Source organism: Puma concolor, chromosome D2 (assembly GCF_028749965.1).
Source record: "Puma concolor isolate L17-30 chromosome D2, mPumCon1.1.hap2, whole genome shotgun sequence".
NCBI classification, from domain to species: Eukaryota; Metazoa; Chordata; class Mammalia; order Carnivora; family Felidae; genus Puma; species Puma concolor.
This window is the reverse complement of record NC_141677.1, coordinates 31,292,785-31,424,060: the sequence shown is the minus strand read 5'-3', so window position 1 is coordinate 31,424,060 and position 131,276 is coordinate 31,292,785. Positions and strand designations below refer to the sequence as shown.

Here is a 131,276-nt window from a genome sequence, read left to right as displayed (position 1 = left end):
GTCACAGATCCCCGACCAGCCTTTTTCCAGCAAACCTCCGGGAATCACCTTCTCTGAGGCCGGTGGAGTTCCCAACCTTGCCCCGAGGGCCCCCCTCCTCTGAGAAGCGCTCCCCCATCCATCCTCAGGCCAGGTCCGAGACCCCTAGCGCACGCTTGGCCCCGATCTGACCCAGCCTCTTCCCTCCCTGCGTTTCCTCTGCCTGGGGTCAGAATCTGTCTCCCATGGCCCCATCTTGTCTCATCGCTGTTTCATTGCCAAGCTCAGCCTGGGGCTCGGGAGTCAGACAACCGTTTGTGGCATTCGGTAATTAAATGCGTGGCCCAGAGGTCAGGAGCTCAAGGCAGTGCTGGATGGGGTCCCTGGTGGTGACTGAAGGAATGGCACCCTAGTCCAGGTCCCTTTTTTACACCCCACCCAGAGAGAGACACCAAGCCAGAGCCAGCCCCAGCCCCAGCCCCCCAGGCTCTGCCCTAGAAGGAAGAAAGTAAGATTGGGGTGCAGAAGTGTTGGGGAGCAGGAAGGTCCTGTCCCCTTCAAGGTCCTGCTAGCCAGACTAAGAATCAAACTGACATGACACAGATGAACAGGTGAAAATCACATTCGTGTAGAGAACCCACATAGACATGAAAATTCCAAAGACAGGCAAAATGAGATATAGGTGTCGTTCTGAACTAAGGGGAAGGGGGCAGGGGTCTGGGACTTCAAAGAGAAGAAATGCAATTCACAGGAAGATGAAAAAGAGTAAATGTTTGATAAATGTTTTCAGGGTGCCTCAGGGACAAAGAGGACTTGGATCAAACAGGCCTTGCTAGGTTCCTCCCTGTCTGCCATACCTAGTTTATGTCATAATGTAGTTAGTTACCTGTGTCTTCCTGGAGCCGATTCTCCATCCACATTCTTTTTAGGCAGTTGAGGGGGAGGTAAAGAGCCTTTCCTGAACCTGCTGGGCTGCAATGCTTTTTAATTCGAAATAATTTTCATGCCAAAGTGGCCTATCTTGGGGCAACCAGCCCTTGGCCCCTACAGGTGGAAGGCACTGCCTTGCCCAGAGAAGTAAAAGCAATTCAGTTTCCTGGTACAATGGGAGCGAGTCAGTCAAGGGTGTTTGTGATGGGTAGGGACGTGGAACCAGGAAGGAATAGCCAGGGGCTACAAAGACCTCTTTTAAAAAGTTGTCTTTTAAGGAAGAGGAAACTAACTCTTTACCCTTCTTTGGGGGAACCAGCCTCCCCCACCCAGCCCTGGAGAGCTAGCCTTATACCCTCTCTTTCAGGTCCTGGTCTCATCCCCTACCCCCCTGAGGGATTGTCTGTCTCTCTCTCCCAGAGGGTTAGCCTCCCCACTGGGGTGTTCTTTCCGGTTGCCCCTGGCCTCTGTTCTGGCATCTAGCTAGCTGCACTTTGTCTCCTATTTTAAGTCTTCCTTCGGGACATGCATGTCTGCAGCCCCTCTGGGCTCTCCCTGAGCCCCTATAAGTAGCGCCCTCAGTGATGAGACTATGACAACACCACCCAGGGAGCCTGGAGCTCTTTGGGACTAACACACCCTTTCCTGGGCTCCTAAGCTCTTTCGTTGTCCTTCCCCACCCCTAACCTGCCCCAAGTACTGTGGGCTGCCCGCAGCCACATTTGCAAACACTGAGACCCCCGAAGAAGTGACCCCTTATTTTTTAACTTTTCCATCCTTTTGCCAGGAGCTCTGGGCTGGGGGGTCAGCAGACCTAGGGCTCATCCTGGTTTTGCCGTGAACTTTTTGCAAAACTGTTAGAATGTGGGGCATAGATTGTGTAACGTACAAGTGTGAGTGTGGCCCTGGCTGCAGTTTACAACCCCCTGGTGAGGTTTAAATGTATGCTTATATCCAGGCCTCACCCTGGTTCAGTTAAGTCAGAATCTCCACCAACAGCAACCCAGGAATCGGTACTATCTTTAAAGTCCCAAATGATTTCTAAAGTGCAGCCGGGATGGAGAATCGCCGGCCTAGCGGTAATCATGCGGGCGAGGTGGTCATTTCATCAGATAGGCCACACTCCAGAGGTCACTCGGCTTTCCAGGGAGGTGCTGGTAAAGGTCTAATAAGTGTCAATTGCTGGGGGGTGGATGGGAGGACTCCTCGTGCCGGTTTCCAGAGCGTAAATACTTCCACCCGTGGACCTGGGCCGTTAAGAAGGACGAGATCACACAAATAGCTCCTAACACCTCTGTAGCTGTCCACCCCTCGGTGCACTCCTGAAGCTTTACGGATTAGCGCAGAGAACCCCTCCCATAATGACAGAATGCATCCGTGAAATTCACGGCTCATCAGTTAACATGACAGGTATTAGAAACGAGCTCTCCTTGGGTGAAATTAGCAGCCTGTAAGATGCGTAGATTATCTAAAGTGAGACCCCACCCGTTTCTTGTTCAGAGCGAAGGAATTTCACTTAGGGATGATGCACAGGGCTCAGTCCTTGAGGAGCCCATATCCCAAGATATCTGGTTGCCTGATGGGACCATCAGTCTAGGTGATCCTGTCCCTAGAATGTTTTGTCTTCCTTGAGTGGACCCTTCATCAAGGTGATAGAGCACAGAGAGCCGGGCCTTCACTGAGTTTACAGACGCACCGTACGAACCAATTTTGCGGCTACTTGCTAATAAATGTTTGTTTTATTGATATTCGTGTGGATGTCACAATTTGTTCTGAGATCTGTTGTCATGATAACCTGGCAGGGAGAGCGTAGGAGGAAACAACTAACCCTCACCTTTTGTGGCTCCTACCGTTTACGAAAAAGAACCTAAGGATATGCATGACCAACCTGGCCTGAACAAGGTTACATTCATGCCACTGGCCAAATGATTGTCTGTGCCTCTGGTTCCCCATCTGTGAAACCATAGGTTTCTCTTCTAGCTCTAACAACCTTCGCTATAGTCCTCAGAGTCAAATTGGCGAGCAAATGTAAACTGAGCCTCTCCCGTGAGTCAAGTCCTGCCCCAGGCTCTGAGGATACATCTGGAAACAAGACAGATAAGAATCTCTGTTCTCTTATCTTGGGGAGGGAGTCATGGGGACATATCTCACAGATGAACAAACACACGAAAGGGAAATTTCAGGCACTGGTATGTGCTAAAGATCTGGAAGAAGAGCTTCCTAATGGAAAAGACAGCAAGTGTGAGGACTGTCAGAGAGGGTCTTGGCTTGGAGAGCTCCCTGGGGCTCGAGCAAGAAACCTCAGGAGGCTAGACGGGGTGACGTCAGATATAGGAAGGGACCTTGCAGCTTTGGTAAGGAGTTTAGACTCATTTCCAGTTTCACTGAGGACCACTGGGAGGTTTTCAACAGGGATGTGATACAAAATACATGCGATTTATGCTTTAGAAGGCTGCTGCACGGAGCGAGGACAGGAGGGTGTCGGCATTGGGAGGGAGGAAGGCTGGTGAGGAAGTCATTGTCGCAATCTCGGAGCAAAAAGGTTGCGGCTGGGCTGGGGCACAGCAGTGGAGCCGGTGACCAGTGTCGGCAACGGGGATGCATCTTGGACGTAGAGCCAACAGGACTTGGCTGTGGAATGTGAAGAAAAGAGGAATCAAGGGTGATCCCAAGGGTTTTTGCTTTGAGCAGCTAGGCAAATGCTGCTGTCCTTTACAAAGGCGAGGAAGCTCAGGGGGAGTAGGGGTAGGAGGAGGTTGGGTTGGAAATCCATTACTTTGTTTGGCCATTTAATTTTTTGAGATATCTTTTTGAAATCCAGGTGGGGTTGTCCAGGGAACTCAGAGGGGAGGTTTGGGTTGATTAATAGAAATTTGAGAGTCATCAGATCAATTAATACCATGGGCCTCTGTGAGATCATCTAGGGAGAAGACATAGCAAGAGAAGAGAGACAAAGACAGACCCTGGGGCCCTCCAACATTGAGAGGAAGAGGGGCTGGCAAAGGAAACAGAGAAGGTACAGCCACTGAGACAGAAAATGAGGCCAGTAAGGTGACAGTGATGCCTGGAGAAGAAAGAGCTTCAAGAGGTTAGAAAAAGTATACAACAGGAGTTAGTGTCCTGGGAACTTTCCTTAATACCCTGAGGATTCATCTATGCCTGAGAGGTCAAGTGGGGACAGAACAGAGAACTGACCACCAGCTTTGCAAGATGTGGGTCATTGGTGACTTTGATAAGAGCTCTTTCAATGGAGCGATGGGACCTAATGCCTAAGAGAAGAAGGGAAGAAATGGAGGAGGCCAGTACAGACGACACCGAGAAGTGTAAACTCCCAGGCAGGTGTAAGAAATCATTGGCCCAAGACTGCATACTTGGAACTCTTCCCAGCCCACTACACAGCCTCCTAGGCCTCCTCCTAGGCCAAGGACACAAGAGTTGGCCTCTATGTGGGAGAATATATATGGCCATGAATTCCTTACAGCTTCTCCGCCAACAGGTAGAATCTATTTCCCTACCTCTGAATCTACGCCAGCCTTCTGACTTGTTTTCACCAATAGAATGTGACAGCAGTAAGGTTGCTTGAATAGTAAGTCTTGGAATCAAGAGGCCTTGCACCTCCTGCCTGGGCCCCTCTTGCAATGCCACTGTCATGAGAACAAGGCTGAGCTAGTCTGCTGGCGAGACCACAGGAGATAGAACCCAGGCTTCCGGCTGACAGCCACCAGCTATCGGACACGTGGGAGATAGCATCTTAGACCATGCAGATCATCACCCTAACAGCTGACTACATGAATGAGTCCAGCCCAAATGTGCCAATGTAGAGAATCATGAACTGATATGTGACAGTTGTTTTAAGGTACTAAATTCTGGGCCAGTTTGTTATACAGCAAAAGCTAACCAATACATCCTTAGAGCCGAAAATTTTTAAAAACACAAACTCAAATACCCATGTCTTTCTTTCTCTCTCTTCCTTCCATTTTCATTCCAAAGTATTGCACTTCTGAGTCTATATTTTTATTCTCAAGAGGGAACTTCAGTTGTCCTTTGGGCTTTCCTTGACAGCCTTCAGTGCCACCCCCAACTCAGACTTTAGGCCACTTCTCCTCCTCTCAACCCATTTAAATCTAGGTTTCCCATTTATTCTCAATGAGTTGTTTGTTTAGCATCAGGCACTGAGCTGTGGACTCTCACATACTTACCACTGAAGTCGTCAAAATCCATGGGATTTGATGTGATGGATCCCACTTTACAAAGGAGGAAACAAGTTCAGAGAAGTAAACTGATTTTCTCCATTAGGAAGTTCAAGTGTTTCATGACAACAAGCAATGTGCCTTCTACTCTAACGCAGTTAGACCCCACCTACGCTGGAATGAACACTCAGCTCAGATATTGAGAGGTCAATACCGGTTAGAGTTTAAACTTTATTATACAGTTAGTATAGGTTTCTGCAAAATGGTAGTTTCGTGAGATTTTAAGCATTTTGTGAAAAAGGATCTATCAGGGCGCCTGGGTGGCTCAGTTGGTTAAACGTCCAACTCTTGATTTTGGCTCAGGTCATGATCTCATGGTTTCTGGGATCGAGCCCCATGTGGGGTTCTGTGCTGACAACGCAGAGCCTACTTGGGATTTCTTTCTCTCTCTCTCTCTCTCTCTCAAAATAAACATTAAAAAAAAAAGGATCTATCAAGTAAGGCTGGGAATGCTGCAGGACTTCAGAGCCTTTATCATGGGAACGGAGGCTTGGCATCTCTAGGAGGAAGGACGGTTTTGCAGCCTCACTCGGCTGCACCTGACTGCACAAGTCGAGTTTCCCCAGACACCAGCTATCACGTCTCAAAGAACCAGGATCCTTCAGAATGTCCTTTGGGAAATGCTGTCCCGTGGGACTGGTTCCTAATTCTTTTAAAGTTGGAAGTGACCTCCTCAAAGTTATATTCTCTATATTTAAGAGGGAAATCAAAACCAGATTATTTTTGTTTTGTGCTTGACCTTGCAAAATAATACAACTTCCGGGGCACCTGGGTGGCTCAGCTGGTTAAGCATCCGACTTCGGCTCAGGTCATGATCCCGCGGTCTGTGGGTTCGAGCCCCGCCTCGGGCTCTGTGCTGACAGCACGGAGCCTGGAGCCCGCTTCGGATTCTGTGTCTCCCCCAGGCTCTCTCTTCAACTTCCTTTGCCATGATTGTCAGACCACGAGATCCATTTGTGATCACCCCTCTTAGGGCCCTGCACAGGGTGAGGGACACACACTTGGGGGCCTTGGGGACCAAGAGAATTCCAGACAAGAGCCTCCAGGGAAAGCCAAACGCTCATGCTCAGAGGGGCCTGGGTCACTCTAGCAGTTTGCCATTTTGTAAATCCCCTGAAGAGTTGCCTGTTAAGGCTCCCTTCTTCCGGCCCCCTCTCCCCACTCCCCTAGCTGTCCCCCCGAAGGCTGACTGCCCCAGACCCCCCCGCTCCTTTGCATTCCATGGCCTCTCTCCTACCCCTGGCTGCCAGACACCCCTCCTTCCAGCCCCACCCCAGACTGCTTCTAAGACCTTCAAAAGCCTCAGCGGACTTTCCACCTCCTTCTGGACAAATGGAACCAAATCACGGGTCCTAGAGGCCCACTCCGGTCCTGGAGGCCCACTGTGCTCTGCCCCTCCCCACCCCTCTTTCTGGAGACACAATCCTGGACCAGCTATGCAAATGTTTCCTCCCACAGAGGCCAGCCCAGGCCCTCCCTCCCGCTGTCCCCTCTCGTCCCCTCCTCAAGGAGGCTGTTCCTGACCGGCCAGCTAGAGCAGACATCCTTGGGAGCAGCTGTGAGTGTGGGTATGAGTAGTACGGGGCTGGGGGAGAGAGAAGTTAACCTAACTGGTGGATCATAAGGAACTATTGCTGAGTGATGGCACAGCCACGCCACGGACCCCTGCGCGGACTTGGAAAGTGATGTGGGAACCGTTCTTCGTACTCTGAGGTCCCGTCTATTTGGGGGTGGGAGTGGGGCCTGATCAGGTTCCTCAGCACAGCTTTCTGGGCCTCTCTTCCTGGTGATGGGTGGGGAAACAGAGCAGTGGTATCACAAGAGGTTTGGGCCTATGGGGAAACTGTTGTCGGCCTTCAAAAGGGGCATCTTGGGAGTCCTGAGGAGAGGGGCCCCAGCCAGAACCCAGAGAACCGAGCTAGAGGGTCCAGATCTGGCAGGTGAGCGGGTCCTACAGGGAACGGTCAATCCAGGCTGGCTACCGTGGCTCGTGAGCCTTTTGGGAGGAGGGGACAGGCTCTGAATGCACACTGCTTCTGGCCGATGGATGGATGAACGAGGTAAGGGCAGTGTCAGGGTGCTGGGCTCCAAGTTGGGTAGGGCCCGTGTGAAGCAGAAGGCCTATTTCCTGACATGATTTGCAAGGGGAGGTGGGGGTGGGGCAGGTAGAGGAAGCAAGATACCCAAAGGTAAGTTCAAGATCATCATAGCTTTTCCCCCAAATGTACTGCCCCTCAGCGTGCAGCATGTGAGGTCTCACCTGCACGAAAAGGGGGCTCTGTTTTAAGAAGAAGGTGGGAGCGGTTCACCTGAATTGAGAGGCCAGCAGGTGTCCAGTCCTGTCCCATATAACTTGGTTTCTCGGCCTGGGCCCCAAGCGTGTCTGCCCAGCCTTTGGGACTCCTTCATTCCTCAGCAAGTGACAGGCTACACGTTCCTGAGGACGGTGTGAGGCTTGGCCTGTCCAGCTCATCACCTGCAGCTCTCCCAGCAGCCCTGACCGGGGGCAAGTGTGAGCCTCAGCCCCAGATGCCGACGCAGCCAGGCCCTGGCCTCGCACTTGGCTCCCCGGGGAACTGGGAGAGAATCTTCACTGTGGTCCTACCCCAGACACGGAGCGTGTGTGGCCTTCCTTCTTTCCTGATCTCTCGCCCTCTGGAGCCCTCAGGGGGAAAATGGATGCCCCGGCAAGATCTGTTTCCTTTCTGTTTCCCTTCTTCCTGGAATCATCAGCCATCCTGAGAGCGGTTCGTGGCATGTGGTGCGTTTAGTCTGAAAACTGGGACAGTCCCTAGAAACCATAACGGTGTGCCTGGGACTGAGGGGCCTCCAGGGGTACAGGACTTTGGCGCTAAAACCAGAAAAGCCCTGTGCAAATGAGGCCATGTCGGTCCCTTACTTCTTTCCAGCCTTTCCACCACCGTGTACATGTTCAGAGGGGAATAGCCAGGGATGAGAAGGACCTCGACCTGAGCCCTCTGAGGAAAAGTCCTAAGAGTGGGAGGGAAGACCCAAGGCTGGGACCAGTGTCTTCAGCTCGCTCCAGACTGCCCTGGGGGAGAGGGAGAGACTCCTTCAAGGGACCCCTGGAGTGGGCGTGAGGCCTATAGGTTATGCGGTGAGCTGGGCGCCGGGAGTGGCACAGGATGGCAGAAAACATTTGATTCAGAGTCAGAAGCAAATGGGGTGGGTCATATGCCAGCCCCGCCACGTGCAAGCCAACTCTGAATGAAGACCTGGGAATGTTAGGACGACATTGCCATCTGTGAAATGGGACCTTTCAAGGCAAGCAAATGAAATTATCAAGCACCGGGCCTAGGACAAAGCAGGCACTGAATAACTGTGCGTTCAATCTTCCCGCAGCTGGCACACCTCTGCCAGTCCAGCCAGTGAGGGCCTCCGAGGGCCACTGGGCATGGAGGGGGCAAGGCGGTGGAGACCACAAGAGCCACTTCCCTTGTCACAGCCCAGGCGTCGGCCCTGTGCTTCGCATCCACCTTCCTCGGGCTGGCTTTCTCCGTCGAAATTTTTTAGAGCCACCAGTCGGTGCTGGGAGGTGGTGGGTGAGCGTGTGTATGCCTGATTAGGACTGAGAAGAAAGAGAGGTTAGGACAGTTTCCCCAGGAAAATATATTCCCCTAGGGGAGTTAGCAATAAACCAGAACTGACAGGGAGTGCCAGAACTGTGAGGCTCTTTGGACGTCATTATGAACAGACAGAAATTAGGCGGACAGAACGCTAGCAGCCTGCTCACGGTGGTTGTAATTACACCTTGTGCCCTTTCCTACATGGGTCCTATTTTGCACGATAAAGCGTTTTTTAAAAAGAAAAATGTTGTCTTATTTTAATTTGCATTTCCCTGATAATTAGGAAGGTCCGAGTGTCTTTTTATATGTTGATTAGCCATTTGTAGCTCTATAAATTTCCTGTTCTTACCCTTTGCACATTTTCCAGTTAAGTAATAGCTTCTTTGAAGTGGGCGGTGCCAACGGCTGGCAGGCTAAGAAAATGCCATCCCCACCCCCTTCTTCCCACAGTAAGGGCCCTTCCAGCTGAGGAGAGACTCCAGGCTGGTCTCAAGGAAATTTGAAAGGGGAAGGGTCTTCGAGCCGGCTGCCAGCAGGGGCTGGCCTTGTTGGGGCTGAGCCAGGCATTCTGGGAAGGCAGCCTGGGAACACTGGTTGGCGGGGTGTGGGGCCAGGCCTGTATGACTCACGAGGAGTGGCAGGGTGCCCAGGCATCACAGCCGCATAGTAGCCCCACCTGTCACTTGGCGGGGGCAGGGCAGCTGCTCCCAGAAGCCTGGCCGCTGCCGGGGGAGGGGAGCCCCAGAGGAACCAGGCTCTCGGGCCGGTCTCAGGATGCCAAGAATGGAGTCTGGGGGACACAGGAGTGGGGTCTAGACTTAATCGTGTAGCTATTGAAGAAGAGACGGAAGGCTTTTACACTCCGAAAACATCTGTGCGTCTGCTGGAGTGGGCCGGGAAAGGGCACAAACCACAGCACGTCCTGCCATGTGCTGCCTGCTGTGGGATCCCCAGCAGCCCTCGAGGGTGGACTTCACAGTTTATAGTTTACAGAGTGCTTTCCACCCACATGTGAGAGAACTCACCCCTCCCACGCTTACTTGGATGCTATCCTCCTTCCCCACTGGACTGTCAGCACCATGAAGCAAGAACTGTCTTTTTTTTTTTTTTTAAAGTTTATTTATTTTTGAGAGAGAGAGAGAAAACGCGAGTGGGGGAGGGGGAGAGAGAGGGGGGACAGAGGATCCGCAGCAGGTTCTGTGCTGACAATGCAGAGCCGAAAGCAAGGCTGGAACTCGCAAACCATGAGATCATGACCTAAGCCAAAGTCAGACGCTTAACCACCTGAGCCACCCAGGCGCCCCGAGGCAGGGGCCATCTTACCATGGCATCCGGGTGCCTGGAGGAATGCCAGGCATAGGTAGTACAAACGTGGAAGCCACGAGGCAGTTTGTCCCCTTGGCCACGTGGGCTGACCCCGCTTATAGCCCCACTTCAGACTGCGGAGTTCTGTCCATCCCCAGGAAATCCAATAACTCAGGCATTTGATGACAAACCCGTGGGGTCACCAGGAGGGGTCAATCTTCTTCTCTCTGACTTTTTTTTTTCAATGTTTATTTATTTTGAGAGAGAGAGCACACGCGGGGAAGGGCAGAGAGAGAGAGAGAGGAGAGAGAATCCCAAGCAGGTTCCTTGCTGTCAGTGCAGAGCCTGACTCAAGGCTCCATCCCACGAACCATGCGATCATGACCTGAGTGGATAACAAGTGGCTGACCCTGAACTGACTAAGCCACCCAGGCGCCCCTCTCCCAGACTTTCTGGCCCCTTTCTCCTACTTCCTATATTTTCCCTCAGGTCATTTCAACTTCCTCTTCCTGTTTTTGGAGCAATTCAACTCAGCTGCCTCGCCTACTGTCTGTCTTGCCTGCCCACATCGCTCTCTGTCCCGCTCAGAGGAAACAAAAGGCCTTCCATTAGCAAAATACTGCTCTCTGTCACAGACGTGTGTTGACTGCACTGTTGTTTTCTTCTCTCCCGTGGGTCGTCAGAATAGCTTTGTGTGGGACACGAGACTGGAAGGGTTCTTCTTATCTGACTCATGAGAAGACAGCCTCAGAGAGTGTGCCCAGAGTCGCACACAGTCACAGCCCTTTAGGACCCACGCAGGGACTAGAACCCGGCTGCTTTCCGCCTCCTTCTTCACCCCCTCAGGCTTCCCTCTCACACAGAGCTCTCTGCCTGAGCCCTCCTGCCCGGAGCATTTCATGACGACCACAGAGAAACCAGGTCTGTACAACATCCGTCTGTACAGAAAGTACCCAGGCATTAAGCGAAAGCAAAACTTTTATAAACCGGCTCAAATGAATCCCGAAGTTTCCTCGATTGAGCATTGACTGGCATCCCTTAGTGCCCCCGCCAGCTCACTCACTCTCTGGGGAACAACCAGGAAGCCTGGAGGGGGCACTTGAAGGAGCACCTGAGGCCACGGAGAGCCCCTGTATCTCCAAGGGCAAGGGCAAGTTTGGGGCCTCCACTCTCAAGAATACCAATGTGACATACCGGACCAAAAGCATGAAATAAGACAAAGTATTTTATTATGTTACGTCGGAGTCAGTGTAAAAGCTGCAAGTGATGTACTAAAGAATATATACATTCAGAGTATATCCAGTACAGAATATAAATACAAATATTAAGGTAAAAATTCCTGGGCCTACAGACAAGTTTAATAAAAAGTTATAGTTGGACATATTAATACACTTTTTAAACAACTTGATGGATCGAGCAAGCAAATAACTATCTCATATACAGAGGATTAAGTAATACAATCAACACGCTCAGTTTAATAGGTGTGTCCAGAATTTTTAACATCAGATTTTTAACATCGGAAATAAAGAATATAACACCCTTTTCATATGTCCCTGGAAAGTTTACCAAAATAAGTCATATATTTAGCCACAGTGGAAACTAATAAATCATAAAAGGCAAAGATTTCACAAACAACGTATGCAGATCATAGGCCAATGAAACTAGAAATCAACAAGGAAAAACTTGACCCCCAAATTCCCTCAACTGTCTGAAAAGTGTGAAACATTCTTCTAACATAACTCCTAGACATTCAGAAAGTTGCAACTCAAGTAACAGATTTTCTAGAAAAGAATGAAAACCTATGCAGTATAGTAAACCTGTACTCAAAGGAAAACATTATGACCTCAAGTTCTTTTTTTTATATAGAATGGGAGACTAAAAATGTATGACTTCCTTCAATTCGAAAAATTAGAAACAAAAAACAAAACCCAAAACCATAACATACGTAAGAAGAAACCTAACAAAGAGGTAAAAGATCTGTACTCTGAAAACTATAGAACACTTACGAAGGAAATTGAACAGGACACAAAGAAATGGAAAAACACTCCATGCTCGTGGGTTGGAAGAATAAACATGTTAAAATGTCTACACTACCCAAAGCAATCCACACATTTAATGTAATCCCTATCAAAACGCCCACCAACATTTTTCGCAGAGCTAGAACAAATAATCATTTGGAGTCACAAAAGACCCTGAATAGCCAAAGCAATCCTGAAAAAGAAAAGTTCGAGGCATCACGATTCCAGACTTCAAGCTGTATTGCACAGCTTGATGTGGTACTGGCACAAAAAACAGACACATAGATCAATGGAACAGGATAGAAAACCCAGAAATGGATCCACAACTATATGACCAACTAATCTTCGACAAAACAGGAAAGAATATTCAACGGAAGAAAGTCTTTTCAACAAACGATGTTGGGAAAACCGGACAGCAACATGCAGAAAGATCGAAACTGGACCACTCTCTCATACCGCACACAAAAATAAATTCAAAATGCATGAAAGACCTTGATATGAAAGATATGAGACAGGAAATCATCAAAATCCTAGAGGAGAACACAGGCAGCAACTTCTTTGACCTTAGCCTCAGCAACTTCTTACTAGACATCTCCAGAGTCAAGGGAAACAAAAGCAAAAACGAACTATTGGGACATTATCAAGATAACAAGCTTCTCTGCAGCAAAGGAAACAATACGGAGGTTCCTCAAAAAGTTAAAAATAGACTCCCCAACGATCCAGCAATTGCTCTACTAGGTATTTACCCAAAGGATACAAAAATTCAGATTTCAAGTGGCACATGGACCCCCATGTTTATAACAGCATTATCAACAATAGCCAAACTATGGAAAGAGCCCACATGTCCATCGACCAATGCATGGATAAAGACGATGTAGTAGAGGGGGCACCTGGGTGGCTCAGCCAGTTAAGCATCTGACTTCAGCTCAGGTCATGATCTCATGGTTCGTGGGTTCGAGCCCTGCATTGATCTCTGTGCTGACAGCTCAGAGCCTAGAGCCTGCTTTGGATCCTGCGTCTCCCTCTCTCTCTGCCCTTCCTCTTTCTCTCTCTCTCTCTCTCTCTCGCTCTCTCACAAAAATAAACATTTAAAATGTAAAAAAAAGAAGGTATGGTATATATAATTATATATAATGGAATATTACTCAGCCATCAAAAAGAATGAAATCTTGACATTTGCAACAACGTGGATGGAACTAGTGTGTTTTATGCTAAGCGAAAGGTCAGTCAGAGAAAGACAATACCATATGATTTCACTCATAGGTAGAATTTAAGAAGCAAAACAGATGGACGTAGGGGAAGGGGGAAAGAGAAAAAAGAAAAAAGAAAGGGAAACAAATTACAAGAGATTCTTACAGATAGAGAGCAAACAGGGTTGATGGAGGGAGGTGGGAAAGGGATGGGCTAGATGGGTGATGGGTATTAAATTAAGGAGGGCACTTGTGATGAGCACCGGGTGTTGTATATAAGTAACTGATGAATCGTTGAATTCTACTCCTGAAACTAATATTGTACTGTATGTTAAATAGAATGTAAATAAAAATTTGAAAAGAAAAAAAAAATAAAAATAAATTAAAACTTAGAAAAAAAAGGTCAGATTCCCTCACTCAAAACAAAACAAAACAAAACAAAACAAAACAACAAAAACCAAGAGGATAGGGGCACCTGGCTGGTTCAGTCAGTGAAATACATGACTCTTGATCTCAAGGTTGTGAGTTCGAGCCCCACACTGGATGTAGAGATGACCAAAAAAAAAAAAAAAAGGAAGAGTTTAATACCTTAAACTTTTTACAGATCAATAAATAGTGTTATTATGTTATGAACACAAGGACATAAATTCCAGAAAAATAGCTCAAAGAATTGAAATCAGCCGCCTCTGGGGGACCAGAGTTAGGTTAGGGAAGTACTACAGGGAACCACTTTTCGTTGTCTTAAGCTTTATGGCATTGACTGCTTAAACTATATAAATATATTACTTGGATAAAAATGAAATTTAAAAAATACTTCAAGAGTGAAGGGAAGGGGCGCCTGGGTGGCGCAGTCGGTTAAGCGTCCGACTTCAGCCAGGTCACGATCTCGCGGTCCGGGAGTTCGAGCCCCACGTCAGGCTCTGGGCTGATGGCTCGGAGCCTGGAGCCTGTTTCCGATTCTGTGTCTCCCTCTCTCTCTGCCCCTCCCCCGTTCATGCTCTGTCTCTCTCTGTCCCAAAAATAAATAAACTTTGAAAAAAAAAAAAAAAAAGAGTGAAGGGAAAGTGAGCTTGGGAACCTTGGCCCATCCCGACGCGGTGGAAAGAACATGGAGAGTCAGAGAAGGCTGAGTTTGATTCTTGCCTCTGCGGCTTCTCTGGAATAGGGTCCTGGCAATGCATTTTGTCTTTAGGCCAGGATTTCTGCCTTTGTAAAATGGGCCCTGACATGTACATCACTAGAGGAGGGGACAGGAGTGGGTCCCAGCCCCCCCACCCCCCCGCCCCGGGAGAGACCAGGCGTGCCCTCCCTGCCCCTTCCGTGGCACAGGCAGGACCCCCCGGCTGCAGACCCTTGCAGATGAACTCAGCCCATCAGGTCCCTGGTTTCACTTCTCGGTTAAAATTGTTGTTTTGGTTTCAGTCTTCCACAGCATTTTGGATGTTTTCCATAGTCTCAAGGCCCCTGGCAGGTATCGGCCACAGTTTCTATTTTCAAACAGAACACAGGTAAAAATTGGCTTTAAGGGTATGAGGAACAGATGTCTTTAATTTACATCCACTTTTGAACGGAAAACGTCTCTCTTTACGCTTCACACACCGTACGTAGACTAACTGCAAAAATTAAAACCTGGGGCAAACTTCAAAATCGTAAGAATCATAGCACTTAAGTACCTCTTGTGTTGTTGCAGAGATTCATTCCATGCCTGGTTCCACACACCGTGGAGCACCGACCTTTCACTCTGTGCTGAAGGAGGTGGTGGTAACAGAGGGAGGCAGACATTTGGAAAAGCAGTAACTACACAGGATGTTAAGCGTCTGGATGCGGGGGGAGCAGTTGTGGGGATCTGAGTGTGTTCTGGGAAGGCTTCCAGGAGGCAGCGATGTTAAATGAGGCCTGCCGGGTGAAATGGAAGGTGCCCCGGCGAAAGCACGCGGAGGAAGTTCTCCACCCAAGGGAAGAGTTGTTCCTAAATTTGGTGCAAACTGGAACCACCTGGAGATCTTTCACAAGCACTGGTGCCTGGCTCCCAACCCCATACATCCTGACTTAATTGGGCTGCGTTGTAACGAGGCGTCAGTGTTCCAAGCTGCCCAGGGGATTCTAATGTGCAGCAAGGCTGGGAGCTGGTGGCCTGCACCAGAGCCGTGGCTCTCGGTAAACTGAATGCGGAAGCGGAGGAAGCCAGACAGTGGAAATGGAAAGAGCAGATGGGTTAAGATCTGGGGTGTAGAATGGACAGGAGGAGTCAGCCATAGTGGGGAGACAGTGAGGGTGGAAAAGCTGATCATGGGGCGCCTGGGGCTCCGCCGGTTAAGCAGCCGACTCTTGACTTTGGCTCAGGTCATGATCTCAGGATTTGTGGGATCAAGCCCCGCTTGATCAGGCTCTGAGCTGATGGCGCGGGATTCTCTCTCTCTCCCTCTCCCTCTGCCCCTCCCCTGCTCACATGCACGCGCATGCTTTCACTCTCTCTCTCTCAAAATAAATAAAATAGCCTTAAAAAAAAAAAAAAAAAAAAAGCTGGTCATGCCCAGGTGTCAGACTTGGGTAACAAGGTAAATGTGGTCCATTTTCTATAATGCAGAACAGAAGAAGAAAGGGCGATGCACAGAATGACCTACCGATTAGAGGTGATGCATGCTTATCACAGGGAAGTTTGGCTCAATAAATAGTAACCCTGGCCGTGATCAAGATCACCATCACCATCATCACCATCATCTTCGTCTGATTCAGACGCTTAAAGCCCTTGTCACAAGGATTAAAGCAGTGATGTTGCCCTCTAGTGTCGCCATCTGTGTACTACAGGTTCTCGGGCAGCAGTCCCCACACCTGCAGGGGGACAGCTCCAGGGCAGGACTCCTCTCCAGGGTGGGCCAGTGTCAAGGAGGGAATTTCAAGGGATGGAAAGTGACATGGGCCTCGCTAGGAGGAGAGGGTAGAGGTAGGAGGTCAGAGACGGGTAAGACTCGGTCTGCTCTTACTGCTCGGGCCAGGATTTCCCAAGTGAGACCCATTCTTAGCCCGACTCTGAGTAAGGGTCTCCATTCTCAGCCCGACTCTGAGTAAGGGTCTCCTTTGGATGAGCTGCTGTCTTTTCGAAGCGCTCACGTCGTGGAGGAAGCCCTGAAAGAGGAAAGGGCACTGGGCAGGGCGTCTGGAGGCCCGAGCTCCGAGGGAGCGCTCTCTGAGGCTGCCTGACCTCAGGCGAGTGCCCTGCTTGGGTATCAGCATCCCTATCAGGAGTAGGTGTCTCCGGAGGGTCCAGATTGTGTCTGTACTGATGACCACAACCGTGGGCAAGACTGACACTCTCTGCCCTCCAGAGAAGAGACAGGGGGCCTGCCAAGTGCCAGTGAGGAACAGAGAGCAAGTGCCCTGGGAGGCTTCAAGGAGGAGGTGGCATTCCATCCAGACCCGAAAGGAATTAATAGATAACGTCTGTGGCAAGACACCCACCCTTGGGACAGTCAGGAGAAACTTACCACAGAGAAACCCTGTGGTAAGAGAAAAAAGGGCGTGGGCTCTGGAGTCAGATCGGGCTTTCACTGTTGGCTCCCCTAACTACATGACCTTGGACAAGTTATTTAATCTTTAGGAGCATGTATTCTCATCTGTGGAATGGGGATATAATAAAATAACCACAGCGAACGCTGATTTAGTCCCGTGTGCCGAGTACTATCCTACGTATTTGCATGTATTAACTAATTTAATCCCCACAATCATCCTATGAGGTAGTACAATTAGCCCCATTTTACAGATGAGGAAGATGAGGCGCGAAGAGGTTGTATAACTGATTCGGTCGCTGGGCACATGGTTGGTGCACATCTCTGCTGTGATCACAGAGAGGACAGTCAAGGCACTGAACTGAAACGGGTGAGCTCGTTGGCAGAACTCAGTCTCCAGGGTGGGCCAGTGTCAAGGAGGGAATTTCAAGGGATGGAAAGTGACATTCTCCAGCAAGCATCAAGAACAACGCATGATATTTGTTTGTGGCCACGTCATGATACCCCACTTTCCACCTGGGACCATATGGGCAAGGAAGGGCAAGAGCTCTTAGAACTAGCTTCATCCCACCATCCACACAGTGAGTGCCAGTGTCAAAACCGAGTTGGGCCCTGAATTACGAAGATGTGCTCTCTCCCAACTTCCCATACAGCTAAGGGTGTGATGCGACCTTGTTCTGGCCAATAAATATAAGGGGTATCTGCTGAGAGGGTCCTGGGAAAGATTTTCCTTCTGAACAACAACAACAACAAAAAAAAAAAAAACAGAGAGAGAGATATGGAAGAAGAGTTCTCTTTCTTCCTGGGACGGGAAAGCTGTTATGTAGGGATGTGATACTTGGAGCTATTGCAGCCACTTTGCAGGCATGAGGCAAAGGCCAAGAAAAATAAAAATTCCCAAAGAGCTTTGAAATCATTGAGCTGTTTAGTATGGAAACACCTACCTCTAGACTTGTGGTCATGTGAGAAAAATAAGTCCCAATTTGTTTCAGTCACTATTACTTACAGCAAAAAGCACTCCTAATACTATATCCAAGTTGTTTCAATATGTTCATTCACCTGACCAATCATTTATTTATTTAATCAGCGAATACCACTGAACATACGCTATGTGCTAATTACAATGGAGGGTAGGGAACCATGGCCATAATCAAGACAGACATAATTCTTGGCCTCGTGGATTTCTTAGCCTGGCGGGGAAAACACATTCTCAACAAGTGTGATGGGTCAGGATGTTAACAAAAAGGAAAGCATAGAAACACTAGTAGAGTATAGGACGGGGCCCCTGGGTGGCTCAGTCGCTTAAGCGTCTGACTTGGACTCAGGTCATGATCTCACGGTTCGTGAGTTCACGCCCCACCTAGGGCTCTCTGCTGTCAGCAGAAGCCTGCTTTGGATCTTCTGTCCCCTTTTCTCTCTGTCCCTCCCCCGCTCATGCACATTCTCTAAATAAATAAATAGACTTTAAAACGAGAAAAAGAGGATCAGATGACTGGAGAAAGCTAGCCAGGAGCTAATTCCCACCAAGAACGTATTACACCTGTGAGACTCTTGGCTCGAGCGAGACGGGAGCCTCCCTCTGGGGAGAGCGAGCGAGGAGCTCTGCTCCTGAAGAAGTGGTCCCTGCACCGGCATCAAGAGCGTGAGATGGCGAGGGATGCCATCAGGGCCAAGCCTGGGGCCCAGCAGAAGGCTCTACAGCAGCTGCAGCTCATGTCCCCAGAGCTATAGACAGAGGCCACCGAGTGGGACTCCAGTTTGTGCCCCTTTGGGAGAGAAGGGCCGGCTTACACGCCACCAGCCGCCTGAAAGCAGGTGCCATGATGGCGTCACCAAGGTGTGCACACAGGTGGAGTTTAAGAGGCAGGCCTGGGGCGCCTGGGTGGCGCAGTCGGTTAAGCGTCCGACTTCAGCCAGGTCACGATCTCGCGGTCCGTGAGTTCGAGCCCCGCGTCGGGCTCTGGGCTGATGGCTCGGAGCCTGGAGCCTGTTTCCGATTCTGTGTCTCCCTCTCTCTCTGCCCCTCCCCCGTTCATGCTCTGTCTCTCTCTGTCCCAAAAATAAATATAAAAAAAAAAAAAAAAAAAAAAAAAAAAAGAAGACCTGAAGATTACAGGTGTCCCTGCCCTTAGGGAAAGCAGAAAGGTTTCTTTGGTGGCTGGTGCTCCGGGCCTTGCCAAAGGTACCGTGAACGAGCGAGAAGGGTGGTGAGGTTTGGAAGAGGCTGTGTTTACAGAAGCAGAACTTCCTTAAGAGGGTGGGGAGGAGGGGGCGCCTGGGTGGCTCAGTGGGTTGAGCGTCTGACTTCGGCTCAGGTCATGATCTCCGGGGTCGTGAGTCTGAGCTCCGCGTCGGGCTAGCTGCTGTCAGCACAGAGCCACTTTGGATCCTCTGTCTCCCTCTCTCTGCCCCAAACCCTGCTCACGCCCTCTCAAAAATAAAAATAAAAATAAAAATAAAAATAAAAATAAAAATAAAAAGAAGTAACAGCCCCCGGACCTCAAGGACCCTGCAGAAACAGTGTATGCATTAATGACAATAAGGGCCCCACCCCAGATGCCTTTGGTACTATAGACAGCCTGGGGCGGGACAGTGGGGACCCAGAAGAAATAAGGTTGGATATCCCTGCCAGCTCAACAAGGTGGGGACTCAGAATAAAGATTAAGGTGGTTTTTAGAGAAGTTTTAGAGAATGAGAGAATAAGGAAATGGACATTTCTGGCACCCCTGGGTGTGGGAACTAACATTTACGTTTGCTGTATCTCCTGTTCCTTACGTCCAGCCAGGCTGGTCTGGCCTTTCTGTCCGGATCGGGGTTCGTTCCGTGTCCCCTCCTCCATTACTTCCAAGGGCCACTCAGGTGAGGCACCGCGTCACTTCCTGTCCCCCAAAGGCATCTCCCTCCCTCCTCGGAAGCTTGAAGCTCATGGTGTCACCCATTTACCGGACGGGTATGGTGAGTTCTCTGGCTATGCTGGCACTTGGCTCCCCAACTGGGCCAGGAGCTCCGTGAAGGTAGAGACAGGACCTTTTCTCCCAACTCTGGGCTGATCGTTGGAGCCCCTGCCCCGTCGAGCGACCCACGGGCCCAGGGCTTGGACCCTTCCGTGGAGGCGCCCTTCCTTTGTCAGCCTTTCCTCGCCACATCCACGCTAGAGCACTTGGCTGCCACATTTGCCGACACCCTGTGTGGACACCAAGTCCCCTCTGTCTGTAATACCCAGGCCGCCTCTGGGGGGACCCTGTTACCCAACCAGCAAGTGGGTGTCGTGGTGTCCCCTCCCAGGACAAGCCTTGCCTACCTACCTCCTACTCCACCCGCCATAGATGGGCAGATTTTGCTAGAGCCTGCTCTTGACGAATGACCCCATCCTGTGTTAGGAGCCTCTGAGCTCCGCGAATACCAGGAGCACAGCAGATGTAAACACTGGCGGCCTCTCTTCCCCCCGCTACATAAACTTCGGGCTTTCAGGACGAGGCACTACCCCAGCACACTCAAGGTGTTTAAAAAAAGTGTCAGCTCCAGCCCTGACTCGTGGCGGAGGCCAGCTCTCCCCCTCCCAGATTCTGGGCCACTGATGCAGCGGCCAGGGCGGCAGAGCTCATCTCCTAAAGCGAGGTGGCTTTAGCGGACCCTCCGGCTCATGGACAAAGGGCGGCTCTCTGTGAGGAATACATCGTTGAAGCCTTTGAAGACCCCAATGTCCTCCAAAAGTCCTGCCTCACCTACGAGGACACGTCGTTTTCGTTTAAAATTTAGATCCTGTGAAAATAAGAACATTACTCCCTTCCCGCCTGACACGGTGCTATTTTAAACTTCTTTTCAGGATTAGTCATTCATCAATCCCCCCGACATTTGTGGAGCATCCACTCGGTACTGACTGCCAGGCGTTATACGGCCCCCTCCACTCAAAGCTGCCTCCAATCCCACATTGGCCTTCGTCCCGTTGGTTTCAGGCTTTCATACCTGTCTGTATGTGCTAGATATCGATAGATAGATGATATGATTCCTCATCCCTCACTCCTGAGTCATGTTTTAAATCTTACCCATCGTTTTCATCCGACTAACATTCATAGGGTCTCTGTGACGTGCTGGCCACTCTCCTAGACACTGGCATCAGGCACAATCCAGGCCGTGAGGACCTCGCCACCCATGTGACGGGGAGGTGACCAGGGAGGTGGCTGCGATAGGCCTTGAGAGAAAGGAGGCAGGCGGGTCAGTAAAGGCTGTGCCAGACCGAGGCAATCAGGGATGGGGACCCACCTCACGGGCAATGGGGCCTGGGGCAAGTCTTCCCCTCTTGGGGCTCCCAGCCTCGTCGCCCAATGAGGAACTAGATCGGGGATCCTCTTTGAGTTTCATGGACCAAGAAGAATATCAAAAACCTGACTGATGGAACCATAGAGGTCACCAACATTTTATCCCACCGAGTAAGGAATTTTAGAGAAAAAGGGAAGCCAGCCTCACAACGGCCACCTGCCGTCACGTTATTTCATAAAAGAAAAGACACGTTAGCCCCCAGAGAGGAACGGTTAGTCTCGGAATGAAGGCTGGGCTTGCACACCAGATTCACTTGGTTGAATAAAAAGCTCACCGTGTTGTCATTGCTGCCTCACCCTGTCCTGTCCAGGCGAACTGCCTAGATGACCCATGGCACTAATATCCCGGGATGCTGCGTGTGACCTGCTGAAGCCATGACCAAATGGCCGAAGCCCAGCACAGTTTCCAGACCTGTGGTCAGAAGACGTCTAACGGCGTCTCTCAAACACTGTCGAAGCTGTGTCCAACCCACATCGCTTCCTGAAACCCCCTTTTCTCTCCCACCCACTTCCCTCACCCCCGAAGCTGTCCCACCTCCTTCTCCTCCAGATCGTCTAGAAAGCATTTCCTTTCCCACCTCTAGCCTTCAAGCCTCCAGCCTGGGGCCAGGTAGAACAAATCCTGAGGAGCACCCGTGAGCACACCCCCCACCCCCATGTCACGGGAGAGGCTGCTGTTCTGCCACGGTGCTTCCCAGACCCCCTTCAAGCCCCTGGCAGGCTCTCATCAGCCGTCACCCACTTCGGCCGTTGTCTCAGCTGCAGAGAGCTGCCTTGTCCAAGGTCACGCCCCTTCTTGGGGCAGCCCACAGGCAGCCATGGATGGATGGCCACCTCTGCCCAACACAAGGCAATGCCAAAGGACCACTCCAGTTCAGAGCGACCTGCCCTTCGGGGCTGTCCTAGGCTGTCATCTAATACATCTCAGCTCAACTCCTCCTCCTCCCGCTCCTGCTCCCCTCCCCTCCGTCCCCCAGGCATCGATCCCAAAGAGCTTCTTGATAAACACCCTGCCCTCTAAAGTCAGAAGTGGAGTCGCTCACCAGGGTCCCCGACCTGTGCCATCAGCTCAGCCCATCGTCCAGAACCAATGGGCAGCCTTTCCCCCTCCACTTCTGGGTGGAGAGAACTTCCCGCACACAAACGTCCGTGAGCAAACTGGAGTCTCCCTGTGTCCACAGGAGCCAAAGAACCTTGGGTCTCTCTTCCTCTTTTAACAAAGCCTAGCCTTCCAGACCTTTGTCTGGCGATGGGCTGGTCAGGCCGCTCTGAGCAGCAAGCACACATTGCAAAGCTCCCTCCCTCTGTCCCTCTCCCCGGCTCATGAGTGTTTTCTCTCTGTCTGTCTGTCTGTCTCTCTCTCTGTCTCTCTCTCTCTCTCTCCCTAAAATTCAAAAAAAATTTAAGCCCCAAAGTTGAGTGAATTCTGCTGCTACTGCTGCTAAGAGGGATCAAAGGCAGAGGCCCGTCAGCAAGGGACAGACGTCCAGAGGTGGTGGCCCGCTCCAGAGAGGGAACAGACCTCTGCCCCATGGCCTGGCTATGGCTGGAGCCACTTGGGTCTGGAGCGGAGGCTGGGAGTGTCCCCAAGTGCAAGGCTGGATAGTCTGGAGACCATACACACACGCACACACATGCACACACACGCACACACACACAGCAGGGCCACCACGGCTGGCGATCGAGAGCCCTCCTCTGCTTTAATGTGGGACGCGCCCTGCCCTGCTGAGCCTAACCCACCTTCAGGGGCCACACACCTACAGGTGCCCACAGATGCACCAGTGTGGGTGCACTTACACACATCAGCCCCACACACGGTTGCTCGGAAACGGCATCCCGGCTTCACACAGTGCGCGACACGCATACGCATGGTGGATGACCAAGAGCGGGTTCCTTGGACAGACCCAGAGCAGCCCCCCAGCGCTCACCATGGGGGCCTCTCTGGGGTTCACAGAAGGGACGGTGAGCCCCATCCTCGTCCTTAGGGAGTGGGGTCTCTGGACCAGCAGCAGCAGCATCACCTGAGAACCTGTCAGAAGTGCTCCGAGTCCTGCCTCTGGGGCCTCCTGCGGGGCTACAACTCCCTGACGCGCTTTTTTTTTTTTTTTTTAATTTTTTTTTTTTCAACGTTTATTTATTTTTGAGACAGAGAGAGACAGAGCATGAATGGGGGAGGGGCAGAGAGAGAGGGAGACACAGAATCGGAAACCGGCTCCAGGCTCCGAGCCATCAGCCCAGAGCCTGACGCGGGGCTCGAACTCACGGACCGCGAGATCGTGACCTGGCTGAAGTCGGACGCTTAACCGACTGCGCCACCCAGGCGCCCCCCTGACGCGCTTTTGACGTGCCAGCCCCTGTGCCCTGGGAACCGTCTGTGCATCATCTCATTTAAAACTCACAAACACGCCACCGGCCGTCACCTTATTTCTCCCATATTTTTCAGATGAGGAAGCCAAAGTCCAGTGACCTTAAGAGACTTGCCTGGAGTAACCCAGGCGGACCCCAACCCCGCCCAGCATGCCAGGCGTGTAGCTCCTGGCCTGGGCTAAGTGTGAACAAGCCCCCCGCCCCAGGACCGCGCCTGCGTGCCAGCCCCCAGCCCTGCCGCCCCTGGTTCCCTCCCTGTCCCCCCCCCCCCCCCACCGCAGCCGGTCCTGAATCTTTTCTCAAGAGACAAAGCTGGGCCATCCCAGCAGGGGGTGGGACGAGGGGCGGGAGCCAAAGTCACACCTCGTGAGCAAGCCGCACCTCTGCCAAGGCCCTCGCCCGCCCTGCCTGGGGGAGCGGCAGGGAGGACAGAGGCTCCGGGGCTGGCAGATGGCAGCATGGTGAGCATGTCCCGGACCCCAGCCCAGCCCGCACCCCACAGCCTGGAGCAAAGCCTGCTGGGCAGCTGACCTGCGGAATGCCAAGGCCGCCGCTCTGTGCTCACCTCATCCGACCCAGATGATTTACAAGGATGTTTCCTGCTCTGAAACTGTGTCTTAGATTCTAGATTTGCATGGGACATGTGAGAAGTCTGGCCAGGACATGGGAGTCTGAAATGCGAATGGCTGTGGACCCGGCTCTCTGCTCAGCCTAACCTCATCTCCGCTCGAGGCTTGGGAGTGACCCCCTGTCCCCCCTGACGTGCCTGACTTTGCACCTACGCCTCTGTCCCCCACATACGCACGCACCCAAGAGGACTCTTCTTCTCTAGCATATCTGGGCGGGGCGTCAGGGCTCAGGAGGAGCGAGGAGTCAGGGCCCTCATCCCAGACCCAGAGGCCGCCATGGCGGCCTGTGATTTTGTGACTGATGCCAACATCTCGCCCGGCCTTGAGAGCAACGCCACGGGCATCACGGCCTTCTCCATGCCCGGCTGGCAGCTGGCGCTGTGGGCCACCGCCTACCTGGCCCTGGTGTTGGTGGCCGTGACGGGCAATGCCACGGTCATCTGGATCATCCTGGCCCACCAGAGGATGCGCACAGTCACCAATTATTTCATTGTCAACCTGGCCCTGGCTGACCTCTGCATGGCCGCCTTCAATGCCGCCTTCAATTTCGTCTACGCCAGCCACAACATCTGGTACTTCGGCCGTGCCTTCTGCCACTTCCAGAACCTCTTCCCCATCGCGGCCATGTTCGTCAGCATCTACTCCATGACCGCCATCGCCACTGACAGGCAAGAGGGGGCTGGCGGGGAGGCCAGGGGAAGCTGTCTCACTTTGTCGGGGCTCAGACAGGGCCAGTGACTTGTCCGTAGTCACACAGCAAGTTAGCAGTAGAACTCAGGGAATTGCCTCCCAACTCAATCACGATCTTAAAGTGTGCATCTGGGGCGCCTGGGTGGCTCAGTCAGTTAAGCATCCGACTTCGGCTCAGGTCACGATCTCGCGGTTCATGGGTTCGAGCCCCGAGTCAGGGCTCTGTGCTGACAGCTCGGAGCCTGGAACCTGCTTTGGATTCTGTGTGTGTGTCTCTCTCTCTCTGCCCCTCCCCTGCTCACACTCTGTCTCTCTCTGGGTCTAAAAGATGAATAAACCTTAAAAAAATTTTTTTTTTTAGTAAAAATGAATAAATAAAATAAATAAAAGCATGCATGTGGGAGACAAAAGAACATGGAACCAAAGCAGGCAAAGTTAAGGTTAGACCCAAGGAAGAACTTGGCACTGGATGGTTGTTCAAGGCTGTCGGGAGAGAAGGGCCGTGTTTAGGGAACTTCTAGAGTATTCTTCTCTGGAGTTGATCTCTTTTGGCGTCTTTCTTTTACTACACGGACATGGCTTTTCCTGTTTTCCTATTCCTAGATAGATTATACTGGGGAGGATTTAATATTGCATGCAGTTACCATACAATTACAATGGGTCCAATTACTTTCCCAATCCTGTTCTCGGGGGGCCGCAGGCTGTGGCCTTCTGCTGAAGGCCGGGAGGGTGGAGGAGTGATCAGTGGAGCCAAACGCAGTCCTTCTGAAGCTGGTTGGGGCAGGCAGGGCACAGTTTGGCCTCAGAAGGGGACTGTGTGACCCTGGGGAAGAATGGTTGGGACAGACAGCAAACAAAAAGGGACACAGAAAGACAGCAGGTGTATGTCCAGGAGGGGCAGGCCTGGGACCCTCAGAGACACAGATCCCTTGTCAGGATGGTTTGAAGGGGCATGAGCCCCGCTGTCCCCCACCACTGCCCCACCCCCCCCCCCCCCCCCCCCAGTCTCCATCTCCAGGCGTCTGCCCAGTGACACACAGCAGCTGGCTCTTGTCTGCTCTGGGCTGTTTTTCTATGGAGTTTCCCTAAAGATGTCATTTGAGGAATGTATTTCTACTAATTAAAAATGAAAAGAAGAGTTCGAAAACCATTCGTCTAGGCCACGCTTCTGATTTTTGTACCCAGGCCAACAGAGGCCAGAGACAAGCAGGATCGCCAGCAAGTCAGGGTCAGGGCCAGCGGCCCAGAACCCAGCCGGCTAAGCTCTCAGGAAGGGGCGTGTCCCTCCTCATCTGACCACACCCCCTGCCCCCGCCAAAAGCACCTCAGTACCCCTGGATGTCTCTGCAAGTCCACTAACATGTTCTTCTCCTTCACTCAACAAATACTCAAGTGCTCCCTCTGTTTCAGGCATTGGGGAATATACACCAGAAGGAAAAATAGTCCTTGAAATCAGGCCTCATGGAACTTGCATTTCAAGGTGGGGGGAGGGGGGGAGTCTGGAGACCAGGCAAGAGGCTGGTGAATAATAATCCAGGTGAGAGAGGATGGTAACTCAGGCCGGGGTGTTAACAACGAAGCCCCGTCCATTCGTTTCTTCATTCATTCATATGTTCAAGGCCGACTACGTACAGATACTGTTCTGGCCATTGGGGCAAAAAACAGATAAACCTGGCTGCCCTGGTGAGAATTTAAATAATACACACATGAATAAATTGTACGTTGTATTTTGAGGTCATGAGGGCTGTGGAAAAATACCATGGAGAGGCGAGGGGACCCCAGGTGCCGGGCTGTGTGTCGGGGTGGGGGCAGGCTGGAGCGCTATACAGGGTGTGGGGTCGGCCCCACTGTGGGGTGGGTTTGGAGCCAGGATGGAAGGAGGTGAGAGAGAGAGCCCTGTGAGCGCTGGGGAAAGATCAATCCAGGGAGAGGGCACAGCGGCAGCAAAGGCCCGTGGCAGGGTGGTGCCTGGTGTGCGTGAGGGGCCCCAGGAAAGACCGTCCTCACCGAGACAGGGTAGAAAAGCTCAGGGGGCACGGAGTCAGCACTCCCCGGGTGCCTAGAACACGCGGATGTCAACTTCCCTGCTTAGGGCAAGGTCATCCTATGGTCCAGACCTTGTCTCCAGGTTCAGATTAACCCCAGAGAGGAAGGCCCAGGGGTCATCCAGGACCAAAGTCACCTCTGATGCATTTAAAGGACACAAATACATAGGAATAATGGCCCTTTCAAGTCCTAAACCCCTGCTGCCTGCAAGCGCTTCTCAAGCATCTCATTCCCTTCCCAAGACAACCACAGGGGCTCAAATGACTGTCAGCTCACTTTACAGAAGAGGGTGGTTTGAGTCCCTACGGCTGGAAGGTGATGAAGTCAGGGTCCACATTTAGATCAAAGCCCCAGAGCTGCCCCTCAACTAACAGGGAAAGAGAAAAAGCTCTCCTCTTTCCCACCCCACTTGCCACAACAGCAAGGGAACCCCAGCCCCCCAGTTGGCCCGCTGGTCACCTGCCTCATCTGTGGGGAGGAGGCCCCTGACGAAATGCCACTCCTCTCGTCCTGCTGAGGCACTCAGCCCAGATCCAGGCCATCTTGGGGTAGAGCTGGCCCAGGGCCCGGCCACAGTAAAGGGGGAAGGTCAGTGTCTCAGACAGAGGAAGGAGGGGTCGACAATCATCCAATCCAGATGTGCGTAACTTGTGACCACAGACCGTCACAGAAGTCCCAGGGGTCATCAGCTTCTGTGGGGGTGAAAAATCACTGTTCCAAATGGAGGCAACAAACCACATTTTGCTGGGATTCCAGCAGTGCCTGGGGCCATGTCACCGATAGAAATCACAGATACCTCTGTTGTGCAGAAATCTCCAAGCATCGACTGCAGTCGTCACTACTTAAAAATTACCACGGGGGCGCCTGGGTGGCTCCGTCAGTTAAGCGTCCTACTTCAACTCAGGTCATGATCTCGCGGTTTGTGAGTTCGAGCCCCGCGTCGGGCTCCATGCTGACAGCTCAGAGCCTGGAGCCTGCTTCGGATTCTGTGTCTCCCTCTCTCTCTGTCCCTCCCCCACTCATGCTCTGTCTCTCTCTGTCTCTCAATAATAAATAAATGTTTAAAAAAATTTTAAAAATAGTTACCATGACAGCAGGGGTGGGGGTGGTGCACCTGGGTGGCTCAGTCAGTCGAGCGTCTGACTTTGGCTCAGGTCATGATCTCATAGTTCATGAGTTCTAGTCCTGTGTAAGGACTTGCTGCTGTCAGCTCAGAGCTGGTTTCAGGACCTCTGTCCCCACCACTCTCTGCCCCTCCCCTACTCGTGCTCTCAAAAATAAATATTAAAAACAAATCTATCATCGGTTCCAGACCTGCTGCTAGATCTTGTTTAGTGGGTTGATAAAGAAGCGTGCATATTGCTGTGCCCCAAATCTATTTTATATTTTGCTAACTGTATTCCAGTATAACTGATTGTCTTTGTAATCCTGTGTAATTTATTCACGTAAAAACTGTATTCCGAGGAGGGCCCCCCCCCATCTCACCCCACGCCCTCCCTCTTGTGAGGTGGCAACCAAAGCCCCCGGTCACAGGGCACAGCATAAGAGAAGCAGTGTGGGGTCCCGTGTCTTTGGTGCATGGTGCTCTTTGGATCCTTTGGCCTTGGAAGCCGGCGGCTACCCCAGCTCTCCCTTCCTTGGTCAGGGCCGTGACCCATGAGGCCTCAGCCCCACCAGGCTCCAGGACATTCCCACAGCGGCTTCAGAGGTCCCGGGAGCAGAGGGGAACTGCACGACTTGGTTCAGGGCCAGTGCTGCCTCTTCCAGCTGGTTCTTCCCCTTCTGCAAGCCTCAGTCTCCTGGTGCAGAAAATGGAGAGAACAACCCCTGCCTGAGATACTCAGGCCAAACAGCAGCTCAAATCCTCAGAGGTTCCCCAGAGAGAGAGGCAGGAGCTGAGAAGACAAGCCTGTTTCTGGCCGACTTCTTGGAAGAGGTGACCTTTCACTTGGACTTTAGTGAATCCAGAGTGGAAGGAGAAATTTCAGGCTGAGGGGGAAGAAATGCCCCCTACAGAGGGTCACACAGGCAGGGCTGTTCCTTGACCAGAATGAGCCAGGGAAGGTGCGGGAAGCAGTGGCACAGGAGGTGAGAAAGTAAGTGCGTTGGCCATGTGCAGAGGGCCTTGAATGCCGAGTTTAAAGGTTTGGGCCTGCTGTGTCTGGTAACCTAACCATGTGCCTATTTACATTTGAATTAGTTAAAACTTAAAACTCTGTTCCTCAGTCATATTAGCCACACTTCCAGTGTTCACGGCCATGTGTGGTTATGGCTACTGAACGGGACAGTTTATACATAGGGCATTTCCACCCCTGCAGAAAGCCGACAGGCAGGGCTGGTTTGGGCTGTGTCTGGGAGACTGTCGGGTTCCGCTAAGGTTTCTGACCAGAAGAGGGACAGCATAGGGCCAAGGGGCCCGGCGGCTTTTGGCAAATGTTTTGAGTGGACTTCCAGTGTGGCCACACCGCTCTCTGGTGGCCGTTTGAGAGTAAGTCCGCCCCCAGGGAGGCGATGAGGTGAGGCCTGGCCTGGGGTTTTAGGGCACTGGCGTGCTGTGTGGCTGTGGGAGAGTCACCAGCCCAGGTGGCTCTCTGCAGGGGCCCAGCACGGCGTGGGAAATGGGGCTCTGGAGGCGGGGAGGGGTGCCCGCCACTCACACAGCACTCTGCTCACAGGTACGTGGCCATCGTCCACCCCTTCCAGCCGCGGCTCTCAGCCCGCGGCACCAGAGCGGTTATTGCAGGCATCTGGCTGCTGGCCCTGGCCCTCGCCTTCCCCCAGTGCTTCTACTCCACCATCACCACGGACCAGGGCGCCACCAAGTGTGCGGTGGTCTGGCCCGAAGACAATGGCGGCAAGATGCTCCTTTTGTAAGGCCTGGGCCGTGGGGACCATAGCGTGTGTGTGTGTGTGTGTGTGTGCACATGCGGGTGCAGGTGTCTGTGAGCGCTTGGGATTACGTGAGTACCTGTCCGTGCTAACAGTTTCATTTAGCACGTACCACGTGTTGGGCTTGACATACGTGAAGCCACTTCACTCCCCTAACACTACCTGGGACGCATGTAGTATTATTCCCAGGTTTCAAATGAGGACGCTGAAGCCCTAAAAACTAAGTAATAGGCCCAAGGTCCCACAGCCAGCAGGTGGTGAAGCGAGGGTTTAAACCCAGGCGGTCCTGCCTGAGAGCTCACCACTGCCTCCCCACACGGCTACTTAGACAAGGACACATGTATCCTCAAATGAGGACATGCCCGTGAGCACATGTGCGTGGGACACCGGGTGTGTGGGCACGCGGCTCCCACTGACGTCCGCGCGTGTGTGCGGAAGTGTGTGCGCGCACAGGTGTGTGTTTGGGGGAGGCCACCGCGAATGCTCAGGGTACTGAGGCAGAAAGAAAGGGCAGGTGACCGAGCCGGGGATGTTTTCCGGGGGATGTCTGGTGCCTGCCTCACGCTGAGTGGGCACCACGGGTGGGGGGGACTAGGAAGAAGAACGCAGGCACGGGCCAGCCATTGTGTGACCCTGGGTAAGTCTTTTCCCTTGCTGGGCCTCAGTGTGCCCAGTTCTCAACGCGTGGACCCCCCCCCACCCCCATGCGTGGCCTGGCGGCTTAGCAGAGGATAGAGAATTTGCTGAGGTTTTGCAAGTCAGTAGTTGGGGCAGAGTCCTGCCCTGTCGCTCATAGTCACTTGACCTTTCTGACCCTTTGGCTCCTCTCGTAGGCGGTAACTCGTTGGAAAGTTGCTGTGAGCATGCGCGAGAAAATGTATATGACGCCGTTAGCGCCGCACGTGGCACGGAACTGGCACCCGCTATATAGTAGTTGAAACAGGGGACACATGAAAACAAACGTGGAGGTGGCAGATTTAGTCCAACAGAGGCCCAGCTGCCCCAAGCAGGAGGATGCGGAGGCTTTGGCGGAGGGCTGCCAGGTCACCATGGCAACACAGCCCCCACCCTCCGCCTCCTTTAACACCCCTCCCCCATCGCCCGCCCCTGCACGGTTTCCATCTGCCCCAAGCACCAGCCAGAAGCGGGCCTCGCTGTGGCCGTCAGTGCTAGGCAAGAAGCCTGAGAAGCCTGTTCCCGGGGACTGACGAGTTTTGAGGGCGGCCTCTGCCCTTACTCTATTCCGCTCCCCGACCCCTGCCCTGCCCCCAAGGGCAAGGTCCCCGTACCGAAGGCTCGGGGAAGGGTGGAGAGCAGAATATTTTGTGACTGACCACTGGGGGGCAGTGTTTCTCCGCCTTAACACACGCCTTTCTGCCTAAGAGGGGGCCCGGAGAGGCGACCAGGAATAATAACTCAGGGCACCCAGCACCAGCTCTCTGGGGATGGTGAGTTCCGACCCTGATTCAGGCGCCAAGAAAAAACAGGAAGGCTACTTCGGTGTTACTTAGAATTCCGTGAGGATTTGGGCAAAGCCTGGTCTTCTGTGTGAGAATGTAGTCTTTGTTCTTGGGTGGGGACACTTGAGGGCTCCACCCTCACAGGCGCCCATCCTGGGTCTATCGGAATCTGGTGAAATTACAGATGCCCCCTCCAGGAAAATGCGCATAGATCCCTAAAATCAAAACACACAAATCGAGGCAATGAAAGGACACATTCCTGATCTGGGGCAGGCCCCAGATGACCCCCACATCCCCTTGGTGCTCCCCTCTGTGTAGGAACCTAGCCCAGGGTGAATTCCTATCCTGAACCCTGTCCCAAGGAAAGGCAACAGAGTGATATCCCTCATACTTGGGAAGGACCTTAGGCATTACAAATGGGGAAACTGAGACTAAGGGAGAGAGCAGAATTGCCTGAGGTCACCCTTAAAGTTAGAGGCTGACCAAGAACTCAGTTCTGGCTTCACAGAGCTGACCTTCAGTGATAGGGAAATCGTTTTTTGGTAGTGATTAAATCTGTAGAGCTGTTTCATGTGTCACAGACTTTCTGCGCCTCTCTGGGGCTCCATTTCCCTCCAGACACCGAGGCAGGTGGCCCTGCTGATCCCCAAGGTCTGTCTAGCTCAAACACTCTGTGACCTCACTGCTCCTCCCTGCCCTTACTTGCTCCACAGCAGGACTAGCTGAGGAGTCCGGGGTCTAGCAGTCCCCAAGAGCAAGCAAGCAGAATTCTAAAAGGCTTTAGGGAAGACATTTGCTGGAGCCACCCGCTCCCCTCCCTCTCGGTGGCAGCACCTCTCGAAACCGGCCGGCGCACAGGTCACGGGGGGTGGGGGCCTTGGGAACACTTCAGCCCTCGAAGAAAAAGGTCACGTGGCAAGGCCATGGGTCTCAGGCCCTTTCACGAGGTGCCCCCACCCAGGCCCTGTTGGAGACGACCTGCAGCGTCACTCAGACACTGGCGTGGCCAGCACACGTCTCCTTTACACCGTCTTTCCAGAAGGAAGAAGAGACACGGCTCAACACAGCCCGGCTTGCTCTCCACGGGGGCTAGATGAGGAAACGTCAGTGGCATTCGGGGCCACTTGCTCGAAGGTGGTGCGAGAGAAGGTCTGCTGGCATGAGCCATGTTCCCAACCCAATTCTGATGGGCAGGGAGAGATGACCAATGTCGTGTAGTGACTCTGTTGTCGCTGCCCTGTTCCCTGATAAGGATTCCGGTGCAGGGTGGAAGCATGTCAACTCCAGAAAATCTACGTCTCCAGACAGACAGATGCAGATACAGACTATATATATAATCTATCTAATTCAGGTGCACATACACATGTCATATATACACAGGATTCTGGAAGAAAATTGTCCCAAATTATTACCGTGGTGAGGATGCAATGAGTGATTTTACTTCCTCCTTTGTGCTTAATGGCATTTTAAATGTTAAACAAATGTATTATTTGGTTAACTTTTTCATTCCTATTTCCTTTTTTCGTAGTATTCATCTGTCACCTGGAGGGATGAAGGCGAGAAAACGCTGGTGTCTCTTTTGCAGCAAGGGAAGCCCTCTTTGGGCATAAATGCTAGCCCGTGTTGCCTTTAAAAAATTTTTTTAAGTTAAATCAAGGCTTGGGAGGGGGTCCAGGGTGGCTAGCCCGGAGTTGGTTTAGGGACGCTCGCGGGTTCGGGGGGACTGAGCGCTGACGGATGCCGAAGTCGCCCCCGGGCCGTCCCGTGCCCAGGCCTTTGGCTCTCCCTCCAGGTACCACCTCATGGTGATCGCCCTCATCTACGTGCTGCCTCTCGTGGTGATGCTCTTCGCCTACAGTGTCATCGGCCTCACGCTCTGGAGACGCGAGGTCCCCAGGCACCAGACGCACGGCGCCAGCCTGCGCCACCTGCAGGCCAAGAAGAAGGTGGGCGCCGGGGGCGGTGCTCGGCGGGGGGCGGTGCCTCTGCCCTCACTCTGTTCCGCTCCCCCGCCCCCCCATGTCCGGCCCCCAGAAGGTCTCAAAGCTCCTGTCTGGGCCCCGCCTCGGGGCCTCACCCTTCCGGGCTCGCAGCCCGCCCGTGGGGAGGGGTGCGGGTGAGAACAGGATCCACCCTAACTTGCCCGGTCCCCAGTCCCTGAACAGAGCCTGAGTTAGTTCTTCCCGGGAGGACAGCTTGCCTTTGGCCTTTGGCCAAATACGAAGTTAAAGGAACTTCCCAGACTGTGTCACGAGAATCGGAGAATCCTAAAACCCCAGGGAATTTCAGATACTCCCAAGAATCTTAGAATAATAGATTCTCAGAAATCTCAGACGTTTCGAGAAATCGTAATGTTGAATATAAGAAGCCCCGCAAAAGCACAGGAGGCTCCCGTAGAGAATCACAGGAGAATTCTCAAATGTTGGAACTGGAGACCTCGGAGCTCTTGGAGACGGAGTTGGAGTCCAGCTGTATCCAGTCTGCATTCCATTTCCGACCGAAGTGCCGGCGTGCCCCCTCCTCCTGCCATTCAGGGCCCCCCAAGGAGTCTGTGATTCAGTCTGTGATCCTCCCGTCTTTCCCAAAGCTGATCTTTGCCGTGGCCCCTTCCTGTTAGGCATCCAGGGGGAGGTAGTGGTTAATCCCATCATGTATCAGGTCAAAATCTCATGTGTTTGAGGTTTCATGTCTGCTACTAGGCATTTTTCACAGGGCAATTCAGGGAGGTGATGGGATATGGGACACCATCTGAATGTCCCTCCTCATGAAGAGCTGGCCTTCACTTGCCCTCCACTCCCCCAGGGTACTGGCCCACACTCAGGAGGGCCTGCAGAGACCAGGCCGGGAAGGGAGAAAGGTCAGGGAGCAGGCCCCCGGGCAGAGGCTGGGGTCCCCGACTAGAGTCTCACTACCTACGGATAGAAGGGCTGTGGCAGACACAGATCCCAGGGAGAGGGGCACCTGGGAACCCCTAGCTGGCAGAGGGGAGCCCCCAAGGATGGGGTTAGGAGCTAGAGCTCACCCACTGTCCAGGGAGGGGAGCTGCTCTGAGTCAGGGGTCGGGACACCTGCTAGAGGAGGTGGCCACTGAGCTGGCCCTCAAGGACTTGAGGACAGCAGTGTGGGCAGAGGGGCGGGCCTGAACAAGAGCCCCGAGGTGCAGGGCCCGGGAGTCAAGGCGGCGTGTGCTCCAGGGGACTCGAGGGCTTCCCAAACTGGCCTGAGGGGTGCCCTGCCGCCACCCTTGGGGGGTTGGGGGGGCAGGGGGCTTCCAGGCTGAGGAGTGACCTGAGCCTCTCCCGGCCCAGTTTGTGAAGACCATGGTGCTGGTGGTGGTGACCTTTGCCGTCTGCTGGCTGCCCTACCACTTCTACTTCATCCTGGGCAGCTTCCAGGAGGACATCTACTACCACAAGTTCATCCAGCAGGTCTACCTGGCGCTCTTCTGGCTGGCCATGAGCTCCACCATGTACAATCCCATCATCTACTGCTGCCTCAACCACAGGTGAGCCCTTGGCCCTCTCCTCGGCCCTCAGGGACCCACGGCCTGGCCTGGTCGCCTCTGGGCATCCCTGCACGGCTTGAGCCTGCACCCCTCGCCCCCACAGGAGGTTGCCATCCCCGCAGTGAGCCCACCGCTCAGTCCTCGCTCGGGTCTGGGCCTGGCTTGAGCCCCACCTCCTCGCCAAAGCCTCGCCCCATTGCCCAGGCCCTAGTTCTTACCGTTGGTCTGCTCCTGCTCTCTCTTCTGAGCCTACATTTGGGACGAGGAGAAGAGAGAAGGGACAGAGAGGGAGGGAGTAGGGTCAGAGAGAGGCCAAAAGGCAGAGAGGGAGGAAGGAGCCGGGTAAAGGAGGTGGGGACTTATTCTGCCCTGACATTTTTAAGAGCTTTCTGCAATGAGGAAGAACCAAGAACTTTCCTTGGGCCAGGTGAGCAGCACCAACCCCACAGTAGGAAGAGCTCAGTCGGGGCCCCAGGGCCAGGACTGGAGAGAGAGCAGGCTGCTCCCTGGGAAGGTTACAGTGCATTGCCTGCCTTCAAGGGGCAGGAGGAGTGACCTTGGCAGTCAGCCGGGGAGGAAGGCACCAAGTTCTTACTCCTCCCTCAGACACACCTGGTGCTCCCAGCCCTGTACGTCTGGGGAATTGGAGGCCCACGGAGGGGCTGGTGTTTGCTCTGGGGCCCTAGGGGAGGTGGAAGGCGGTGGCCCAGGTAGGAACCCAGCACCCAGGAGCCCTGCTGCAGAGTGGGCTCGTCAGGCTCAGGAAACCCTGAGGGAGGGTCAGGTAAGAGGAGATGAGAGGTGGACAGGGAGGCCTGGTCTCAACCAGACAGTGACGTCGGGCAAGGTTGGGCCTCTGTGTTCATGCCTTTTACCACCCGCTGCCCATGTGTCCAGGTCACTCGTGATGCCATCAGGGTCTTTGTTGCTCAGATATCCCACGTGCCTGGGGCGGGCCGGAAGGAAGTGAGAAAATTCTGGGTTTTTAGTGTTTAATGGGTGACAAAACCCTCCACTGTCCACGGAGAGGTAAAAAGTAGATAATAGGAGGAAGGGAGGTGTTATCCGCATTTTACAGATGAGGAAATGGAGCCTCAGAAAGGAAGACTCCTGAACTGTATACACAAAGCAACAGAGCCAGGATTGCATGTATCTCCAAGGCCTGTAACCTTAACACCACACCACACATTTCCCTTGAGGCAGCTTATAGAAGAGCTTGGAGACAGGGACTGTCACATCAGGGAGGTGCCCCCAGCACCGCGTGTCTGTGCACTGGTCACTCCCCTGCTACCCAGTGACAGTCCCTGAGAGTCTGAACAACTCCCCAGGCTCTACGCATTTCTGAAGTAACCTCAGAATCTTCAGTAGTTGGCGACACTAGCTCCAGAGCGGGACCAGCGCTCCTGGCAGCAGCCTTCGTTCATTCACAATACGCTCACGAGTGGCCACATGTGCCCGCACTGTTCCAGGCACCTGGGACACACCGGTGAGCGAAAGCAGATGATTCCTTCCCTCGAGACGCTGACATGCTAGTGGGGAGACAGACAATAAGCAAGAGTAATGAGTCCATGAGTCACACAGTGTATCAGGTGGGAAGTTCTAGGGGAAAGAGGAAAACCAGAGCTGGGGAAGGGACGGCAGGAGCTGCTGTCTGGGGAAGGACTCCGAACGGAGGGAACAGCCAAGGCAAGGTCCTGCGGTCGAGATAAGGACTTGGGCCGCCACTCTGCCGAGAGGAGCCCAGCGGAGCTGAGTTGGAGAGACGCGTACTCTGGCTTGCCTTTTAAAAGAATCGGCCTGGCAGCGCGTTGGAACGGGACGGCTGCGGGGCGGGCAGAGCAGCAGGGGATGGGGAGGCTGTTGCAGGGATCCAGGTGAGAGATGGGGGTTTCAGACTGGGGTGACAAGTAGTCAGAGTCTGGATGTTACTAAGGTAGAGCCAACAGAACGATGGAGGGGAGGCGGCATGTAAGAGAAGGCAAGGACGGACGGCTCCGGGTTCTGGGCACGAGCAGCCGGAAGGATGGCCACGGGGGCAGGGGTGGGAGGGGAGGAGGGGGAGCCCCGGGTGGGACATGCTGGGTGTGGGCGGAAGGGGCAGAGGCCGAGAAGCTCCCACAATAGAGACATTTATTGGGCCCGCCGCCCCATGGAATCTTATAGAGCTACAAGGTGAGGAACCAAAGTCAGGCCTGCTCTTCTGGAACATGGAACCCTGTGTCTCCTGGGCCGTCCTGCCAGCCCATTTCCTCCATTGTCTGCTCCCCCTTCTTTTTCTTTTTTTTTATGTTTTTATTATTTTTGAGTGATATAGAGACAGAGCACGAGCCGGGGAGGGGCAGAGAGAGAGGGAGACACAGAATCGGAAGCAGGCTCCGGGCTCCGAGCTGTCAGCCCAGAGCCCGACGCGGGGCTCGAACTCACGGACCGCGAGATCGTGACCTGGCTGAAGTCGGACGCTTAACCGACTGCGCCACCCAGGCGCCCCTGTCTGCTTCCCCTTCTAATTTAGATTTTAGTGTGGTCATGGGGAGAATTCTTTTTTAAGCAAATATACCCAAACTGGGATTTTCTTTCAAAGCAGCCCCCTTGGGAGAGCGTCTTTACTTCACTCAACACTGCCAAAGCCCAGATTTCTTAAGGCTCCTCTAGAAAACTCCTTTAGGGGCCAATTAACAAATCAAACAAAAAAACTCTGTTGTTTCTTTAAATCGTATCTGGTTTTTTTTTTTTTTTGTCTGTAATAACAAATGGTCTGATTTGGCTTCGTCACCCACTTCGGTCACTAGACTTAGCTCCAGATTACTTCTGGATGTTTCCAAAAATCAAATCCGCTGAGGAGTGTGTCTCCCAAGAGACAGTGAACCATGATGGGCAATTAGGAGAGCACAAAATTCCCGCGGGGGACAGCCGCAGGGCAGTTCCTGTAACTGTCCCCTCACCCCTCTGCTCCACGTGACCCTCTGTCTCTCAGGTTTCGCTCTGGATTCCGGCTTGCTTTCCGTTGCTGCCCATGGGTCACGGCGACGGAGGAGGATAAGATTGAGCTGACTCACACTCCATCCCTCTCTGTGAAGGTCAACAGGTGTCACACTAAAGAGACTTTTTTCATGGCTGGGGACACAGCCCCCTCCGAGGCTACCAACGGGCCGGCCGGGGGCCCCCAAGACGGGCTGCCTACTGAACCCTGAAGCCTTGTGCCTGGCTGCTGGGTCAGGCTTCGCACCCTTTGAGAAGCAGCCAGTTGAGAGGTCCAGATCTGAAAGTCTGACCCACGCCCCAGCCTTCAGCACATCCGTGGAAAGACAAGATGGGGCCAGGAACTCTGCAGTGGGTGCTAACTCTTGAGAGGGCCCAGTCGCCCCTGACCGTGCTTCACGGCAGCCAGGAAGAGTCAAAGAAGACCGTGTGAGCTAACGCTGGTCTGATCCAGGTGCCACACGCCCCGAAGTCTTCCTGGAACACACAACTTAATGAGTGAACTGGATCCGGTATAAAAGAAACACGGCAACTGTGATAAAAGGCAACCGACTTCCAGCGTTGGGGTAACAGGGAGTTCCGGGTACCGTGGCAGCTGGAGGGCCAAGGGGACAGCTGCCGATCAGCTCCGGACAAATGTCGCCGTGTGGTAATGGGGGCCCACGGTTGCCAGACCTTCTAAATCTCTCGAGACACGCCAGAAATCCAAACTTGTGGGGCTTCCAGACTTGTATGTACAGTTTGGCTCACGTTTTTATAAATATTGGTTAAACCAAACTGAACACCCGTGGGCAGCACCCACTGATTTATGATCAGGCTACGGACACAGGGAGGAAGCTTCTTATTTCGCAAAGGCTGTGAGTGGATCCGACCGGGGGCTTCTCCGCTTCAGCATCTGAACGCAGATCCAGCTCAGTGGAGGTGGTGGTTGAGTCAAAAGGAGCCTCAGCTGCGTTGCCTCAGACCAGTCACCGTGAACTAGCATGCCAAACGCATGTTAAGTGCTTCATAAACAGTCACCGTGATTTTTATCAACACCAAGCCGGTGATTTCACACGAATGCCTCCAGGAAGTGGGCACCAGCCTTCACCCTCGCTCCAGCAACAAGAAGGTGACGGGCAGAGAACGCCGACCGTCTCGACTCCCAGAGAGCTCCAGGCCCGGCCCAGTCCACCCCAAGGACATCCTTCTCCCCGCTTGCCGACTCACCCTGCACGCCCCCCGCCCCTCCGGAAGAACCACATAACGCTGTAAATGCAAGAGAGTTTAATGCTGTGTCGCCCACAAAGATCACTGTGCCATAGGGACTGGCAGCACCAAATAAAGGGACTCCGCTCTTGACATGCCAAGGGAACATGCAGTTGGTCCTGGAGGAAGCCACGTAGGGCTGGAGTCGTGGCTTGGGAGAATCACGTGGCACCTCGATCACCAGGTGCGGACCGATGTGGGATCCGCTGATGAGCCGTGGGGGTAGAACAGCAACCTCAAGGTTGAGGTCGGGTAGGGATGGAAGGGTCAGAGGAGGATCAGCTTCCTGGAGAAGGGATTCGTTAAAAGTGGGAGAGGAGGACAACGCGGGCGACCTGCTAGCCCGGGCCTGCCGCGAGACTTCATCTGCGCTGGAACAGGGGGCCTACGTCGTCTGTTCTCTTGGCAGAGGGTGACCAAGGGCGGGGTCTCCCTGGGGATGGCAGTAGGGAGACCAGAGTTGCACTGTCCTCTCCTTAAAGCCAAACAGCCTCTGGAAGGCCCTGGGGGACAGAGGCTTTCCATCGCTCTACCTTCTTCAAGGTGCGGGCGGGGGTGGGACCCTGGGCTGGGGCAGGAGGTGGCCAGGCAGGTGCTGGAAAACAAGGGGAGAGGCTAGTTCTGTCACCCTTGCAGAGAGTAGAGGTGGTTGTCCCAGAAGAAGGCTGGGGGCTGAAGAACATGATCTTCACGTCACTGTTCCCCCGACCCAGAATCCCCAGGGCTCGGTGTTCACCACCTCCCCCACCCCGTGTCCTCCCCGCTCTCCAGCCATCAAGCATCACTCGGGTCTTTGAATCGGTACAAAGTTTACTAGGTCATACAACATGGCTCACAAAAGCAATGGGAAATTCCAATGGGGGCACTGTTTGTCGGTTCGGTTCCTTTTGCCCAAATGGAGACGAGACATTTTCCCGCAGAACTGCCCACGTCCCCCCCCCCCCCCCCCCCCCGCCCCGCAACAAGACAGACAGAATGCAAGACTGTCACGGCATGGCTCTGACCAGTTCCACGGACACACGATTCAGTGGCACTGACACGTCTTGAGGGCAACCTCGGGACGCCAGACAGCAGTGGGCGCTGGGACGGGAGGAAGCAGCTAAGGTTCCCCCGGGGAGGGAGTCCCGGCAGTGTCTGCTGGTGATAATACGTTTCACACAGGGGATGTGTCCCCAAGGACGGGCTGCGGAGGCCCAGGAGGCCTGCCAGATGGTGCGACTTTTCACCTTGGGCCAATAAATAACTCTGTAGGACGAATGCAGAAACTGGAAACGGACGCCACTAAACTTCACACACGGGGAGCGTACGACCGGGTAGAAATCGGATCATGCAGAGTGGCGGGGGCAGACGAGGAGGGGCCGGAGTGGGGAGAGATTATCGACAGCACGCGCTCTATTTTGTACCCTACGCTATGCGCCATTAGTTGGCTTGGGTCTCCCTCCCCGCTGCGGCGAGGCCGGCCCTGGCGCCGGGGTCTCCCGGCACAGCTCGCTGGGAGGGACAGGGGGTCGCCGCCTGAAGAGAGGAGCGTTGGAAGGACAGCAGGCCGGGGGCCGGTACTCTTAGCTGCTCGATTCTTCCCGGAGCCGGACGCCCACGGCCGTGATGAGGGCAGCCCCCTTGCCACTGCCGTCTTCGGACAGGAGGAAGGACACGTTGCAGTTCGGTGACAGTTCCTGCACGGTTTGGTGCATGATTCTCGAGAAGCTGGAAGAGACAACACACAGAGGAGAAGGGTAGGTGGAGAAGAGGAGAAGGGACGCCGGACCCGCGCGGAGACGCTACGGGACCCTAGCGAGAAGGGGACACGCGAGGTGGCGGGGCTGCCTGGAAGCGGCTGCGGCTCCTTGACAACGGTCGGGACGACCGTGGATTTGCAGCCAATCCCACCACCGCAGTGTTCGGCTGGGAGGAACTTCCGAGAGTCCCAAAATAAGCGACCGTACGTCTCGCCAGGGCCACGGCGTGAATAGCACACTCACACACGCCCCTCCCCAAAGCTTGAGGCGTCTGGGGGACCGGGCACCAAGAAGGCTGTTGGGCCTGGGTGCGGCCCGGCGCCGGGTCAGGAGGCGACATGGAAACAGCCCCCTGAGGTCCCCAGCCCACACCGTCCGGGGCCCCACACTGGCATCTGAGGCCGAGAGCGGCAGGGCACCCCCCCCCCCCGGTGAAAGACGATCTCTAAGTGACAGGCGACTGTGGGTTCGTTCCTACGTTTTCATGCTGACAACGAGACAGTGCCAGGCTGAAGTAGCTCAGGGCAGCGGAGCGCCCAGAGGGGATCCCACTGCCCTCTCTGGAACACCGCCAGGGCCCGTCCGGCACCTTAGCCTCGTGATTTTCAGTCCCGCCGATGGCTGTCACCCCCTGAGGAAGGTGAGACTTGGCAGAGCGAAGCACTGAAGCACAGCTTCCCGATGACGGGGCCAGGATGACATGCAGGTGTGTGCGGCTCCAAACCCCAGCTCTAAGGCACACCAGTGTGCTGCCCCAGGGGATGACGGTGGACAGACACAGGTGCAGATGGAGCAAGTCCCAGGCCGCGGCCACAACGTGAGTGGCTCACGCCTGCCCTGACTCGGGCGAGGTTGCTTCTAAGTAGAGTGACAGCTTACCCGGGACAGCTTACCCAGCTTACCCGGGACGGTCCCAGTGTGATTATCAGCGGCACCCTCTTCGCCGGCGAAAGCACCCCGGTTTAGACAATAAGTAATACGGTCGCTCTGTTCGTAAGAGCCAAGCTTTGGGAAGTGAGGTAGATCGAAGGGCAGGTGGGGCCAAACATCCTCCTTGACCCGTGACTGTAACGAGGCCGCTCCGCACCCCTCTCTTCCCTACAAAGCCCAGAGCCGACACGAACACCTTCCAAGCCTCTCGAGAAGCTGATCGGGCAGGGGACCGTGACAGTGGGCCCTCCTCCCTCTGTCCTTCACACCCTCTCCCCACTTCCCAAACACGGCCTCCTGGCCAGGCGGCGGCTACCCAGGCTGAGGGGTGAGCCCACCCCGACCCTTACCTCACACTCTGCCTGACTGAGGAGGGGCCCCGGAAGAGTGGGGAGAGGGATATGCCATGCCGCTGGCGACAGACCGAGCGAAGCCACTCCTCTCCAAGGATCTCAGTTAAACTTCAAAGCAGCTCGTTACCTGGCCCCAGACAAAGCCCGGGTCCCTGGATGCACAGCCCTCAGGTCGGCTGTGTCCTGGCGAGGAACTTTCCCGATGGGACTCACTCACATCCCGGTGTCCCATAACCATCGGGACCACTCACCAGCCCAGGAACCTCTGCCCACCCAACCGGAAGGAAGCCCCACTCACTGCGGATGAAGCTTGTAGAGTGTTCCATCCACCCCCACAGTCACACTGAGATGGTCCAGCCCTCTGTTCTCGCGGATCTTGTCCACCACGGCGGCCATGCCCGCACCGCACAGCTGCGCGGCCCGTTTGGACACCACCCCGCACACGGTCTTGACGAGGATACTGTCGTCACAGGTGCTATTCAGGCCCAGCTGCTGGAGGATGGCCCGGACCTGGAGCAGTGCTAACCGGTCACTGTGGTGGACAAAAGCCAGGGGGGCTGGATGAAGTGGGACCCCCAGAGCAGCCGGGGAGCCCACTCCAGAGGACCGGCCCCGAGTCACTGTGCTTACCACGAATAGGGTCATGGGGGCTTTCTTCCTCCAAAATAACTTTTGTTTATTTTTAAATAACAAAAGTATCACACGTGAAACTATAGAATATTTGGCAAATAGAGAAAAATAAAACTTGGAAAATTAAAACTATCCACCACACAGGGGCAATTCTATTAACATCTGAACGTATTTCCTTCCTTCCAATCTACTTTTTTTTTTTTTAATGTTTATTTACTTTTGAGAGAGACAGACACAGAGTGCGAGTCGTGGGGGGGCGGGCAGGGGCACAGAGAGAGGGAGACACAGAATGGGAAGCAGTCTCCAGGCTCCGAGCTGTCAGCACAGAGCCCAACGAGGGGCTCGAACTCACAGACCGGGAGATCATGACCTGAGCCGAAGTCAGACGCTTAACCGACCGAGCCACCCAGGTGCCCCCCAATCTACTTTTCCTAAATATCACTATCTTTGTTCTTACAATATGCAGAATGGGCTCATCTTTTATATGTGATTTTCTTGCCGACTTTTTTTCCTACTTCACACATGTGAGCAACTTCCCACATCCTTATCTGAGAACAGGACTGGAAACAGTGCCGTGGCCTTCCACTCTGGGGACGCACCCTCATTTATTTAGTCAGGTTAGAGAAACTTGACGTTGATTGCAATTCTCCGCTATCGTGAAGTAACACTCTGACAAAGTTTCCCATTTACAAATCTTTGTGTGCAACTCTGATTTCTCCCTTAGGACACGTTTTTGGGTCAAAGGGATTTTGACGCATATTGCCAAGTGCCTTTCAGGAGGTTGCATCAATTTCGTTTTTTTTCTCTCCCTCCAGCTGAGTTTTGGCTGTACTTGTCCCCAGTGGAAGGGATCATTTTTAAAAACATGGTAATGGGGGCGTCTGGCCGGCTCAGTCGGAAGAACACGTGACTCTTGATCTCTGGGTTGTGAATTTGAGCCCCGTGGTGGGTGTAGAGACTACTATAAATAAATAAGCTTTAAAAAAGGTGGTAATGGCGTGATACTGTAGTTTGATCTGAGCTCTTCTATTAGAAAGAATGACCGTTTTTTTTTTTTTTTTTTTTAACGTTTATTTATTTTTGAGACAGAGAGAGACAGAACATGAACAGGGGAGGGGCAGAGAGAGAAGGAGACACAGAATCTGAAACAGGCTCCAGGCTCCGAGCTGTCAGCACAGAGCCCGACACGGGGCTCGAACTCACGGACCGTGAGATCATGACCTGAGCCGAAGTCGGACGCTTAACCGACCAAGCCACCCAGGCGCCCCATGACCGTTTTTTAAAAATGTGTTTCTTGGTCACATGAACTACCTGTTAGGTCAAGGATAGTTGGGATATTTGTCTTGTTATTATTAAATTGAAAGAGATGGCAGTGACCAACAATGATGACAAGGGTGGTAAGAGCAGCCAGCCTTTTTTGAGGACGTAGCACACAACAAATGCTTTACATACATCACCTCGTTTTCTCTTAACAACCCACTGACACATGTAGCCTTATTCCTATTTTAAATATGAGGAGGGGCGCCTGGGTGGCTCAGTCGGCTGGGCGTCCGACTTTGGCTCAGATCATGATCTCGCGGTTTGTGAGTTCGAGCCCCACATTGGGCTCTGTGCTGACAGCCTAGAGCCTGGAGCCTGCTTCAGATTCTGTGTCTCCCTCTCTCTCTGTCCCTCCCCCACTCATGCTTTCTCTCTCTCTCTCTCTCTCCCTATCAAAAATAAACATTAAAAAAAAATTAAAGATGAGGCAACTGAGGCTGGGTGAAACTGAGTAACTCACTCAAAGCACATATAGCCAGTGCAACACAGCGGGTCTCAAGACCGGTTCTGCCGAAGCTCCCCCCACCACACCCCCACTCTGCATCTTGTCATTCGTGGTGCAAATGCGTTCCTTAGTTTGCTCTTTGCCTTTTAGGTTTGGTTGCCATTTGTCTCTTTTTTTGGAGGGGGGTGGGTGCAAGTGAGCAAAGAGCAGAGAGAGAGGGAGAGAGAGAGAATCCCACGCAGGCTCCACACCGTCAGCATGGAGCCCGAACCGGGACTCGGGCTCACAAACTGTGAGATCATGACCTGAGCTGAAGTCAGATGCTTAATCGACTGAACCACCCAGGTGCTCCCAATTTTTTTTTTTTTTAACTTACAGAAGCTATGTAGCTAAATTCTGCAATTTTTTCTTTACAATTTCTTTCTTTGCTATTGTTCTTTTTTAAATTCTAGTATCATTCATGTTGATATTATTCTTCGAAAGACCTTCCCCACCACTTCCTACCCATTAGGGTGGCTATAATTTAAAAACCGGAAAAAAAGAACACGTGTTGACGAAGACGTGGAGAAAGTGGAACCCTTGTGTGTACCGTGGGTGGGAATGTAAAATGGCTCAGCAACTGGAAACTGGAAAACAGTATGGCGGTTCCTCAAGAGTTAAAAATACAATGATTACATGAAATGTTGCTCACAACAGCCAAAAGTCCAAGCGTCCGCGGACAGATGAATGGATAAACAAAATGTGGTCTAAATGTACAATAGAGTATTTTTATCCTTAAAAAAGGAAAGAAGTTGTGACAAGGGCTACCACATGAATGAACCTTGAGGACGTTATGCTAAGTAAAATAAGCCAGTCCCAAGAAGACAAACACTGTAGGATTCCACTTTCATGAGGGACCTAGAGCAGTCAGATTCAGAGACACAAAGTAGAAGGGTGAGCGCCGGGGGCTGGGGGCGGGACGAAGGGGGAGTTACTGTTTCATGGGTAGGGAGTTTCAGTTCAGGGTGATGAGAAGGTTCTGGGGATGGACAAGGGTGGTGGCCCAACACTGCAAAGGAACTTAATGCCACTGCACTGTGCGCTTCGAAATGGCTGCAATGGTAAATTGCATGTATATTTTACAATTAAAAAATAGTAACAAGGGGCGCCTGGGTGGCTCAGTCGGTTGAGCATCTGGCTCTTGATTTCAGCTCAGGTTGTGATCTCATGGTGGGGAGATGCAGCCCATCGGGCTCGGCGCTGACAGCGCGGAGCCTGCTTGGGATTCTCTCTCTTTCCTTGTCTCTCTGCCCCTCCCCCGTGCTCTCGTGCGCTCTCTCTCTCTCTCAAAATAAATAAGTATCTTTTAAAAAATAAAATACAGTAAAAAATGTTAACAAAAGTATTCACAGAGATATTGTTCTGGTTCTTCTAGACTCCTATCTTCCCCACTTAGCTCTTGGCTGCGCTCGGAATGAGAGAGAGGTGAGAACGGTTTCCCCATCTGTAATGAGCACATGGCACCGGCTGCTGCCTCTCCCTCCCCCACTGCTGTGAAACGCCGCCAATCGGTGCGCTGCAGCCCGCCGGCGTCCAGGTTCCAGGGCCTTCCGTCTGCTGCTAGCGCTTCACCGCTTTGGTTCTGGTGGCCAGTGAGTTTGACATGCAGGTTACAGATGCAGGCACCGGGGAAAGCAAGGAGCAGGCTCCAGCGCAGCCAACGTTAATGTCACTTTTGTGGCCATTCTACAAATAAGGTGGCTCTGGCATAATCACCTTTGCAGAGCACCCCGCACCCTGTCTCACGGCTCACCACGGGAGAGGGCAAAGGCAGGGACAGAGCGATCACTGCACACGAGAAAACGGGAGGAAGGCAGAGCAACTTGGTGGGGGCCGTGCCTACTGGGGGACCAAACTGTGCGATCCCAAGCTGCCTTTCAGATGAATGTGGTGGGACTAGAGCCCTGGTTCCTGGCTCTACTGGACCCCGTGCCCTTCAGCACGGGCTCTAGAATGCACCTTTACTGTCCTGAAATGGAGTCTGTACAACCTCAGACACATGACCTCGGACAAATATATATAAAGCTCCCACATAATGAATTAAAAGGAAAATCATGGATAATAAAACTTTATGATTTCAATATGTAGCTGCTCAGGGGCTACTGCTCCGGAGCGGGGCGAGAGGGGGACCCCCTCACAAATGACAAAATGTCCCCTGAGGTGCCTCCATGCCACACGGACCTCTAGCAGGCCTGCGGGGAAGCCCCTCATCACTCTTACCTCTCAATCTGGGAGAGATATTTGGTCTGAAAAATGCCACGAGTCTTCAGCGGCTCAGAGATCTGCCCTCGGAAGAGGAACCCCTTCTTGGTGAAGTCGATCAAGATGTTGCGGACGATCTCACCCAGGTACATACCACTGATCATCTTCTCAAACCTGAAACAGGAGCCGAGGCGGGTGTCCCTGTGAAGCCTTTGGTCTCCCAGTAGCCCCGGGCATCTTCCTGCCCTTCGGGGGCATCACCAGCCTGTGCACCAGGCCCTGTGCTCCTCAGCAGAGGCAGAGAGAGGCCAGGAAGTGCTGAAAGATCCTCAACCCTCCCCAGGATCAGAAACGTAACCACCAAGGGCGCCTGGGTGGCTCAGTCAGTTGAGCGTCTGACTTCGGCTCAGGTGATGATCTCACAGTTGGTGGGTTCGAGCCCCACGTCGGGCTCTGTGCTGACAGCTCAGGGCCTGGAGCCTGCTTCGGATTCTGTGTCTCTCTGTCTCTCTCTCTGCCCCTCCCCAACTCATGCTGTTTCTGTCTCAAAAAAAAATAAACATAAAAGCAAAATTTTTTTTTTAAAGAAACGAAACCACCAGCGTTCGCATCTAGCTGCTGGACGGTCTCCCTCCTCTCCTGCCCTCCTACCTTTGCCTGGCAGAAGCCGCTCCAGCTGTCGGCTCAAAACTCTCCTCCCCGAGGCCTGTCCTCCTCCCCCCACCGGGTTCTATCTGCCTCTCTCAGGCTTCCACTTCCGTACACCCTCCCTTCTTCACAAGGTACACGGGCACACTGCACTCATGGTCTGCAGCGAAAGCCTGGAGAGGCTGGAGCATGTGTCCTGCTCAACTTTGAGGCCCAGGGCCTAGCACAGCCCAGTGCTATGCTCTCAGTCGAGTGCTCAATAAATATCTGCAGAATAAGCAACCAACTGGTCTGAGTCTTTTTTTTTTTTTTTTTAATTTTTTTTTTTTTCAACGTTTATTTATTTTTGGGACAGAGAGAGACAGAGCATGAACAGGGGAGGGGCAGAGAGAGAGGGAGACACAGAACCGGAAACAGGCTCCAGGCTCTGAGCCATCAGCCCAGAGCCCGACGCGGGGCTCGAACTCACGGACCGCGAGATCGTGACCTGGCTGAAGTCGGACGCTTAACCGACTGCGCCACCCAGGCGCCCCCCAACTGGTCTGAGTCTTAAAGGGACAAGAAGACAATGAAGGGAAAATTCCTACTAGATTTTTGGAAGGTTTTGAAAAAGCCCAGAGTACCAGTCAAGCCCCCAGCACAGGGATGAAGCCACACACGGGCTGGAGGGCTCAAACAGCTACCGTACTCCTGAGGGCAACCTGTTCCCGGGGCTTTTAACTCCAGCTCTCACCATGCTCAAGAGCCTCAGAAATGACAAGGGATTTATTTATTTATTTGTTTGTTTATTTATTTATTTATTTATTTATTTATTATTTATTTGTTTATTTATTAACTTTGGGGTGGGCAGAGAGAGAGGGAGAGACAATCCCAAGCAGGCTCTGTGCTGACATGTAGCGCCCAAAGTGGGGCTCAAACTCATGAACCGTGAGATCATGACCTGAGTTGAAATCAAGAGTCAGACGCTTCACCAACTGAGCCACCCAGGTGCCCCGAAATGACAAGGGATTTAAATGCTTCCATGGCACATGCCCGGTCCCAGTGTCCCCAGACTGGGAAGAGTCCACTGGGTCCTCCAAAAGATTTCAGGTGGTTCGCAGAAAAATCATGATTGCACTATTATGATCAATTTCCATCCAGTCCTTCTCACACCATCCAGAATGTCATCTCAGTACAGGCTGACGAGGCTTTAACCCCTTTCATCACCTGCTACTTCCCAGCCACCAAAGGGGGGGTCTTCGTTTAGACTCTTTGGTAGGAAACGGGAGCTAGAGTCGAATGATGCTGACCTTCCCTAGATTCACTTTATGATTATCATCTATGATAACGCTCGTGTTCCCTTCTTTCTCTGGTTAAACTTACATTAAAAATATAAGCTGACTTAAAGAAAAACATTAAGTAAATAACAACACAGGTGGTATTTGGAAAAAGCAAGAATCTTGAGGGTAGCTGGAGAACAGCTCCTATTTGGGAGGTGATGCCCCCCCCCTCCCCCCCACCAGCCGCCATTCCTTCTGTCTGCTCCTGGGGACACGGCTCGGACCAAGTCAATCCTGGTGACAGCAGAGGATGGCCTGAGTCCTGGGAGCCTGAGACAAGGAGTCATCTGTGTCTACGCAGGGAGGACAGATACTGCCATCTCAGGGACAGTCTCTGGGACCCAAGCTCCAAACAGCCACGAGGCAGTGCAGGAGGCTGGGGGAGGATGAACAGAGCCGAAGCCCCTCAACCCCACTGGCCACATCCTAATTTACCTTGACCTTTGACAACTGCAGGTCAAGTGTGTTTTACTTCCACTAAATAAAACAAAACCCTGCTGACCAAGAGGTTTCTATTAGTCTGCTGGGGAAGAAACACAGAGCAACGGGAAGGCCAGAATGTTCCAGGATGAACATGATCGCTGAGGGAAGCGGTGTGGCCGCTGCCACCTCGTCCTCTGGGCGTACTCGGGCAGAGGCGGCACGACACCAGGACGTCAACTTGGGCCCACTCGTATCAAGGCGGCAGCCCGTCCTCCTGGTTCTCTGCTCTCCTTGAACCAAAAGCAAAGGTCAGGAGGGAATCTGAGGGACTAGTCTCCACGCCTCTGTCCCAGACTCCTCTCCTACTAGAAACTTCTTCCACTGTAACAGACCAAATGCAGCCTCAGGCCCTCACCGTCCCTTCTTCCTCTACCAAGCACCATTACCTTTGTTTTCCAGCGTTTAGAGAATATTCATCCACCAGTCTGTCATAGAGAGTTCTGATGTCATCGAGACACCCGTTGTCCCCAAAGGCACCCCACTCCATGTTGATGCACATTCGCCCCTCGTCCCCCTCCAGCATCTCGACATTCTTCATTTCTTCCATGTAGCAGGCGTTGCTGCCAGTCCCTGCAACACACAAGGAGGGGGATGAATGGCTGTGCCACCGTGCCCGGGGAGGCGGGGAGGCTCCGGGGCCTGGGGCTCCCCAGGTACGGGATACATTTTTGAGACGAATAAAGCAACAGCTTCGCTTTCCTCAGGTTTTTCAGGGAAACCTCAAAATACAAAAGGAGAGTCAGAGAGCATCCGATTAGACGTCAACATCAAGAGCCTCGTGTGTTTACCTGCCCAGGCAGGGCCATATATACCTTAATGGAAGACGGTGTTCCAACAGGGCCCTGTGTCTTCAACGGCAAAAGTTTAGGCAGTATTCAAGTTGGAGGGACACTGCCTTCTCTCTCCTCTCCACACACACAACTGTGTACACACGTGCATGTATGTAAAATATTACACTGGAGGTTGTCTACTATCATCCATGAAAGTCTGCTTATCTTTACTGATCAACCATGGTCACGGGCTATGCCTGCCCAGTCCACCCTCCCGTGCGTACCAGAATGAAGCCCACAGTTGGTTCAGGGAAGGCCAGCGTCCTCAGCATGTCAGTGGCACCTTTCTAAAGGTGACACCATTTCAGTGTCACGGCCCTCTCTGAAAATCAGAGGGTTCTTCTGAGAAAAGGAACACTTCTCCAGACGCACACATTCTGCATGCACACAATCTGACGGACATACAGTTTCCAGAGGCTCTGAGCCTCTGGTCTCCATCCCTGAACTCCCCACAACAGGGCTACTGAGGCTGTGGCCCCGCAAAGACCGGGGTGACACCACAAAGGGTTTGCGGGTCTCGCCCATGAGGAGTTAAGTGTAGAAACAGAGAGGAAGACTTCTAAAATTTTCACAGCAGGGGTGCCCGGGTGGCTCAGTCAGTTAAGCGTCCGACTTTAGCTCAGGTCATGATCTCGCAGTTTGTGGGTTCGAGCCCCACATCGGGCTCTGTGCTAACAGCTCAGTGCCTGGAACCTGCTTCAGATTCTGTGTCTCTCTCTCTCTGCCCACCCCTGCTCACGCTCTCTCTCTCACTCAAAACTAAGCATTTTTTAAAAATTCCTTAAAATTTTCACAGCAATTTCAAGTGCCATGACATCCAAGCCTGTGGTCATTGGCCTTGTCTCAGTGAACGGACTAGAAATTTTATTTTATTTACTTTATTTTTTAATGTTTTTATTTATTTTTCAAAGAGAGAGAGGGGCAGAGTGCGAGTGGGGGAAGGGCAGAGAGAGGGAAACACAGAATCCGAAGCAGGTTCCAGGCTCTGAGCTGTCAGCATACAGCACGACGCAGGTCTCGAACTCATGAACCCTGACATCATGACCTGAGCCAAAGTCGCTGAGCCACCCAGGTCCACCCCGCCCGCACTAGAAATTTTAAAACCAACCAACTAACTAAGGAATACTTCCCACAGACACTTTCATATGCACCTCTGATCACCTGGGGAGCCTGTTAAGATGCAGATTCTGATTCAGAAGGTGGGGCTGAGACTCTGCATTTCTAACACGCCCCGCCCACAGGCGACGCTGCTGCTGCTGCTGCTGCTGCTGCTGCTGCTGCTGCTGCTGGCTTGAGGTCCACACTTTCCGTCACAAGTGCCACCAGAGTGCCACCAACCCATCCTAGGTGGGATGCAGACAGACCTTCGACACCCTTGGGGGACACAAGGCCATTCCCACTGGCTAGATCAAAAGGGCTTTGATTGTTTTCATTCCCCTTTAAAGAAACGAGTAGAATTCGCAGATGCTTCTCCCTGGGTAACTGGATTATTCTTAGGTTTTGTTTTCTCTGTGCCCCTTCACCGCAAAGTAGGAAGAAACTGAGAGAAGAGAAGCCCCAGAAATGGCAAGGGGTGCGCAGAAAGCCAAAACACATAAATCATACTTCTCGCCAGTGGGTGTCGGAAGACATCGATGGATGAAGAGAGAAAAAAGCAGGTGTGAATGAATGCAGCTGGAGCCGTGGAGAACCTCCACCAGCTCGCTCTGGTGCCAGAAACGGCTAATCGGCGGCCCTGAACTGGGCAGGAAGGCCAGGCCCGGCCGGACAGTGGGAATGTGCTGTGTCACTCTGGATTTACAAGGCACACCTAAGCCCATTCGTAAGCAGAAGAGCAGGGCTGCGTGGGGAAAGAGAGGTCTGCGAAAGAAAGGAAGAAGCAACAGAGCTCCGGAGCCGGGCCCCCACAACCTTTCACCTGCAGCTCCTCCCTGGTTTTCTGAATTTCCTCTGGAGCTGAAAATGGCTTCACAAGTGAAAAGGTCTTCGGGCACCAGGAAGGCAGCCTGTGGGGGCCTTATCCCAATCTCCCAGACACTTGGCACCCAGTCTGCCACGGGGCTGCCTGCCACCCCTCCTTGTCCGGGTGGGGCCCGCATCAGTTGGCCAAGAAGCAGGGCCTTCCAGCATCCTGACGCCAGGAGCAGGCTCAAGTGGACAACTGGTCTTCTCTCTCGCAGCGCAAATCAACATGCTTCAGGAACGATGTGCTCTCAAGCCCAGGCCCCTGACGTGTTTGGACTATAAGGGAACAGCAACCTCTCTGCCGCCCACTGAAGTGGCTGGCATTGCTCACAGACAGTGGCTGCCAAAGGCAAAAGGGTGCCCGAGGCTCCTCTCTGGCCCTTTCCCACAGTCAGGGGAGAAGGAGGGCTCTGCTGCCTTCCCAATGGCGGGCCCCGACCCCACAACACCCACCTGCTGGCCCTCTGTACATGCCCGGCATTGCCCTGATGGCCGGGCCAGCCCCGGTGTTCCCACCCTGTCCACCCAAGCCATGTGAGCCATTCAGAGCCTCGTTCCCAGAGAGCTCCGTTTCTGAGCTGAGTCTGGTCATAGCCTTGGGGTGAGTGTTGGGGAGCAGAAAGTCCCCTGGAGAGCTCTGTGACATTGGTCCAAACTCTGAAGGTGGCACGGAGACAACAGTGACAGATAGTGTCCCACGCAGGGACTGAGCTGCTGGCTCAAGGTCCCACAGAACAGGAAAACCCAGCCGTCCCTGCCCCAGAGACAGACTTTCTGGGACACCCACCTACGATGAGTCCAACCTCGCAGGTAGGCTCTTCATAAGCACAGGTCATCATGGTGCCCACCGTGTCATTGACCACAGCCACCACGTCCAGGTCAAATTCCTTCGGAAAGAAAGGGACACAGCTTTAGGGGAGGGACAGCGCCGCCTGATGCATCCTCCAGAATAGTTTCCTTACCAGCCTTTAAAAAGCTAATTAAATGTTCCACTGACTAAACACCTACTATTAGTGCTGTATCTGAAATCTGAGATCTAAAGAAAGTATTCTCCCCATTTCACAGATGATGCTGAGTACTGGCGAGGCAGCCTGGAGGGAACTGCCGTGTGGAGAAAAGCCAAGCGACGGTGGCAAAATAGCTCTCTCTGTCCTAGGAGTGTAGAGTGTGACAGTCTTTCAGAAGGCAAAACAGAAACACCAAATCCATTTCTCAGAATCTGTCCTTCAGCTAGAGCCATGCAGGTACCCAAAGATACTACATGACTTACACGGGCCCAAAAGAGAAACCATCTAAATACAGAATCGAAAGGGGCGACATAAAACACGGGTTCTAGCAAACACCGGCATCCTGTGCGGCCAAGGAAAAGAATGGGGTTGGTCTCTAGGTAGTGACAGGAAAAGATGCCTGTTTCCTATCAGAGGAAATACGCAGGTTGTATATACAGCAGGATTCCCATTACCAAATGTGTGTGTGGTGACATACGCACAGAAAGTAAACTGGAAGAATGCCTACATTCGGGGCTGTGAAATGGGCCCAAGTAGGCCATCAGGTTTCTCTCCAAAGGGATATAGGCTGTCTAGCATATTCTGCCAGGTGTGACCAATCCCTCTTTCAAAAAGCCATTCACGCCAGCCTTCCCCACCACCTGGTCATTTGTCTGCTCTTTTGAACTAAAGTAAGCAAGCCAGGGGGCGCCTGTGTGGCTCAGTCGGTTAAGCGTCTGACTTTAGCTCAGGTCATGATCTCGAGGTTTGTGACTTCGAGCCCCGCGTCCGGCTCTGTGCTTGATGTCTCAGAGCCTGGAGCCCGCTTTTCGGATTCTGCGTCTCCCTCTCTCTCTGCCCCTCCCCTACTCGTGCTCTCTTTCTCTCTCTCTCTCAAAAAATAAACATAAAAAAAAAAAATTTAAAGTTAGTTATTTGACTAATCCCTTCGTTAATGAGTTCATCTCTAGAATTCTTCATTTTGTTTTGCCAATGTCCTCCCGCCAAAGAGCAGAGACACGCCTACAGGCAAACAAAGCTGGGTACATCGACTGCTTGCAACACGGGCGGCACATCTTGTGGAGCATCTCAGAACGAGCTAGAAAGCATTCACGGCGGACAGGACTCAAGCCCAGGTTGGGGGCTTTCGGGAGGGTTCAGAGTGGGGCTGGCTCTGGATTGGATGCTGTCTGGAAGCAGGGCGATTCTGGGTGTGTGCGGAGTTCTGACATGGTATAGACTCGTCTTATTCTTGTGTAATTCTGTCACAGTCATGGAGTGAAACCTCGTGTCCAACAGGAGGGCGCCAAGGCTGACTGACAGCACCAGGCTGGGCCCAGCTGCTTTTCTCTTTTCCAAGCTGTAGGAGGATCGTGATTTCACCTTTCTTGGACTACCCTTCAACAACACAAAACCGTTCACCTCCGCTTTACTGCTGACAGTGTGGGGAATTTCTAACCCAGGTCACACGCTTCTGCATTGTTTGAATTCTTTACGACAAGCAAGTACAATTTTTATAACCCCCAAAAAACAGTGAAGATTTTTTTTTTAAACATCCTTTTAATAGTTACCTCTCTCCTTTTGATCGCATCCCTTAGTAAGGTTGCTACATCGTGCCCCACGCAGTCGGTTGCCTTAAAACCCTTCGTCCAGGTGATCAAGATTCCCTGAAACAGGAGAGGCACCAGGAGAATCCTGTGTAATTAGCCCGTCTGAGTAGGATATAAAATTTCACTCCCTCCCTCCCGACTAAGTATCTCCTGAGTATAGTGACACTATGCTAGGACATCTGAGGCACAAAGCAGTAAAAGACAGGCAGTCCTCCACAGGCCCGCCCTCTCCTAACCATCCCCACGGCGGTCTGGTTTATAATCCTCATTTCACAGATGGAGAAACTGAGGCATAGAAGGATAACGGTGCAGCCTCTGGTATAACCAACTAGTTCCCTTAAAGAACAGTTTGCCGACAACATAAATGGAGAAATGCAAATTTTCAGTGACCCTGTTACTGCCTAAAGTAAACTTCAGGTTTGAATGAAGCTATACTTCTGCTGGGTGTGTGCTCGCTACGATGAATACGGGTGACGGTGGAAGTGAATTCCTTAAAAACACATCAGACCTTTAAAAGCTGCAAAGCACAAGTTTATATGGATCTAACTGCTGAGATCTAAACAAGTTCAAGAGGAAAAAGCCCAAGTCAGCACAGGGACTTGATTAACTGGCTTCCAGAGGCAGGTGGCCTTCCCTGGCTTCCCTCGTGTTGCCAACCGCCAATCGTAGGCCGTAAACCCTGGCCTAAGGCTCTGTGTGATCTGATGCTCCCTCTAGGGCCTCCTCCCTGGCCATACCCGCACCTGTGACTCTAGCAGGCCCCCGTGGCTCCTCCAGCATGACTGGCTGGGTCCTGCCTCTGTGACTGCACACTCAGTTCCCTCTGCACCAGGTACCCCCTCCCCACCCAGCCCAGTGCTAAGAGGCAGGTGGAAGGCTGGGGTTCCGTTAGACTGTTGGCCCCCTGAGGATGGGAACTGTCACCTTCTGCTCTGTACCCAGCGTTTAGTAAGTACTCAGCAGGTGCTCAAGCCCTGACCCTGGACCCTGTTTCATCCCATTTACTGAACAAACATTTATTAAGTATTTCCTCCAATAGAACTCTGTGCCAGGGCACGGGGGTCCTTGCTTAAGGAGCACCCGACATAGAAAAGAAAGATGCAATCCGTAATAATTATGAGAAAAGTACTATCATCGAGGCAACATTCAAAGGATGAGGGAACACTGAGGAGGGTGAGACATTTTTGCCTGGAGGACCAGGAGGCTTTCACGGGGGGGGGACTCGCTCCACATGATAAAAGATGAGTAGAGTCTCAAGATGAACTAGAGGGCGTGATGTAAAGCCTGGGCCAACCCGCTGTGACATGTGAGCCGTTCCCAACATCGAGGGGACAGTGAGCCTGGAGAAAGCCTCAAGAGCCAGCCCACACTGGCTACAGGGTGGTCAGCGCCTCCCTGCTCCTACAGGGAAGAGACTTACCGCATCCAAGCTCGTCTGCTTGCAGGGGAATGAGAACGTGAAGCCGAGAGGCATTCTGGGGCCTTTGATCCCCATGTAGTCCAGGAAGTCGGAGATGCAGGAGACGATGTGGTCAAACAGCTTTAGAAGAAAAGAAGGGATTACCCGAGCTCTCTGGTTTCACGCTTTCAGTGCACACGTACAAGTGCACGTTTGCACACATACACACGCACGCACGCACACACCCTCCCGACACATGCAGAGCAAGTACCCCTCCGGGAACTTCGCAGTCCCCTGAACAGCATAAGCCCAGCATTGCCGAAAGTGCCTGATGCTTCCAGGCTACCAGGATACAACTGGAGAGCTGCACGAGCCACGTGGCAGGTTCTGGGGACCGCCAATGCCACTGGCCGGGTGACACGCGGGTGCCACCGTGGTAGAAAAGCAAAACCGTCTCACCTCTTCCCCAGTGCCCTGCATGATTTCAATGGGAATGGCATAGATCTTGTTGTGCATTTCCACCGTTCTCTTTTTCCCACTGCGGATTTTCACCAGTAAGACACGGAAATTCGTTCCTCCAAGATCAAGGGCCAAGAAGTCACCATGCTCTATTGCGGCCAAGAACATAAAGAACATCAAAAACAGCTAAGTGCCTCTTGGCAGCCAGTAACCCAAAGACTCGAGACTTTCGGGGTGGGGGGAGGGCTACATTAAATACGGGGGAGAAACTGTAAATCCTCCCTCTGGCACATCGCTCAGGCTCAGGGAGGGGGGGGCACTAACTCACTGCCCACCACAACCTTGGAGCCGCGCTAGAAGGACGAGAGACCCATGGATGAACCACCTGTCACAATAAACAAACAGAATTCTCCAGGGTTACTGAAAAGCTTGGCAACGATGACGCGATTTGAGGAAAGCTCATACAAAAACTAGCAATTTACATCGGTGTGTAGAGGGTTTGCAAAAATGTGCACAGTCATTCTCTTCCCTGTGCTTTTCCTCTGCAAAGTGACTTTGCAGCCCTTCCCATCAAAAGATGGGAGTCTATTTCTGCTCCCCTGGGCTCTGGCCCAGCCTTATGACTGGCTTTGGCCGACAGAGTGTGGCAGAGGCGAAACTGAGCCAGTCCCAGCCTCGGCCTCCAAGAGGCTTTGAAGTCGGTCCTCTCTTTCACAGCCCCTGCTGCTACCACTCGAACAAGCCCGGTGGCCTGCCGGAGGATGAGACACGTGGCCAGGTACGGCTGCGCTCCAGCTGACTGCCAACGGTCGGACGCGGGAGGGAGGCCTCTGAGCTGACCCACCAGTGACTACAGACTCATGAATGAGTCCAGCAGAGACCAGCTGAGCCTGGCCCAGAGGAGCAACAATCGGTGGTTGGTATTTTAGCCTCTAGGTTTGAGGGTGGTTTATAAAGCAATACTATAATGCCATAACAAGGAACTTGTACGTAGGACCTAATTCCTATCACAAATACTCATTATTTCCAGGACGCACCCGAGAAGCCCCTCAGAGTCTCCACAGGGCTCAGCCCCAACTCAGGACCGGCAAGGTCGGGTCAAGGGTTAGATTCTGTTCTCCAACCTGCCTGGGTGTGCAAAGCCCCAGGCCTCTGCCTGCCCCCAGCACACCGTGTCAGGACTTAGGAAGGGAGCGCCGGGTACCTTTCCTTCCGCGGCTTAACCTGTGTGTGCGAGAGAACCCACAGCAATCTCGGTGCTGTGGGAGAGGCCCGGTTTTGTTCTTTAAAGAACACTTTCTAATTGTGAGCCGGACTGTGGTTTTCGAGATGGTGCCTGCCTGGGAGGCCAGATCCAGGGAGAGTTAACTGCCCTGAGTCACACACGGGGCAAGTCGGTGGTAAAAATGGAAGACAGAGGTTCTGAGTGAGTTTTCCAGCTCTTGCCAAAATAAACACAACCACTGGAGAGGCCAACCTCCCTCCGCCCCACTCGGTCACTGGTAGGAGAAGCAGGAGGGGTATGCTGGTCCCCAGAAGAGGCCCTCACCGGTCCCGTCTGGAGTGCTCCGGACGAAGGAGGGCAGCATCTTGACTACGGCCTTTTCGTGCGTCTGTTTCCTCAGGCCCATGTCCATCTCGGCCCGCATTCTCTTCTTCACCTCCAGCAGCATATCCTTGGTGAGGCGGAAGTGGGCCAGGGTCTCCTCGATCTGCCGGTGCTGCTCGGCCAGGCGGTAGGCCACCGCGGTGACCATGGCGGCCCCCTTCCCGCTGCCGCTCTCCGAGAGGAGGAAGCGCACATCGGAGTCGGGCACCAAGCGCCTCAGAGTCTTGTGGAAACGTCGTGAATACCTGGGGGGGGGGGGGGGGAGGGGGGCGTGCCACAATAGTTAGACTGCGCCATCTGTCAGGGACCTCTGCTTCCCCTTCCTTTCCCACACCTTAATTCCGTTTTCTAGAACTGATTTGCTCATGCCCCAAGTCATACACATGCACTGTAGAAAAGCTCTGGCAAATGCAGAGGAGTAAGAAGGAAAAATGAAATAGTCACACGCAGAAACAAGGACTCTCATTATCAGCCCGGTGTTTGGGAATCAGATGCATCAGGAGACAAAGGTGAGCTCTCCAACTTCCACCTCAGGTGACCTTGGGCCTGTGACTTCACCCTGGAGTCCAGGAGGACTGACACTATCTCCAGACAGTGGTGGGGTAGGCACTGACTGACTTCGTCAACAGCTCAGACTGGTTACTGGCGCTGGGGACAGGCTCCACAATCACTCATAATCACTCTTTTTTTTTTTTATTTTCACCTGCCCTTTCCCTCTGCCCCCAAGGGTCTGGACATTCTCTATTGGCTAGAGGAGGACTTTAGGACAGGACTCAATGAGACACAGCCTCCGCAAAATTTATGGTCGGTCATCAGGATGGAAGGCTGCCTGCCAAGGGAAACAGGGAAACCAGAACCCCAAATATTAGCAGTGATCAATGCCAAGGGGCAGGACTAAACGTAACTTCTACTCTCTTTGTCATTTTATGAACTATCTAACGTTTCTGTGTACCAAATAGACGATACTCCTAAAACAAAACGCATTTAATCAACATTATCGTTTAAAAGGTGACCCTGGGGGCACCTGGGTGGCTCAGTCGGTTAAGCGTCTGACTTCAACTCAGGTCATGATCTCACAGTCGTGAGTTCGAGCCCTGCGTCGGGCTCTGTGCTGACCGCTCAGAGCCTGGAGCCTGTTTCGGATTCTGTGTCTCCCTCTTTCTCTCTGACCCTCCCCCCGTTCATGCTCTGTCTCTCTCTGTCTCAAAAAATAAATAAACGTTAAAAGAAAAAAAATTAAAAGGTGACCCTGTCAGTGACGAGTTCTGGGGGTGGCTGGTGGGGCTGGTCGTCCAATAGTGGGAATGTACTTAACACTTCTGAACTGTATGCTCAAAAGCGGTTAAGATAGTAAATTCTAGATTGTGTATTTTCCCACGATTAAAAACAAATTTTTTTTAATGTGATGTTACAAATCCCTAAGCTTTCTTGTCCATACATTTGCCGAGAAACCACCCACCCCCCCCAAAAAAATGATAGCTAGCTCCATTATCGAAAATTTTACAAATACTTTAAAAATACGAAGGAATAAAACTACGAACCTAACGGACAATAGCATCTGACTAGCTCAAACCCTGCCCCCTCGTGACAATGATTTCCATTTAAGTCAACGTTTATTATTCAGCGCCCGCTAGAACTGGAGTGAGGGCGTCACAAGGCCACTCTATGTACGCTTCGTATATATGGTGGCCAAGTACCTGAGGTCCTGCGCGAAACTCACGTCAAAGGGAGCTGTTGTTAAAAGCTAGTCTATAATTATAGACGCAGAATTTCACCTTTAGCCTTTAAAAAATGTGCAAGCCGTGTTCGTGGTACCACAAAAGGCTTCTGCAGCTAAGGCGTTCACTACACCAGGAGGCAGCACGGTGACTGCCCCTCATCGTCAACAGGGGCCATTTACAACTTCTAGCTCCCTCCGGCTCTCCGCTCTCAGATGCAAAATGTCAACAAGCTGCCCGTTTAAAAAAGGCACGTCTGAGGGGTGGGGGGGGGGCCTTTCACAGGAGCCTCTAAAACAAGAATGTGGGCATTGCACCCTTGACCCGAGCTACAGTGAGGATGAAGGTTGTTGACGAAATATGAGTAAGCAAGAGGATTTAAGATACAGACATGTTCCACCCAGCGCTGCTGGCAGCTACAGAAATCCCCAAAAAGACTTATGAAATGAGACTTGACAGTCCAGAAGCAACACCAGGAGAACGGGCTGAGGGCCAGATACTTCTCAAGTGGGCAATTCTGACCTTCCTGCCCAGAACTAGATACACTCTTGTATGCCAAAAACCTTCACTGGGTGCAAAAGTCTGACCTTTGGAGGAGGTCCTTAGCCCAGGTGGGCACTGAGCACCAATGATAGCAAAGGGCAGACTCACTGTGGGTGCGTCTTGTAAAGAGACCCGTCGACACCAACCGTGGTCCGCAGCCTGGGTGTGCCCTTGTTATCTCGAAGGCGGTTCAAGATGGCGCCCAGCGTTGCAGCCACCAGGTTGGCAGAGCGAAATGAGACAATGGTACACACGTGCTGGACTGAAATACAGTCGTCATCAGATGGCTCCACTCCCAGGCGGGTCAGGATTTCTTTGGCATTGTGGAGGCCTTCCTTATTCCTGTGAGGTCAGAGGCCAATTAACCGTGGGTTAAGGACCACATCAGGCAGTGCAAAGCACTGAGGTTCGAAAGTGCTGGAAAGGTGAGGGGCGCCTGGGGGGCTCAGTCAGTTAAGCGTCTGACATTGGCTCAGGTCATGATCTCACAGCTCGTGAGTCTGGGCCCCGCTCTGTCAGCACAGAGCCAGGAGCCTGCTTTGGATTCTGGGTCTTCCTCTCTCTCTGCCCCTCCCCCACTCGTGCCCACTCTCTCTCTCTCTTCAGATTCTGTGTCTCCCTCTCTCTCTGTACCCACCCCCACCTCGTGCGTGTGCCCGCTCTCTCTCTCTCTCTCTCTCAAAAATAAGCATTAAAAAAAATTTAAAGAAAAAAAAAGTTGTATGGTATGGAATTAAGACATCAAATGCCTGAGAACACGAGGAGGAGTCTACTCTGTAAGAAATACCAGGTAATAGGAGAAAAAATAGCAGTAGGCCGGGTTATGACACGCCGGGCACACGGAGAGAGGTGGAGAGGCGAGACATAGCTGCCCACCCCGGAGCTCAGTGCTTAGGAGACCCAGGGAGACCGCTGGCGCTTGGGGTCTGCGAGTTGCCCTGGGAGGCTTACACTCCCTTGAGGTTTTCCAGTCAAGTTTTAATTTTCTACGTTTTGTTATCTTTTGTTAGATTCGTTCTGAGGTACTTTGTAATTTTTTTACTATTACAGACGACATGGCGTAGATGGCATAAATTCACGTGTATATATCTTTTGTTCACTTTAACGTAACATAGTAACGTAAGATGTTAATATGGGGGAAACTCAGGCGGCGATATGGGCAAACACTCAGCACCGTCTCTGCAATATTTCTGTAAGTCTAAAACTATTCTAAAATAAAAGGGTTATTTAACATTTTAATTATTGCCAATATATAGAAATATAATTGACTTTGGCATCTCCTCTCCAGACGATTCCCTTACCTCTCATTATTCTATTCACTCCTCTAGATATTGTTGGTGTTCCATACACACAATTAACATCTGCAAATAATGATACTTTTACTTCCTCTTTTTTTTAATTCTCAAGCCTTTAATTTTTCTTTCTTTCTTTTTTTTTTTTTTTCTTTTTCAACACTGGCTACGACTCCAGACAATGCTAAATAAAAACGGGGGATCCTCTCTTACTCCCGATTTTAAAGAGAATGCTTTGAACGTCTGTCTGCCCTGGTAGGATGCTTAGGTTTTGTTGAGAAAGCCTTTATTCCAATACACACGCTTTCCTGAGCTAGCTCAAGTGGGCTTTTGTTTCGTGGTAACCAGTGGGCCAACACCAGAAGCAGGCCAAAAGGAAGGCATTTCCTGACTCTGTCGATGACTTTGAGGGCATGCCATGAGCCTCCTGCCCTTCTCAGTAGCCAGCGCGGAGGCTGGAGGAGAGAGGTGGCTGGGAACTCAGTATCATGGCGCCCCGCTGACACCAGCTCTCCCCTGGTAGTTCCCGAAGGAGAGCGATCCTCAGGTAAATGCCCGTACGTGGATGTGGCAGAGGAGTACGTCCACATAAACCCCGTCCCATCTCCTCAGCCTCCTTCTCTACCTGCAGACAGCTCATAGGCATCTCCTCCCAGGAGCCAGAGCTAGGAAGCCACTGGTTCGATCGGAGTCTCCAGGACCACCGCAGGGCGGTGGCAATGACAGCTTCGTACAGAGATGAAAGGACTTCTCCAGCACCAAGCTAGCCCTATCTTTCGGCAGGTGGCCTCACCTGGCTACATGTCTCCGAACCAGGAATAGAGCCTGGTGGCACACGGGGGCCGGCCACAAGAAAGGAGTCCTTCAGACTTGGAGGTGCCCAACCACATCAAACGGCTGTGGGATCAAGTTTACCCTCTTCCCTCTCAGGGTGAAGGCCCGCAAGTAACAGTCAAGGCAGAGAAATCCGGGTTTCTCAAGTTGAGGCCGAAAGGGAGCAGTCAGGTCTCTGGCTAGACTCCTTCCTCCCATGTCGATCTGCCCTGTCTCAGCTGTTAATCGATGTTTCCCAAACTTGTGCCAGGGAACATGTCTGGCGGTTAACAGGTGAGAGAATTGGGGGGAGTAGTGGGAGGGGCATTTCAGGCATCAAAGAAGTTTGGGAAATTATAAGTTAGCCAAAGTGAACTGGGCTCTCTTTACCATGCTAATGAGTACTGTAAGTCTCTAAATGGAGGATTTAGTAATTCCTGATTCTTCATGGAATACCTTATCTTGAGATCCCCAGGGTTCCCTGGAACACAGTCTACAGAAGGTCCTACTATGTGCAGGGAGGCTCCCAAGCCCAGGCCCCGGGCTCAGTGAGCGTCTCGTTCACCACTGGAGTCATCTACTCCCTGGGCTCTAATCTCCCCTGTGTGTGCAGGTGGGGATGGGGAGGGGCTGGAGCGAAGGGAAAGAGAAAGCCTTGAGGGGCGGCACCTACTTTTCAATGGCTGACACATCACTGGTCTTGAACTTCCCCCTGGTGAGCAGCTCCGGGGTGATCCGTCCTTCAAATAAGAGGCCCTCCTTGGCCATCTTGACCAGGATCAGTCGAACCAGCTCCCCCAAGTACATGCCACTCACCATCTTCTCAAACCTGCAGGAGAAAAGTGTGTGGCACCTGTCAGGTCCTTCCTACGTGGGTACCCCAGGGGCAGCTCGTGAGGAATAGGACAGACAGAGGGGAGGGAGACAGAGCCACCGCCTCGGGCTTCTGAGCTCATGGTCCCGCCGGCAGGCAAAACCACACACAACCGTGTGACTAAATGGTGACTGATGGGACAGCAGTGGGGGAGGGGTGACTCCTCTAGACCCCACACCTATCCCTAGGTGGACAGAGGAGGTAAGCAGGGACAGGCGGGGAAGGCTGCCTGGAGGTGAGACTGGGGATGACGAGGAGGCCCCCAGACAGAAATGAGAATATGATCATTTCTTATAAAACTCTATGCTCTGCCTTTTATTTTTTATTTTTATTTATTTGTTTTTCTTTTTTAAAGTACGCTCCACGCCCAGCACAGAACCCAACATGGGGCTCAAACCCACGACTCTGAGATCAAGACCCGAGCTGAGATCAAGAGTCAGACGCTTAACCGACGGAGCCACCCAGGCGCCCCTTTGCTATACTTTTTATTTTTATTTTTTATTTAAAAAATGTGTTTAATGTTTATTTATTTTTGACACAGAGAGAGAGAGAGACACAGTGTCAGCAGGGGAGGGGCCGAGAGAGAGGGAGACACAGAATCCAACGCAGGCTCCAGGCTCTGAGCTGTCAGCACAGAGCCTGACGCGGGGCTCAAACTCATGAACCGTGAGATCATGACCTGAGCCGAGGTCGGACGCTCAACCGACAGAGCCACCCAGGTGCCCCTTTGCTATGCTTTTTAAAGGGTGTTTGTCTCCATCACTCCACTAGGGAGGCTCCAAGCCCTGAGAGAAGGGAGGTGGCTGGGGAGCATTCTCTCCATTTCCCAGCTCAGTCAGAACAGGTAAATGCCTTCTCTGAGGGAAGGCTGAGTAGACGATGGGGCTGAAACACAGCCATTTCCCATGGGACTCCTGTCACCGGCCACCTCCCTGGCATCCATGTTCCCCTTCCCTAGCCAAAAGGAGCAAAAATTTGCTTTGGGGTGCCCATTCCTCTCCCACTGACCTCACCCTAAATGCCAGGGGAGGGCTCTGAGTAGCTTAAAGCCAATCAGCTCATCCCGCTGCTCGGGCGGCGCACAGCCACGGGCCAGTCACAGAGTGAATCGCCTCTCTTGTGTCCCTGGGCAGGGGTGGCACGAGGCGTGGGCTCTGTAACTGCAGCGGCCACCTTGAGCCCGACGCTGCAGAGGAGAGGCTACCACGGATCAGGGCTCCGCGCCACACCTGAGCCAGACTCAGGCCCCGAATGCTGGCTGGGCAGGGCCCAGGAGGAAGCCCTGAGCCGGACAGATCAGAGAGGCAGGTCCACGTCCAGGTGGCCTGCCTCTCCTCCGAGGGAGGCCAGCTGGCACACCCAGAGCTGGCTGTGACACAGCAAAACAATCTGTTCCGTTCAGAGCCAGGCCCGGGAGCCAGGGATGTTGCTGGGACCTGAGCGCCTGGCCCTCCCTCGCCCCGACGCGGGCGCAGAGAAACACCGCTCCCATTGTTCCTGCTCCTGACAGGACCAGACAGGACCGCCCCAGCCACAGCTGTGTCGAGGATCCCTGGCAGGACTCAGGCCTTTCTGAGGCCCGGCTGCCCAGCTGCCGCCCCAGGTACCTGTGGGAACGGCCTCTGCACAGCCCCGAGCCGGAATCTCGAAGCAGGCAGGAGCCAGACTGCCCAGGGCTCAATCCCGGCTCAGCGGCTTTCTGTGCTACTTACTTCTTGATCCCCTCACCCAGCATATGGGGATAACGGCAGGGCCTACCGCTAAGGCCGCTGGGCAGAGGATAGGAGTTAATATGGGCAAAGTGCTAGAATGTCTGCCCTTGCTACGCATCCCACTTTACTAAGCACTTCCCATGTAGTAACTTATTTGATCCTCACTAAAACCCTATGAGGTAGACAATATCACTATCCCCACTTTGCAGATGAGGAAGCTGAGGCATAGAGAGGTTATAAAACGTGCCCATGGTCACCGTCCCAGTTAAACACCAGAGGCTATGCTCTAACCGCTGTGCTGTTCTGCCTCTCTCATGGGCAATGTCATTTAATGTCAGCTATTACTGTCATGCTAGCAGCCCCCCCCAGCCCCACCCCCAACCCTGTCTCTCTGTCTGCCTTCATCAGCTCACTCCTTCCTGAGGCAGCCTGCCCCCACTGGGCAGCGTGACAACAGAAAAGGTTCCTGCCCTTAGGATGAGCCAAAATCAGCCTCCTGGCACCTTCTGCCCCTTGCTTTTCACTTCGCCCTCTGGAGACACTCACAACGATCTCCCTTTTCTACACGACGTCTCTTCCATACATGGACCCCATCATCCCCTTTTCCTAGAACCCCTGTCAGAGCAGCAAAACCAGGAAAAAGCACCTCTGATGAGCCTCGCTCAGCTCAAGCCAAAGGCTCACGGACACAGCAGGGCTCCTCAACCAACATGCTCAACATGCTCTGCTCAAGTGAAGCCAAGTAACCAGGCAAGCCGTGATTCACCTCCTAGCACTCAGTGCCCACAAACACCAAGGAGCCGCAGCCTTCCCGCCGGCCGGTGGGCACAGGCAGGGCCGACACCCACGTGGCCTGGGGACAGGCTGGCAAGGGCGGGCTTGGGGTCATGTTCACACAAGGGGAGCAAGGACTCACATGCCGATCGGGAGCTCCCCTGGCAGCCGGGGTCCGCTCCAGTGGGCCGCCCGGGACCAGAGAAGTGGGAGAGGTCCGAGGCCACGCTAAGCAGGATCAGAGCTCTGGAGAGGTTCCGTGGAGCAGGCAGAGCAACCATGTGTTTGGGGACTGACTTCACTAGCGTTCAGGTCAAAGAATTCTGCAGGTCAAACCATCCTGCTGTCATGGTCACTGCTGCTGCTGTCTTGGGGGGCATGTGGCTCCTTGCATGTTGAAGGATGTGATAAGGAATCACATAGGGCAACGGGATTCAAAATTCCAGACACGACACGGAAAAAGAAGATTAAGGAGTCCAAGAAGACAGGAGGGGACGAGACGGAGGATTAAAAATCACAGAGGGTGGGACCCAAATCTGTAGTAGGAGACAGGCATGTGACCAGAACAGGCCTAGTGTGGAAGGGTGGTAGGGAGGAAGCTGAATATCGGATCCCTTCTAGAGAGACACCTCCTAACTCTGGGGTAAGGCTAGGGTTGCTGGATACTCAGGGCTGTCCCCTGCTATCCTGAAAGTAGTTATCACCAGTGCAGGCAGGAGCCACAGAGCTACCGTGACGATCCCCTTCCTGGCCAAATGTATACAGTTGGTACTCAGTAAACGCAAACTTCAGTCAACATGAATGAGTGCGTATGTAGTGGTGTGGAGTCCGTCTGGGTACCGAGGGCCTTTGCACAAATCCCACACACTTACATTTTCAACCCTGGTTAAAAAATGGAATCACCTGGAGAGCTCTTAGGCTCTTAAGGACAGGTCCCGACCCGGGCCAACTGGGTCAGAATTGGGAGGAAGGCGGGTAGGGTGAGGGGATGCCGGGGCTACAATATGTTTCTTAAAGGCCTTTATGGGGGTGCCTAGTTAAGCGTCTGACTCCTGACTTGGGCTCAGGTCATGATCTCGTGGTTCATGAATTCAAGTCCAGTATAAGGCTCTGAGCTGGTGGCAGGGAACCAGCTTGGGATTCTCTCTCTCTCTCTCTCTCTCTCTCTGTTTCTCTCTCTCTCTCTTTCTGCTTCTTCCCTGTGTGCATGCATGCTCTCTCTCTCCCCCAAAATAAATAAGCTTAAAATAATAATTATATTAATAATAATAATAATAATAATAATAATAAATAAAAGGCCTTTATGTAAAGGCGATGAGCAATCAGTGATGAAAAACCACTCCTCCAGACCACCATTGATGATGTTGGTCCATAAATGGTAAGAGATGAGTCTTAGATATTCTAGAAGGTCACTCTAAAAACTCAAACTTTCAAATAGGGCAGAAAACCCTAAACCTAAGCCACATCAACCCTCAAGAGAGTCTTGGGCCAGCTTGTCCTATCACACTGCCTTAATTTCCCCACCAGTCAAATGGAGCAGACACCTCTCCCTGACAAGAACCAAATTCTGGCATTTGCACAGAATAAGGAAGACTCCAAAACTTAGGCAAGGTACCTAGGAAAGAGCAAAAATTTGCTTTGGCAAAAAACTCTCTGGCCAGTAGCCTATTTCCAGGAATATGTGATGTAACTCAAGACTCCATCACCTCTTTAGCATTGTTCTTAACAAGACCCGACCTATGGTGACCAGTAAACAGGGAAACACACTGGAGAAGACTGACTTCACCCCACCCTTCACTATTCCACCCAACCACCTGTTTATTCACCACCCATCTCCTCCCCATCTAGCTACCTCCCCATATACCATCCATCCATCCATCCATCCATCCATCCATCCATTCTCCATTTCCCCATCTACCCCCATCCATCCATCCATTCATCTATCCATCTATCCATCCATCCACCTTTCCATCCTGACTCCTCCTGCTTAATCCACCATCCATCCATCCATCCATCCATCCATCCATCCATCTATCCATCATCCATCCATTCTCCATTTCCCCATCCACCCCCATCCATCCTTCCATCCATTCTCCATTTCCCCATTCACCCCCATCCATCCATCCATTCATCTGTCCATCTATCCATCATCCACCTTTCCATCCTCACTCCTCCTGCTTAATCCACCATCCATCCATCCATCTCTATCTATGCATCTATCCAACCACCATTCCAAAAATGTTTATCGCAAGGCAACTGTGAGCCCAGTTCACAGTTCAGCCCGGGGATACAGTTCAGCCCCTTAGAAAATTCAGAAGTACTTCAAGATAGACGGCAGAGAAATCCAGGCTTCCACCCAAGCTACATGGGATCCCTGTGCTGAGGCTGAGGATACAGACCAGACATGGGCCTGGGTCACATCTGCTCAGTTATCACAGGTAACTGCCCTGCTCCCTGAGAAGGGCGACTTCTGATTAAACGATTGATAGTAACAACAGGTACGGGTACATCATCTCTGATCTGAAACCCCTGGGGTCGCATATGCTTGGGAATGTGGAACCGTGAGAATTTTAGAGATGCACTGTGATACACAGGCACATATTACAGAATATCCCCAGAGGTACCTGAGATAATGATGTGATCAAGCACATCCACAGATCTCCAGTGAACTGTAAAGTAGGCACAGTAAACAGCTTCATGTCACATGGGGTCAGGTTTTAGTGCCGCAAGTTAGGTGAATGGACTGGGGGGAAAAAAAAACCTTTGGCTGCCAGAGCTCTGGAACAGGCTTCCTTTATCTCCAAGCTGGTACCCCAGTCTCTGGATGCAGAGTTGATGTTCAACTCTGGATCTAAGAACCTGGCATTCTCTTTCTGAGAAACCTAGTTTTTTCACCACCACCATTACCAGTGGAGGGGGGCCACCCACTATGGGATTCCATTAATTCGGGTGGAAAGCCCAATCATCCAGCCTAGGCTATGGAGATTTTTGGGTGATGGGTTTCAAAATGACAAAAGGACTCCCATTTCTCTCTGGCACAAGTTAAGGACTGCTAAGGGGTGCCTGGGTGGCTCGGTCAGTTAAGTGTCCGACCCTTGATTTCAGCTCAGGTCATGATCTCATGGTTTGCCAGTTCAAGCCCCACATCGGACTCTGTGCTGACAGCATGGTGTCTGCTTGAGATTCTCTCTCTCTCCCTCTCTCTCTGCCTTTTCCTTGATCGCATGCTCTCTCTCTGTCAAAATAAATAAATTTTTTAAAAATTAGTAAAAGAGAAAAAGATAAGGACCGCTCAGCCAACAGGGTTGAACACCTGTCAGCGCGCTGACAGCATCCGATCCCAGGATAAGGCTGCTGGGGGGTTGATCAGAGTGCTGCTAGCACAGGGGCATTGCAGAAAAACAGGGGCATATGCACTTCAGGAAGTAAGCAGCTCCTATCCAGAAATGCCCACACTAATGTCTGTCCTGAATAATGTCACTCATACCTCGGCAGCTCTCCAAGGCCAAAAATAACTGACCCAGTAAGTCTGATGCTCTTTATCAACTCTGACCCATCCGCCTATCCATGACACGGAAGAAGTTTCTCCCTTCTCCCGTCTCCCTAAGGTCTATATGACTCAAATGGTTTGCACTCGCTCCTCTGCATAACCAACATTTACACGTGGGACATACCTCCCCAACTAGCTCTTAAGTACTGGACAGGAAGGTCCTGCTCTGTCCTCGGAGCCTAGCACAGAGCTCTCAAGAAGTAGCTTCGAATGAGTGGACACTCACTCTCTCTGCTCAGCTGATGCCCTGCTTACCTCATGGCCCCGCTCGCTCTGAGTGGCAATGCTAGTTGTCTACAGTGCTTCTGAACCTTAGCTTTCTGCGAGTGCTTCTGTATTTCTAATTTCCAAGATTTTTTATGAGGACGCAATTAGAGTGTAATTAGACAAAGAGACAATCATTCAAAACGTGCTTTTAAAGCGGCAGTCGCCACAGCTGCGTATCTATCCACAGCAGGAGTGACGGGTCCCGCAAATTTGCTGGGCGTCTCCCTTTGTGACTACCTGCCTTCTGCCCCTATCACCTCACAACCCACGCCTTTCGTTAAGTGTCCCCTAAGTCATGTGCACGAATCGTCAGAAAAGGTGGGACTCACAGCTGCTTCCCAGGGTTGAGAGAGCCACGGTCTATCTCCCGGTCGAACTCGGTGCGGATGTCTTCGAGGGACCCGTCGTCCCCAAAGGCCCCCCACTCCGTGTTGATGCACATCCTGCCCTCGTCGCCTTCCACCAGGTCAATGTGCCTCAGTTCCTCCATGTAGCACGCGTTGGTGCCAGTGCCTGGGAGAGAGAGACACGATCAGAAGGTGTGACCACCACAAAATCAGGAGACGAGGCCGTGCCCTCCGGACACACCAGCCGAAGGGACGGATGAGGAGGAGGTGACGTTACCAATGATGAGGCCGACTTCGCACTGCTGGTCGTCGTAGCCACAGGTCATCATGGTCCCCACCGTGTCGTTCACCACAGCCACAATGTTGGCATCGTAGTCCTGGGGACACATGAGGGGGTGTCACCGTCCACTCTCGCATGGGAGCGGAGGTCACCAACCTTCAAGAGAGCGTGGCAAGAGAGCTCCCGTTTCCACCCCTGCTCCTGGGAGTGGCGCTGCTCTCGTTCCTGCCGGCACTCGAGTCGGCTGGATCAGAGCGCGGTAATTACATTAGGGAAACTGCACAGTCATCTTAATTACCTGGCTTAAGAGTCTTTCCAGAGCGGATCTTGCGCACAGAGCCACAGCCCTCTACAAAGCACCGCACCACATCCGCGCGCTGACTGCCCTCGTTCCGTGCGCGCCGGCGGCACCCGGCCGCGTCAGCTCCCCGCACGGCCCAGCGCTCCCCCCGCCCAAGGGCCTGGCTCCTTCGGGCGGCACTTCGGAGACCCCTGCTTTGAGCCACCCCAACCTTCGGGGCCGTGGACCCCCACCGTTCATCTGCCTGGGTCTTCGAGACACCCACGTGAGGCCTCAGGCCGTGCGCTCCTGCCCCGCGGAAGGGCCTGGTCTGTTCTAGATCACAGACTTCTCCCCACACTCCCCCACCTCCAGGCGGCCCCGAAAGTTACCCCGCGCTTTTTGATGGCTTTGTTAAGCAGCTTCACCACATCCATTCCCTCCACTCCGCTCGCTTTAAATTTCTTTGTCCAGGTGATCAGGATGGCCTGCAAAGGAGAGCAGATGGGGGTTGGACGAGGGCCGGGAGGCCTCCAGAACCCCCAGGTCCCCGGGGAGGCTGCTCAAGACTAGTGACAAGGCAGAGGCCGAGAGAGGACAAGCGGTTCAGCCAGACTCCATTTAAAAAGAGAACAAGAGGGGCGCCTGGGTGGCGCAGTCGGTTAAGCGTCCGACTTCAGCCAGGTCACGATCTCACGGTCCGTGAGTTCGAGCCCCGCGTCAGGCTCTGGGCTGATGGCTCAGAGCCTGGAGCCTGTTTCCGATTCTGTGTCTCCCTCTCTCTCTGCCCCTCCCCCGTTCATGCTCTGTCTCTCTCTGTCGCAAAAATAAATAAACGTTGAAAAAAAAAAATTTAAAAAGAGAACAAGAGAAATCCCGTCATTGCCTGATCACCCCTCCCCACCTGCAAGCCAGGTCCCGGCTTCCACAGCCCCAGGGAAAGAGAGGCAGAGCCAAGTTGGGCAGGAAAACAAAATGCCAAGATAATCCTTGGCTACTGAACTTCCAAAGCCAGGTCCTAGAGTTAGCAGGGGAATAGCGACTAAATACGATGTATGCCTCGTCCCCGACTTGGGACTTTAACCCCCGTGTGGGAGCAGCAATACAATACGATCCATTTGTGCTTGTGGATTAATGGACAGACATCAAAAAGGAGAGACAGCCAGCGGTCATTCACTTGGGAATGGGGAAGGGTCAGAATTTTACTTTTTACTTTGTACCTTCATGTTGTTTCAATAGCTTTACGTATTGCTCTCGTATTCTTTTTAATCCAAGATACTGAACAAAAGAATACTTGTTACACTTGAGTGTTGCTCTCTGAAAGGAGAAAGCTGCCATACACGCGGCAGGGCTGGGAAGACTTGTTACTGCTCACGTCCCGTGGGCCCCTGGGGGCTGGGATGGGAGTTTGCCCATACACGGGCTGCCCCGGCTCACGGTGAAAGCCACGCGGCCTGGAAGGCGCACAGAAGGGTGCGTGTTTGGGAGAGTTTGTGGTTCTTTGCTCGGCAGCGGCCTGCTGCTAAGCCAGGCATTCCAAAAATCCCTGGACACTGCTTTCTTCCCCTCAATCCCAACCCCCAAGAGGCCTCCGAGAATGTTGTGGAAGGAATGCGGGGCTGGAAATCAGCAGGCGAGTCCTTTTCTCACACCTCTGCCCGTTTCCTTGTGGGCAGCTCCCCGAATTCCTCTGAGAGTCACTTTGCTCACCTGTGGGACAAGGCAGCTGGTCTAGATCTGGACAATCTTGAAGATTCCAGGCATCCCTGAGGAGTGGGCAAGGCCCCCTGGATGGCTAATTAGTCTGCGGTCCGCCGGCTTCTTGGCAGGCAGCATGGCCCGGCCTAGGAAGCCCTCCCCGGATGGGGGTCAAGGCCTGTGGGTGGGGGCCCTGCCTCTAGCTCCTCTGCCTGCAAAGCCCCCCTACCGGGCTATCTGCCCTGCTCTGGGGGGCTCTCCCGCTCTGAGGACATTCTCTCCCCCTTCTGCCATGCCTTCTTCCCGGGAAGATTGCACCTTCGGGGGGGCAGGCCCCATCTGCTCCCCGTTCTCTCCCAGGGCCTAGCCCCGCACGGGGATAGCACTTGGTCAACAGCCACCGGTGAACAAAGGAGCAAGCAAATGAGTCGCTACATTCTCAAGCCGTCCCCCACCTCTCACGGTGGGAGGGGATGTCAACACTGTCTCTGCCCAGGGGGCGTGACTGTCACGTCTCCACTCTCAGAAGCAAAGGGAAACTTAGCATCAACAACAGGCTTTGGGAAAAGGTTTGCGAAGGCACCCTAGAAGCGAAAGTGACATGAACACCTTGGAGGTGTCGCAGGGCCAGATACCAGAGTCTAGAGTGGCCCTCGCGGCCCTTTTGGAGACAGGAGGACAGCAGTGTTTCGAGGTCTTTAACTGGGGGGAGCGGTCGGGGGAGCAGGGACTAGGTGAGGGGGTGCCCAGGGATTCTGGTCCTAGATCTGCCATTAATAAGACCTGTGACCTTGGGAGGCTTCCTTTCCCATCTGAGGAAGGAGGGGCTTGGCCTGCTGAGCTCTCAAGCCCCTTCTCGCTCTAGCGTGACATAATTACACAAGTCAGACAGACGGAAGGGCTCCAGGAGCATGACGCGGTGCCCAGGACAGGGCACTGACCCGAAGAGGCACAGGGGAGCTGCCCAGGAGTGCAGAGGGCACCACAATGTTACCATCCTGCACAGGCTCTGGAGCCACACTAGTGGCTCCCCACAGCTAGCTCTGCCCACAGCTGGTCTGGGCTCTGCTCCCTCCTGGCCGGGTGGTCTTGGGCAGGTTCCTAATCCCTCCACGCCTCAGTTTCCTCAATCTGTAAACCGGGAACCGTAAGCACTTCACTCACGGGGTGTCTGAAGATCACGTGTGTTAACTGTGACGTACGCCTCAGGACGGAGCCTGGTACCCGATGGCCCCTCCGGAATGTCAACCATCGGGGGTCCCTGTTATAGGAGTCTGTTCACAGGTTGCCTGTGTGTGTGTTTTGTCTCTCCATGAAGAAAAGGCACAAGGTCGCATCTACTTATTTTGTATCCCGGCAGTATGCTGAGGTACAATGGGGCCACGGAGTTATACCGGAGTCCTTCCTTACTAAACAGGTGAATGAATGAATGAATGAATGAATGGACAGCAAGGGGGTGCAACGATCCACCTGGAGGTCAGAAGGGGAACCAACAGCGTCTCTGGGGCTGGAGCCAGGCACTGGCAGAAGCTGTGGAGAGGCGGCCCTGGGCCCGAGGCATGGGATCCTGACCAGATTCCCTGGTACCAGGATGGCCTCCAGGTAAACACCACGCAGTACATCTCTGACAGAAGGCTTGGCAGCCTCTCTCACTGTCACCAAACCTACCTTCCCTTCCTTCACTTGCTTGAGCTTCACAAATGTCTCTACTTACCTAATGGCCACAAACACCATGATTCGTCTCTAGAAGTATGTAAATCACTTAAGTAATTGACGGATAAACACAAGATGGTGACCTCACGTTAACTCCTACAAATGTTTCTATTTAAGAAAAATACGAGACATGCAGGCCATCCGGTGAGCAAAAGGGAAAAAGAATCAGGTCAAAGGGCTCATCAGCTTTCCCTCTTTAGGGCTTCTGTGGGGTCCGCCAGTCCCAGCGTGTCCTTACCTCGTCTATTTTGGACTGCCGACAAGGGAAGGAAAACGTGAATCCCACAGGTAATTTCTTGTCCTTGATTTTCTTCTTCTCCATGAAGTCTCCCAGGCACTCGGCGACGTGATCGAAAAGCTAAAGAAAGCGCAAGAGCAGTCAGGACGGGGACAGGGGACAGGGGACAGGGGACCGGGCATTTCAGGGAAAGAGGTAAACAATTCCCTGTGCAAGAGGGAAAAGAGCGCCCCTCTGGGAAAGCCGCACTGGCTGTGAAGGCTAGAGAAAGAGTCCCTTACAAGGAGACCTCCCTGCGGGCCAGCACAGCTCAGGAAACGGTTCAAACCCTTTCATCGGGACCGGCCCGTGGGCGGTCATGGTCTGCCTAAGTGGGCGCTGAAGAAATTTTAAAATAAGAGGAAAGGGGCGCCTGGGTGGCGCAGTCGGTTAAGCGTCCGACTTCAGCCAGGTCATGATCTCGCGGTCCGTGAGTTCGAGCCCCGCGTCAGGCTCTGGGCTGATGGCTCAGAGCCTGGAGCCTGTTTCCGATTCTGTGTCTCCCTCTCTCTCTGCCCCTCCCCCGTTCATGCTCTGTCTCTCTCTGTCCCAAAAATAAATAAACGTTGAAAAAAAAATTAAAAAAAAAAAAAAATTAAAAAAAAAAAAAAATAAGAGGAAATCACCTCACCCTCCAGAAGGCACAGGCAGTGGTCTCCATGGCCCCCTCCCAGGTGGGGCATTTTCCGGCCCCTTCCCTGTATCTGTATCCCTGTCTCCCGCCGTCTGTGTAAATTCCCAACGCTACGGGAGGGTCACAGCGTCTAGCCCACCTGAGCGATTCAGCAATCTTCAGACGGTCATACTTTTACTCTTTCCTGAAGCGTGACACGCACACGTGGAAAAGCGCACACATCCTTTAGGCGCAGAGTTCACGGATTCTCAAAGGCTCGCCCGCCTGTGTCACCAGCACCCAGACGCCTCCCTCACGTCCCCTGCAGTCACTGCCACCACCTAACCCCACAAGGGCAGTCGGCAGCCACTCTGACTTCCAGCACTCTGGATTCGTTGTGCTGCTTTTCTGTCACACATAAATGCAACAAGGACATGTTCTTTCACTGGACATTATGTGTCAGAGAATCGTCCGGGCTGAGGTGTGCCTTTAGAGACCATTCGCTCTCACTGCTGCATGGGATCCTGTGGTATGAACACACCACGATTTGTTCAGTGGATTTTAGTTTTAGTTTGTCTGCTCCACAACACATTGCCTGGGGTAAACACACGCATCTTAGAATCCGCTGGAAAGAACACAGAACGCTGTTTCCCTAGCCTCTGTATGAATACTGTCCATGATGGAAGGCTCACCACCTCTAAGCCAACCTTTTAGGATCAAATACCTCCCCTTGTCTCAAATGCATCCAGAATCAGGGTGGCTGGGTGGCTCAGTCGGTCAAGCATCCAACTCTTGATTTCAGCTCAGGTCATGATCTCACGGCTCAAGAGTTCGAAACCCATGTCGGGCACACTGATAGTGTAGAGCCTGCTTGGAATTCTCTCTCTCTCTCTCTCTCTCTCTCTCTCTCTCTCTCTCTCTCCCCCCCCCCTTCTCTCTCTCTCTCTCTCTCTCTCTCTCTCACGCACACACACACACTAAATGAATAAACTTTAAAAAAATAAATAAATAAAATACAATGCATCCAGAATTGAATATAATGTTTCATATGTGTTCTGAACACAGGAACGCTTAGTGGAATGAAGAACCTCCCTTTTCCTTAGCTCTATACCTTCATTAATGTAATCAAAGTATACATACGCTCTTTGGGGCACCATGCCACAGTCTAGGTCACCCTCTGTCTTTTTCACATGGCTGTTATTACACTAGACCTCCCTCATGTACAGGATTGACACAGCTACAGAGCTTCTAGAAGGCCAGAAGAAGGCAGTGTTGGCAGAGCTAACCACATGGTCACAGGAAGCAACCCCAGCCCGTGTACCCAGACAAGGCTATCTTCCCAAAGGCTTTCCTTGCAGGGATATCCTTGAGAGGGGGCCAGAAGTCATTATTCCTATTCCCCAACTTCCCCCAGATGCTCCCGACCTAGCTCTAAATTCTGACTTTCCTGCCAGCGTGAAGGAAAACCTGCCGATTCTGATCTAGGAGCCTCTGTCCCTGAGTCACTATTACTCAGACGATGGCTGCAGCCAGTGAGTCCGACTAAAGAGACACATGACCACCTTCCCTGGAGAAGCCCGGCTAAGCTTCCTGCGACCTACATTTCCAAGTAATATAAACCCATTCCTAAGTCCGTCAGCAAGCCCCGCGTCATCGGCTGTCACAAGCTCCAGGCCCCCCTGTGGCCCTCAACCGAGAGGGCTGGGTGAGAGGAAGGCAGGCTGCAGGCAGGAAGGATCAGGGAGAACGCAGGCTGCAGGAACGGATTCGCACGGGGGAGGCGCTGTAACCAGCTCCCAGACCCAAACGGAACACAGCCACCCCCAAGGGCTCTGTCGAGAAGGAAACGCCGCGGTTGTGAAACGCCCACAGTTCCAGGAGCCACAAGCCTGCTCAAAGAGACAGGAAGCCACCGCCACACTAAGTATGCTTGTGACCAACCAGGCGGGGAAGTTACCCGGCCTCGCTGGCCTCAAAATTTCAGGGTCTAAAAAGCACTATTTTCCCCCTCCTAACAACATGATCATGATTTTAAAAATCCCCACACGGAAATTCAGTCTCTCCAGTTGAAAATGGCAAACAATGACTAAAACAAGAATTTAAACATTTATCATTCAAAATTCCCAAAGCTAAGTGATGTTTTAAGAAAGGCTGCATTTATGCTTCCAGACTTATTAAAGCTTAAAGCTGAACTGAGCCTCTGGGATACCGTGTGTGTGTGTGTGTGTGTGTGTGTGTGTGTGTGTGTGTGTGTGTGTGTGTGTGTGCGCGCGCGCGCAGAGAGGAGGGGGAGAAAAAGATAAAGCAAATCTGGATGAGGGCATATAGGGGAGCTCTTTGTGCTTATCTTAAAACTTTTCTATAAGTTTACTATTATTCTAGATAAAAGTGTAAAACTCTATTTAAATTCCTGCACATTACAGAACGTGGAATCACAGCCCCACGAATTCAGGACTGTTCACAGACTGTGAGTCCGGGCACAGTGGGGCCCTTGGCCTCCACCCTCCAGGATGGTCAGAGATCTCAGAAAAATGGGCCACTAATACTTATGTCTAACTTCAAACCAAACTTCTGGAGGAGAGTTTCCTGTTTCATCCTTATTCTCAACTGCCAACCTTCTTCTTCATCCCCTGGGCCCTCCTCCTTGCCCACAGCCCTCACATTTCCTCACCATCAAAAACTCTCGATAAAGACAATAAAGACAAGACCCAGCCTGAGGGTGTTCCACGTTGTTAAAACAGAAACATCTGGAGCCGGACTGCCTGGGTGCAGACCCCAGCTCTATCACTTATGAGCTGTGTGACCCAAGGGGCTGGTCACTTGACATCTGAGCCTCAGTTTTCTCATCTGTACAATGGGGAGAATGATGACATCTGCCCCAGAGGGTCACTGCGATGGCTAAAGGAGTCACTCCACGCAAAGTGCTTACAGCAGGGATGTGGACCTAACGAGCATCATGGAAGTATTGCTGTAAGAACACACGACCGTTACCACCATTATCACCATCCTCGTCACCTTTTCTTTGCAGACCGCAGACCGTTTGAAAGGGGAAGAGGAAGAGACAGACAGCAGGAAACAAAGTGATCCTGGAGCTGAGAAGACAGAGACAGAGGCTGGGACAGAGGAGGTCCTGCGGGCGCCGGAAGAAGGAAGTCACTGGGCAAATGAATATAGCCAGTGGGCACCCTCTTGACAAGCCCTGCTCCTCAAAGGTGAAGTCACACAGCACCAGGAATGTCTTGGCCCAGGGAGAGAGTCCTGATGGTGAGGGCACCAAGCAGACGCGGCTTGACCCCGGGACGTGGGGAACAGACAGTAAGAGGTCGGTGCTGCCAAGCGCAAAGAGCAGGACCCAAGGCGGGGCTGCGGGCCACCTGCACAAAGGAATAATGAGCAGCCACTGGGCGGGGTTCGGGGACCCAGCAGCTGGCAGCCCTCAGGCCCACCTCGGACGAATGGGCCAGTTTGTGCGGCCGAGTAGGGGAGGCACGGGCAGGGGAACCTCCAGGCACGGCCATCCGGTGAGTGATACACTCGTTTCAGTGGCCGGCTGAGCAGCGGTTCATCTCTTCTGGCGTCTTCTTCAATGCTCTCCCTGACACGGTCGGACAAGCTCTCACCCCAGACCCCCAGGAGCAGGTCAATGGCTGGGATTAGCCCTTTTCTCTCAGACCAAAAATAAAACACAACAAAAAAACGGCAGGCAGCTTGCTCTAGGACCCACCCGCGTTAATTCAGAAACAACACGGTCAAGAGGAGTCAAGAGGAGAAGGCTCCTGGGTCTCATCTCAAAGTCCAGCTCAGAACAAATGGGTTTTCTGGAGAACTTAGTCATGAACCTTGACGTGAACACACCCTTCCTAAAGCAAATATTTGGCAAGCTCTGAATACATATCCTGAGCAGCAGCCATGACTCAGAAGGCAAGCAACAGGCTGCAGGAGCCAGTATATCTACAGGCCCACGGCAGGAGCGGCTCCCGGGGACAGGCTAACGGGACACCGAATGACGGAAAACCGTGACCACCGGGTCCTCGGTGAGCTAGGCCCCACCACTCACCACAACCAGACAGACGGGACAAGGGGAACGGGCCCTTCTGATCATGCCCACAGCCCCTTTGCCAGCTAAGGAAGGCAGCCCTTCCCGGGGGGGGCCCCATGAAAAGGAGGGGCCTCAGGTATCAAATGTGAGGGAAGGGGGTGGTGACATTCTGTACCAAGGACTCTTTAGGAGGCTATTAAATCCGGTAGCCAGGAGCCCCTGACTAGCCCTAGGGCCATGAACTCAAATGCCTGCTGCCGCACAAGGTGACAGCCACACCCGGGGAGGCCTGGGCCCCTGGTGAGCTGGGTGAGAAGGCCAATGCCTTGGAAGAAGGGGCGTTTTCACCCACGGGCTCTGCTAAACCTGCGCTGGGGAGCCAACCCCAGGATCCTTAGAGAATGAACACATTTACCCACAGAGCTGCCGGGCTCCCTCCTCACACCTTCCACACTGTGCAAGTCCCAGTGACCCTCTCCCAGCCACCAGTTTACCCAGATGGTGGACTCTCTTTAGGTGGTCAAACCCTTCCACCCAAGAGCCCCTCTCCACGTGAATCTACAAGGGACTCCTTCCAGGAACTCAGATACCAACGCTTGGGGGTCTGGCTCCTGCATGGGAGCGCACTGGGGCTGATGGGAAGGGAGCGGGGACCCACCTGGCTTCCACTGCCGTGCACGATGTTCTCCGGGGTGTCATAAATCTCGGACTCCATGTGAACATTCTGGTTTTGCTCATGATTCACTTGCACCCTCAGAATTCGAAAGGAAGACCCGCCAAGATCCAGGGCAATGAAATCTCCCTTTTCTGTTTAGGGAGACAACAGGTATCGCATCAGGTTCACGTCACAGGAAGACCCCGCACTTTTGCCAGCTTCTCGACAGGGTCTGCATCCCCCATGCAAACCTCATCCAACCACTGCCCTGGCTGGAAAGTGGGCCAGGGAAACCCTCCCAGCCTGGCATGCAGCAGGCCAGCTCCACGCAGAGGAACGCAAGTGCTGAGCTCTGTACAAAGCCTCGCTCCAGCTTCTCTAATTCCCTATCCTTCCTCCCAGACAGCACTGTTACCTATAAAATAAAAATAAAAACATGGGGCGCCTGGATGGCTCAGTCGGTTAAGCATCTGACTTTAGCTCATGTCATGGTTCATGAGTTCGAGCCCCACGTCGGGCTCCGCGCTGTCAGCATGGGGCTTGGGATTCTCTCTCTCTCTCTCTCTCTCTCTCTCTCTCTCTCTCTCTCTCAAAATAAACTTAAAAAGAATTTTTTTAATTAACAAAAAATAAAAACAGCATTTCAACTCAGAGAAAACCCCACATCTGAGGTCCACCCCATGCCTTGAGTTCCTTCCACGTTATGGAGTTCACACCTCCACTTATTCCCCTGGGGGATTTTTTTTTTTAATTGTGGTAAAATATAAAATTTACCACTGCAACCATCCTTAAGTAGCATTAAATACAACGTTGTGCAACCATCACCTCCATCCATCTCCAAAACTTTTCATCACCCCTAACAGGGTCCTGAAGCTCTAGAACCATTAAACAGTCGCTCCCCACTCCCCATCCCCTAGCCTCTGGTCACCACCTCTCTACCTTCTGTCACTACAGATTTGCCTCGTCTAAAGATCTCACAGAAGTGGAATCACACAATACTTGTCCTTTTGTGTCCAGCTTATTTCGCTCTGCATAGTGTCTCAAAGGTTCATTTTGTAACAGGTGTCAGAGTTTCCTGCCTTTCTGAGGCTGACATTCCACTGTATGTAGCTACGTTTGTTTATCCATTCACCTGGCAGTGGAAATTTGTATTGTTTCTACCCAGGGAATGTTTTTAGCAGAAGTCCCTCTTCGTCACTTAAGAGTAACTGGCTTGATATAGTTACATCCCTCAGGTCCGATATGTGCAGTAACTGGTGTGTGCCTGTCTTACAGATGATAAGACTGTGCACTGAGGCCACCAGACAGCAGCAAGGGAGGTAGCATGGGAAGGGTCACAAACCATTAAGCCACCATCTAACTTTCTCTACCCTGTTTCTCATTAGTAATTCTCACACATGCTTCCAAAATATTGGTTAAAATCTGTTAATTTTATTACTGATCCCCACTGTCCTAATGTATATTACACCAGGGGGGACAGCCACCCCTGACATCCTGAGCCCCACTGGTCCCCTAAAGTCTCAGTCCTATAGCAGTATAAATACAAGGCTGCTCGGGATCTCATTTTCCTAGGGAAGCATCCATAATACTCCATTTTTAGGTAACAGCACTATGGAGATATAAATCACCTTACAATTCACCCACTTAAAGTATGCAATTCAATGGTTTTTATTTTTTTTAATGTTTATTTATTTATTTTTTTTAATTTTTTTTTCAACGTTTATTTATTTTTGGGACAGAGAGAGACAGAACATGAACGGGGGAGGGGCAGAGAGAGAGGGAGACACAGAATCGGAAACAGGCTCCAGGCTCCGAGCCATCAGCCCAGAGCCCGACGCGGGGCTCGAACCCACGGACCGCGAGATCGTGACCCGGCTGAAGTCGGACGCTTAACCGACTGCGCCACCCAGGCGCCCCAAATGTTTATTTATTTTTAAGACAGACAGAGAGTGAGCAAGGGAGGAGCAGAGAGAGAGACACAGAATCTCAAGCAGGCTCCAGGCTCTGAGCTGTCAGCACAAAGCCTGATGCGGGGCTTGAACTCACAAAATGCAAGATCATGACCTGAGCTGAAGTTAGACACTTAACCGACTGAGCCACCCAGGCGCCCTTTCAATGTTTTTTAGTATATCCAGTTATACAACCATTGCCACAAACCAGTTTTAGAATGCTTTCATCACCTCAAAAAGAAAATCCTTCACTGCTTCTCAAGCAAGCCCCTCTCTCCCCATTGTCCTTAACAACCATTAATCTACACTCCGTCTCCACAGATTTGTCTTTTCTGGACAGTTCCTGTGAATGGAATCCCCACAGTAGGTGGCCTCTTGTGACCAGCCTCTTACACTTAGCAAAACATTTCTAAGGTTCATCATGTTGTCACATGGCCAAATAATAATCCACCGTATGGATGTACCTCATTTCATTTACCCATTTGTCTGTTGGTGGGGTTGTTTCTACCTTTTGGCTATCACAAATAATACTGCCATGAATATTTCTGCACGAGTTCTTGTGTGGCCCTGTCTTTATCTCCTTCGGGTATACACCTAGAAGAAGGGTTGCTCTGTCAAATGTTTAACTTTCTGAGGAACCATCACTGGTTTCTGAAGCAGGTCCACCAGCTTCCATCCCACCAGTGATACGTGATGTTTCCAATTTCTCTACATCCTCAATACTAATTATCATCTTATTTTATTTTGACTTGCATGTCTCTGGCTAATGACAATGAGCACCTTTTGTCAGGTGCTTCTTGGCCATTTTTCACGTTCTTTGGAGAAATGTCTATTCAGATCCCCTGGCTTGTTTGAAAACTTGGGTTGTCTTTTAAGTGTTGAGTTGTAAGAGCTCTTCATGTTCTAGACGTGAGCACCTATCAGATACATGATTTGTAAATATGTTCTCTCATTCTGTGGGTCGTCTTTTCACTTTTTTGATGGTGACTTATGAAGCATAAAAGTTGTTCCTTTTAACAAAGTACAACGTATCTATTTTCTTTGGTTGGTTGTGCTTTTGTGGTCATATCTGAGAAGCCACTGCCAAATCCAGGGTCACAGAGATTCGCAACTAGGTTTTCTGCTAAGAGTTTTACAGTTTCAGCTCTTAAATGTAGGGATTTGACCCATTTTGAGTTGATTTTTCTCTACAGTGTGAGGTAGGGATCCAAGCTACTTCTTTTACACGTGGATATCCAGTTGTCCCAGTGCCATTTGCTGAAAAGATTGTTCTTTCCTTCATTAAACAGTCTTGGCACCTTTGTCAAAGATCAAGAGACCAAAAAAGGGTTTCTGAACTCTCAATTCTTTTTTTTCCCCCAATTTTGAGACATAAATGACATACTGAACTCTCGATTCTGATCCACTGATCTATTATCCTGTGTCAGTACCACGGTGTTGTGATTAACGTGGCTTTGTAGTAAAATCTGAAACCTGGAAGTAAGAGTCCTCCAACTTGGTTCTTTTTCAAGATTGTTTTGGCTATTCTGGGTCCCTTGGGGTTTTTTATTTTATTTTTTAAGGTAATAGTTAAAAAAAAAAAAAAAGCTTGTATTTGATGCACGTTTGTATCTGATTCCACCAACCTGTAAGCTGACACACTGCTCTATTTCTGGAACGTAGAACGGTGTCTGACACACGGTAAGAGCTCAACAAATACTTGGACTAATGCGGATGGGAAAGGAGTCAATGAACGAACCAAATGGTTGAATTTTCACCATTCTTACCCTTCCAAGTTCCTGGAGGGAAAAACCTGGGCTTCTGTGCGTCTATCCATGGCACCCAGGGGAGCTCAATAAATGCTTGGTAGCTACTCGATCATGGGGGTTGGTGGCCCAGTCATCCATTCATTCATTCATTCATTCACTCAAGGAACCCCTGCTTATTGCTCATTAAGCACAAAGCAGTGATGCCCCACTGGTTGGCTGGTTTCTTAAATAACAGAATTACGGAGAATTATTCGTCTATATCATACAATTCATCCATTTTCTTTTTTTTTTTAAGTTTTTGTTTTCATTCCAGTTCTTTACAAGTCACCCGTTTTAAAGTGTAGAATTCAGTGGTTTTTAGTATATTTACAGGGTTGTGCAACCATCACCACCATCTAACTTTAGAACATTTTCAGCATCCCCAAAACAAACTCTGTACCCACGAGCAGTCACTCTCCACTTCCTGCCAACCCGTCTTATCCACCAACAACCATGAATCTGCTGTCTGCCTCGACAGATGTCCCTACTCTGGACATTTCATATCAACAGGTGGTCTCTGATGGATGCTTCTTTCAACTACTACACATGACTTGCTTTCAAGGCTCAACTGTGTTGCAGCAGGTATCAGCACCTCATCCCTTTCTATGACTGAATTATAGTCCATAACATGAATATACCACACGATGCCACTGGTCTTAAATCGCTTCTATGGTCCAAAGGCAGCAGACCAAGGGAGAATGTGGGAAGTAGGGGGTCACAGATTTGTAGGGAATTCTGACCCTGACTTTGTGGGTTGTTCAAATCAGTTTACAATTTCCTTTGCTCCTTCTTCTTTTTTTTTTTAAGGTTTTATTTTTAAGTAATTTCTACACCCACCGTGGGGCTCGAACTTACAACCCCAAGATCAAGAGTCATGCGCTCTACTACTGAACCAGCCGGGAGCCCCTGTTTATAGAGTTGTCTTACAGCTCCCATCAGAACCCTAACCCCCATGGTGCTCACTGCTACCCAGTTAAAAAAAAACTGGCTCCAGCATGAGGTAGCTCCTCCCTGGAGGATGAATCACTAAAATATCGAAAGTACTTTATTTTACCCTCAGTTAACATGCATCGAGCCTTTCCGCACTCCAGGTGTTAAGTGCTTCATACGCATCATTTTAAACTCCCTCAAGCCTATGCGGTGGGTACCGCTGTGATATCCCCATTTTGCAGGTAAGCGAGTAAAGGCTGGGAGGGGTTAAGCGATTAGCCCGAGCACCCAGCTGGTAAGCGGCAAAGCCAGGACGTGAATCCAAAGCTCAGATTCATAACTATTGGTTCAAACCGCCTGCTGGACAGACCTCGTGGACGAGGATCCCCACGGCTGACGACAGTGGAGTGAGGCTTTAGCACGGTAAGAACGGCTACCTTTCTTGCTGGGGTTCCTCAACATCCATGACTCCTTGCAGCTTTTGGTTTTGTTCTGCTTGGATTTTTACATCGTAACTTACAAAAAGAAATAGCATGACCAATTTTTCGGTCGCTGGCCTGGTCAAAAGTCTCATTTTCAGCTGACTCAGAGGCCTACGTGAAAGCAGGTTCTTGCGCTCAAGTTCCAGGTGCCTGTGGGGGGGGGGGGGCTCCTGTTTATTGGTGTCAGTGTCAACACAGCAAGTAAGAGCTCTGAGCCCCTGATGCAGAAAGGGGTCAGGTTTCAGGCAGCAGCTCTGCAGGACCCAGACCTGAAGCTTTTCAAGCAGGATAAGTGAAAATGACCTCGCTGCCGATAAGATAATCCGGGAGGAATCTGGTCTTAGGGCACATAGGGCTGGGCCCCACTTCTGCAGCTCTGCCCCATCCCAGCCTCCCGCGGTGGTCTGTCCACCCCAGCTCTCCACGGCTCCTTTTTTTAACAAGCACGGGTCAACAGGGCCCCAGGAGGTTAGGGTCAGAGACGGCAACCAGAAAAGGTGGCCTTGAGATGTCAAGACAACACTCAATACTGGACACTCGGCACACCTGCAAGTGGGAGTCGACAGATTTGTGTGTGTGTGGGGGGGGGGTGGCCTTTCTCTGAAGGCAGTTTACAAGGGGTCATTGTCAAGCCCAGTGCAGTTCCCGATCCTTCCCTGAGCATGACCCCGGTTCCAGGGTGTGTTTATGATCGCTAAAACAAATGGCAGCTGGCACCTCCTTCCGTAAATCATATTTGCAGCTCAGGCGACACGGGACAAATATTAACTCATCTTCTCGGTGGATGGAGAAGGAAGCTCCAACCCATCCAGCTGAATGACCAGCTCGAGGTTACCCCTCTGGCAAGGCCAGAGCCCCTCCCTTTCCTCGGCGGCTCATATACTTGCAAATATATTTGACGCCCGTTATTTTTTACGTGTATATGTCTTATCTTCCTCAGTTGGATGATCAGCAACTTGAAGCCAAGGGCAATACTGAACAGGCTAACTTCCTTCCCCCAGTGCTAAGTCTTGCACACAGCAGGCCACCAGCGTTTGCTGCTAGTTCAAAAGAACTGCCTGGGTCAAATGCATGTCTGTTTGGTCCTATTCTCTGCCAGACAAAAGACACCCCGGAAAGACGGCATCAGCTGGGAAGGGCCTTCCCAAAGAACTCTTACAAAGTTACTTAGGAGATGGCAACCGTGTTAAGGAGGACGAGGACCCACTGTTAAGGCTCATGGTGGTTTGCAGTTTCCAAAGCATTTCCACTTGATCCTCCACAGCCCTGTGAGGCAGGGAAAGGAGGTTTATCGTGCCCATTTTACAGATGAGGAAACAGGAGGCTTAAAGAAGTTGACTCCTCGAAGGTCAGACAGATAGTGAGCAGCAGAGCCAGAGATTAGTCCAGTGTTCTGGACTTTTCCCCCTCTTTAATTTCAAGTTCAGCTTCTTTTCTTTTTTTTTAATGTTTATTTTCTATTTTTGAGAGAGAGAGTGTGCGCACCCACATGAGTGAGAGAGGGGCCGAGAGAGAGGGAGACACAGAATCCGAAGCAGGCTCCAGGCTCTGAGCTGTCAGCACAGAGCCAGACGCGGGACTCGAACCCAGGAACTGTGAGATCATGACCTGAGCCGAAGTCGGACGCTTAACAGACTGAGCCGCCCAGGTGCTCCAGTTCAGCTTCTTTTTATAGCACCGGGCTTCACTCCAACTACCTCTTCGAATCTTTGGCCTCAACCTTACTTCCTGCCCCTGCTGCCTCCTACCTGCAACTTCTTCCCACACTTCCCACTCCCACTGAACCCAGGAGAACCACTCTTCCAGAGAAGGCTCATTAAACAAAGCATCTGAAGGGTCCCCTGGCAACTCTCCACTTTATAATGACTGCCACTATTCCCCGCACATCATGGGAAACAAACATGGGGACAGATGTCTCTCTCTCGAGCCCAGGCCTGCACTAGATGGAGAACAGGGCAAACAGAAACCCCATCTTCATGAAATGCCCACCTTTGCCCTGCCGAACAAATTGAGCCAGTACGTGAGATACAAGGGCTTTCCCTCCTGGTCTGCAATCCAGCTACTTGATGGGAGTTCTACACCTTTATCAAAAACCCACCAGAATGCTACACATGCAGATTTCACAGAGGGAGAGAGTTTCTGAGATGATCCAATCCTCTTTCCAGAGAAGGGAACAGAGACAGAAAGCTAAGCAACGGCCCAAATGCCATGGGAACAGACAGAGTATTTTCTTTCCTTTGACCAGAGAGTAGTCCTATGTATACCTGGGGGTCCAAAAAATTAACTGTGAACACACCACAAATCGAAGATTTTCTAACTTATCCTTTGGGTAAAGAGCCTGCTTGGAACCAGGAGGCAGAAAGAGGGAAACATATTCAATTCAATTTACCCTCAAAAGCCTTGCAATCAAATTGGTATTTTTCCAGTATCCTTACTGATAAATAAGAAGAGAAAAGGGGGAGGTTTCATGAACGAGACACAGAGTGAGCCAGGTCTTCTGGGGGAAGCTAGACACAGAGGGCCAGCTATCCCCAGGACTGGCAGCTCTGAAAAGGGACTTCTGTTTAGCTAAGTCACCAAAGCAAAAAGGCTCCAACAATATCTTCCTTCTTTAAAAAAAAAAAAAATTCTTTTTAATGTTTATGTTTATTTTTGAGACAGAGAAAGACACAGCACGAACGGGGGAGGGGCAGAGAGAGAGGGAGACACAGAATCGGAAGTGGGCTCCAGGCTCTGAGCCATCAGCCCAGAGCCTGACACGGGGCGCGAACTCACAGACCGCGAGATCATGACCTGAGCCGAAGTCGGACGCTCAACCGACTGAGCCACCCAGGCGCCCCAGGATCTTCCTTCTTTTATTTATTATTCATACCTTTTCTATTCCAGAAAGGATACGCGGCAGCTGAAAGCCACTTTAGGGTTTAAAAAAAAAAAAAATTAACGTATAGATTACTGAAGAGCAATTAAAGAAAAACCACTGCCCATAAAAAGTGTCCAAAGGAGAAACAAATAATAAAAATGTGCTGATACATTTCCAAAAAATCAGCAGAGTTTCGAGACACTGCGTCCAGTCCCCCAGGGTCAAGGTCAGCAGGAAAAGGAAAGGTTTGTTTCTCCCTTTGACTTGGAAGTCACATCACCCTGAACAGGCAGGGGTGTCTCTCCACCTCGCTGAGTCCAATTTATCCCTCAGTGGTTTGGGATTACCGCTAATTCTGTCGCTGGCTAATTATACAGATGAAGCAGTGATTAACATTTAAAAAGGGAACAGCGCCGTGGTTTACTATCCAGGAGACCCGCTTTCTGGCTACTCCAGGGGACCTCCTGGTTCTTGGTTGATAAAGGACTGCAAGGGAGGTGACAGCGGAGCACTTCTGTCACAAAGGGGCAAGGAGTGGACTGGGGTCAGGTATGCGAGGCCTTGGCATCAATGTCAACGCTATGTGGGGCTGTGGGGTCCGTTCCAAAGGCAGTGTGGGCCCCGGGGCATAAGAACTGAGCCCAACCATGAATATAAGATACAGTTATAAGGAGAAAGGCTATAGGATGTGTTAGGGCTGCACTGTGTCCTCCAAAAAGATACACCGAAGCCCTAACCTTTGGGACCCGGAAATGAGACCTGATTTGGAAACAAGGTCTTTGCAGATGTAATCAGGTTAAGATGAGGTCCTCAGTGTGGGGCCTAATCTGACCGGGATCCCCGTAAGAGGAAAATGCCATGCAGTGCCACAGGCAGGGACTGGAGAGGCACGGCTGCCAGCCCAGGACTTGCAGGTCTGCTCGGAAGGACTGCCCGCCACCAGCAGAAGCCAGAAGACAAGGGGTGGGGGCAGGGCTGGACAGGTGAGGCAGGGAGAGGTGCTGAGTGCAAATGGGCAGACCCAGGCCCCGCACAGGAAGGGGGGCCTCGTCCCTCAGGACTTTGGTTTCACCTCCTCGTCCTTCGGTTAGCACTTCTCAGAGGCCCTAAACAGTTGGCCCCGTCCACACTGGAGAACAGAGAGACTCAAAGGGAGGTATGGGGCCCAGGCTGCTGGTTCCCGTGAAACAAACCCCAGGACTGCGTCCCCCCGCGTGGCATACTACCTACCACACGTGTCATCGCGCTTAGGACACTGCCGTCAGACGCATCATTGTTTTACGCAGCACGAAGAAAGAATGAACACCGCCAATAATGCTTTCTAAGTTGCAACAACAGCACAACGCACCGCTGGTTTCGGAGACATTCAAATTAAAAAGTGTCTCAAGATAGATGAAATACGGAAGAGAAGATCAAAGGTGAGGGGGAAAGGCAGGTAAGCCAGGTTAAACAGATTGCTTTCCTGCAGGACTGCTCAGGGCCTTAAGCGTCTTGGCAACCGTTAGGAGTGTCTGAGAGAGGCCTGCACAGTGTTTTTCCCACCCGAGTCTGAATTCTGGGCCTTATTTTGAAAAGTCGCTGATGGGGGCAAACGGCTAGATCTCGAGCATAGCTGGATCACCCTTTAAAGACCCTCAAGTCCGGAAATGGTTTCTGAGAGGGTGAGGGAGAGCACTGCCTGCTGACACTCGGTCCTGGAATGACATATGGTCCTTGGATATGTTAGCCCTGGGCCAGTCACATGGGATCAGGTGTCCCGCGGGCATCAGGTATCCTTCTGAGCTCTCCCAAGCAGAGTCAGAGCAGCAGCCCTCGGGGACTGCCCACACCGTTACCTCCCCTCCCTCTTCTTTTAGCTGGAAGCAGGCACAGCCATGCCTCTCCCACAGCACTCCACTAACCCTGGAAAGGCTCAATGCTCCCAGATGTGGGTGCCATCCGGAGCTGGGAGAAAGCAGGAGCGAACCACAAAGCCAGAAGCTATCAGAACAAAACCCAGGGCCTACCACAGTCCCATTACCGAGGACCAGAATTTCTTCAGTCATTATTTAAAGGTCAAATCTGCCGGTACCAATACCTCAAGGAAAACAAGAAGATGGAGGTGGAATGGGATTCAAATAGGAAACGCAAGAGATCCGAATGCCAATGTGTACAGGAAGCAAGCCCCACCTGTGGCCACAGAGCAGAGCACCCGCCCTTCATCAGCAGCCGAATCTCATTCGGGACTCCTAAAGAGCCCTGCAGGCACAGGGGGCCTTTCCCACTGTGGCCAGTCTGCTCCGACAACCTGCGCACCTGCCCGTCCTTTGTGAACAGCAACAGCAGCTTTCCTGACATCCACGTTGCAGGCTGCGTACTAGAGGCTCCAAATCGAGGCTTTCAATTCGCCTCCAGGGGCGCCTGGGTGGCTCAGTCAGTTAAGCGTCCGACTTCGGCTCAGGTCATGGTCTCGTGGTCTGTGAGTTCGAGCCCCGCGTCAGGCTCTGTGCTGACAGCTCGGAGCCTGGAGCCTGCTTCGGATTCTGTGTCTCCCTCTCTCTCTGCCCCTCCCCCACTCACAGTCTCTCTTTCTCTCTCTCTCTCTCTCTCCTTCAAAAATAAAAAATAACATCAAAAAAAAATATTCGCCTCCAGAGCAGGGCAGAAACAGCAGGCGTGTGTGAGGGCTGTGGTCTCAGGGTGTGTACTCACAACCCCCAGAGAAACTTGACTTCCCCACAATCGCTCTCCCTCTCTCGTACGCAGGAGGTAAGCCCCAGGCTAGAGCACAGAACACCACTCAGAGCAGGATTCCCATGGGTGTGCCAAGCTGGGCCAGGCCCAGCACCCGCCCCTGCCAGACAGAACAGCCTCCACCGAGCATGCCAAGCTGTGCCCTCCCAGCCTCCACTCTGCCAAGAGCAGGAGTTAAGGCCACTGCTCCGGGGAAGGGGTACTGACAATCCACAGGGAGCTCCCAACTCCCCCTTGTGGGACATGAACCCCACAGATGCACACTGACAGGGGAATTTTTTCCTTCAATTCTACCTCCCCTCGACACTTCTCTGCTTTAGGGGCTCCCTTGATTTAGCATCTAGAAAAATTTTTTAGATGGGGACTTGAATCTCCCCACCTGGCCACTGGGATTGCTACTTCTCTGAAGGGAGGTCTTGGTGCCCTGAGGAAGAGATTTTCCTAAAATGAACTCTTCATTTGTTCTGGAGCGTTTCATGTTCTGGAGACATAAGAGCAACCCACACAGCATCTGTAAGATCCATATACACTATGCCTTCCTATCATAAGCCACTAGACTGTCAGTCCAACGAGGGCAGGCCAGCCTTGTCCAACCACCGTACCCCCAGTGCCTGGCACATGGTAGGTAGGCATATGTTAGATGGATGGATGGACAGATGGATGGATGGATGCATGAACGGATGGATGGAGGATGGATGGGAGAACAGATGGAGGAATGAACGAATGAATTCATTAATGAACGACTGAGTGAAGGAGTAAATGAATGAACAAATGAGTAAAAGTAGGAAGGATGTCTTCACAGAGAATTCAGCCCTCACAGCCCAATCTCTGGGTGAGAGACTCACCTGAACCATCAGGAATAGACCTTACAAACGTTGGCAACATCTTCACTGTGGCTGTTGGATTAAAATCCCGGGAGAGGCCATTCTTCATCTCCTTCTTGAACCGAGTCATGATATCTATCAGAGTTTCATCGGAGAGCCGCATGGCATAGAGATACTTGTCAATCTGGGGGGAGGATGAGAAGGAAGGAGAGTGAGGTCAAGGCTGAGGTACCCGCCTGTCTAAGACAATCCAGATCCCACAAACTCTGACCACATGATGGGAAGTCATTCAAATGCCATCAGCCATGTTGCTCAGAGCAGTCTTGCAAATGCACTGAGCCCCAGGTCTTCCTCCACATGACTCCTTCCCTCTGTGAAAAGTGGCGGGCTCATCCTCAAATGGATAGTAGTGTCACAGAGATTAAGAACGAGGGTGCCAGAGCCAGCCACACAGGGTTCAAATCCCAGCACCATCACTGAACGGCTGTGTGAATTTCCATTTCCTCAACTGAAAAACTGAGATGATAAATAGAGCCTCACTCACAGACGTGAGTTTTAAGATCAGATGAAATGGAGGTGCTGTGTTCTGAGAATACAGAGGGTGCCCAGTAAACATCAGCTGTTGGTGTTTATGGGAGACAGTGGTGCTGGTGGGTTTCCTTGGGCATGATTTCTAGGTAGGTGGAAACAGAGGCCACAGGGCTGGAATCCTTCAGGACATAGGGCAGCAAGCCCAGAGCAGAGAGACCTCAACCCCACCATCCCCAGAAGGTATGGAGACAACCTGCAGGCTCCCATGCCCATGGGCCAGGGCCAACGTGACCATATGTCCAAGTCCTTCCAAGTACTGACCCAACCTGCTGCCCTTCCTGGGCTCCCCATTCTCCTCAAAGTTACAAAGCTCCTAACCTCACGCTCCTTGAAGTGTCTGTCACTGGTTGTTCTTCCTTCATAGTATCTTCCCATTTATTCCCTCAAAAAGTATTTATCGGGCACCTCTGATGTGCTCAGCTCTAAGTCGCCTTATCCCACCATTCAGTCTTTCGGTGACTCTTTGGCAATACGAAGCCCTGACAGCCATGTGTCTGGACTCATTCCGGATTCCTGATTCCTCAGTCACTCACCGTAATGGTTTTCCATCCTCAGTCTCCCTCCCTCCCAACCCATCCTGTATGCCACTGCCACATCCACCTTCTTAAAATGCAACCCTGGTTGGTTCATTCTCTTGCTCAAAGCTTTGCAATGTCCTCCCACGTCCAAGGCACCCAACACTCTCCAGGTGTGGCTTCATGCTCTCTCAACTCTGGCCTAAACACCTCCACCATTCCTGGTGGGTCCCTGGGCTTTCCCACTGCAAAGCCCTTTCTTCTCTTCCCAGCTATCTAAATCTCACCTATGCTTCCAGGTGCAGATCAAATCTCAGCTCCTCCTGCAGATGTTGGGGGTTCCTCGGACTGGCGAGAACCCCTCCCTCGGCACTGATCTCTCTGCAGAGCATAGCCTGGACCCTAGCTTTCTGCACCTGGCATCTGCTCCATTCACCTTGACCTCCCAGTGCCTTGCACGCAGCCTTGCACACAGAAGGCTTCCGGTGGGTGGAGAGACAAGATTTATGACCCAATGAGGCTGAAAAGACCTTGATGCTTATTTGTTTCTGAGAATGGCATCTCGTGCTCACTTTGCAGGGTGGCTGGAAACGTCCTGACTCAAGGACATGGAGTCCCCAGCCCTAGGTCATTTCTGCATATTTTGAGCCTGGACAGCCTTCTTCTTACTCTGGTCTCCCTGCCTTGTGCTCCCCCAAGCCCTGCCTGTCTCCTGCCTCATGAACAATCAGGACATTGGCAGGAGTCCACCAGTGTCCTCTGAGGCCAGAGACAACCCTGCCCCCACCCCCACGCCCAAGCTCTTCTACAGCAACCACTTTCTCCTTTCCCCTTTGTGATACAGCAATGCAGGTCGGAGCAATCAGAAACCACAGAGAGCTAAAGTAGAAATTGCCAGAATCCCGGCCCTAGGAGGAGACGCACTCTGTTCTAGCCTCAAGGCTGGCACCGGATCGGCAGTCCTTGCTGTCACGGCACCCACAGTCTGGAGGGGGAGAGGCAGTCACGACACAAGTGTGTGTGAGCGGCCACAGGAGCACTGAGGGAGGCTACTGAGAAGGCTTCCCGGAGGCGTGATGTCGGAGTGTGCACCCAGGCACAATCAAGGGCATGTGTGCAGGCTAAAGGCAAGGGAGGGGGGTTCGTGCAAGGCACAGAAATAAATTCAGTATGGATCGAGCACAGTGTAAAAAGTGAGGCAACTAGAAAAACTGTCAGGAGCTGAACTGTGCAGGATCTTATAAAGCACGTTAACAAACTTGGACACGTTAACAAACACAGCACAGCGAGCCTTGGGATGACTTCAACGACTATTCAGCAATGAGATTTGTGTCTCCGAGAGATCAGGCTGCCTGCCGGGGAGAGAATGGGTGAGTGGGAGCAAGACCGTGCAATAATCAATAATCGTTACATTGCTACTCGAGCATTTGGGACACGCTTCAACTCTCACATTCCTCACCCTACATGGTGTTTACTGATGTGTCCACCTCCTCTGATAAAACACGTGAGTTCCCTAGGGAAAGGAACTCACCCAGTTGCCTGGCACAAAAGAGGAATGTAATGAATGCTAAATGCTAGAATAATACTTTAGACTTATATTATATCGGTATAATGAGCACTTTCATATCCAAGAATGTCATTTAACCTTCAAAGCAACCCTATCAGGGAGACATTTTTTTTTTCTCTTTTCCCCAAATTTCAGTTTAAATTCTACTTAGTTATCATACGGTATAATATTGGTTTCAGGGGTAGACTTCAGGGACTCATCACTTACATGCAACGGCCAGTGCTCATCCCAACAAGCGCCCTCCTCAACACCCATCACGCGTCTAGCCCATCCCCCACCACCTCCCTCTATCAACCCTCAGTTCTCCATCATTAAGAGTTTCTTACGGTCTGTTTCCCTCTCTTTTGTCCCCCTCCCATATGTTCATCAAATTCTGTTTCTTAAATTCCTCAGATGAGTGAAATCACATGGTATTTGTCTTTCTCTGACTTATTTCACTTAACATCATACACTAGCTCCATCCATGTCGTTGCAAATGGCAAGACTTCATTCTTTTTGATGGTTGAGTACAATATTCCATTGTGTGTATACACCACATCTTCTGTATCCATTTGAGGGAGACGATCTTAAGCCCTATTTCACAGATGAAGAAACTGAGGCTCCAAAAAGCAAAGTGACTGGTTCGAAGACACAGCCAAGAGTCAGGTCTCATAACTAACTGCAAGTCAACCACTCTTCCCTATAATCATCCCCCATCCCTTGGGAAAGACCAGTTCCCCTAGTCTGTGGAAGGCAAGCCCAAGCGAAGTTGCTGAGGTTTTCCAGCCGGACAGGAAGAAGCTTCTACAAACGGCACGGCTCTCTGCAACTCCACAGCCATCCTGCCTCCGGACTCCAAGTGCAGTTCAGCACAAGGACACTGACCTGAGAATCCAGATGTTTTAGGACAGTCCCGCCAAACCCAGAAAGAGCCCAGAAGCTCAAAGGAGGAAGCAGGCTAGGGACACAGAAGACAAGCCAGCTCCCAAGCATCAGAGGAGAGAGGGCTTTTCTCCTCTGGTTCAAGTTCATGAATCATATGTGGGACAACCCCTCTCAAAAGAGATGTGGAATCTGGGTCAAAAAGAAGGTACTACTTAGGGTGGAGCTGGTACTGAGCTCGCAGCCTCCCAGGTCTCATGTGAGTGACACTATGCCAAGGGAAGCCCTTTCCCTTGGTCCCCGTTGGTCCTCGTGAGCTCAAGGGGGGCCTTTGAACCAGCATAGATCCTGGGGCCGGGGGCAGGCTGGCCAGGCAACGGCCACACGGCCCGGCCGGGGAACACGGGGGCAGGACTCAGCAGGGCCACACCACGTGGACTGGGGCCCTTTACACAGCCCAGGAAGCTCAGGTCAACAGACACCTGCGGGACACTCCCCGGGGCCCAGACTGCCCAGCACCTCCCTGAACAGGGGGCCTGTTCCCCTCGTTCAGACCAGCCCTGCCTGGCGGCTGGCTGGGCTGCCCCTGCCCACCTGGGGAAGAGGCCGAGAATGGTAGTGGGGAGAAGGAGGGAGGGAGGGTGTCAGGACGAGCTCGGTGGGGCTGCGCTCTGCACAAAAGCCAGTAAGAGAGCTGCTTTTCTCAGGCGGGGCCAGAAGCCCAGGAGGAGAAGAGGGCAGAGACGTGTGGACTTGGAAAGGGGCAGCTTCTGGCCCTGGGGGGTTTGGCCAGAGTCTGTGGTCTTTTCAACTTTTCTATTTCCATCCCCTCTACACAGCCTCTCCAGATCTTTCCTCTCCTCCTTGCCCCTCTCCTGCTCACTTCCACTTCCACAAAGCCTCCCTCTTCCTTTAGGACGCCGCCTCCAAAGTGGTGTTGCTTTGCTGCTCTGGCCAAATCCAGGGGCCCAAGGAATCCCTCCTGTGCCTCCAACCCCCTCCCCTACATTTTGGTGACGGGAGGACACAGCACAGAACCTCTTCTGGAGGCCACAAGCTGCAAGCCTCAGCCGTCGGAACGTGTGTCACAGGCCAGAGGCTCCCAGGAATCCGTGACAGGAACCCTCGGGCCTCCTGGGGGCTACTCTCACACGTGGTATCTGATGCACGCATGCAGGACTCCAGTCAAACTGGGAAGGAACTGGAGCGGGGGGTGGGGAGGGGTGGGAATGCCAGGATCCCAGACGCCACGCGGTGGGCTGGGTCCTGCAGACGTTAGGCCAACACTGACAAGGACCCCCGTCCAGACCGCAGGCACCTTCCACCATCTCCTGAAGGGAAGGTGCCCTAATACGGTGCAAATACTTGTCCTGGATTATCCTTCACGTAGACCAAGAAGCCTGAAGCTCTCAGCAGCTCCAGAAGCTGGAAATGCAGCAGAGGCAGGAGCAGAGGCCAGAAGAGAGAATTCGGCCTTTAGCAAGCCCCTCCGGCCGGGTGCTGTCCGGCTAAGGAAAGAACCCAGTGGCCCCTCACTGGGCTAAACTCAAACATCTCTGTGCCTGACCTCAGCCCCACCTCTGCTCCCAAAAGAACATGCCCATAAAAACAATTCAAGACCAGACATGCCCAAGTGAACAGGCCCTCATAGCAGGAGGCACGGTAACCCCCGGTGACCCGGGTATTCTGACCCCCTGTGGAAGGTGGTATGGCCATGGAAATTTTTCACCCCTTCTCTCGACTACTCTCCCACAAGAACCAAGCACAAGGCAGAATAACAAGTGTGACTGAAGGCGCCCAGCAGAGGTCCCTAAAATGAACTTTCTGGGGCGCCTCAGTGGCTCAGTCGGTTAAGCGTCCAACTCTTGGTTTCAGCTCAGGTCATGATCTCACGGGCTCGTGAGTTCAAGCCCCACATTGGGTTCCGTGCTGACAGTACAGAGCCTGCTTGAGACTCTCTCCCTCTTTCTCCCTCTCTCTCTGCTCCTCCCCTGCTCATTCTCTCTCTCTCTCTCTCAAAATAAATGCATAGACTTAAAAAATAAAATAAAATAAAATAAAATAAAATAAAATAAAATAAAATAAAATAAAATAAAATAATAAAATAGAATAAACTTTCCAAGTGAGACACTCCACTTGCAAAGAAAATAAAGGAGCTGGCGGTGGAGGGTTAAGAAAATTGTTGCTTAAAGACAGGGCCGAGATTTCAACACCAGATTCACTTCTCTTTCTTAGGGAGGCTGACTCAGGAGAGAACCAGCCCGGGTGATTAATGTTATTTTGATAATGGTTCACATTTACAGAGGATTTTGCAATTTATACACAGAACTTTTTTTTTTTTTTTTTCATAGGCATCCACACCCAGCATGGAGCCCAGCGCGGGGCTTGAACTCATAACCCTGAGATCGACACCTGAGCTGAGATGGAGTCAGACGTTTACCTGTCTTCATACACAGGACTTTCACATACGTTATCCTATCTGGATGTCCCAGAAAGAAATGACATGAGCTCACGGATGCCAGGTGCCCGGCATGAGGCAGGCACTTGATGTTACTAGCTCCCTTTCTGCCACAACGGCCCAGGGAAGTGGGCAGGAAGGACAGCATTATCTCCACTTTAGAGTAGAGGAAACTGAGACCATGACTCACACAAAGTCTCATGGTTTGTAAGTGGCAGCCAGGTCTAGATTCCAGGTCTTCTAACCCCTCGTTTTGGGCTTCTCTTTATGCATTTCCGTTATTTCTCGTGTGGTATAAAGAACACCTGTGGATGTGTTCTTGGATGTGTGCTGTGGATGAAGAGAACTGCATTTGAACCTAGGCTCTGCCGTTTGTTAGCTGTGTGGCTTTGGACAAGTTACTTAACCTTGCTGGGTCTTTTAAAGGGGGATAATAATGCTTTCACCTCAGAGAGCTACCAGGAGCATTTTAATAATGTGCCAAGAACAAGGTAAACATCAAATAACATTTCCCACCCTCCCGTTCCAATGACCAAAAGGGGGGCCGTCTCTCTCCATGCCCTGTCTAACGAATTATCACATGTCCCTGACTCCTTTTACCTAAATACCTAGAGAAATGCACTGATTACAAACATTACTGACCCACTCTATAGATGAGAGAACTAATAAAGGTAGAGTGGCCATCCGCCCGAAACCACAACAAATTAAAGACTCTGGCCAAACTCCTCTGAAACGTTGTACTGTTTCATTAAACAGTAAGTCATAGTAACAATAAGTAATATACGCTTATTTAAATATTCACACAACACATAAACACATCAATCTTCCCCCAATCTTCCCAGAGAAATCCCTGCTAAGAGCTTTATAGACCGAAATGGTTTTTCTACCTAAACACTCATATATGCAACGCATGCCTTTTTTATTTCGTTTTACAAAAATGGAATCATAGCTGGGGGGTGGAGTGGGGGTGGGGAATGTAATCATAAACACCTCCTCCCTTGAAATCTTAACCCCACCTTCCTATTTCCTCCAGGACCTGCCTTCCAGACTTTACTAACCAGGGCACCTGGGTGGCTCAGTTGGTTGGGCATCCAATTCTTGATTTAGGCTCAGGTCATGATCTCATGGGTTCATGGGTTTGAGCCCTGCATCGGGCTCTGTGCTGATGGATCCTACTAGGGATTCTCTCTCTGCCACTCCCCTTCTCACATGCGCTCGCTCTCTCGCTCGCTCTCTCTCTCTCTCAAAATAAATAAGTAAACAGTAAAAATTTTTAGAAAGGGGGCACCTGGGGGCGCCTGGGTGGCGCAGTCGGTTAAGCGTCCGACTTCAGCCAGGTCACGATCTCGCGGTCCGTGAGTTCGAGCCCCGCGTCAGGCTCTGGGCTGATGGCTCAGAGCCTGGAGCCTGTTTCCGATTCTGTGTCTCCCTCTCTCTCTGCCCCTCCCCCATTCATGCTCTGTCTCTCTCTGTCCCAAAAATAAATAAAAACGTTGAAAAAAATTTTTTAAAAAAAAGAAAGGGGGCACCTGTATGGCTCAGTTGGTTAAGTGTCTAACTCTTGACTTTGGCTCAGATCATGATCTCATGGTTCATGAGTTCGAGCCCTGCAATGGGCTCTGTGCTGGCAGCACAAAGCCTGCTTAGGATTCTGTCTCCCTCTCTCTCTGCCCCTCCCCTGCTTGCTCTCTCTCTCCCTCTTAAAATAAATACAAACAAACTTAAAAAAAATTTTTTTTTAATATTTATTTTCGTGAGAGAGACAGTGTGAGTGGGGGAGGGGCAGAGAGAGAGAGAGAGAGAGAGACAGAGAGAGAGAGAGAGAGGGACACAGAATGTAAAGCAGGCTCCAGGCTCTGAGCTGTCAGCACAGAGCCCAACGCAGGGCTCAAACTCACGAACCGCGAGATCATGACCTGAGCTGAAGTCAGAAACTTAACTGACTGAGCCACACCCAGGTGCCCCAATAAAAATAAACTTTAAAAAATAAACAAATAAAAATTTAAAAATTAACAATTAAAAAAAAGACGTGTACTAACTAACAGCCATACTTAGATTCTCTCAGGACCCTGCCTGGTTCAGTGATGAGGCACGGCCAAGGCGGTGTGGACACCCATGTCTGCCTCTGGCTTTGATACCCTGCAGGCACCTCGGTTTTTCCGTCCGTAATGTGGGTATGTTCACGCGGCCCTGAACTTTCAAGGCCTACCCCTCTACTCTGCATACGACTTTCACATACTGGCCCTCAAACTATCCTGTCCAGAGAAGCAGGACAGGTGCCATCACTTCCAACACCCTGAGGAAAAATCAGAGGCCAGAGAGGGTCCTCAAATGGCCAGGGTGACCAGTGGTCAGCAAGAGAACTGGGGCGGACACCAAGTTCCCTGGTTCCTGGTCCTGTGCTTCTTCCTCGGTAAGCTTTCGTGCTCCACCCAGAGAGAACCCCAGCCGGGGTCTTCCCGTAGGGAGACGTGGGAATGTGGGTGGCATTAACGCCACGGCTCCGTCCTCTCAGAAGGAGCGTGGCTCCCTGGCCTTGCATACAGCATGGCCCGTGTCGTCCAGTCTCCACCAGCTACTGGCCGCGTGACCTGCTCTCGTCCGCCTTCACAAGATCCGGGGGAGGGAGTTCTAAACCGCAGTGAGCCCTCAGGTCATCCTCCGCGGCGCTGTGTGCCAGCCTAAGCCCTCCGCCTGCCCTCGGCAGGGTCCCGGCCCCTCAGGGCCCAGCCCCACCTCACCGCTGCGGGTGGCAGCCCAGGGGACCCGCGTGCCTGTCCTGCTCCTGGCAGCTGCGGAGGCGGCTCCGGCTCAGCTCCTCACGGCCGCAGGAGGAGATGCGTTCACCCTCCACGCTCCCCACAGGAACCCCCTGTCCCAGCGCCGGCCTGCCTGCCCTCAGGCAGCCCGGGGCCGCGGTGGCGGTGGTCCCTTCTCTCTTCTCTCGCCCAAAGGCCCTTCCCTCACACCTCCACCGTCCCCTCTGCTTGTTTGGCCCATAAAGGGCGGTGCCTCGCTCCTTCTTTCTCCCCAAATCCACCTCCAGACTCACCTCCTCCGAGGGGGATGCCACGGTCTGCCCCCCCCAACACCAGCTGCACCAGGTGCTCAACATCCCCTCGGCCGGTGCTGTCCACTACGCAGGAATCCCTCTGCCCTGGCGGACACATCGCAGTGGGAGAGGCTTCCCCAGGAACGGCAACAACAGGTGCGCACGCTGTGTCTCCGGCTAGACTGTGGGTGCCCGGGGTCCGGGGGCCATGCTTCCAGGCCCTCTGCGTCCTCTGCACAGCCCTCCGCGTGTCTCCTCTGCTGGGCCGGGTGCCCGCTCTGCCTGGCGGGAAGGCCTCCGGTGACGCCTAGTCGGGGAGGTCTCAGAAGGGTTTGCTGGCTCAGATAAGGCCCGAGACTCCTCTCCCCTGAATAGCCCAGCCCTAACTCCCGGCACCGGCCCCTCGCTTCAGACTCATGGGGACCCCGTGGGGCCAACAGCCTCTCCCCGAGGGATGAGGGATGCCGCCTTCCAGGCATCCTCTGGTTCTCAACCCCCTCCCCACAACGTCTGTCTCTCCAGGCTGAGGCCCAGAAGGACACAGAGCCCTACAGACAATTGAGAGTCTCACTCCACTAGTCAAGCCTCCCAGAGACCGCTGAATACCTGAGAGTCACCAGAGGAAGTGTGTCTGGGAAAATAAATTCCACCTTCGAGGCTCCCCAGGGACAGATGCGGGTGAGAGAAGTGTGTGCAAACGTCACCAAAGCAAACAGGACCCCAAAGCAAGCAGGCCCCCTTTGGGACATGAAGACACTTTCCCCAGGCTCTTTTTCAAGGTCCATGCCCTCAGGCAGCCCAGGGCCCTTGTCTACCATCTGACGTATGCTTCTGAACGGCTGGTTCCCTTTCAACTGCCGTGGGCCCCGACCCCACACATTATTCACACACCACTTCTGTTTAGTCACAAGTCAGGAGGAGAATGGGATCCCCATTCTTGATGAGGAAACTGAGGTTCGAGAAGCTGAGATGTTAAGCGTGGACAGGGCCCATGCCGGGCACTTCAACCTGCCCCGAGACACCCTACACATCTGCAGGGTGGGCGCATGGATCTCCTCTTACGTAGGAGGAATCTGGGGCCACGAAGTCAAGTGAAAGGCCCCAAGCACCCAGCACCCAGCTGGGCTCCAGCTCAAGATTCCAAACTTGACGCTCCTCCCTGAATTCCCCAGAATCCTCTTGCTAGGAGAATCATGGAAGGCCGTGAGGTCATGTCCAAGGTCTTCCCGGGGACCTCGGTACCCACTGATCCCCAGTAATAGGCGCCTCCCGGCTGCTAAGAGAAACCAAGCTCTGGCCCAGGATGAGAAGAAAGCTGTCACACTGAACTGGCTAAAAATAAAGGAGGTACCCGGTGGCTTCAAGGGGAACAGAACAGCCCTGGAATGTGGCAGGGCAAGAACAACAGGCTTAACGCTCGGCCTCCTGGTTGATGGCTCGGGGCTGGGTCCAGCCTCCAGACTCACAGTCCCCAACATCCCAGGTACCTCCAGACCAGAGAGAAGAGAGGACCCAAAGTGCAGACAGTTTTGCTTTCACTACGAGATGACCAAACCCTCATGCCGTGGGGTTCAAGGCACTGCAGTGGTGTGAGCAGACCTGGCTAGAAATGGCCAGACCTCAGGCCTCCTCCAGCTACCCTGACCCCTCTATCACCTTGGGCAAGTCACTTCCACCTCTGTGTTTTTCCATCAGTAAAGCAGCAATAATGAAAACTGCCCTCTTGCCCTCCTACCTGGCAGGCACAGGAGCCACACTGCACCGTGGATTACTCAGAACACAGAAACCCCTGCTGGCAAACGCAGCCTGGTACCCAGGATCCTGGCCCCGGCTCAGGGATCCGGCTGCCCATCCTGTATTATGCAGAAAGCAGCACCACCCCCCACCATGCCTCCCAAGGTGCCCACACGTGGGTTGCGTGTGACCGACAAGGATCACAGTTGGCATCTGTACGGTTCTGCACACTTCCCAAGTGTTTCCACACCCACCCTCGAATTGGTGAAACGGGCAGAGAGCAAGGCAGGAGTCATTTACCGCGTCTGACAAATAAGGACACTGAGGCCCAGACAGCTTGATGGCTACCACGGCACTGCTCAAGCTAGAAGAATCTGTTAAAGGCAATGGATTCTAGCCTCCTAGTCTTACAGATGAGGACACTGAGGCCCAAGGACCTATGAGAACCCACTGCTTTAAATGCAGAGTGCCTCTGTCTGAACTTTAGCCATAAACTTCACTGTTTAGCAGAGCGCTGTCCGACACAAATACAATCCATATACGTCATTTTAAGCTTTCTAGTGGCCACATTTTGAAAAAAAAAAAAAACAGGTGAAATTCATTTTAATAACATCTTATTTAACCCACTACCTCCAAAATATTACTCCCAAGGTAAACAACGTTTTTAAAATTACTAGTGAGCTATTTTATGTAACTTCTTGTCACACGAAGTCTCTGAAATCTTGTATTTTACACTTAATCGCACATCTCAAATCAGACTCCCCATATGTCAAGTGCCCAGCAGCCACGCACGGCTGGTGACTACTCTTCTGGGCCGCACAGCTCCAGCAGCCCTGTTACAGGAGCCTTGGCCGATGGTTTCTACAGGGGGCTGCTGCAGCGGACTGTTCTGGAAGCGCACAGCCCTGGACCTCAGTCCTGGTTCGTGCGTACGTGGTACCATCTGCCCACCGGTGTCAACCAGACTTGTGTCCTTATCCGGGTCCTCTTGCTTTCTGGCCACCAAGAGCATGTCAACTCCACTTCCTGGGGTTCTCCTGCCCCGGATGCAGTTGCAGGAAGAAATGCCTACACCCAAGCTGGCTGGAGGGACTCAACTGAATCAAGCACGTGAAAGCATGTTGTAAATAGAACAGAACTTTGCAAAGGTGAGGCGGTGCCTTTATCACAGCAGTGGCCTGGGTCTCCTCCGCTCATCCCACCCCCGCACCCAGAAGGCACCAGGAGACATCAGAGAAATGAGGTCACATTGAATAACATGGCTGAAAGCAAACCCCAGTCAAGGAAGCCGGCTGCTCACAGTGGGGCCAGGCAGAGGCAAGGAGAGAACAATCTTTAGGAGTGCGCATTACAGGAGCATTGGGGGGGGTCCTCTAATGATTAAATGATTAAATTAGATTAAATTAAATCAGATTAAATAAAATTAAATGAATTTTAATAAATTGAAAATATTTAATTTAAAATTTTAATTTTAATTTTAAATATTCAATATCTAAAAATATTAAATGAAATTAAATTAAGTTAACTAAATTAAAATGATTAAATTAGATCTGTGTTACACATCCATGCAAACAAGGATGGGGGAGGAAGATAAATACAAAGGGTACAGGGAGAAATTTGGAAAACAGGGGAAATCCCTAACATTTCACTGTAAATGACTTTATTGGGCCAATTTCCTTCCCCAGCGGAGGGAATCAGTCAACACTCAGCTGGGGAAGGGGGGGGAAGGGGAAGGACAGGCAAAGCCAGTTGGAGAGGATGGGGAAGAAGGAGAGACAGGAGTCTGGGGAACCTGGGGGTCCTGTACAGCTCTGACCCATCTCTCTACCTCCTTGGATCCGTCTCCCTAAACAACAAGATTGAGTGTTGGGTGTGGTATGGTGGGAAGAACATGGGTTTCTGAGACAGGAGAACGCGTAGTGTTCCTGTCCCTATTACTAATGAACTGTGTGCTTTTTAGCAAGTCATTTCACCCCTTGGGGTCTTGGTGTTCCTCATTTCTTTCTTTTTTTTTTTTAAATAAATTTTTCTTGTGTTTGTTTTTGAGAGAGAGAGGAAAAAAACACAGGTGGGGGAGGGCCAGAGAGAGGGGGGACAGAGGATCTGAAGCAGGCTCTGTGCTGACAGCAGAGAACCTGATGCAGGGCTTGAACTCACAAACTGTGAGATCACGACCTGAGCCGAAATCCAGTGCTTAACTGCTTAACTGACCCAGGCGCCCCTTGGTTTCCTCATTTCTCAATGCAGACAGTGCCTTTCTCAAGGTGGACAAAGTCAGGGGCTCTCCCAGCAATGCTGCTCCTATGCATATGCCCAGGAGAAATGAAAGCCTACGTCCACACAGGGAAAACATGTACACAGATGTTCACAGCAGCATTATTCCAAGGTGGAAGAAACCCAAATGTCCATCAACTGACAAATATCTAATGTCTAAACATCAGTATTCAGCCATGAAATAATGATACATGCTACCGCGTGGATGCACCTTGAAAACATACTGCTCAGTGAAAGAAACCAGACACAAAGGCCACATACTGTATGTTTTCATTTATGTGAAATGTCCAGAAGAGGTAAATCCATTTTAAAAAAAGAAAGTAGATTAGTAGGTGCAAAGGGCTGGGGAGTGACTGCTTAATGGGTGTGGGGTTTCTTTGGGGGGTGGTGAGAATATTCTGGAATTAGATGATGGTAATGGTTGTACAACCTTGTGAATATACTCAAGACCACATTGTACACTTAAAAAAATTTTTTTAACATTTATTCATTCTTTGAGAGGCAGAGAGAGACAGAGCGTGAGTGGGGGAGGGGCAGAGAGAGAAGGGAGACACAGAATCCCAAGCAGGCTCTAGGCTCTGAACTGACAACACAGAGCCCGGTGTGGGGCTCGAACTCACGGACCGTGAGATCATGGCCTGAGCCGAAGTCGAACGCTTAACCGACCGAGCCTCCCAGGCGCTCCCACACTGTACACTTTAAAACGGGGAGTTCGACAGGATGAGAATTTAGCTCAACTTAAAAAATAACGGGGCCCCGGCATCAGGCTGAATGGGTCTGCAGGCTGGCTCTTCTGTTTACTGTCTGAGCCTCAGGGTCTTTACCCAGAAGTGGAGATCATGAACAGCACCCCCCTCACTGGGGCACTGTGGGGACGTAATGCCTTTAGCACCGTCCCCGGCAGGAAGCGTGACAGGCACTCCACGTTGGCTTCCATTAGTATTGTTACTGATGATTAAATTAGATCTGTGTTAGGAAGACAGGCCCCTAGTAGGCATTCAATTCCCTCGAAGGTCCCCCCAAGGTCTCAACGTCTGCGGCCTGTGACCGGGCCCGGAATCAGATGAGCAACGTGATCCGACATTTTCCGCCTCAGAGCAGGGACCAGCACTTCTGTTTGCAAAGGGCTGGGCTGCACACCACACATTTCAGTTTTCCTGCCGCGGGGCACTGCCACCCTCTCCTTTTACGGAAGACAGTCCAAGACAGGCTGCAGGCCTGAGCGTTCTCCAGCACAGCCAGCGGAGCCAGCAGCCAGCGCGTTTAGGAGACTGATAAGCCAGCCCCGCCTCAGGAAGAGAGGGTGTGCAGGCAGGAGCACATGTGCACTTTTAAATTCCCGGAAAAGTTCACCGGACTCCCACGCTGGAACGCGCGGGGCCACAGAGAGCCCTCCCCGCCTTTCCCCGCACCCAGTCCCCCCTCCTCGGGGCCGTGCAGCCGTCAGTGGGGCTGGCACCGCTCACAACCAGAGCTCTCAGCTTCCCTCGGAGACACTCCACGACGAGGGCTCTGCATGATAAGGTAAACTGGGAGACGGCTAATTTTAAACTAAGCTTGAATGCTGCAACGTGAATGGAAATAAATGACTGGGAAGAAACCGACTCTTTAAAAAATGAAACACTCTCCCAAAAAATGTTACAGGTTTAACCGTACGGGGGTTGGTGTGCAACACCAGGAAACCGTACGAACTTCTGACAGGAGTACAAAGTGACAGGACCACCGGGGATGGCGATTTGACAAAATGTTGAAAGTGGGAAGACGCACACACTCCCCTGCCCAGCAATTCCGTCCCAGATACCCAGCCCAGAACCTAGAGAAACGCGCATGTGCACTGAAGGAGCATGCAGGAGGAGACTCACCGTGGCACTTGTAACGTGAAACATTAGAAACCCAAACACCCATCAAAAGAAGAGATTAAATGATAAATTGTGGTGTGTACAACACACAACGTAAGGGCGTGCAGCAGTTTAAGTCGATGAAACAGAGGTGTATGGGGCAACAAGGAAAAATCCCAAGTATAGAATGCTGAGCTAGAAAAGGCAAGTTGCAGAAGGATACACGCAGTATAGCATCATTTACCACAGCTTAAAACCACATAAAGTAACACTATATACTGCTTATAGATACAAGATATATAATGGAAGTATAAAAACAGGGATGGAAATGATAAACATCAAAATCAGGACACAGGCACTCTCTGGAAGGAGAAACAGATGGGACTAAAGATGGAAACATAGGGGTTCCAGCTCAGGGTTTCAGCTCCGTCTCTAATGTACTCCTTCCTGTGTCGGTTGCTTCTCAAGCTGAATGGCGGGTACGCAGGTGGTTGTTGTTACTCTCAACATTTTTATGTACCTCAAATATTTCATAAGACCTGACTCATACATGTTGACTTGTGGGGGAGAGAATTAAAATATAGATTCCAAGTTAATTCATTAAAATCAACAAAGATGGGAGAAAAAAATCAACAGAGATGGGTTTTTCTCCTAAAAGAAAGAAGCAGAGGGAGTAAAAATAGCCCTCTGGAAATGAATGAATGAATGAATGAATGAATGAATGATTATTTTATAAAGAATAACCTTCTGGACTCCATTCCAGATTTCCTTAGTACTATTAGATAGATAGATAGATACATAGATACATAGATACATAGATACATAGATAGACAGATAGACACAAACATACACACACACACACACATACACACACAACTGATACCTGATATGACAGCCATAAAGTATTCTAGAATGCTCAGAGATAACAAACCATTAAAAAGAGAGAAAGCAAAACTACGTTTTGAGAAACGTTTGACTCTCCCTCACAAAGTTTCTAAGTATAATATTCCCATTTGCACATCTACAACCTGGCTTCAAGCCATTCCTAAGCTGGCGATTTCCCACCCATGATCTGATCACCGGCCCCTCTATGCTCTCACAGCATTCTGTGCTTTGCACTTATCGTTAAGACAGCAAATCATTATTTATGTTCCAGGAGAAGAGGGAGCATTTTACCGAGTTTAGGGCTGTCACCCTAGCCTAGCACAGCCCTCTGCACATAATAAAGGACTCAAACATTTTCCAAAGAAATCACTGAGTTCCCACGATCGGACTTGATTCTAAGGGTCCTCAAATGAATTAGCAGATGCCAACAGTCTGGCCACCACTGCTTCCTGGACTCTGAGGGGTATTGTTGCCTGGACCCTCAGCGGGGTCCTCGGGCATGCTCAGAGTGGACTCCAGTGGCTGAGTCTATCAAGCAGGAAGCCCTGACTGCAGACACACATGGAGACAGTACCAAATCAGTCTTTTTAGGAGAGAGCTGCCCATGCCATCTCCAGAAAACAGCAGGAGCGTGGGAGGACGGCACGGCATGGCCAGATGTGAAAGTCCTTGTACCCACCCGCTTTCCCAGTTTATTCTCTCACGACCGTCCCAAATTATCAAACCAAATGAAGAGTTGGGGCTTCTCTTGGGGGGGCGGGGGGGGAGAACTCCAGAGAACACTCCATGTAGAGGGAACAAGGATTATGAGATACAGATGCACCAAGGATGAGGCTCTTACTGGAAATTTGTATAACACCAGGTCGAAAGGTGTCTCAGGTATTATTCATACTTTTCTAACTTTCCTCTCTCTCAGCCCTGAGCAGTAAGGAAAGGGCAGTTTTGTTTTGTTTTGTTTTGTTTTGTTTTTTTAATGCTTGCTTTTGCAGCTGAGAAACTAAACCGTGGGTAGCCTTTTAACTGCTAAGCATACTCTCCCCCACCTTCCTGGGCCAAGCACTCCTGGGGTCGGCTGTTGGACAAATCGCACCTGTTCATTCACCTCAAGGAGACTACTTAGGGTCACGGGGATCCCACTCAGAGAAAACCCACTGGTGTTTGCTCACCTTTCGGACAACCTGGGAGGAAAGGAAGCTACTCCTTTGTTTTTTTTAAGATTTTAAGTAATCTTTACACGCAATGTGGGGCTCAAACTCACAACCCCAAGATCAAGATTCGCATGCTCTGCCGACTGAGCCAGCCAGGTGCCCTGGAAGCTAGTCCTTCTTAAAAGGCCAAGTTCCCACCTTGCTGGACTCACCTTCCTCTCCCAAACAAAGCACTACGCAAACCTTCACTCTCCTCCAGGCTCCTAATGGCCAAGCCAAGTGGAAGACGCAGGCAGGACCCAGCCTCTGGCTGAAGAACCAGCACATGTCTGGGATTCTGATGAATGGAATCTTTCACGAGCACACACGTGCCTCCTTGCCTCCTAAAAGCACTAGAAGAGTGAAAGGCAAACCTAGGTCTTGTACTTATTTCAGCCCAATACCAGGACATACTTTTCCCAGCACCCCATTAACCAACATCATGCAGGTACAGTCTGGCAAGTGGGGCTCCACACCGGGAGGCCAGGCACTTGGCTTGTTTCGACCCAGTCTGTATTTATGAGACTGAATTAGTGGCATGTCTCACAGGCAACGAAGAGACCAACGATACTCCCCTTCGTGACCACTTCTGTATCCTGAGCAATCCCGAAAAGCCTTCCCTGGCATCATCCTCATCTGCCCTCCTCTTACCCTCAGGCCAGAAGGCAAGAAAATGAATGAAGGTTAGTGGGGGATGCCAGGGCTGTCTCCAGAGCCCCAGGGGCTGCCTAGGGCTGAAGGGCTGAATCATCCTGGCAACCCACGCTGGCAGGTTAGGCCGGGGTGGGGGGAGGGGGGGTCTGTATTCACTGGGTCCCCACTGGGGTTGCAGGTAGGGCCCAGTTTGGGCAAAAAGAACAGGGCCTGAAGTCCTGCACCCCCACCCAGCCTTTTCACAGTAAGCGGTGGGTAGGAAGGGCTGCTGTCTAACAAGTCTTGAGTCCTGGGAAAGGAGATGCAATCCCCCAGCATCTGCACAGGTTGGGGCGGGGAAAGCTGACTAAGCCACTGGAACCGGCATCTGCTAGGCTCTTAGGAGGCCCAGGAAGCTTCCTGGGGACCACACCCATGGATGGCTGTGCTGCACAGCCCATCACGCAGACCAAGGTGATCTTCTGGCAAGAATAGACACATACATACACACATACACACACACACACACACACACACACACACACCTGGTGTGGGCACCTGGGTGGCTAGAGTAGTTAAGTGTCTGACTCTTGGTTTCCCTTTAGGTCATGATCTCACAGTTCATGAGTTCAAGCCCTACATAGGGCTCTAGGCTGACAGTGCAGAATGTGCTTGAGATTCTCTCTCCCTCTCTCTCCACCTCTCTCTCTCTTTCAAAACAAATAAATAAACTTAAAAAAAAAGGAATATACACAAACACACACACCCCTAGAAAGCAGTGTAAGATGTCTTAGGTGGGGTGCAAGAAAGCCTTCTTGTTTTTAAGACTCTCCTTGGCCAATAATATTATCTGAAGGAGGTTCTGGCCTCAACACCCTCCTCCAGCAATGTTCTGAGGCCAGAGAGGGGAGGCAGGGAATGTCAGCTTGGCAATCTCAGAGCAGGAAGGACTTCTGAGGACCAAGTGATTCAGAAATCACACACTCAGACGTCTCCAGGAGCCTGGTGGACAGAATTCGAGGCAGGTCACCACAGCGAGTGGAAGGCCCTGGAGCCACACTCAGCACTGAGTACCCGATAAAACAATCCTTACTGAGTACAGCCCAAACCTCAACCCAGCATAGTCCCCAGAGGCCACGCAGGTGATGGTGGGTATGCATGATGGAAGCTTACAAGGGTCATCTGGGTCCCCACCCCGGCGGTCTGCAGTCTTGCGCTACAGAGCACCCCACATGCAGGGGGAGGGCAGTGAACTCATCCCCACCGTGAAACGGGAAGAACATCAAGATCGGCACCACCACTGCAGAAAACTTGTGAAACGCACGTGTTGGCATGCACAGCTCCCTGAGCTCGGTGGCCAGAAGGAAGGTCCACGGAGCTGCACAGCAGCACGCTCGAGCCCTACAGTCTGACAAGTCTAGAGTCACTGTTGCTTAGAGCTATGAGGGACAGCAGCAGATTTCCGGGCCTGTCTCCTAATTACCCTACTCTGGTCCCCGCTGGGCACAGGGCCCAGGATCCAAGCAGCATCCCCAGGGCCTTTGTCTCAGCACCTCCCCCTCAGCTGACTTCTAGGAGGAGCCCCGGTCAAGTTCCCAGCGGAGGGAGGGAGGGAGGGACCCGCCCTGGCTCTGCCTCTAACTCACCGGGTGACCTTGATGAGGTCACTGCCCTCAGCAGGCCTGTTTCCTATTGTGCCTGAGGAGGGGGTTGTCCTAGGTAGATAGGAAGAGAACCGAATGAACATCCTGTGGCTCGCAGGGCAGAAAATCCAGGCTTTACACTCCTGCCTGTCACCTGTAGGCGCTTCCCTTGTTTGAACTCCAAAGTCAGGTTGACTTTGCCTGTCCATCCCAGCTTACTCCAGCAATAATGTCACCCCTGCGGGGCGTGGATGGGTCAGGAGCCTGTGCCAGGCCTAGCTAGTACTGATAACATGGGCGCTTTTCCCTACAGCCCAGGCTGTTTCTTTAAAACATGGTGGCAAAGCTGGCATCGGGGAGAGATACAGCTTTAAGACCTGCCAGTGGACAGTATTTTATGCTAGACAGATGTCAAAGGCAGCAACCCCTCAGGGTTGGGAGATGCGTTCTTGTGCAAGTACACACATGTCACGAGCATACACGTCAAGGCCTCCAACCGACTCAAAAGACCAGTCTCTTACTTAAACTCCCTGGGCTGGCTGGAAATTACAGTTTAAGAGAGCGGTCACGTAGGGGAATAAAAAATTCCATTCAGACATGCCGCTCCGGACCTGAGGCCTATGAGCAAAGTTTCCGGTGGCCTCCGAACCCCTCCCCGTTCCGGGAAGCCGGGCGGGTCACCCTGTCCTCAGATTTAGGGGCAGCCGCAACAGCTGGAAGAGCCGGGGTGAGAGCTCCTCCGGGGCACCCCAAATATGGGATGCCTGGCCTGCAGCCAGCACCCCCGCCTGCCGCGCGCTCACCTCCCTATCATCTCTGTAATCACTCCGCCGCCTACGGCGCTCAGAACCTTCCGAACAGGCCCTACGGACCGACCCACCGGTCCCCACACAGCCACCTCCCCGCATGGCCCGGGGGCCCATCTGACATCCACAGCCCATCTCAAGGACACTGCAGCAAGCAGTCCAGCCCCGGGGGTCTTCCCCCCAAAACACACACACACACACACACACACACACACACACACACACACAATCCCGGGGAGAATCGAGGGGCGAAGCCTTCCCCGCCCTGCAGTCCAAGCAGTGCCGGCCTGGAGGAGCCTGGGCGCCGGAGGACCGAGGCGGCGGCGGCGGTGGCGGCGGCGGCGGCGAGCGGATGCCGGAATGCAGCGCCGCGCGGGCAGAGCGCCGGGCGGCGGCGCGGGCGGGGGCTCACCTTTTTGACTTGGTCATCCTTCAGCTCGGTGAAGTAATAGGCCAGGAGCTGCGCGGCGATCATGCTGGCGATCGGGGACGCGGGGCGGCAGGCGTGGGGCCGGCGTGGGTGCTCCGCAGCCCGGGCGAGCAGTGGTCCTCGGGCGGCTGCTCGGCGGCTCCTCCTCCTCCTCCAGCCGCGACTCCTCCCCCAAGGCCCGGGAGGCGGTGGCTCGCGCGCTCCCCGGCTCCGCGCTCCCGTCCCCGGCAGGGTGACAGCCACCGGCCGGCCCACCTCCTCGGCGCCCATTGGCTGCCGCCCGCCTCTGCAGCGCCGCACGGCGGCGTCCGGGCCCGGGCGGGGGGGCGCGGCGGCCGCTCCCTCGCGCGCCGGAAAGGGGGCGGCGACGCTGCGAGATCCCCCACGGTCCGGCTTCTCTCGGCACGTCCCCCACGTAGGGAGCCGGCGCGGGGGCGGGAGGCTCTCTCGGGCGCGCATGGTCGCGCGTGGCGGCGCCCGGCCCGGCGGAGGGGCGCGGGGCGCGGGAAGAGGCACCGCCCGAGCCGGGCGGGACGAACGGCCCCGGAGAGTCCGCTGCCGGCCTGGCGAGGGTGGCCCCCTTCCCGGGAAAATTAGGGCTCGGCCCCGGGAGCTCCGCGGATGGGGAGAGGCCGAAGGAGGGTGCAGAGGTGGGCGTGCAAAGCGAGCCGGGCCTGCGCCGGCGTAAGCGAGAGCCCGCGGGCTTCGCGGTCCTCGCACCCGGTCCCCGCTCCGGCCGGCTCTCGCGGGCCCGGGATGCCGAGTGCCGTGTCCCACCTGCGTCCTCCCGGCAGTGCATCACCCCCACCCCGGCCCGCCCGGCCTAATCTCCGTTGGGCCGATTTGTGTTGCTAAACCGAGAGCGACTCCCCGCAACGCCCGCCCCAGAGGCACTGGCTCCTGGGCTCTCCGGAGGGCGCACGCCCGCTGGGCGGGACTTGGGCCCCCCACGCCCCCGCCAGGCCGCATCCCCCGGGCGTCCTCTTCCTCCCGCGCACCCCGGCTCGCTGGCGTCCCGGGCGGGTCCATCAGGCGCTCCCTCCTAGCTGCCACCTTTTTCACTTCCCCAAAGGAAGTTAGCCGGGCTGGGAGGAATCCTGAGAAAAAACGTTCAGCCTTAACGGGGGGAGGGGACATGCGGAATCAGGCGGTTATGCAGCTGCTTTGAGAGCTACCGTAGCGTTCTTAGATTCATTGCCGGCTGTGTGCAGGAGGAGCCTTACTGCCTTACCAGATGACATGTAATGAGCTCGAAATACAACGAAGTGGTTACTATCCTGATTCAACAGGTAATCAGGTAGAGGCTCAGCGACGCCACGTATCTTGCCAGACTTCATACAACCAGGAAGTTGTAGATCCCAGAATTAAGTCTGTGCGTTTTCAAAGCCAATGTTCAGCCCTGCAATTTACTGTCCTTTCTATTGTCTGTATGTAGCCTCTCTGCCTGAATAGGCCATGCTCCTGGGACCAAAGCTGCACCATGGGGTGCCCTGAAATGGACACGGTCCTGCCGCAGAACCTCCATCACGGACCTGGATCCTGGGGGACCCTGGCCAGGTCTACGGTATAGCGGTATCAAAGGGAGATGGCCGGTCCAGTACGTTCCTCGTGAGCAACGTCAGGAGCCTGACAGCTACCGTCCCCAATTGAAGCGGACCTCAGATGTGGCCCCTGAAGCCAGAGCCCTCAGTCCAGAGCTCAGTCCCCACCTCCTGGCTTTCTGGCTGTGACACTGAGTCACCTTCCTGAGCTTCCTCATTCATAATATGGAGATACTAATATCTCCCGCCCACCCACCGTCCCTTCCTTGTTGGGGAATACCTGCTTATCACACACACTTAATAAGTGGTGGGTCTTATTACACGATTGGGAAGCTGATGAGGGCTTCGCGCTTGCATTCGAATCCCCAGGAAGGCCCTGAGAGGGCCTAGCAACTTTATATTTGTAATTTCGAATCATTTTGCAAAGAGGTTTCCCAAAATCATTTCATCTTCAAACCCCACAAAACCTGGATCCGCCCTCAGGGCAGTAGCGTTATAAACTAGGAACAGAGATTTTCTGGCATTCATCAAATACCTACACTGCCCACACAGCCATAAAGTAAAATCGGGGGAACGAGAATGATTTGGTTGTTCTCAGCTGCCGTTTGAGTCCTGCCAATATGACGCTGCCAGACTCACAGGCTGGAAGCTCCTTGAGGATCAAGAACTGTGCTTTGGTAATTGCTCTGTCTCTCACATCTAGCACTCGAAGGTGGAATGAGCCCAGTGCACTGATCAGGAGGGTTAAGAGCCTCAACCTAGGCCCCAGCCATCACTATGGCCCCATTACATCCATGATCTCTTGTCTGAGCTGGAGCCAGGGAGAAGCTGAGCCTCCCAATTTTCCAGGCTACCCTGAGATGTTCTGTTTGCAGGCAGGGAGGCTGCCAATGCGTTCTCTTCCCTGGCCTCTGAGAAACTGCTTCTCAAGGTGACTCCTGCATTCCCCACCCCTTGAATTCACTCAGGCCCCAAAGTCTATCAGTATATGCTGAGAAATATTTCTAGGCCTGCCCCACTGCTTCCTTCAACCCTTAGCCCTCATTGTCCCATGCCAGAAATATTACAAGAGTCTTCTAGCTGCCCTCCCTGGTTCCTGGCTTCCTACCATCCAAGTCCTTCTGAAGTCCAGGCCACATTATTCCTGCTAAGAAGCACCCTAATCACATCATAGCCCTGCCCCAAATCCCTTGATGACCTCCTCCTTCCTGACCCAGCCAATTGAAATATCTCTGCCTGGTGTCTGAGGCCTTCTGTGATCTGACTCTCCATCCTGGGCTGCAGCAAGGCCACCTCCCAGTGTCCTCGGCCCACCTGAGTCCGCTCCGTTTAAGCCCCTGCGCATATTTCCTTGCTTGCCCTGCCTTCTCTGCTCACCTCCCGCTGACCTGACCAAGTGTCAGTCTCACCGAAGGCCCAGCTCTCCCACCCTCCCCATAAAAGCCTCTCCTGAGCATGGCTACTCACCCCAATCTCCCAGGCCTCAGCACTTCCACAGGAGAAACTCGGACTATGCTCAGAATCCATCTAGATCGAGACCAAGACTCTTCTTTACAGACTAGGAACCTGCAACGCAACGAGCAAGCCATCTTGTCTAGTGTCAGGCTGTGCTAGAGGTCGGAGCTGGGGCTTAAACCCAGTTCTGATGCCCAGCCGGTGCTCCGTCCATCCTTCCCCCCGCCCCCCCCCCCACCCTCACTGCCAGGGCCTCGGATAAGTGACACTGACTCATAACAGTCTGCCTGATACTTTTGACTGTCTTCTGGGGGGCCGGTCTCATCTGCCCCAATCAGACAGCTTTCTGAGACCACAGCCCATGTTACACTGCTATGACTGCTCCTGGGCTCAGAGCTGGGCCTGTGTCCTCTCTTTATCATGCCAGTTGTCACCTCATGTACTTCTTTATTATCCCACTTCTTTTTGCTGTCCTATAGCTGTTGGAACCCAGCTAAGCCCCTTGCTGATTACTCTCCGGACTCCAAGGAAGAGCAGACAGGACGCTGAGCATTGGAAATCTAGTTCGACACATCTCCCCTCACCCTCCAGATGGCCTTACCCTCTGGCCGACATCCCCTGGGTGTCTCTATTCATTTAGTATGCTCCCTCCTGTAGGAGTTGGGGTGGGGGGGAGTGGTCAGGCCACGCCAGGCTGCCGCCCACAAAATGCACCTGCCGGTAAGAGAAGGCAGGCCACAGCTAAGTCAGGATGTCACAATTCACATCTGACCCAGGGCCCTAGGAACGCTGCTCCAGAAATTCTCTCCAGTGGACCAAAGCCATACCCCAGCACCTGGAAGTACACTTCTAACAGCAGTGTTTGCATAATACTGATGGTTTACAGAGCATTTATTTTTTCATTTATTGCCTCATTTCTCCTGATAACACGCTGGTGAGGTTAGAAGGGCAACACAAATATCATTATCCCCACTCAATCAGTCAATGAGGGTTATGGAGGTTATAGAGCACATTTAAGGTCTGAAAGACAGCGAAAGGGAAAAAAGAAAAGGCTAGCATGTTGGCATCCTGGATGCTCCGGGGAGGGGGGCTGTGGTCACACAAAGCACGTTCCGAGGAGAAGCACCTGGAAGGGATCCTGACCCAACGTTTCTATCGGTTAGATCTGTGGTTTTCAACCTGGCTGCACAAAATGATCACCTGGAGAGCTTTTACAAACGTTGATGCCCAGGCCTCAGCCCCAGATGATGGCTGAACTGACCCGGAGCGGAGTCCGAACCCCAGCTTCTGGAATGAAAAGCGCTGACTTGCCATGGGAACATCTGGAGGAAATTTCTGAAATGAGCCTGCCGGCACTATCGTTTGCAGTCTCTCTCGGACAACGCCGAGCGCAGTTCCTCCGGGGCCCTGGTGGCCCTGCGGACGTGGAGCACACCGAGATGCAAGTTCACGGTGGCTTTCTCATCAACTCTGCAGACAGCTTTGCTCCTTTGTGAGAAGGATTCTGGTGAAGAAGCACCAGGGCTCAGCCCCTGGAGTGGCTGGGGGCGGAAGGTCACATTCCTGGCCTGTCTCCCTGCCTCTTTCATTTGCCCGAAGTTCTGCCTTCCGGCGGCATCACAACAGAGGTTATAAGTTGGCAACCGCCAGACTAAAACATGGCCTCCAGCGTATCTTATTTGGCCCGCCTAGTATTTTATAAATATGAGGAAGCACTTAAAAGTTAGGAGATTTGCTTTAAAACCCACGTTCCCAGGGCACCTGGGTAGCTCAGTCGGATAAGCATCTGGCTCTTGACTTCGGCTCAGGTCATGATCTCTCAGTTTGTGGGTTGGAGCCCCACATCAGGCTCTGTGCCGGCAGTGTGGAGCCTCCTTGGGATTCTCTCTTTCCCTCTCTGCCCCTCCCCCGCTTGTGTGCTCTGTTCTGTCCGTCTCTCTCTCTCTCTCTCTCTCTCTCTCAAAAGAAACTTAAAAAAATAAAATAATACAATACAATACAATCCAGATTCCCCAGCATCTTAGGTCTGCTCACACAGGGCCCAGGTTATCACGTGGCAATGCTCAGCTAGAACTGAGCAGCCACTGCCCCCTTCAGACAGTGCCGGGGTACTGCAGCTGGCCCCAGGCCCCACCCAGTCTGCCCCTTCACTGATACACGCTAATGTCTGCCCCCACTTAGGCCTTCAAGTTTTTGGCCCTTGACAGCTGGAATTTACAGGCACAAGGCCTCAGGTGTTGGGGCTGGGGTTAAGATGAGGCAAGAGCGGTACCTCGGATGCAAGATTTGAATGCAAGATTTAAATCTTGCACACGTAGGCACCTCTCTTGCTTCACCCAAGTCCCACCCCTTTCAGGATCATAAAGGTCTCCTTCTGGCTGCCCCTTGCTCAACCCTGAGCTGTTTACCTGGCTCAGAAAGGACCTGATGCCCAGAGATAACCCGTCTCAGCTTCTGTGCCAAGAAGGTTTCTACTTCCCTGTGGGGATGATAGTCCCTCAGGGGAGCGAGGTAAAGCCCAGTCTGGCCCTGTGGCTTGTTGGACATCCCATGCTCATACCATTGTGAGCCCAGTAGGCCTGCTATGCACAAAGAATGATGGCCTGGAGGAAGGGTTATCCAGACTGCCGAGGCCTGCCTGTCTCCAGCCCTGCTCCTTCCTTCAAGCCAGCTCCTTTTCCAAAGGAAGCCCCTATCTCATTGGAACAGAGCAATCTCAAAAGTCACCTTGCTGGTTAGTCTGAGTTTCCTGGGATAGTTCTCTCCAACGCCCACACACAAGCAGCATGACAGGGCCAACAAAAAGTCTGCAATCCTGCCCTGTTAGAATTAACTCCAAAAGATAGAAGGAAATGTTCACGTAGGAGAGTCCATCTCAGCGTCTAGGCAGGGTTCCTAGGCTGCGGGGTTTCACAGGCCAGCAAATTAAGCACACACATAAATAAAAACCAGGTACTGACTTTTCATTTTGCTAAGAAAAGATAATTTCTTAGTTACAATTCCCGTCTCCTATCACCATAATTTCCCAAAGGAAAAGAGGTTTTAAACCAGGGAAAGAAAAATAAGGGCTGCTTTTTAAACGAAATACCTCTGGCATTATAATAATAGCTAGTTCTCAGGTCGAACTTACTGTGGACCGGGTTACCGTCCTAAATTCTTTACTTAGATTCATTTTTTTGACCCTCAGAACAAACTAATGAGATAAATACTAGTTACATCCCCCATTTTATAGATGAGACTCTTGAGTCACAGAGAGGTTAAGTGACTTGTCTCCAAGGCCACACAGCTACTGCGAAGAGCTGGAATGTGTGCCCAGACAGTCTGGCTCAAGACTGCTCTAACGGTCAAATATTCGTCTTATCATATTGTCTATATTTCTCTTATTCTATTCAGGCCCAGTGATGCCTCAGTCACAGAGGGGTCCAGAAACCTGTGTTGGGGAGCTGCTCCCCTGGGGTACCGAGTCATGCTTGGTTAGATTTGTAAGGTGGGGCACGTGGATCCCGGCTCTGCAGGGCCCTCTCTCGTAAAGGGCATCCTCAGACCACATGGTGAGGCAGACTGACCTGACCAGAGGGGCCGTAAAGGAGGTATGGAAGCAGTTGCCCTTCCCAGTGCGGTGGGGACGGGGGCATGTGGCTTGGTAGATTCAGCTGAGCTGGCTGAGTATGCCCTCCTCCCTCGCTGTCTCCTGTGGGTCCATCCCACTGTGCCCTACCCAAAGAATTGCTCTTTGTATTTTTTTGTAAATTTCTTTTTTTTTTTTAATGTTTATTTATTTGTTTGGGGAAGGAGGGGCAGAGACAGAGAGGGAGGGAGAGAATCCCAGTCAGGTCTCTGTGCTGTCAGCACAAAGCCCAACGCGGGGCTCGATCTCACGAACCTTGAGACCATGACCTGACCCGAAATCAAGAGTCAGCCTCCCAACCGACTGAGCCACCCAGACGCCTCCCCCAAAGAATCACATGTGTCAAGAGTCCAGCCCCCACTTCTCTCCTGAACCCCAGTTCATTTTCCAACTACTGCCCATGAAGGTCAGCTCTGAGACCCCCTGGGCGCCTGGAAGTTGGTATGTCTCACATCCCAGTCCTTTCTTCTTCTTAAACTTACTCTCTCTTCTCACTTCCCCAGCCTGTCATTTATTCCCTCAACAAACATTTGTGAAGCACCTAGTCTGCTTGTCCTTCCTAGTCACTGGAAATGTGCAGGTGAGCAGGACAGAGTCCCTGCCCACACGTTCCGGTGGGGAGGAACAGGCAGTAAACAAGTCACAAATCAAATATACGTCAGCTCAGGGGCTAGGAGGAAAAACAAAGCAGAATGTAGGTGACACATCCTACAATTTCCATTTCCCCTTTGTCTTAACTAATGAATGCTCCAATTTTCAGCTGACTCCAGCCCTCACCCCCCCCCCACCCGAGTAAAGACTCCATCTACTGTGCAGCTAGATGTGGCCATGGGAGCAAGTTCTGGCCAAAGAGGTGAAAATGAGGGCATCTCATTCTAGCTTCCTGGAGCCTTCCTTAAGACACAGTGATTATGGGCATTCTTCCTTCCTACTGGCTGAAATAGAGACAGATTGTCTAGAGAACCGGGATGTCTCGGGTTACGAGAGAACCTTGGGAATGGCAGTCCCACAAAACCGAGCAACAGCAACAAAAAACAAGCTTGTATCCCTGTCACCAAGATGCCCCACATCAGCCCCCTACGGACTGCCTCATAGATGTCTAGAACCCGAGAGAGAAAGAAAATTCCAATGGGTTAACACAACTGCTGTTGGAGGGTTTTCCGTTGCTACCAGCCAAATCTAACCCTAACCGATGCCCAGGTTGAACAGCAGAGAGTAAGAGAACCACTGGGGAGACCTCTCTGACGATACGACACGTGAGCAGACACCAGAACAAAATGGAGCGTAGGCTGTGGTCTGCTTATGCACGCCTAAGCTTCCTCTTCCTTCTTGGGAAAAGAATGTCCCAGGTAGGAACCATCTTCCCATCAGCTGGAAACCTGACCATTACCCTTGAGGCTTTCCCCTCCCAAATGCCTCGCCTCTAATCTGCCACTAAACCCTATTGAGTCTACCTATGTCCGTGCCTCAAGAACAAAAACAAAACACGTCCAACCTAAGAACTCTCCTGAATCCACCCTCTCCTCCCCATTCCTTCTGCTAGAACAGGGCTGCAGAGGACTGAATGGTGCCCGCTAAAAGATACGCCCTAATCCCCATAACCTGTGCACATGACCGTATTTGCCAAAAAGGGTCTTTGCATACATAATTCAGTTGAGGATCTCAAGATCTTCCTGGATGACCGGTGGTCCCTAAATCCAATGACCTTCCTGATAAGAGGCAGAAGAGAAGACAGTGGGGGAGAATGCCACGTGAAGGCGGAGGCAGAGAAGAGAGGGGGTTCTGCAGCCACAAACCAAGGAGCGCCTGGAGCCACCAGAAGTGAAAGAGGCCAGGAAGGATCCTCGCCTAGAGCCTGGGGAGGGAGCCCCGCCCTGCTGACACCCTGATTTCAGACTTCTGGCCTACAGAACTGTGAGATAATAAATTCCTGTCATTTTAAACCACCAACGAGGCACCTGGCGGCTCAGTCGGTTCAGCGTTCGATTTCAGCTCAGGTCATGAACTCACGGGTTCGTGGCTTTGAGCCTCCCGTCGGGCTCTGTGCTGACAGCTGGGGGCCTGGAGCCCGCTTTGGATTCCGTGTCTCCCTCTCTCTCTGCCCCTCCCCTGCTCGTTCTCTCTCTCTCTCCCTCTCTCTTGCTTTCTCTTGCTCAAAAATAAAATAACATTAAAATTTTTAAATTTTCAATTAATTAAAATTAAAAAAATTTATTCGTTAAAAATTAAAGTTGTTTAATTAATTTAAATTAAAATAACATTAAAAATTAAACATTAAAATAACATTAAAAAAAATTAAGGGCGCCTGGGTGGCTCAGTCGGTTGAGCGTCCAACTTCAGCTCAGGTCATGGTCTCAGGGTCCGTGAGTTCGAGCCCCGCATCGGGCTCTGTGCTGATGGCTAGAGCCTGGAACCTGCTTCAGATTCTGTGTCTCCCTCTCTCTCTGCCCCTCCCCTGCTCATGCTCTGTCTCTGTCTCTCTCTCTTTCAAAAATAAAAAATAAAAAAAATTAAAATAGTAAAAAAAAAATTAAACCACCAGTTTGTGGCAATTTGCTATTGCACTCTTGTAAAACTAATGCAAAACCTTTAGCTATATCAAGTCTCTCCTAGTCCCAGGCCACAGAACTGGTCTATTCAGAATCCTCTGTAGTAAAAATGTTTTGATCATGTATCTGAGCAATCTGTATATTTACTTTTTTTTATGTTTATTTATTTATTTTGAGAGAGAGAATGAGCAGGGGAGGGTCAGAGGGGGAGAGAGAATCCCAAACAGTCTCAGCACAGAGCCTGACATGGGGCTTGATCTCATGAACTGTAGATCAAGACCTGAGCCAAAATCCAGAGTTGGTTGCTCAACGGGCTGAGCCACCCAGGCGCCCCTGTATATTTATTTATAACTATCAATGCGTACGACTGCACTAATGTATTATTTATGTTATAAAACATACCTAGGGGTGCCTAGGTGGCTCAATCGGTTAAGCATCCAACTCTTGATTTCGGTTCAGGTCATGATCTCAGGGTTGTGAGATTGAGCCCCACATAGGGCTCTGCACTAGGTGTGGAGCCTGGTTAAGATTCTCTCTCTCCCTCTCCCACTGCCCCTCCCCTCTTGTGCTCTCTCTCATTCTCTCTCTCTCTCAAAAAAAAAAAAAATACCTGCAACAGACATGAAAATAAATGGGACAGATGAGAGTGTAAAATGACACTACTTTGGAACTGTTTGGTTGTTCTTAATATTTTTTTTAATGTTTACTTATTTTTGAGAGAGAGTGAGAGAGAAAGAGAGACAGAGTACAGAAGGAGAGGGAGACACAGAATCCAAAGCAGGCTCCAGGCTCTGAGCTGTCAGTACAGAGCCCAATGTGGGGCTAGAACTCACAAACTATGAGATCATGAGCTCAGCCCAAGTCAGATGCTTAACTGACTGAGCCACCCAGGTGCTCTTGGCTCTTCCTAAAAAAGTTTAATATATACCTACCCCATGATCTGGAGATTCCACTCCTGGGTATTTACCCAAGAGAAAGTAAAGCATATGTCCATATTTGGGCATTTGCACACAAATGTTCACAGCACTTTATTAATAATAGCCCAAACTAGAAACAAGCCAAATGTCTATGAGAAAGTGAGAGGATAAAAAAATCATATTAGATCTCTACGTAACTCATACTTCTCAGGTAAAAAAATGGAACGCTTTCTCCCCCTTTGGTAACAGTTTTACTGAGATATAATTCACATACCATATAATTCACCCATTTAAAGTGTACAGTTCAATGATTTTTAACATAATTGCAGAGTTGTGACATCCTTACCACAATCGTTTTTAGAACATTTTTATGATCCCAAAATGAAACATTGTACCCATTATCTGTCATCCCCCAAGCTCCCATGCTCCCTGGCCCTAGGCAACTACCAATCTACTTCCCATCTCTACAGATTTGCCTATTCTGGACATTTCATAGACATGGAATCACACAGTATGTGGTCTTTGGTGACTGGCTTCTTTCATTCAGCAAGTTTGTTTTTTTTTTAATTTTTTTTTTTTCAACGTTTATTTATTTTGGGGACAGAGAGAGACAGAGCATGAACGGGGGAGAGGCAGAGAGAGAGGGAGACACAGAATTGGAAACAGGCTCCAGGCTCTGAGCCATCAGCCCAGAGCCTGATGCGGGGCTCGAACTCACGGACCGTGAGATCGTGACCTGGTTGAAGTCGGACGCTTAACCGACTGCGCCACCCAGGCGCCCCTCATTCAGCAAGTTTTTAAAGTTCATTCACATTGTAGTACATATCTGAACTTCAGTCCTTTTTATTTCTGAATAATATTCTATTGTGTGGATATACCACCATTTGTTTATTCATTCAACAATTGATGGGTCTTTGGTTGTTTCCACTTTTGGGGTTCTTTTGGTGTTGCGTTAATTTACTAGCGTTGTCGTAAAATACCACAGACTAGGTGCCTTAAACAACAGAAATGTATCTTCTCACAGTTCTGGAGGCTAGAAGTCCAAGATCAAGATGTGGGAAGGTTTGGTTTCTTCTAAGGACTCTTTCCTCAGCTTGCAGATAGCCCCCATCCTCACCTGGTCTTCTCCCTATGTGCACACATCTGTGATGTCTCTTCATGTGTCCAAATTTCCTCTTCTTGAAAATATGCCAGTCAGATTGGAATAGGGCCCATTCTACAGACCTCGTTTTAAATTACCTATTTAAATATCTCCAGATATGACTACATTCTGAAGTCCTAAGAGTTAAAACTTCAACATATAAATTAGGGAGTGGAGGGACACAATCCAGCCCACAACAGGTATCATATTAAGAAACCATTGCCAAATCCAAAGTCATAAAGATTCATATCGATGTGTTATCCTAAGAGTTTTATAATTTTAGCTATTGCATTTAGGTCTTTGATCCATTGTGAATTAATTTTTGTATATGGTATGAGGTAGGGATTCAACGTCATTCTTTCACATGTGGATATCCAATTGTCATAGCACCATTTGTTGACGAGATTACCCTTACACATTGAATTTTTTTCATACCCCTGTGAAAACCAAATGACTGTAAATGTAAAGGTTTATCTCTGGACTCTCAATTCTATTCCGTTGATCTATAGGTCTATCCTTATGCTGGTACAATGCTGTCTTGATTACTGTAGCTTTACAAGTTTTGCAAACAGGAAACGGGAATTCCTTGACTTTCTACTTATTTAAGATGTTTTGGCTAACTTGAGTACCTTCCATTTCCATATGGATTTTAGGATTAATTTACCAATTTCTGCAAAGAAGCCACCTAGTTTTTTTTTAATTTTTTTTTTTAGTGTTTATTCATTTTTCAGAGAGAGAGAGAGAGAGAGCAGGGGAGGGGCAGAGGGAGAGAGACAGACAGAATCTGAAGCAGGTTCCAGGCTCTGAGCTATCATCACAGAACCTGATGCGGGGCTCGAACTCATGAGCTGTGAGATCATGACCTGAGACAAAGTCAGACACTTAACTGACTGAGCCACCTAGGTGCCCGCCAGCTGTGTTTTTGATAGGGATTGTGTTGAATCTGTAGATCAATTTGGGGAGTATTGCTAACTTAATATTAAGTCTTCCAATTCATGAACATGAATGTCTTTCCATTTATTTAGATTTCTTCAATTTTCTTCAACAATGTTTTGTAGTTTTCAGAGTATAAGTCTTGGACTTCTTTTAAGTTTATTCCTAAGTATTGTCTTCTGATGCTATTATAAATGAAACTGTTTTCTTAGTTTCATTTTTTGATTGTTCCTTGCAAATGTATGGAAGAACAATTGATTTTCATCTATCGATTTTGTATTCTGCAACCTTGCTGAATGTATTTATTCTACATGTGCATGCGTGCACGCATGTGTGTGTGTGTGTGTGTGTGTGAGAGAGAGAGAGAGAGAGAGAGAGAGAGAGAGTATACCTTAGGATTTTCTACATACAAGATCATGTAGGAATGAATTCAATACATGCAGCAAATAAAAATATAGAAAGCCAGGTACAAAAGAGCACACATGTATGATTACATTTAAATGAGGTTCGGGGCGCCTGGGTGGCGCAGTCGGTTAAGCGTCCGACTTCAGCCAGGTCACGATCTCACGGTCCGTGAGTTCGAGCCCCGCGTCGGGCTCTGGGCTGATGGCTCAGAGCCTGGAGCCTGTTTCCGATTCTGTGTCTCCCTCTCTCTCTGACCCTCCCCCGTTCATGCTCTGTCTCTCTCTGTCCCAAAAATAAATAAACGTTGAAAAAAAAAAAAAAATTTAAATGAGGTTCAAGAACAGGAAAACTAACCTATGGTGATAGAAGTCAGAACAATGATATCCTCAGGACAGGGGATGGGAAAGTAGTGGCTGGAAAGGGACCTGAGATTTTGGGGGGTGATGAAACTATTCTATATCTTGAACTGGGTGGTAGTTATATAGGTATATACATGTGTTCAAACTTCTTGAGCCAACAACTTAGGCTTTATGCATTTGACTGCTAGCAAATTATACTTCAATTTAAAAAAAAGACACAAGGATGAAATTAACTATTTTAAAATGTAGTGGCCTAATAGTATCATTACCTAATTATCTCAAGCCCTTTGTATACATAGAGATTAGTTTATCATTAGTGATATACAGAATAAAGCCAGAATTCAAATAGCCTGGCCCATTTTCTTTTTCTGACTACTTATTGTATCTGATCAGATCTTTTATTTCTTTTAACCCCAAGATGTGGCTGATGAGGAGCTTGTACCAGGGATAGGAAATGAATCAGTGCTCTTATGTTCTCCTTGTTCATTAGATTGTTTCGTTTTTAAGTTTATTTATTTTTAGTAATCTCTATACCCAGCATGAGGCTCAAACTCATGACCTTGAGATCAAGAGTTGTTCTCTCACTCTCTCTTCCGACTGATCCAACCAGGAGCTCCATTGTTCATTAGCTTTAATCCATAGTTTCTGTGCAGAAACCTCTCTAAGCCACTTGCTTATTTTGTGAGGGTCTTCCTAGTTAATATGATATGTATTATAGATATCATATATCTATCATATATCCAGATAATATGATATATAAAACTTCCTCAACCAGGGGGTTATAAGATAGTGATGCCTCATAATACGCTAAAAATAGCCCTGGAGGGGCGCCTGGGTGGCGCAGTCGGTTAAGCGTCCGACTTCAGCCAGGTCATGATCTCGCGGTCTGTGAGTTCGAGCCCCGCGTCAGGCTCTGGGCTGATGGCTCGGAGCCTGGAGCCTGTTTCCGATTCTGTGTCTCCCTCTCTCTCTGCCCCTCCCCCGTTCATGCTCTGTCTCTCTCTGTCCCCAAAATAAATAAACGTTGAAAAAAAAAAATTAAAAAAAAAAAAAAAATAGCCCTGGAAACAAAGGTAGGGACCCCTATCAGGCTCTCCTCATTGCGAGAGACCCTGAGTACAAGATGATACAAGTAGCCATCTAGAAGGTTCACCAAGCAAGGCTACCATGCTGATTGGTCTTTAAAAATTGGTAACAATGGAACTGGTAGTACTTTGTTCTTTCCACTCTGAGGTGCACCATTTTGCACACACACCACCTCTCGAGATGTCTCTACTCTCAGCCCCGCTAACCCGCCGTCTGGTTTCCTGGAGGCTCAAGGCTCATGCTCCTTGCTGCTTCCAGACAGAACACAATTTTTTTTTTATGTTTATTTATTTTTGAGAGACAGGGAGACAGAGTGTGAGCAGGCAAGGGGCAGAGAGAGAGGGAGACACAGAATCCGAAGCAGGCTCCAGGCTCCGAGCCGTCAGCACAGAGCCCGATGCGGGGCTCGAACCCACGGAGCGCGAGATCACGACCTGAGCCGAAGTCGGCCGCTTAAGCGACTGAGCCACCCAGGCGCCCCAGACAGAACACAATTTAATCACATGATTCCTCAGCCTAAAGATCTTTTGGGCCTCCTCCATAGAGCTCCTTAGCCGGACATCCAGTGCCAGCCCCACCCAATGTCATTAGCCTCCCTTCCTGCCTTCCCTACCAGCACCACACCAGGCAGCCTCCAGACTTCTTTCCATCTTTCACAGGCTCTGCGTTTGCCCTTGCTGCTGTTTGCCCCTGGAATGTCCTTCCTGGCCCGCAGATTGCTTCTTCTGCTTCAAGACTGTCTGTAAATCTCACCTCCTCTCTCCAACCTTCTTTCTCTCCCCAAGACAGGGCAGATCCCTCCCTCATCTGCTCCTAAGACACACACTGCAACTTTTTCCTTTTCTGCATGTTGAACTTCGCTTCTCAGCCATAAGTCCTCAAAGGCTGGAGTCTCTTCTTCATTTTTGAAAGAACAAGAATATGGCTGCTTGATGGTGGAATAAGAAGCAAGGTAGAGGGGACTGTGATTCCAGGCCCAGCCTCGGACCTCACCTTGGACTAGATGCAGGAGGACCCAGGTGCAGAAGAAATCAAAAGTTACTGCCTTTTTCTCCCAGCAAACTGACTCTTTCAATACTCCACCTCCCCACCTTCCCATGAAGCCACGCCCCTCAGATTCACTCTACCGCAACTCTAAAGGCACAGCCAAGTGCCCGCGTGGGGAATGAGAGGGCAGGCGGTAGGCCATCACAAATAGCACAGAAAATTCTCTGACTTGGAACCATCTGGGCTATGTCAATAGGAAAGAACTGAAACTTGTCCGTGTTCCAGTGCAGAGGGGACGGGCACCAAGTTCCTGGCGTGCCTGATTCTGCACACTGGGAAAAGACAAGAGAGGGGAGAGACCCTTGTATTCTCTCTCTCCGGAGCCTCTCCCACAGTCGGTATGCCATGTAGCTCCAAGTGCAGGAAGGTCCTGTGTTTAGCTCTGACACTCAGTATTTTGCTCCCAAGAAAGGGCTAGGAGAACAACCTAGTAGCAAAGGCCCCCTCACAAAGCACCTGTCCTGTGAGCTGGGCTGGGCCCGGGGAGGAACAGGTTAGAGGTAGATGCTCTCCCCACCCCCAGCACAGCCCCCGGGGGAATCCATTATAGGGCTGCTTGGCTCACTGGAACCGGGGTCAGAATGCCCAAAGGGAATTGCCACAGACTCTCTCTCTTTTACAGAAAATGTTACAGGAAATGGAAAGAACATTTAAGCTTCTTACCTTAACTTCAGTAAGTGGGGGCTTGATGGGCTTTTCAGATGCTTCTTCACTCTTAAAGAAACACAGGACAAAATAACGTGTTACAAAGGCATCTTAGCAACTTGCACTCAAAACATATTGATGCTCATAACTTATCAGTCGTGCTCAGAAAGCGACGGTAACTGTAAGTAACCCCGAAATCGCTGAGTAAATTCTAAGATGATTAGCCCTAATCTGGATGAAGCCCAGCAGAGCTCAGAAATGTCTTATTCGTGAATTTATTCACATCAGCGTGGGTTAGGTGCTTACAAATGTGCGGGTTCTGTGCTAGGAAGTGGGGGGGTTCAAAGATGAAAAACAATGGTGGCTCCGCCTGCAGGGAGCCCACAATCCACCAGGGAAGACGGATGAGTCAATCAACAGCGAAAGCGCAGTGCTGAGCTGCTGGAGAGGTGTGGGGGGGAGCTCTGGGATCACAGGGGTCTGTCCCTGCTGAACCATTGGCCACACCGTGTCCCCAAGATTGCAGGATGCAATACTTGCCAGAAGAACATGGTGAGAATGTGGCCATCAAGTAGCAGCCAGCTGGATGAGTTAGCATCCTGCCGTTTCATACCCCTCTTACAACTTCCCATGCCTCACAGGTTTTGGAAGCTGCTGCCAGTAAGAGAGAGGCCCATGTAGATTTCTTCATGATGGCGGCTGAAGGGATATGGAAGATGTAGGAAATTGTTTGCGGAAAACAGCCATAATGGTTCTCCTCCCTGTACCCATACTATTCTCTGTCGTCTCCTCCCACGGCGACTCTGGGTTTGGCTGTGTGACTGGCTTTAGCCAGTAGGACGGTAACAGCACGACACAAGCGGTAGCTTCAGCCACGCTTGTGCTCAGGCCGGCCCTCTCTTGCTGCTCTTGGGACTCTTGCAACCACCACTCTGGGGGGTGGGGTGGTGAGAAGGCAAGGAATGCTAAGTGACAGAGCACAAGAGGCAACCCCACTTTATAAGGAAGGGGCCTGGGGTTTCTAGAAGGTTGCGCAGCGGCCCACAGGCATGCAGCCAGTCCCCGTAAGAATCCGGGTCGTAGAGGCGGGGGGTAACCCATGGATCCTCCCTGAAGGGCAGAGACCATCTTTTCAGCACTTCCTGCCTTGCCTCACCTAGGGCAGGTGCTCGGTAAATGATTATTGTTCATGAACTGAAAAAACTGTGCCCTCTTCTGAGTAGGCTGCTAATCAGAGAAGCTCTGTAGAAATCATGGTCATAGGGAAGCAAGAAAAGGCATCCCAGAGGCAATGCAAGTGACCAGGACAATCTAGGCAAGTTTTCCACTTGGCTGAAAACCAAACAGTCTAGGCTTTACACTGATACCCATGAGAGCAGACTAGCTACTGAAAGGGCTCGAAAGAAGCCTTGCAGATATTTACAGGCTGTCGTGAGAATTGAGCGTAAGGAAACAATGCAAAATACTCTCTGTAGCTTGGAACAACCAAGGAGCCAAGGAGAAAGGAACTGAATGGACCGTATCATTTTTGGCCCTTCCTTAGATTAAGAGTGGGAATTCAGGGGCGCCTGGGTGGCTCAGTCGGTTAAGCGTCCGACTTCGGCTCAGGTCATGATCTCGCGGTCCGTGAGTTCGAGCCCCGCATCGGGCTCTGTGCTGACAGCTCAGAGCCTGGAACCTGTTTCAGATTCTGTGTCTCCCTCTCTCTCTGACCCTCCCCCGTTCATGCTCTGTCTCTCTCTGTCTCAAAAATAAATAAACGTTAAAAAAACTTTTTTTTTTAAAAGAGTGGGAATTCAATATCCAGAGCACAACACTTCTAAACCTGGACCAACTCAAAATAGGAAATAGGAATGTCCTTCGGCAGTTACGGTTGGCATCACACGCCTCACCTGCCGCCTTGAGTTTGTCATGGAGGCAGAAAGAGCAGGGACTTGGAGCCAGAGGGACCAGAGTTGAAGTTCTAGATCTGTCACTGATGAGCTGTGTAAAATTAGGCAAGGAATTTCCCTTTCCTAAGCCTCTGGGTTCCCATCTGAGAGATGAGAATGCTGCCTACTTCATTGGAACTTTGTCAACATTTAAGGAGACCGTGAGAAGAGGCTGGCACAGAGCCGTTGCTCGTAGAAAGTTACGGTAAAGACCACAGACACAGAGACACAGGGCAGTAACTACAACTCACACGCGCCACTTGACACTCAAACCGATTTCCAACTGCTGGGTTTCTACTCGTGTCTGAGATCCCCGAGCCTGTGCTCCCCTCTCTGGACCCCCAAGGACCACAGAGGACCCGCCGGACATTCCACAGATTGACACTGAACTCCAAGTGCCGGTGCCCAAGGCTGCTGACCGCCATGTGGAGCCTGTGACACTGGCTGCTTTGTGTCACCTCTCCTAAGCAGGCCTGGCCTCCTTTAAACCCTCAGTGGCATCCTGCCTGAGGCTTGCGAGGCCAGGCGGGGGCACAGGAAGGGGACAGTGGGGACCACGAGAGGTGGCCATGACATCCCAGACAAATCTCCTGGGCTGGAGGTACTCCTTTCCCAGAGCAGGCAAAGCTTTGTTCACCCCGATTGTGGAGCAGAGAGGAGAGAAGGAGGAGAGAAGGAACAGGCATTGCGGGACGGGGACCTAAGGAGTTTTCAGGTTTATGTATTTAGTGGCCGCCCCTGCTCACTGTAACCGGTCAGGTTTCAAAGGTGACACTGAGTTTCCACTTGGGTGTGAGAAGCGGGGTCAAATTCAATTCTCTCAAAGCCCTGCGAGGTAGGAAGGATGTGGGGCTGGACATTGCAAAGCCCTCCTTAGAGGTGATGAAGGGGGCCTTTTCAAGCCGGGCCCGGAGGACTGAGGGAAAGTTGCCTGCCCCCCCCCCCCCTCCGGCCCCTCACATGGAGGGGAACAGCAGCTGCTTGAGTTTGTGGTCCCTCCTCCCCACTCTCACATGCTATCTGGGAGCTAATTTGTCACCCACGCACTGACCAGGGAAGTCTTCTCAGCAGTGACTGACATGCTGCTCTGGGGGAATTCTGTCCCCGGGGCATTCCTTAAGGCCCAGCTGTGTGTTTGTCGCTGGGCTTAAACCACATTGTACCTCGATTTCCCAGACTGTAAAAGGGGAGCATCGGGAGTCCTTGCCCCAGAGGGACCCTCTGCAGCACAGGTTAACTGAAAATGAGCCAGCTACTCAGAACATCATTTGTCCCATAAACATTTTCCAAGGTTTGTTTCAACATCCAGGGGAGGAGCTGGGCTCTCTGTAAGAGGCAAGGATGGGTTTCTGCTTTTACAGGGCCATGGAAGGCTTCTCTTAGAAAAGGCCGCACTCCTGTTCTCGACACACATTCATGACTTCGCAGCGTAACGATCTAAGAAGTGATTAACCGAGGGGTTACGTGAATGACCCCCTGGGCTCCCCTTGGTCAGGACCTATCTGGCCCAGGTAAAAATTAAACTGCACAGAGAGTCAGAGGCTGGATCTGAGGGCCTCCTGCCTCATCCCATAACATGTCTCTGCTGTGCTCCTGGTCTGGGTTTCCATCCTATAAAGTGGACCCCGACCTAACAGCCTGCGGGAGGGTGGGCCGGGCTGCGCGGTGCAAGTGGCCACGTGAAGTTAGAGAAAAGCAAGGGGAGAGCTTACGCATCCTCGCTGGCAGCTCTGCCCCATGGTGGGCACCTGCTATGCCCGGGTTCTTCCTTCTCTTCTGGTTCTTTCTTCTCTTCTGCTCTCAGCAGCCCGGGCTAAGAGGCCTGGAGAAAAGCAAACCCAAAGGAGGAAGAGTCAAGTGTTCGTCAGTCTCATTCCTCTCCTCACCAGCCGGGAGGCTAAACACGCCGCTACTGAGGACCGGGGGCAGGTTCAGGCCCCTGTTTCCAGAAGGATCCGTAATCCGAAGTAAAATGTCAGGATACTATTCTAGAAGAAATTCACTGGAGCCCTGTCTGGAGGTGGTGTGTCCTCACCAACTACAGCCTTGTCTACTCCCAAAGAGATCTGAGGGGTTCTTGGGTGGCTCAGTCGGTCAGGCGTCCGACTTCGGCTCAGGTCATGAACTTGCGGTTGTGAGTTCCAACCCCGCGTCGGGCTCTGTGCTGACAGCTCGGAGCCTGGAGCCTGCTTCAGATTCTGTGTCTCCCTCTCTCTCTGTTCCTCCCTCACTTGCACTCTGTCTCTCTCTGTCTCTCTCTGTCTGTCTCTCTCAAAAGTAAATAAAAGATTT

The 131,276-nt window shown here is 51.8% G+C and overlaps 2 protein-coding genes across 3 annotated transcripts; one reads left to right on the top strand and one right to left on the bottom strand.

The window, feature by feature from the left end:
• Positions 1-23,831: 23,831 nt before the first annotated feature.
• On the top strand, positions 23,832-39,850 carry TACR2 (tachykinin receptor 2). The gene is made up of 5 exons (XM_025918179.2): positions 23,832-24,748; positions 29,492-29,686; positions 32,958-33,111; positions 34,474-34,670; positions 37,645-39,850. Exons 1-5 carry the CDS (start codon positions 24,357-24,359, stop codon positions 37,859-37,861), a joined length of 1,155 nt encoding a protein of 384 aa, XP_025773964.1. The 5' UTR covers positions 23,832-24,356; the 3' UTR covers positions 37,862-39,850.
• On the bottom strand, positions 39,690-130,807 carry HK1 (hexokinase 1). Of its 2 annotated transcripts, XM_086679881.1 has the most exons (19): positions 130,697-130,807; positions 127,072-127,122; positions 90,895-91,057; positions 79,312-79,460; positions 73,963-74,082; positions 70,706-70,801; positions 70,031-70,130; positions 69,736-69,919; positions 62,903-63,058; positions 60,233-60,466; positions 57,804-58,108; positions 56,255-56,403; positions 55,817-55,936; positions 54,358-54,453; positions 52,588-52,687; positions 49,392-49,575; positions 46,574-46,729; positions 42,218-42,451; positions 39,690-40,604 (listed from the first exon to the last, which is right to left on the bottom strand). In XM_086679881.1, the coding sequence occupies exons 1-19, from the start codon at positions 130,721-130,723 to the stop codon at positions 40,460-40,462; spliced, it is 2,769 nt and encodes a 922-aa protein (XP_086536007.1). In that variant the 5' UTR covers positions 130,724-130,807; the 3' UTR covers positions 39,690-40,459. The 2 variants fall into 2 exon arrangements, with proteins under 2 accessions (XP_086536007.1, XP_086536006.1); XM_086679880.1 differs by lacking the exons at positions 127,072-127,122; positions 130,697-130,807 and adding an exon at positions 111,330-111,535.
• Between the last annotated feature and the right edge of the window lie 469 nt (positions 130,808-131,276).

Bases quoted from the DNA above. Each gene is read 5' to 3' on its own strand.
- TACR2 (XM_025918179.2), top strand. From the start codon at position 24,357: ATGGCGGCCTGTGATTTTGTGACTGATGCCAACATCTCGCCCGGCCTT. The intron at 24,749-29,491 runs GCAAGAGGGGGC...CTCTGCTCACAG, and splicing joins ACCGCCATCGCCACTGACAG to GTACGTGGCCATCGTCCACC. The intron at 33,112-34,473 runs GTGGGCGCCGGG...CTCCCGGCCCAG, and splicing joins ACCTGCAGGCCAAGAAGAAG to TTTGTGAAGACCATGGTGCT.
- HK1 (XM_086679881.1), bottom strand. From the start codon at position 130,723: ATGGGGCAGAGCTGCCAGCGAGGATGC. The intron at 91,058-127,071 runs GTAAGAAGCTTA...TCCTCCCCCCAG, and splicing joins CCCCACTTACTGAAGTTAAG to ATTGACAAGTATCTCTATGC. The intron at 70,802-73,962 runs GTAAGGACACGC...TCTCCTTTGCAG, and splicing joins GGCAGTCCAAAATAGACGAG to GCCATCCTGATCACCTGGAC.